Source organism: Python bivittatus, unplaced genomic scaffold (genome assembly GCF_059951505.1).
Source record: "Python bivittatus isolate LINGU-HERP-01145 unplaced genomic scaffold, Pbiv_v1 ctg000320_np1212, whole genome shotgun sequence".
Taxonomy (NCBI): domain Eukaryota; kingdom Metazoa; phylum Chordata; class Lepidosauria; order Squamata; family Pythonidae; genus Python; species Python bivittatus.
The window spans coordinates 8739571-8883749 of record NW_028277052.1 but is presented as its reverse complement, the minus strand read 5'-3'; the positions used below and the strand labels follow the sequence as shown (position 1 = coordinate 8883749).

The 144179-nt window shown below is 40.7% G+C and overlaps 1 protein-coding gene across 2 annotated transcripts; it reads right to left on the bottom strand.

Moving 5' to 3' along the window:
• Positions 1 to 27327: 27327 nt before the first annotated feature.
• ETS1 (ETS proto-oncogene 1, transcription factor) lies at positions 27328 to 133528 on the bottom strand. 2 transcript variants are annotated; one of them, XM_007424018.4, is made up of 10 exons: positions 133379 to 133528; positions 125367 to 125449; positions 119625 to 119769; positions 59047 to 59166; positions 58060 to 58260; positions 53144 to 53221; positions 51174 to 51422; positions 47711 to 47971; positions 35650 to 35768; positions 27328 to 34913 (listed from the first exon to the last, which is right to left on the bottom strand). In XM_007424018.4, exons 1-10 carry the CDS (start codon positions 133503 to 133505, stop codon positions 34698 to 34700), a joined length of 1599 nt encoding a protein of 532 aa, XP_007424080.2. In that variant the 5' UTR covers positions 133506 to 133528; the 3' UTR covers positions 27328 to 34697. The 2 variants fall into 2 exon arrangements, with proteins under 2 accessions (XP_007424080.2, XP_007424079.1); XM_007424017.4 differs by lacking the exons at positions 119625 to 119769; positions 125367 to 125449; positions 133379 to 133528 and adding an exon at positions 90436 to 90943.
• Positions 133529 to 144179: the final 10651 nt, after the last annotated feature.

Sequence of the window (144179 nt, the reverse complement as noted above, 5' to 3'; positions counted from 1 at the left end):
GCTGTTAAACTTTTTCACATTGAATGCCACAACCATCCTTTGATTGGTATGATGGCAGCAACAATCCTAAAAGTGAGTGGATCTAGGACAATAAGATGGCAAGGACAGGGCAAAAAGTGAATTTGTTTTCAGTGTAAATTAAATTAAGTAATTTAGGTTAATCCATTGGCTCCCCATGCAATGAATACCTGTCTTTTTATCATGGGCTAAAAATTACAACTTGGCATCAATAACCTGTGGCCCTGGGAAATGCTTCCAATGTCATGCTGATCTGTGACTATAAGAAAGATTTGATTTGATCCATCCAGTGTTTTGGGAACTTATTCACCTCTGAAGCCACAGGTTCCGCATTTGTGAACTATATGAAATGTACGAGCAGAGAATATTCAACCAGAGGTATCATTTAATGGATTATACCTTCAAACATATAGGTTTTTCTTCCAAGTCATCATTGTTCCTCTTAAGTGAGCCAGAGATTGCATTCTTTCTTTCCAAGTTTCTTTCAGCCAGACAGGCTGATTTGACTTGGTTGGGTAGAGACAGCAAAGGCCACATGATTACAGTGGGAACAACATAGATTGCCTCTCACTAAAGGGGAGGAAGATAGTTTGAAACAAGTTTGGTACCCACCTGAATGCATGGAATAAACTTATGAAAGAAGGAGAATCCAAGTTATCTCTTGTGGCTGTAAATGCAGGGGAGGAGAAAGGTACTGCTCTGTCGTGACCTTTGCAAGTGAATAGGGTCAAAAGGAGAGTTGCCCAGGCAGCAACAGTGACCCCAAAGGCTATTACAGAAGTAATAACAGATGTTAAACAGAAGCTCTCAGTGTGGCAGTGGCCAGTGGGAGTCTGCCCTAAAGGAATCACCCTGTGGAAGAGGCAGTTTTCCCAGAATATCTTAAGATAGAATGGCAGCCTGGCAATTAAGCATTCTCTTTGGCAAAATGTCTTAGGCTTTACACAATTCAGGGGCCCCTTTGGGAATTCAGACTGGGGAAGAAATTTCTTTCACTAGCATTTGGATGATGACCAATCCCATTTCATGTTTTCAGAACCAATACATCAATTCAGTTGTAATTCAAAATCTGCAGAGCTGGTATTGTGTAATGTAATTTGCTAAAACATTTAAAAAATGGATATTGAGGGAAATACAGGTATGGAATACAGACTTTCATGGGGATAATGTATAAAAATGCATAATATCAGGAAATTGTACAAACACTGGGTAGACTAGGCAACGTTGCAAACAAAAATTTGTATCTTTGGAGAAATGGACACCAAATGCATACAGATTTTAGTGTGAGCTTTAAAAAAATCCTCTACTTCAATCAAACTTACTTGGCATATCCATAAAAATGAGCAACTGGGAAAAACCAGACTTGACTTTTTTGAAGAAGTGAGAAGGTAGAAGAAACCAAAATTAATAAATGTTCATATTTTTGTGGTGGAATGCCATGCACAATATATCTATGAAAAGCTTTAAGGAAATGCTTTACATCCACAGTTCTATACATGAACCACCACTCTGAAACTACCTAAGGAACCAATGTAGCTTTCCATTTCTAAAGGGCTAAGTGGAGTTACCACTTTACTTTGCCTCACGTTGCTCCTGGAACCTTTCCTTGTACTTCAAGTAGCTGGAAGAGGCTTCTGAACATGTACTGCACATATCCTGCACATGTACAGAAATGTTTTTCAGATACTAGAAGAGCCAAAAGGGTCCCCAAAGTGATGTAAAGTGCCTTGATTAGGCAAACTACATTACCTCTGCAACTCATCAAGCATCACATCTATGACCTGAAGAATCTCATCAACGTGACATGTGGTGACCTCACACAGGCCTAATACACAACCTGGAAACCAGATTTTTTTTTTTTAAAAAAAAGATGGACTTGTGTTGAAAACAAGTCGTAAGACCTTTTGTATTTAGTTAGAGATTTCCCCAAGTAAATCATAGCAAAAATATACAACTTTAGGCCACAACACAACAGCAGCAGCAGCAACAATAGCAATTATAATGATCTATTAGGTTTATAAAACCACTACATCAAAAAGACTCAAGGCCTTATAACCAGATTCTTTGGTTCAGGGGGAAAAAAGTGCAGGCCGGTGGCAGTTATAGTCAGTTGAAAGTGTAGATAAATGTTGTCTTCCTACTGAATCATTAAAAACAGAAACCCTCTTCATGGTCTTAACTGAATTTGTGGGAGGGTAACCAGATAAGAGAGCAACATTCCTTTGTTTGTTCACAAATATTAACCCTACCAATAATCAGAGGAAGAATGAAGGTGGAGAAGCTTTAAAAGAAATCAAACTCAAGAAATTTAGGTAGACCTAAAGGAAAGATAGATGCTCGATCCCCAAAGGGCAGGCTGAAAAACTAGCCTTTCAGTGATTTATGAATCATCGGGGCATAATAAATTTGAAAGCTGGATAGATGCTATCTAAACTTCTCTTGCTGCTGTGATAATAGGCTAAGACAGAAGAGACTGGGGGAGGGGGGCAGGGCGGGGGCAGGTTACACAACAACTATCTGGGCAAGAAATGTATTTTTCCAGTTCCCTTCTCTTTCCTCCAGCCCCCCCCCCCCCAGTCCTGAGTTAAAAACAAAAAGAAGAAGGGGAGGGAAATTGTGATTGTCACTATATTGTTGCAAAAGTCTTTTCATTTGGACCAGGATATACTTGTCTCACATCCAGAGTCCGACAACATAGAGAAAAACAGCTCCCTATGTGATGGTCCCTCTGGAGAACTGGCATCTTTTTTTTTTGACTGAGGGAAAGGAGGATCAATGTGGGGGTGGGAGAAGTTGCTCTGAGAGAAGCAGAAACAAAAAGTCGTGAGAGCAGCTGAACTCCCACAGAAATCAACTTAATTTGTGTGGAAGAATTGGAGGCAGGAATGTCTTGGTGACTGTTGCCTTCATCCATGACTTCTCTGTGAGTGGGAGGGTGGGAGAAGGGCGGGCCCTTCTCTGCTATGATTTCTATTGGGCCCGGACAAAGCTTTCTTGAATATAAGGGAACTTGCACATTTTCACAATTTCCTACACAAATATACAAGTGTGCATGGGTGTATTCTCATCCATCCATCCTGACCAAATTCAAGAGATCCAATGATTCCCAGAATTTTGTGGCTACACTGCATTTGGCTGCTAACTGTAAAATGTCCACCAGCAGATGATGACATGGCTACCCTAATTTAGCAGTTGCTTTTTCTATTCCATTTATAAAGAAATTTGCAAATGTTTGGTGTTTTCTTAATTAATTGAAACAAGCACAATTCCCCCCTACCCGAGTTAATCCATTAATTCCAAATTGCATTCACAAACTGAACTTCCAGATACTCACAAACATCAAGCACTATAAAACTTCCCTGTACAGAATAAAGGATTGGATCTGTGATAGTTGACTCATATCTTGAGTGACTGTCAAGCCTGGGCTACTCCAAGACATTTTGCTGACTAAGACAAAGTTGAAGATGGCATTCCTTCCCCTCTGTCCACATGCAAAAAATGACTGAAGTGACAGAGGTATCTTATTTCTAAATTGCTGATGGGATAGGGTCCCACACCATAGGTAACACACCAAGCAACCTCAGGACAAATTGCTTAATGGAGCATCTCCAGCTCCCTTGAGAGACAAGCAGATAATTGATGAAGTCTCTCTGATTTGTCCACCAGAATCTTCCACACTTTGCCTAATAATAGAGTTGGACCTGGTTCAGATCCATATTTCTGCAAGGGTCCACTACTCATATCCTGCCTCTTCTTGGATACTTGCACATACCATGATCAAGAGGTTAGGTAGCTGCTACAGTGGTCCTCCTTCTTCAAAGGGTTGGAGCATATGAAGCCTACCTGTGCCCGATGTGTCCTGATCCCATAGTGCTTCCTACTGGTCAGTAGCAATTATAGCATTGGTTACATAGTGATGATGGCAAAGAAGAGATAGACCTATGAAGAAAATGGAGTTCTGTTGCTCAAGGATTCCTCCCCGCTCCCCCATAAAATAAAATAAAATAAAATCCCAAATCAAAACTGGAGCCAGTACAGTGAATGTCTTCAATATACTGATACAATGACAAGCCAATTCCAGAAGGAATTCCTGGGACTGTACAAGACCTCCCCTCCTGAATAAAAACCAGCCTCCACCCACCTCAGCTGCATTCCTCTATTGCCATTCATAAAAAAAAAAAAAAAGAAGAAGAAGAAAAAGTTTCCTATGACAGAAAGTGGGGGGGAAAAAGTACAATCCCTCTTAGCCTTGCCTCCTGGCAAGAGCTCAAGAGGAGAGGCCATGATGGGAAAGAGGGGGAGAGGCATTCTCATGGAAAACCTTGGCCCTTTCCCCTCCTGATTACTCTTTCCATGAGGTTAATTCCCTTCTCTTCTGTGTCACATTGCTGCTGCAGCATTGCCAGCCCTCAGACTTCACATGACCAAAGCATTAATGGGGTTTATCGGGCCCATTAGCAGATAAGGCAGCTTCCAGTACATGAAGCTTGGTCCTTAACCATCTAAACCTTGGGTTTCATATTTTATGCTTAAGGTGGCAGAGGCAAAGGACAAACAGCTTTCTCTTAGTCTGCTTTCAGAACATAACACAGGCCACATATTAGATGCAACCTGAACAGTCTTTTAAGATTCCATATTATTATTTGTAGCAGTAGAGGTAACTTTCCTCCTTTGAAGACAGACACATACTGGCTGGGTTCAAACTTCATGCTAAACCATTTTTTTCAACCATAATTTATTGACCACAACAGGGGTGCACAATGAAAACTCAAGAGCTGCGAGCATTTACCAAGAGCCCTAGGTAAAGCCCCCAGAGACCTCTTACTAAGAACTTTAATGTGACCAGAGGAAAAAAAAACTATTAAATATATAGCTGGAGAATAAACATAGTTGCTATATTTAATGATAATTTAAATATAAATCTAATCTAATCTAATTAAATGTTTGTTTGTTTGTTTGGAGTGCAGCCTGTAGCATGTCATTCAAAGCCTAAATGTGGTGCCCTGCTTCTGGAAAATCCTTGAACAAAGCTTTAATGGCCAGGTTCACGTATAATGCCGGAATCACATTGACTGGATTCACAATGGCTTATGATTTCATGCATGGGTGCACAATGTGAGGTCTTTCAAAGCTACACCCAACCACCCCAGTCAGCATGCTCAATAGTGAGAGATGTTGGGAAATGCAATTCAGCAAAATCTGGAGAGTTGGACACTCGTGTGTGAATTCATACACTGTGTTTCTTATGTTCTATCCTGTTTCTGTCTTACTTTAGGACTCTGATCACTCTTGATGATAGTACAGTTATTATAATGAAAAGTGTGTGTGTGCAATACTTGGCCACTGCTGAACTGGATAACCTGATTGTCTGATCCAGAAAGAGGCAGAATTGGATCAAAATGTTAGGGCCACCAGTCAACCAGTTCAGGTCTCACGTTCCTGTAATTCACCCCATTCTCACTCAGCCACAGGGATCACAATTTTTAATCAAGGTCACCATTAGTGCAAGCCCAGCTGAAATAAACTGAAGGATTCCTTGGCACAGAAAACCTGGGGTACATCATCAGATGTTCTACTGACAGTGGCTGCTGCTTCTTTTTTGTCTTGCTGCCAAGATACCTCCAAATCCAAATTATTTTAAGCAGGAAGGACCTTTGGGAACAAAGAGAAACAGTGCAGAAGAGCTCCTGCAAAAAACCATGAACTCTGTTAGGAAAAGCTCTGGAATGGAACAACACTCCAGGGAAAACAGTGACTGCAAGAATGGCTGGAAAGTCACAGCAACAGTGATATGATTTCCCTCTTACCTCTAATGTATAGCTCCCCTGCCAGTTCTACTGTCCTGTGTATTTTGAAACAAGCCAGTGTTTGGTTGTTTGTTTTTATTAAAAGGAGCTAGGGTATATGTTGAACGAATGGCTGACCAGTTTTCTTTCAGTTTAGGGATGGAATTATCACATGTCTTGTACCTTTTTTGGAAGTATTATTTGGAAGGCTGAAGGTGGTACAAGATCACTGGACTTCTTTCCCCAGCCTTATAGCTGTAATAAAGTGATTTGATTTGATTTGATTGTGGACTTGTGTTTTGTAGGAGCAAAAGTCTAGTGGGATATGTCCACTCAACGTTGGGGCATATTATAAGTATTTTTAAGAACATGATGCCAAAAACCACTGCTCTGTGACTGAATTTCAGCAGTGTGATTTTGATGGGGTTTATAAAAATGAGCTGGGGCTTCATATGTCCCATGGGCCATCAGTCACTTACCCATGATTTTGTCTTCAGGAGTAGCTAACCAAACACGGTAGGGACAACACAATTACCCTACTGATACTTCTTGTGAACAACATGCTTCATAAATTAAGTAGTGAAGCCATAGTGAAAAGGCTGGACCCCACCAATTTCATGAGTTGTTACAAATTAAGGGTACAATTGGTAAGGTTGCTCCAGCAATGGGTGACCTTGAATCTTCAAGTCCCTCCAATGGAGATTTCATATATACAGTGACCATGTGTTCTGCTTTAAGATAGGCAGTTTTCTACGAGTAGGTGTCTTCTAAAGGTTGTTCATCCCAATTCTAGTTTAAAGGGAGGGAACTCAAGGGAGGGTTAACCTCCAAAAGGGCCATTAAAAGGAGGGAGTAGGTACCCAGCTCATCTGGGAACAGCTTGTCCCTTTACAATGAAATACACTTCCTTTCCAGTCAAATTTTGAAAAGGAATTCTAAATTTGCATACATCCCTTTAAATTAGCATATGCAAATTTAATGAAAAGATAATCTTCACAATGCATTTTCTTTTCGATAACACATAAATAGCTACCCTATTTATAACCCCATACTGTTTGTAAAGATTGTTCTATTTTTTTCCAAGCCCTTTTGGCGGGGTGGGCGGAGATTGCCCTTTTCTCATATTATCAGCCTCTGTAGCTGCATTTTATCTAGGGAGCGCTGCTCTGGGTTATATTTCATGTTATCTTTGACATTTTATTTTTCTTATTATTTTGGATTTTACCTATTTTTAGACTTTCACTCAGGTTGAAGGACAAGATTGCTGTAAACAAACAGATAAATAGAGTTATTGGTTTTGAAGATGTATTTTTAGAGTGGGCTTGCTTTCTATGCTGCTTCACGCTAAATCTCTAGTTCTCTCCTGGGCTGTTTGTAATGCCCTTCAGAGGCTCACCTAATTCAGACTGTCAGTCTTGGCTTTGGAATAACTGATTGGAAAAAATCACATTTTCTTGTTTTTAAGATTGTTCGTGTTTCTATTTTTGTTCTCTTTATGTTTTTCCAGTACATTAAAACACACACACACACACACACAACTCTCTTTAAAAACAGCCTGCCTGGAATTTCTTTCATGCCCCCTTCCCAGCCTATGTGTATATTTTCCAAAGTGTTTTTAAAAAGTTGAATTGACTCAGCCGGGACTGAGAGCCAGTTCTGGTTTCTATTACTGATGATTAATGCCAGCGGCCGTGTTTAGGCTCTCAAGAGTTTACATGCTGGTTAGGGTTGTAGGAATTTGGGTACCCACTCTGATTCAAAAAAAGGCTGAGGACCTGGTGAAAAGGTGAGGGCGCAAGGTTCAAATTACAGGGCAAGATTTTGAAGTCAAACCACCAGGAGGGTGGGAGCAAACTTTGTCAAGAAAAGACAGCTTTTTGGATGCTCTGGAATGAACGGCCATCACTATTGCTTTGGCTTGTTATTCTCTCCCTTCCAGGGATGTTCACAGGGTGGGGTCAAAAAAGTCAAGATCGCAGCCATAGCAGGGTGATTTTAGGTGTGATGCACGTAAAAAAGGCAGCTGCACCACCCCTGCCACCATCTTGACTTTGTTGACCGTCCTCTGCAGACACCCGTACTTACTTACTTACTTACTTACTTATTTATTTATTAAACTTATCCCTGCCCATCTCCCCCCAATGGGGGACTCTGGGCGGTTTACAACAGATTAAAACAATAAATAAATACATAGTTAAAATTTATTAAAAAAACACACATTTACACAAAGTAGAAGGAAGAGAGAAAATCCAGGAGGCCAATGGAAGCAACACCAGACCTCTAGGGGGCTAGCCAACCCCATATCTGATGACCTCCCTCCCCGCCCCAGGCCCTTCTCTGCCCTTTGGCTGTTCTTTCCTCTACTGTTGCCATCACGTTATATGTGATCTTCTTGTTGGTCTATCAGGCTCAAGGATGACAATGCCTGAGGGGAGGAGAACATGGTCCACCAAACATCACAATCAGTTCTTGATCTGTCAAGGGGATTGCTGACTTCCCACTAAAAATGTGTTGCCTGTGGGAAGAGCTGCCAACTGCAACTGGTCAAAGCCTCAGCAAGCTTGCTATAGGTGCAGTTGTTAATTGAAATAACCTGACTCCACAATACCTTGTTGGGGGCTTCTTTAAAAAAATACTTAACAATAAGGAGGCCCGCACAAATCCACTGCTAGCCAATTTGGGGATTTCACTGCCAGAGAGATCTGTGATGGGATGACAAATGCCAGCCATGCAAAAAAAATAAAAAAAATAAAAATCTCTGGGTAATATTAATCCTTTCCTTTAAATAATGTACAGAAGCGCTGTGGTGTGCACTATTTTTTGAAAGTAGAAGTTGGACAGAAGATCTCTTCCAGCTTTGTAAACTTTAAAAAGCTTAGCATGCAACAGTACACTCACACTATTTGCAAAGAGGTTTTCCCCTTCTCAGACACTTCTTAGACTGACCATGTAATTACACAACTCTATATTGTTGCATAGTCCATCCAGGAACTGTGGAGGACACATTCTGGAAAAAGCCTGATGTTTCCATAAGGATTTTAGGCTTACAAAGGTTAAACAAAGCTGAGATATATCCCTTGGCCCAAGGTTTTTCAACCTTGGGAACTTTAAGATATGTGGACTTCAACTCCCAGAATTCCCCAGCCAGCTTTCATTTTTGTTTTGTTTTTTAAGTGCAATCCTTGTCAGCTCCTGTCTGATCTACCAAATTCTGCTATTTTATTTTACTTTTTAATCATAGTAAAGAGAAAGAGAGAAAAAAATGGAAAACATTTGCGAATGGAAGCAAGAGAACACAGATTTGGGAGATTCCACGCATTCCTAGTTTAAAAATATGCAGAGTTTATTGTTTGCCTATTATTAAATTTGCATTGTACCACAAGCAAACAACTCTCAGCAGGTTACAGGTAGACACTATGACAGCAATTCAAACACAATCATAAAACAACAACATCAAATGGCAATAAAAATAGGAATGGCACAATGCATTATATCAAGATAATGACCATAGTTCAGAGTTCAGACATTACACTGACCTAACTAACCAAAAATCCAAGTGAACAATTCTAATATCTTCCTCACAGCTAAGTTAAAGAGGGGGAAGGCGAAGACATAAAGCTCTTAATACTCTACCATAGATGAGTGTTACAGCCAATCTAGTCCTTTCTCTCTCATAGGTGGCATATCTCAAGAATGAGCCCTTGTAAATAAATTCTTAGACTAAGCTTGGGCTTTAAAGTAAGCCTCAAGAGATAACTCCATCCTGGAAACAGACTGAAATAAAATAGCTAGAGGAAGGCAATGGATATTTGGCAAAGTAGAACAATGGCTACCGAGCCAACCACTATGATCTGGATTATGACATCAGTGAATCATGAGCTTCTTCTTCACACCCTGCCATTGGCATTATGACCCTTTCTTCTCTCTCACTCTCTCTCTCTTTCACACACACAAACTTATTTTTCCTTGCTTCATTATTCCCCATGCCCAAGTATCACAGCCCAGATGGGAGGAATGTTTTATTTCACTGTCTTAATGCTGAGTCTTGGGCTCCTTGGGTGTAGCTCTGGAGATGATTGGTGACATGAGAAGCTTCTCATCTGCTTCCCCCAGCATGTCTAGGCCTGCTGTTTCATTCGATATCTCTGCTCTCGGCCAGTCAAACAGCAAGATTTGTGTTCAGGATTTGCTAAGACAACTCATGAATCAATTTGGTTTTTCCAGGCCAGCTTGGGATTCTCCATTAATCAGGGTATAGCCAAATAAAAGTGTGTACTCCTCTCTTCTATTATTTTTGCAAGCCACCCCCGCCCCCCATGTTGTTTTGAAGAATTGAAAATATGCAGCAAAATGTATATTTAACTATTTTTCACAGTCTTCTGTGGCCAAGCAGAAAAGCTGGCATTTATATTTGTGTCTGAGTATTTGAAACTGAACGGCACCTCCCACCTCAGATAACTCCATCCTTTTAGGTTAACAGATGAATTTGGAGTTTAGAAAGGACTTTATGGGCACCCAGGGCAGGCAGGCAGAGCCAATCACACCTCACCCCACACCCTGATTTACTAGCAGGCAAACCGATGATGTTGTTCTCCACCCCTCCCACAGACCTCTATCACTTCAGGGTTTTGTTTTGTTTTTGTCACTCAGGGTACTCTCTACCTCAATGTTTCTCAACCTTGGCAACTTGAAGATGTGTGGACTTCAATTCCCAGAATTGAAAAATGATTCAAAAAAGCACTGGGTCCCCAAACATTTTATCTTCTGAAATTGCCTTTAGAGTTAAGGTTGCTTACAGACCATGTGAGAAGTGTAACGTATGCTTGAAGCTGCTGCTTTCTTCTGCATTTTGCAAGCTTCACATTAAAAACAAAACAAAACCTTTAAAAATCTGTTGAGGAAAGGAATCTAGTGGGCTCAGAGGCCACAGGTTTAACTGTCACGTCCCACATTCTCCACCTGCATGCTGGAAAGATTCACATTTAACCACAAGCAACACTATCAAGGGAGGTCTTTTCAGGGAAGTCCATGACCACGTTTATGAGTGTAAAGTTGGGCCTTACCTGCAGTAGGACTGTCTTTCTGCAATTAGAAGTAAAGGAGTCACAGGCATTTATTTCTACTTAAAGAGGGATCATTTTTCTAGAGTTATTAAATCTGGTCAGGGAATAAAGGAAACAGCTGGCCATGTATTGCTGATATATGGTGATAGTAGCTGCTCTTCTGCATCTCTAGGACTTCAGTCGCCATTCAAATATGCTGACCCTACCACTGTGTTTCTGAGGCATTTCCCTGTCTTCTAAGTGGCAGTCAGTATTCTCTTATTTGTAGAAATCCACAGCAAGACATTACAAGCACAGGTCCTCACCCTTTCATTCTTTAACTGCCAACATTACCAAGTTTTGCACAGTTGAAGTTGACTGCCAAGGTAGCCATTTTTGCAGAGAAAAGGAGAAAAGAAGAAAAATGTACTTTCCACAGCACTTTCCAGAGTTTCTCAAGGCTCTGGTCTCTCCTCCCAGTGTGTGCGTGTTTGTGTGCGTATTCCTGTGTGGGCGGAAGGGACTGTACGTTGACATTTCAACTAAGGGAATCATTTTGCACCACTGAACTAGCTCCATAACTCATTCCAGGCAATTCTCAGAATACATTGAGGGGACCTCAGCTGATTGCCATCTACTCAAAAAGAGGAAGAACATGTTAGGCGGTTGTGGAGGGGACAGACCAGAGTTAGTCTGGAGCCCAGGAGTGGACAACTAATTTTCCACCATATAGACAGAATTATTCTTGGCAGCCACCTCCTTTGATTTGCCGAGGAAGGACCTCCCATGGTGCCTGGTGAAATTCTGAAAGATTCAAAAAAGAGGAGCTGTTCTGGGAACACAAGTCTGTATAATTATATTAGGATCCTTTTGGATAAATGAGTAAGCAAAGACCCAACATATTCAGAACTTAGGCGCCCAAAGTCCTGAGTAAGGAGGGTGACACAGAGGCAAGTTGACATAAAAGGTTATTGGTTTCTTGGGAGAAAAAGAAATGCTGACAAACTTTATTTCACAGTCTGACCAAAAAAAAAAAAAAATTCTGAAACGTTGCTGCTGGCTTGTGTGGTGGACAACAGCGCTCTTCTTTATTTCTTCTAACGTATATGTTCTTAAGAGAGAAGCAAATTTTTACTCTTTCAGAGAAGGTAGATATCACTGATATCTTTGGAGATTCATTTGAGGCATTACTGATCATGACTTATTCTATTAGATTCCTTCCTTTTCTCTTGACACCTTGATTTCAGTTAGGGGCTGGTGAATTTTTTTGTGGTTTCTCTAAGTTAATGAATATTATGATGTTTTTATGATGTATCTGGAAGCAGTAGTACTGCTGTTTCAGATCCTCGGCTAATTTTTTCCAACTTGCGATTAGGCTTATGTAAATTGTTTCATAGCCAAATAGAGGTTGTATATCTTACAGTTATGCAAGGTTTAAAGGGGCTATTTCAACTCTGATGATGCCTTGAGGGAACCCCCCCCCCCCTTCAAAGCTGCTTCATGAGGAAACACAGCCCCCAGGTTCTAAAATCTACGATGAGGCTTTATTTCACTGCACATGGCTTCTGATGCCTCCTGTATGAAGAAGAAGAAGAAGAAGAAGAAGAAGAAGAAGAAGAAGAAGAAGAAGAAGAAGAAGAAGAAGAAGAAGAAGAAGAAGAAGAAGAAGAAGAAGAAGAAGAAGAAGAAGAAGAAGAAGAAGAAGAAGAAGCTGCTTCCTTATTTCCACTAAGCATGCAAAGAAATCAGTTCTGGCTAGTGGACATATTGGAAAAAGCCTCAGAAACAACACAAAGTGTCTTGGCAAGCTCAAACACGTCACACTGCAACCCCTGGTAGCAAAGCATGATCAGTAAGGCCTACAATTTACTTCCAGTAAAAAAATGTACATTTTAAAAACAAATTATAAGTGAATTTGCTGCAGCTGTGAGAAATGAAAAATTGGAGATATTTATATGGATTCAAAACCACATCGCAAAACCCATTCTTGGGAAAAATCCAGAGTTAGCTCTAATGAATTCATTTCAACCTTCAGTTCTGCACCAAAGGATCTCTGTAGATGAGCAGGCTACAGAAATCTAGGGTCAGTGAATATTGTTTGTACAGAATCTTTTCAGATCTTTGGCTTCTCCAGCTTGCCTATAAAGCACCCTATTGGATATCTGAGACCTATGATTTAAAGCTAATTCATAAGCCAGGTTAATACACCAAATTCCATGGTTGAGATTTAATGAGGAACCTGGCTTAATGAAACCTGGAATCTGTTCATCAGTGAGAACCAGAAACAGGGCCCTTGGTGGTATTTCCAGCATGGCACTCACCCACAATTTCATAATCCCTAGCTGAAGGGATTGTGAATTATTTTCTGAACGCAGCTATTATTTTTACAGCAGTGGGGGTAGTTCCAGAATTTTTTTTTTTAGTAATTTTAATAATAACTTCAAAAATGGTTAAATAATTAAAGTAGTTCAAAAGCAAGGGAGCCATTTTGTCTAGTGGTGAAGGCACCAGGCTAGAAAGCAGGAGAGGGTGAGTTTCCCGCCTTAGGCATGAAAGCCGGCTGGGTGACTTTGGGCCAGTCCCTTTCTCTCAGCCCAACTCACCTCACAGGGTTGTTGTTGTGGGGAAAAAAGGAGGAGGAAGGAGTATTCAGTTGTTCAGCGCCTTGAGTTATTTATAAAAAAATAATAAAGGAAAGATAAAAAATCTAAAAAAACAAAACAAAAAGAACAACCTAAATTCATTACATGTATGCATTTCCCCCCTCTTTTCCTACAGGCTGATTTCTGAGAAATCTGGCCGGTGAGTCTGTTAAGCAGTGCACCTATCTGAAGAAAGGCAGCTGTTAAGGGGGTCCTTATTAACTACCACTTGTGAAATCATGAATATATATTTTTATCCCCCACCCCCACCCCACCCCCCAGGGAGCAATTCTGGAATTTCATTGTTGGCTTGTCGATTGCCAAATGCCTGGAGTTTTCCAGAGTTCCTCCTGTTGAATGTCTGTGGATTTCTGCTGTGGATTTTACCTTCCCCTCTACTTACTGCCCTACTTTACCTCATCCACCTGTTGCATCTTATCTTCATGTAAGCAATTTGTGGACATGTTTATCTAACCTCTCGGCTGAAATCCTCCACGTGTACGAAGCAGCGATGCCAGCCTCGGTGTTCCATTTCCATCCGAAAGAGCAGGTGTGTTTAGCTCTGCTGCCCATAATCAGTAGGAACTAAAAGTCCACCAGATCTGGAGGACAATTGATGGAGGCCGCTAGGCCTTTGCCCACCTCCACGTCTCTTCCCCATTTGCCTCATTTATCACTGAAGGCACTTTTCAGGGGAAGCAACGACAAAGTGCTCCCCGCTTTTTCTTCAGATGAAATGCGGCCTCTGAGCAAGAAGGGCCCACCCCACTTCTGCCCCCAGTTTCAGCAGCATCTGAATTATGTGGGCAATTTTAAAGACAGCCATTGGCTGAGTCCACACAACACATTAGGCTAAAAGGAACTCTGTATAAAGTTGAATTTTATTTTGTCTCTGTGGGTGTTCGGATGTGTTTTCTTGCAAAAGAGACTTCGTTTTCCTACCTCCTTCTTGAGACACTTTTGACGACTTCTTTCAAACTTCCCTTTCTTCAACTAACTTTATTGGTAGAAGGGGTAGAGAATGTTACTGGTGTTCTTATACATTTTTTATCATCCCCAAAATTCCTGGCTCCTCAAACCTCCAAATCTGAAAAAGCCACAAGGGAAGTGTTTTTCCCTTGGGATTTGAACTGCAACATGAGAAGTCAGAGTCATTATAGACTGCTGAGGAAAACAGATCAAACAATGAAAGAAAACATCTACTTCATTACTAAGTACAAAATCACCCCACTCCATCCATGAATTTCCTTGAAATTCTATTTTTCTTTGAAAGAAATCTCAGAAGCAAATGGGTTGTTTTTTTATCAAGCTGAATGAAAACTGGTAGGAAAATAACAGGAGTGTGTGTGAGAGAGAGAGTTTTGCAATCAATGAGTCATAAGTTCATCGTGACAAATGTATCTCTTGGGTTTCAATTATCTACCATAAACATGCCAAAGTGTGGATCTAACCCAATGTTCCTTTAGACTAGGTCTACTCTACTATAGCACTAATGTGGTTTGTTTGGTTTGGGCTTAATACATTATGTGAAGCCCACCATTATAATTTATCCAGTAAATCATGATTAAACCAAACCATGTTTTTGCATGATGTGTGAATTCAACTTATAAGGTTTTTCCAGGCTGATTTATGTAGTTTTAATCCATAGTTTAATCTAGGATGCCCGAACACACTAGGCCAGAACGTAGGTACTTAATTTGTGATGCGTGTACTGTGTGTGTGACACAGCTGCCGTGTTGCTTAATATAAAGCTAGAGAAGGAGCTCCTATTCTGCCTAATTCCTGAAGTGTTGCAATGGGTATCCACGGGTCTGAAGCTAAAATGGGATTACTAATAAATAGAGAAGAGTTAGGGGAACTTGAGGTATTAACAAACAAACGAGTATGTAAGGCAGAAACTTTCTTTCCTCCTCACCTTTCCTCCACATACATGGTAAAATGTTCTATGTCTATTGTTAGAAGAACGAAAGGGAAAACTGGGGTGAGTGGAAAGAGTGAAATACGCTGCTTGGAGAGAATGGCTGGCTAGGATAGTTAGTAGGAGTGTTTCTCTTGTCAGAGATCTCCTTGTACATATTCCCATGGCAAAAAACACGTGAACCACATGACCAAAGATTTTGGATTATGCTTCTCTAACATCTTTATTGTATTGCAAACTGTGTCTGTTATGGCAACTAATTACCGTGCAATCTGTTTCAGGAAATGCATGAATGACAACATGGGAAACTTAACTTAAACCGATGATTTATATTCTTGACTTGACGTAAACCAATGATATATATTCAAATCCCTGATTTACATCGCTTTCATTAGATTCAGTTCTCTCTGGGGTCCATATTCTGGATACCACTTACTGACCTGGGACAAAAGTTGCCTTTCTTACTGCTTTGTTCCACAGATCCCTGAGAAAACTCTACCAGAAATAGAAACAAACTGTACCTGTTTACTTATTTGCAATTTTACCCCATATAATTCAGAACATGGAGCCTTCACAGATGATTTTTCACTAAACCTGCCCTGCCTAAGCCTAGAATTGTGGGGGAGCTCCAGAACCATCAAAGCTTAACAGTGGGCTAGAAGTTGTCCATCCCAAGTAACATCCAGACCAGTGTTTCTCAACCTTGGCGACTTGAAGATGTGCAGACTTCTACTCCCAGAATTCCCCAACCAGCATGGGGAATTCTGGGAGTAGAAGTCCGCACATCTTCAAGTAGCCAAGGTTGAGATACCCTGATCCAGACTGTAGACTGAGCTGACATATAGGGCCATCTATTATACTCTTCCCCACAGTCGTTAGGTGTATTATAGTTCTGTTTAATTTAATGCCAGAGAAATTATCCCGAATATTTTTACCCATTACAGGTTCATATTCAATTGGTTGAAAGAGAATTTCCCTTTGAAATTTATTTAAATTTTGGTGAAATGGAGGGTGGTGTTTCTGTACTCATTTTGCAGTGAGTGGGCTGAAGGGGCACAGAAATGCCCCATCCTTTCTCCACAGCCTTCAGCCTCCCTGGCTTCCTAATTTTTAATTCTCAAGACAAGCTCGTGAAGGAGCTTCTGCCATTGAGCAATGGAATAATAGGCACCAGGGAAAACAATGGTAAAACCTCTACCAACTCTGACCATAACATAGATGCCACCTAGAGAAATTTGAAGGAAATTCTCAAGCACCCTGAGAATAAGATAGAAAGCCAGGAGGAACAAAGGAGAGGGGATCTTAGCAAGCACGGGTGGACGCTTTCAGAGGAAGGAAGCACTAAGGGTCCTGTTGCCTAAAGCCACCCACCCCCAAAACAACTCTCTGGAATTGATGCTACTTTCTCAATTACCAGCCTGATTCAAGCCAACAGCCCAGGGCAACTGCTCTATTAAAATCCCCGTTGCTGCTTCATCTCAGGGTGTGACAAAGGCAGTCATTCTTCTTGCCTAGCTGATAGAAATTCCTTGTTGGCATCCAGGCCTTTTTTGAACCACTGTTACCGCTGCTCCCAGCACATCACACTTCCTTTTCACACAACTGAAAAGAAAAACTAACTGGCCGTGCAGCTGCCAATGGATTCCTGTTACCTCCTCCCTTTGGCTTGTTTGATCCCAGCCTACCTTTCGAGGCTAAGGCATGCTACCCAGAGCCTATTTCTGTCTGCGGGACTTGGATTGGGCTTGAACGTAGCCCTGTGGGTCCACCCAGGCTGAAAATAAGAGCTTCTCAAGGCAAGGGCAAAAAAGCTTACCATGCCAGCGGTATTTGTCATGGCCATGCAAAGCAAAGCAAAGCAAAGCAACGTAGACCGTGCCAGGTTAGCTGACCTAGGCTCTTTTCTTGGAGGGGGGAGTGGTCCTTTTTGCTGAGGGTAGCAGAAGTTTTGCCACTGCCCTCTGTTTGTTTTTGGAGCTCGCTTATGAAAAATGAGCCTCGAGTGATAGAGAGCGCCATGGTGTTCTTTGTGATTTACTGGGAACTTTGCACCGACAAAATCTTTCCGTTTAACCAGGCCCAGAAGAGGGGGAGGCCAGAGAGTTGTAAAAGCTGGCAGGACGATTGGAACCAGATGTTCCGAATGCTTGCTCAGAGGGCCAAGCTGAGGATTTTGCCAGGGTTTGTGCACTAAATATGGGCAGGGAGCTGCTTTGTGCCCTGTGGATCACCTGTGAGTCTCTGAGGCTTATTCTTCTGCAGGGTTGCTGGCAAGGTTTGACTGACCAGGCTCAAGAACAACCTGCTGGCTTGAAAATCTTTGGGCTCTGATCAAAGTTTAAGCTGGAGAACTGATGCCTCGTGGTATTTCACCCTTTCATCCTTTCTGACCTTCTCATATGCCAATAGTGCTTCTAGCCAGCTTCCCAAAACACAGATGGGGATGATGGTAGATATGACTGTTACATTTAGAGAATATGGGACAGTTGCCACAAGTAGAAGCTTTTTGTTTATAAAAGGATAACAAGTCATTACTAACTTTCTGCTTGCAGTGGGTGAGATTTTTCTATGTCTTCGGTTTAATTTGGATACAGTGCACTTAACTTGAGGGAGAAGATAAGGCACCTTTTTCTCTCTGCTTCATGTAGCAAAATGACCTGTTTTCCTCCTCCAAAGATCTAGCACGATGCTTCCCAACCTCATCAACTTCCATATGTGTGGACTTCAACTCCCAGAATTCTCAGCAATGCTGGCTGGGGAATTCTGGGAGTTGAGGCAACATATTTGGAAGCCGCCAAGTTTGAGAAACACTGATGAAGCACATTGATCAGCAAAGGAATGCAGCAAAGGGCCCTGTTGGGAGGTATAGTTCTTCTGAATTACTCTGAGAGCTATCATGGCATAGTAATTAAGATATTGGATGAGAGGTAGACACTTTCTCTCAACCCGCCTACCTCAGATGGTTCTTGCTGTGCGGAATACTAGGAGGAGGGAGCAATATGTACTGAGCTTCCAGAAGAAAGTTAGAATAAAATATTAAGAACAGCTCTACCGTGTTCATGATAGATCTATACATATGTATAGATACAGCATAGCTTTTCTTAACCTAGGTACATTCCAGATGTGTGAACTTCAATTTAGAAAATCCATAGACAGCAGGGCCATTCCTGTGAACTGTAGAGACTGAAGTCCTCACATCTGGAAAGTTGCCAAGTTGGGAAAGACTGCTTGACATCATGGGTCTCAGAGACCCATATTAATCCCATGTTTTTGTGTCTGCTGCTGTGACTTTGACGTTCAGAAATGAAAAACAAGGGAACTGTCTGCTGGCTGGAACTATGATTATAATGTTACTTATTGGCAAACTGGGACTGGTTTTATGGGCTATTTGGTGCCTACGTGCAAGAAAACAAAATGTGTGAAGACACCAGGACATCTGCTGCAAGGGTTCCTGTAGGGGTACATTCTAGGGACGGTTGCAAGATCCTACCAGGAATCCTCTGTAAGGTTGGAAGACTACAGTTCACTTCCCTGGCCTTACCAGTGTTCAGAGCAGAACTGGTTTAGTTGGTGGTACGTATATCTATAAGTTGCAGCTAAATGCAGCTGCTATGGTAGATCCACAAAGGAAATTGTAGCATGATATATCATCTAGGAAAGGTTTTGTTTTAATCCCTTCATTAGAGGTTGGCAGATGCTTTGGGACCAAAAAAAAAAAAAAAACTGGCTTCCCTCCAAAAGTCCTGTTTATTATATTTGTTTAGAATAGTATTTGCCCTTCTTCCTGCAGCCTTCTGCCTTTAAAAAAAACAACAACCAGCAGTTCAAAAATATAATATAAAATGTGTGTGTTGTTGCCTCTAATTCCTCATGATGAAGGGGAAAAAAATGATGCTGGCTGAAGGAGTTTGTGAGCTACGTAAATAATTAGGCAGCTGAAGGAGTTGACTTGAAACAGTCACGAGTACAAAGTTCAGGAATGATGAAGGAAGGGCCTGGGAAGATCCTATAAATAATCCTGAAAGAGAGAGAGGGGGAAAAAAAGGAATCCAGGGTGGAGAAAAGTAATTGAATGAGGGCAATGAATGGTATTCCATGACCATTTCACCCAAACTGGATAAAGTTCTAGATTCATGGAAGATGCATGCCATTAGCTATTAATTGGAATCACTCAGGAACCATGTGAGAAGCAATGGTTCTATTCAATGGTGAACAAAAACTGAAGATTATTGCTAATAACATCTATTACAATCAGTAGGTCAGAGATATCCATCCATTCATGTATACATAAAAGCAAACAGATTTTTATATTAAAAGTCAGAACATTCCAAGTATGTCCTCATTTTACAAAGAAGCTGTCCTCTACTGGCAGAGAACATATGGAACAAGAATTATGGCACAAAACTTGATTATTCTGCTAGAAGTGTGCATCTGGGTATATATACACACCATTTCAGTCCCTTTCCTGATAAAGGGGAAGAATCCCCATAAAAGAGGTAATGCAGAAGAACCATTTCCACCTTTCTACAGACCATTCTTGGAGAATCACTAAAATAGAGAGATTATAAACCAGGATGAAATTATTCTTGGTATTGTTCACATAGGGTTATCTAGAAGTTGGACTTGAAATCCATTTGCATGACAAATATAAGAGATACAAGTAATGGATTTCCTTCAAGTCAGTCTTGACTCCTGGAGTCAAATCCCTGCAGTTTTCAAAAGTGGTTTGCCCTTCCTTTCTTCTTCTTATTTGCAGGGCTTAGAGAGAGAGTGACTAGTCCAAAGTTGCTCAGCTGGCTTCGTGCCTAAGGCAGGACTAGAACTCAAGGTCTCCTGGTTTCTAGTCTGTTGCCTTAACCACTACGCCAAACTGACTCTGTCTAAAACAACAGATCTCTAAATTTAGATGATATTACCTCTATTGAACCACATTTTGGGGGACTCTGTTGCAAGAACTGCGGTACTATATTTGCCTCAAAAATTAGAGCTACTGGGACAAACCACCTGCTATGTAGAAAAACCTGAGAATGGTGGTTTCTTTAAGCAATCTTAGTAGGCTGTTTGATATATGAATACCATACTGTGGTAATTTGTGAGATAACACCCACATATTTATGGTGTTTTGCCTGCTCAATTACATCCCCATCAATTTGCCATCTATGAGGGGTGTTCTTTTTCTGGCAGAGACTACCTTTACTTGTTTGGTAATTAACAATCAGCTGCTCAGTCTCATAACAGACAACAGGTACCCATAAAACTCTTCTTGTGACAATTGGGTTGAATCAGATAGAATAACTGTGACATCTGGTTTTAATAGAATAGCTAGGATTTATTGACTAACTCAGAAGGACAATCTGGCTTAGAGAGATGTTTAACTAAGGAACCCAGATAGAAATTGAACAGCAGAGTGCCTACACTTTGAAGACAACATTTGATAATTCAGTAGTGGTAACAAGGACAACTGTTAGGTATATATTATTATATAATCACTGTATATGTACCAGTAATCACCTATTAGTGGAAGACAGGCCAATTTTTTCCCATAGCTCATCCTTAGTAATTAGGTCAAACCCAGATTTAAGATGGCAATTATTACTCAACTTGTACCTTTCTGTGCTTTCCGATTTTTGTTTCATCCACAGTCTTACAACACATAAGCCATCATTCTTATACAGTGGAAGCCAGGATATCTGACCAGAGTGCATAACACATAATTGCAAGCTTGCACGTTATTTACAGCCCACCATGCAATTTATAGCCCACCGACCAACCCAAATGTGGTTTCTTCAGGCTAAAAACAATTTTACCAAGAGCAACCAGACCAACATTCCTCTCCCAGTAATGCTATATCACCATCAGAGGTGATTCATTGGCTTGAATATTGTACAAATGTAATAAGGCAGAGTTTCACTGCAGAGGGAAAAACTTAATTCGTGGTGTTTTCCTGTTTCCTAATTCAAACTGCAGCTGCTTCCTCTCACTCCAGGCCAGTCAATGGAGTGGCAACATCAAAAGTAGCCTTCTTTCTTATCTTTCCTTTTGAAGGTTGGTTGCCATTAAATTTGCTGGTGAGAGAAATATGTTCAATTCACAATGAAAAACTCTGGCTGGGTTGAATAAGCAACAACGGGCTAGATTCACCCAGGCTGGTTTAACACTTTGCATTAAGCCATAGTTTGTCTCAACTGATTGACTAAACCATTTTCTGAGTTCATTTCTTGCATCAAGCCAGCAACCATGGTTTAGGAACCACACTGGGCAAAACCAAACATAGTAGCAATGTGTGAGCTATACCTAACAAAATAGTTACTTTGGCACTGAAGCACTGCATGTATACGCGGGCTAATCAAAAGGATGTGGGACTGATATATCCTAATTCTCGGTTTGCAAGATCAAGCTCTAGCATCATCTCTTGAAATGAAAGTGAGCAGGAGCGTGTAACTTTTTTTTAAACCATTGAATAGGGACCCCCTGTTAACATCTGTATGGATAGCACCTGCTTTCCATCAATTAAACATGGAAACGGCATCTTTTCCAGGTGTTGTGGAGAAAGAGATCAAGGCAATGGAGGTAATGAAATCTCATCCCCAAGACCCTTGTTTATTCCTGCTCAATTTTCCTTAAATACAGAAGACTTCACATTTGACCTCCGGCATCTCCAGATAACAGCAGTAGCCTACAGCTGATGAAAGCAACATCTAACCAGTACAGTTGGAACAAATAGGCTAGATGGCCATAAAACAATCTGAGTAGAAGGCAGCTTCTTGTGTCCTAATTACAATAAATATTCTAAAATAGCTCCTGCTTCTCATTCTCCTTGTATCATAATCTTGAGGTAGCCATTCTTGAATTAAGGAACCACCAATATTTTTTATTATTCAGCTGGACTACGGTTCTACATCTCTTATAGCTTGAACATAAATTTACTTTTACTTCATGGTAACATTTCACCTATCTCATCTAGTCCTCAAAAGCTTGAGTCATAAGAAATCTGTTAGGATTTAAGGTGACCCCAAACCTCTTCGCTGTTATTTCTTAGAACACTAATCCTTCAGTTGATCATCTGTCTTGGACTCTGAAATAATATAATGTGATTTCACTTTGGCTCCTGATTCCACTCATTTCCTCCACTCCTTATTCATTTCTATAGTTCAGCAAGAAGTTCACAATCATTCATTGCTTTGTCTTTTCTTTTACATCCCAGTTTATGAATGAAAATGAAAATAAAAATAAAAAGGTCCAAGTCTGTGTCTTGGATACACAGGAAGGAGAAAGCTGGAAAACAGTCTAACCCAAGCCATGAAGCTTTATTGTTTAATTAAGGAGCGAATGTCAGAGAAAATTTAGCCAGAGGGAACATCCAGGCACCAATCCCATATGAATATCAGCATCCCACAATCTCATGGACATATTAGAATCAATTCACATTTTTGCCTATCGGGCTTTACTTGTGAATGAGTGCATTTAGGGTCACTGCCTTTGTGAAGTCACAGCACTTTTCCTGATGTTTGACACTGGCTGTCAGAGTAGAGGTTCCACCACTGTATTTGATGAATCATGATTTCTATGACGTTCATCTCTTTATGTACAGTTCATCCTGCTCAGCTGCCCTTGAAGGGCATGGAACAACGTCCCTACATGCTCTTGTGTGTGACTTCTTTCCATCACCTGCTTTGGATTTATCACTAAAATATTTATGGCTGAGAAAAAATGGGAAGGGATGGCCACATTTCAGTTCCTGAGGTCCATCCAGGAGATGATGATCAAGAACTCAAGAATGCTCAGTTTGGCTCTTTGCCTAGAGAAACCAGAGCTTCTGCCAGAACATTTCTGGGCCACAGAAAACTCTAACATTCATCTAGGTCAGATTGTAATCCCAAACTTGTGAATCTTCTAGGCTGGTATCTTCCATTCTGCTAAGCATAGAAAGTTCAGTGAAGGAAAATAATATTGTTCTAAAAAAAATCCTTATCCAGGTTAAGAAAACTTTCTACTGATTTGCCCTAGAGGTGACCAGTTACCATGAAGATAACATGTAAGCAAGCACATATCTATCCTGAGAAATCAATGGGCTATTCGTTTATCAGTAGCACAAGGTGTGGTTAGCGAGAGTAATATTCATGGAAGATAATTCAGTCCAACACCTGTCATTTGCTCCACAATAACTAAATTGAAGTATTCATATTCAAGAGGGAGAGGGTTTCTGGATATATGATAACATGATGAACATGTTACTAGTGGAATGATCATTACTAGTGGTTAGGAATGAGTAAAGTTTTTCTTGGTTCTCTTTTTTAATCTAATAGTAGTTGTTTCATCAAGATACATGAGCCCATTTTCCAAGTTGGTTGATATAACATCTACTGTATACCCTTGGGCATCGGTGTCTTTTTACATATTTCCTTCTCTGTCATCTGGAGTAGCACGTTGGGGAAGATTACTGTAATACCATCTCTGACACACCCATAATCATGACTTCTCATGTTTAACACACTTTTGGGGTTTAAGGATACCAGATCTGCAAAATTCTGGATGATCACAAGAAAACTTTTTTTCATGGTCATCCACATTTTTGAAGTTCAGATCTGATTGTCCTACTTTGTTCAGTCCAGAAGATTTTACTTACCAATGACAAAAGGCCAGTGCCTTTGTCTCAGTCAATTGTTTCATTTATGCAAGAGTTTCGGGCAAAGGACTGCAGCTGTGCCTGCCCCCACATCTTGCAAATGTGGCACAGTCTGTCTGCAGTTCACAAACCCCATGAGATGGCAACTCTGGGTCTCTCAAGAACTCCATGTAGATCCATGCCTCTCCCTACCAGCCCACAGATGGTAAAACTCCATCAATATTTCTTGCAGCTTCACCCTTGCATATTCCCTGTGGCATTCTTCTTCTGTTGAAGCACCAGCATGAGGAAACGTTGGTGCTGAGTGCCACAGCCAGGCCTTTTGTTATAGCAAGCAGCCATCAGTTCAGCTGAAAGGAACTGCCTGGCAGAATACCCCATTGTGGCTTTAATAGAGGACTCATTTCTTTGCAAAGTGTAGGCTGGAGGATGAAAGGGACAGGAGGGGGAGGAAGAACACTGGAAAGTTTCTGTTGGATGCTGTTCAGAAGCCTTTGCCCAGCAGGCGAAACCCTGTGTGGAAAGAAAACAGAGCAGGGAGTGGAAAGTGCTGACTCTAAAAGCGACGTTGGCATCTTCAGCCAGCCAGCCAGCCAGTCGTTGGAGGTCACCTGCAGCTGCAGAAGAAGCCAGCCCAATTCCACTGGGCAGACCCTGATTCTTGCCCTTTCCAAAGCTGACATACAAAGAATAGTCGCCTTCTCCTGTTTTGATTGCAGGAGAAATAAGTAAAGTCTGTGCCCTATGCCTCTCTGATCAGACCGATGCAGCAATGAGCTTCATCGCTTTCTGAAGATGCCTGATGCAGATACTGATTTGAGATCTTTAATTTGAACAAGGCGATCATTTAGGCAATCCTGACATTCAGTTTGGATCCTCAAGTCAATTCTATTTCAAAATAATTTAATTGATAAGGAAAATTGAATCAGGTTTTTGAAGCACATATGCAGAAATGTAGTTCAGAATTATTCAGAAGTGTTAATTAATTCAAACTTGTCCAAAGATTGAATGGTATAGAGTTTTCCAATTCTTTGATTCAGTTGTTTCCTATCTAAGTAATGGAAGTTGTAGTCCCAACACATCCAGGAACCCACCAGATTGGTGAGCTAAGTGTTAAATCAAGCTGGTCCACACTTAACCTGACACTTCCATCATGCAACTGCAAGGAGTCAAGATGAGTAGTAAACACAAACCAGATCCTAGACTATCTTCATTGGCCCTGGGGCTTAGAAGTGGCTGCTGAAAAGCGGGCTATCCTTCACTATCTTATCAGGTGTAACTGCCATGTCCAAACTCCTTGAAGGAGTCAGGATATGTGTGAGGAGTCTGTTAACAAGCCAAAGGAGAGATAAACACTGGATTCTCATGTCTAGAGATTCCCAGATGACAGACCTTCTCACAGTGTAAGACCAATTGCTCAGCCAGAATTCCTGCTCATTCTGATTGTGCAAGATCACTCAGCTCCTCTGATTAACAAGGAGCAACAGAATAATCAGCATTCTTTTTTCAATGCTTTGATTAATGTTATGACCAAATCATGATTCCTATCACTTCTAACAAGATCAAACCATATATATATGCCAGTATAATTAGTTTATTGTTGTTTTTATGTCTGAAGGAGACTAGCGTGTCTCCTTGGACATGTACTCTAGGAGATAGAATCAATGGATCATAAGTCTACTAACTCAGTTTTGTCCAGATTCTGGTCAGGATTTTTTTCCCTAGCTTTCCGGGGTATGAACCTTTTGCATGATTCCTGGAGGGCCAATTCATTTAGGAATAAAAGCAATACATTAAATTATGCCTGCATGGACCCATGTTAAGCAGTGGTGAATAACTATTTACTACATTTGTATCCCACCTTTCCAACAAAACCAGCCTTCACAGCTCTCCTGACCCCAACCTCCACTTTAACCTCAGAATTAATGGTGAGGTAGAGTATGATGTGAAGTCAATATGGTGACATGGTTTGCATCATACTGAGTTATTTTTTGCTTTTTGACTAGTGTGTTGTATGACTCTCTTTAGTTTGGAAGCCATGGTTTAAGCCTTGGCACTGTGGGTAAATTTTGGTGTACACAGTGAATCATAGTTAAACAAATCTTGCTAGTGAGTATATGAAGGCAGATATTAACTCTGCAGCTGGATGGGATAGAACTTACATTGCTTCTTGCTATCTGTGCTGTGCTTGTTAAATTTCAAAACAGTCTACAGGTCTTGTTGCTACAATTGCAAATGTATAGCTATATGCTTTTGTAACATATACCCTTTGGGTTGATCCAAAGCAACTGAGCCAAAATTCATATAACTTTCTATAGTCTGATACATTTCTCACAAATTCATTAGGATGAGCAGGCTAAGAACCTCTCATAAACCTGGGTGTTTTAGATTCAATCAACTTATTTCCCATTCTGAACAAACAGGAAAATTTCAATGAAGTGATATGGAGACTGAATCATGGATTTATGCTGGCTTTAGTCATTGGTTGGTAAACATTTACACTTTTTTTGTAAATTTTTCAACTCATCATTTTTGAAAAGCTAGTTCTCTTGTAGATTCTCACCGCTGACAACAAATATACGCACACTACAAAAACAGTTGGAACTGAATACCATGTTTTATGGCTTTGCCAGTCACACACCCACACACACACACGTGTGTGTGTGTATCCATCCTCCTGTCTTAGTTATGGATCATGCCAATCTGTCATACACTGTGTGCTATTAGAAACTTCCAAGAAGGGGCAAAAAGATACAGGATTCATTTTGCATGACAATTCCACTACTTTTGCCATTTCCATCCCTGAATTTATTTGTTTTTTTGTTTTTAACCTTACTAAAATATATTTCTGGGCCAGAGCTCCATGGAAGAACACAAGCTTTTGATACAAGAGGCCAATATTTTAATCCAAAGTTTCTCTTGTATGCTTAAAAAAAGATTCCAGTCTAAAAGCCTACACATTAGTATATATTTTGCATGACCACCTTGTTGCAATTCTACCACTATCCCCTTTTATCTTAATTTATTCTCAGAATATCTGGAAAGGGTTTTAAATAGATACGTTGAAGCATAGAAAGAAGTTTTTGGTCTATTTAACAGCTAGACCAACATTGATTGGCAGTGGCTCTGCAGAGTTTCAGACAAGAGTTTTTCTACTTCTAACTGGAGATGGCCAAAAATAAATTTGGGACCTTTGCACGCAAGGCAGGCATTTATCATGAGCTACCATCCCCTTCCTGATTACTGTATTTTTGGTCTCCAATTAAATACGCAAATAGACAAAAGTAAACATGGCTTGTCTTTGTAATATTTTAATTTTGAATACAATCAGAAATAAGGCTACAGTATATAAAAACTCTCCAGAAGAATGATGTGCCAGCATCAGCTATTAAAACAAAATCACTTCCACTCCCTATTAAGTCTTCAGTGTGGGAGAGACTGTGATTTTGAATTTCTTAAAAAACACAGGTAACGCTACATCTCTAAGCTACCTCAGTTGAGTTTGGTTTTCTTTTCTTTTTTTTCTCCTAAAAAGCACCTGCTTTTTCTCCTTTTTTTTAAAAACAAAAACAAAAACATTTTGCTTTTAAGGCATTTTTTTCCACTTCTATAAAATATAAATTATATGAAAATACAAGTTGGAAAATAGTTGAAGAGCATAATATAACAATCTTTTCTTCTCCTCCTAAACTTATCAGCTTAAAAAAAACAGATATAAAACAAAGACAAAAAAAGGAACACAATATTTTTTTTTTAAAAAAAAGTTCACTGAGGCAGTTAATTCTTGGAGATATTTCTGTCATAATAGATATGCATACATCAAGCATCATTTATTTCAAACATCTTTGGAATGGAGACAATCGTTCATTCCATCTATAGAGACCCCATCAGAAACATAACTGAAGAAATCAACTGGCAGTTCTGCAGTAACATTAACCTACATTGAATTGGCTATTTTGTACAACTGTTTCACACATTCTGTGGTTAGGCAAACACCATTGTTGTTGTTTTTAATGTAAACCAAACATGTAATGTGTGAATGAGGCCTCAACCCTTTTTGACACAGCTTTCAGTTGTCAATAGCTATTATCTTTCCTTCCTTCCTTCCTTCCTTCCTTCCTTCCTTCCTTCCTTCCTTCCTTCCTTCCTTCCTTCCTTCCTTCCTTCCTTCCTTCCTTCCTTCCTTCCTTCCTTCCTCAGAGCTCAGTGAACTCTCTCTGCTACTGCAAGTAGAACTCACACTTTCAAAGATGATACTGTCTGTCACTGCATTGAAAGGTAGGTTGGCAGAAAGTTAGGTACAAACACTGATAAGGGAAGAATGTCACCAGAGCTGTCGTGCAGCATGGTTGGCACTCAATTGCCCTTTCAAGATCCCTGAGAATATATCTGTTGTGAACATTGGACAGATTGAATCAGATTCATAATGTTGGGAAGATCTCCAGCTTTCTGCTGTAGGTGCAAAGGTTCTTCCAAACAACATCAAGTAGACCAAGCAACATGAACCATGAGTTGAGAAAAGGCCATTAAAAATGGATGCTTGAAGAATCAGCAGCTCCAAACCATAAAGCACAGAATCCAACGGCAAAACCAGCTTTGCAAATAAGGTAACAAAGTGTAGTAGTTTGTGATCTACACAATCCAAAGTGGCTTGGAGCTCATTCTTATGTTCGAGTGGAAGCATATGAAGCTACCCAAACCTAAATCACACCACTGACCACCTAGATCCCTACTGCTTCTAATGGACAAAAGACTGACCCATGCAGGACCTCAGTGGACAGAAGTCATTTTCAACTCTGCTGCTTGAGACGTTTTAACTGGAGATACCCAGGTTTCTGGAATATTGTGTGTCTTCTACTTATGAATAATGACTCAGTCCCAATGAACAGCCACTAACTTTTCTGTTATCCTCTCTGTTGCAGTTACCAGGCAAATGACTGAGTAAAAGAGCAAAAGTCTGTTTTTTTTTTTCCTTTAATGTGTAGAATTTGGTAGAATTTAAAGCAGAGCTATCAGAAGGTTAAAAATCAACCAGTTCTAAACCATAAATACTTTCACAAACATACTTGAATGGAGATGCTCTGCTTCATGTCAAAATCAGAAGTGTTTGCTGGATGCTTAACCCAAAAAGGTATAAACCCAACAGTATAAAAATAGTCTTATCTTCAGCTGCTCTAAATCAGCCTTCCCCAGTTCATGCTCATCAAATGTGTTGAACTCCTACAGATTTCTATACATCTGGAAGACACAAGTTGGGGAAGGCTGCTCTGAATTAATATCCTAAAACCTCAATGTTACATACATTTTCCCTGGCCAGATTTCCTTTGAACTTGGCAGGGCTTATTCCTGAATCAACAAGCAAAGGATTATACTGTAGGAATACTAAGAAGTATCACTATGGCCCTTTTCTTTTTCTTATAAACACCTGACTGAAAAAAAAAATCATAAGATGGGAACATATCCCCAGAAAAAGCCTTGACCATTGTATATTTTGCTGCCACTAATATTGCTTCAAGATGTTTATTGCTAGTAACCAGTTTTTTGACATGATGTATTCAAAAACTCTGAAATAAACTCAACAATTCAGTGCTAGTTGTTACATCTTCTAAAATAACTGTCCATGTATGGTGGGACTGCAATTACCGGAACTGCAACTAACATGGCCAATGGATGGAATTCTGAAATGTAAAATTTAGTACATCTGGATATATGGGGCTGGAGAAGTTGCTCTGGTTACATGCACTTTTAGGCATATTTCAGTCAATTGCATAGCTTATCTTATGAATTTGCTGTCTTAAACTTCTTTTTAAAAAACCTAAACTATGGAATTATCCTTAAACAATTGGATCTGGCTGACAGACAGTCATAACTCTGAGATATAGTGACTTCACTTACAATACATGTTGTATTCTATACATACAGACTAGTATCTCAGATTCTAGTCTTTATCACTTTGTTTAGGGCTAACTCCCCCAAATACCACAGATGCTTACGAGGAAATAACAGATTTGAGGTTTTAGGAATACCATCCTTTCCCACGTCCACTAACCCTTCTTTCTCATTTTCTACTCATATCCTCATTTCACTCTGCTGGAATCCAATCTAACTGAGCCTTTGGTCCTGATTTCATTTCTTTCATTGCAAGAATTACTGCTATCAGTGTTCCTGGCTCAAAATCTCCTTTCCACAACTTCCCAAGAAATACCAAGATTATCTTCCCCTAAGCCATACTAAGATTTTCAGCCAGCCCTAAATTTATGGACACTATCCACTGTTCACAACCTGGCTATCCACATAGACAGACATTAGGTACTTGGGGTTAATCAGTACCAGAAAACTGAGAATGGTTGAATTGTCAGAGGCTTTTTTTACCCAGCTTTGAGAATTGCACTTGTGAATGGAGCTACTGATATCAAACAGCATCCTCAACACCTTCAGCAATTCTATATTATGCAGTTAGAGGCAGCAGCCAACATAGACCATAACATGCTGTAAAAGTGATCCAAGTCTGGCAAAAGGATATTAAGAAGAGCAAGTAAGTCTGTCACTGCTCATCTCCTAATTCCACTTCACATCTTCTCTAGTAGTAGCCTCTGAGTCTAAGTGAAAAATACATTCAGGAATTTTGATGAGTTATGGTCATTCAGGAAACCGCAAAAGCCTTTATTGTACATTCATGGCTTCAAACAGCCTCACTTTAAGACTACCTGGTTAATATAAAGTCATATCAGAAAGTAGGCCTGTGTAGGGCAGCTGTGCTTTGTCTGAGCAAGGTTCTTTGTGCCATGGAGGCCACACAATTCTCTTTCTCGAAGCTTGGAGGTAACCCTTCTTGAAACATTTTGTGTTTGAACCTTTTGGCCAGCAGTTCTTCTAACCAGAAGAGGCTTCTGCACCTCTGTGACATATGCCCAGAAGCCTCTTCCAGCTGCTAGAACTATTGCTAGGACTCAAAGCATTTGCCAAAAGCAGCAACAGGTCTGTTTCACTTCACTTCTACGCAAAGGTGGAATACACTGCTTTGGGAAACAGTTCTGAAAGGATATTTTGCATGAACCTTGCTTGCAGCAAACCACATTCCCAGCTCTACCAAAAAGCAATATCTGTGATAGGGACAGAAAATCTGTGGCCCTCCAAATGGGGGTGAATTACAACTCCCACAATTCCTAAGTAACCTGGGAGGGATTCTGGAAGTGTAGCTGGACCGCAAGTTTCACACCCCATTCTATAGCTCGGTTTTGACCTAAGACAGAGATGCACGGCCCTTTTCAGGCGAAAGGACACACTTGTCCTTTGAGTGGTGTGCCAGGAGCCCATTCCAAGCAGGAGATAGTACCAGCATCAAGAAACAGATGGGATCAGTGGAAAAACTAAAATTGATTTCATGTGGAATTTTAATTAAAAATTAAATACTTTTAAGACAATGGCTTTTTTGTTTGACCCTCTTCTCTCACATTAAAAATAAATAAATTTTGTTGCAACTTTGGAGGTGCTCTAAGGGCCACGTTTAAGGTTTGGGGGACAAGATGTGATGCTGGGGACCCAGGTTGTGCCTCACTGCTACAAAAGCTTTATCTGAAAGGTATCTAGCGGCTCTTGATTCATCATGAAAAAGTTAAATAGAGTCAGACCCATCCAGTACTTCGATGGGACGTCTCAGGAACAGCCAGAACTGTAGGCTAGTCTGAGAAGTTGAAAACACCCACACAAATACACATATCCTGGAAAAATGCAAAAGCAAACCACCTCCCTATTGTTGCCAAGAAAACTACATGAATGTGTTCATAAAATCACTAGGACTCAAATTAAACTCAAAAGAGACCACCTTTGTGTCATATCGGATAGCAATGCCTTTGAAAAAGACATATTGGAGACAATTAAATTAGAGGAACAGGTCTTCCTAAAATATAGCGAGTTTGTTTGTTTTTGCTAATTATGGTGATAACATTATTTGTGCCTATTTCTTCTGCCCTTGCCCTACAGATTATAGGCATGGTCTCAGACCTGCTCTATTTCAAATTCTGCTGACATTTCAAGCAACTCAGTTCTCCCACTTTCAATTTTGCATGACTGAAATGATTCATTTCTGTTACAGTTTATGTTTTTGGGCAGGGGGAATAGAGATCATATTACTGTTCTCTGGTTGCAGATACTGGCTCTCCACTTTTGGTCTTTGCAGAATATTTCATGCATTATATTCCATAGGTGTAGAACACAAATGATTAAACATTGAACTAAACATTGTGAAGCATGAGGCTGACAAATGCATAGCCACCTGTCTTGCACAGGCACATGTATGGATGGAGGCATGGCTGTACTCAGGGGAGTGCGAGCTTAGGATTCAGACCTCTGGATAAATAAGACCCTTTTCCCTTTACTTCAATTTTTGTAAAGCTTTGTAAAGTTGCTTTAGAAATGAGTCAACTCTAAGGCATAGCGTGATATTTTTAAATCAGCAGACGATTTGAGATAGGGCAGAGAGAGGGTATACAAATCCATAGAATATCTAAGTATTCTATTCCCCCCCCCCCATTAAAAATATTCACATACACAGTGAGGAAGGAAAAAGAAATTAATCAATTGAACTTCAACCCATCCCTCTTCTTGAATGTTATTAAAAACAAATGAACAACAAAAACTAGCAGGAAAAATGTTGTTATAGCATCTGTCTTTTTCAAAGATGCATTTCCAAATATGACTGCCTTTTTTGAGATAGTAGATATTTAGAACCCAGGTATTTAAGGGTCTAAAGATCAGCTCTGGGTTCTCATACAGTCTTTCTTTCCTTTTCTCCAAATAAGGATGATTGAACTGTAGAGTCAGAACTGACCTCAAACCAAACCTAACACCAAGCCTGTTTATTTTTGGCCAACATAGCATGAAGTAAAAGAGTGTATATAACTTGGGATCACGCTTGGTGGCCCTGATTTATTTTAAACCCATTCAATGAAAACAAATTAAAGATATCTACCAAATTATATAGACCTAGACATGTTCACCTAGCTAGCCTTGCGCTAAGGCAGGAAAGATCCTGGATCAAAGATAAAGATCCTAATGTATATTGATACTCCATACCTTAATTCTCATCCTTGTGAATGTAGACATATTGATCAGCAGTCAGTCCAAAAACACATGCATTTTAATGTGCCTAAATTATCTATAAAGAGATTCTGAACACCTAGAGATTACTGTATCCTTCCTTATAAAATACTCCACTACAGATTGTTAGAGAATGTGATTGGCTCCAGTCTGATTCAGATTGTTAATCTGATCCAATTCAGTGATTCAGTTTGATTCAGAAAATCACACCGAATGGGATTTTCCAACTCAGTCTGAAAACTGATTCAGTGATTTGGTCCTATTGCAAGGCACTATCCATAATGAAACATTCATAGCAACTGATATCTGTGAAAAGAATCAATAATGAGCAGTAACAGATGGACAATTGAATTCTCCTCCCTCCCCCCCAACAAGAGAATCATTCGTCCTACTTTTCAACAATGGAATAATTGTAGGAAGAGAGCCATGTTAATTTATGGTAGCCAAAAATCAGACAGTGTGGGTAGCATCTTTCCAGACTAACACATTTTATTCAAAGGTATAAGCTTTTGAGAGTTAAATGAAAAAGCTTATGCCTTTGAATAAAATCTGTTAGTCTGAAAAGATACTGCCAGACTCCTGGTCACTGGAATAAGAATCTTCTTTGAAGTATCCTAGATATGACTGTACTCATCAAATGTAGAGGAAAATCTAAATAAAATCTTATTATGAAAATGACATTATTAAAAATACATAAGCAGGGGCACAGATCTACTGACATAAGGGAATAAAGTGCAGGAGGTCCAGCATTCAAGCAAAACATCCGTTCATCTAGAGTTCCCCATTCTTAGCCCACACTTTTATCTTGATTTTCTACTGGTCTATTCAATCTGCCCATTTCTAGTGGAGTCTACATAGACCCTATATTTCATTTTTCTTCAATGGTGATAAAAATCCGCAGCTGGCAAAACAAAGAAACACATGATATTGCAATACTGAAACCATCTTAGAGCTTAAGACTATTTTAAAAAATACTGGCACAAAATTTAATAAAATACCATTTCTTTTCAACATTTTCTTTTTTTTAAAAAAAAAGTTTTTTTTTGGTCCCACCTGACAAACATAAAACGGAGGCCTGTCTTGTGAAATGCAAAATTATCTGGGACCACAGTACTTGGTTATTCCAATATGTTTTCCCTGTAAAACAGGATGTGTTGCTACTTAAGACTGTTCTCCATCCATTCAAGACAGCACTGTCTTACAAGCACACAGATTGTCAGTTTTTAACATTGGGAAGAAAGGGGATCATATGAATTCATTAAATAGATGTCACAAGATGGTTGACATTTAAGCTCCATTTTCCTGACTTCTAAAATATCAACTGCAAATTCAACTCCAAGAACATTTGAATATGAAAGTTCTTTTTTTCCTCCTCCCGGCTAACCTATGTCACAGTTTCATCCAAAAGCTTAAAGTCCTACCCCTTCTTAAGTACAAACAATGAAAAATTATGTTTTTTCTTTCTTTTCTTTTTTTTAAAAAAACGGAAAATAATGACTGGGGGTAGGGAAAGAAATAAAGTCCTTATGTTCTTCAGGTTGTTCTGTTTTGGTAAAATGGATCCATTCATTCATCAGCGTCTGGCTTCACATCCAACATGGCATGGAGCTCTTCAGGGGTATACCCCAACAAACTCTGCAGATCGCATACAAAGCGGTAGACATAGCGTTTCCCTGCCGTCTTGTGGATTATGTTCTTGTCATAGTAGTAGCGCAATCCACGGCTCAGCTTCTCATAGTTCATTTTTGGCTTGTTCTTCCTCTTGCCCCATCTCCTTGCCACCTGGAGAACGTCAACCCACAACATTTAGTTTATGAAATTCCTTAATAAAAATCAAGAGCTTGACTCCAGAAAAGTTAGCCAGAATGTATAAGGGTACTTCAAATTTACGTTGGAAGCATGGGCAACACGAAGGGTCATTTTATGATGCCTGGTGGACTTGTAAAAAAGCCAGAATATTTTGGGTTCAAATACATACACTGACACAAAGAATTTTAAAGACTAAGACTCAACTGAAACCAGAACTTTGCTTGTTGGGATTAATGGACAGACAACTAGAAAAAAGCCACAGAAAATTATTTTTATATAACTTGTTTGCTTAGAGAAAGATCAGCTACTACATTTTTTAGGGACTGGAAACCATTATGGACTTTTTGCTGAAAAAAGAAAAAAAATAAACGTATGATTTATGGGTTTGAAGATTAGAAAGGGTAGCTTATGGAAAGAAGGTAATTATGAGGCAATCTTAGAGAGAGAAGGTAAAATATAAATGCATTTATAACTGCTGTCAAAAAGATTGGAAGCTACTTCTTTATAATCTTTCTCTTTCTCTTTCTCTTTCTCTTTCTCTTTTCTTTCTTACTTATTCACTATTCTTCCTTATTTTGTTTCTTTTGTATTGTTTCAATATTTGTATTGTTTTTATCTTGTTAACAATTTCTTCAATAAAAATATTTAAAAAATTAAGAACTTGAATTAGGGCTTTCATGCGTACAGTTCCAATTAAGCCCTTACTTACCTCATCAGGATCAGAAAGTTTAAATTCCCAGCCATCACCTGTCCAGCTAATGAATGACTGACAGGATTTGTCTGTGAGAAGCTCCAGCAAGAATTGCCATAGTTGAATAGGTCCACTACCTAAGATGACAGAGGAACAGGGAGAAAAACAAATAATTATACTAGAAATGAAATCCATAAATGAAATGTCCCCAGGAACAAACTAGAAATGAGGAAACCACATACAGCTTAGAGCTGTTTCACTGTTTATTTATTTAGCATATATTTTATACTCCTTTCCTGAAATCAAGTTGGTGAAGTGAAGGCAAAAAGGTATTATTAAAATCCAAGAATAACATTGCAATAAATTAGAAACAGTTAGTATTCAAATATGTGCAGTAAAATGGTGGACAGAAAGGAAGAAAAACATTCACACAACGAAGGCCTTGCTAAAGATGTATCTTCATTAGGTACCTAAAAGACGTGATGATAGGTGCAATGGCTATGCTGATCTTCAAAAGGGTTCTTTGTTTCAGCAGATATCTGAGTAAAGAAGCTCTCTGAAGCTCCTTGAAGACACACACCCTGCTCTCCTCCAAACAAGGCCCACCTATGAGAGACTTGCAAGATGCCTTTCTATAAGCACCAACAGCAGAACCTATTCTGAAAATTGTGGTGATTGTCCAAATCTCTAATGGAGAAAGTCCAAAACCTGACAAGTCCCCTTGTCCCAAATTGTCTAATGGATAACTGGCAGCCAGCTCACTTCTTTTAACTCAGCTATAACTGGCTCATAGCCAAATACTCAACTAACTTACAGGGCTGAAAAACATGCCATCAACTAAGTTACAACTATTGAAAAATGCACACCTGGAGGGGCCATGATTAGTCCATCCCCAAGGCCTCAGCCATTGCTCAGAGAGAACCTCCAAAAATTGTTATGAAATTGCAACTTTTAATATATCCAAAGGAGAAAAGATTAGAAACACAGGAAGCCATCATATTAACTGGGTTAACTTTAAAATTAGTCTTGTCTCCATCCATTTTATCTTGATCTTGGCTGTTTTGAGAAGAATCATCTTTCATTCAGTAGTCAAATGCCAAATGTGGCCCTTGGCCCCGATGGTTAACACCCACCAGTTTAGGCAGTTGAGATAGTCCATGAGTGCAGAACACAAAGCCCAGTTTCTCATGCAGCTTCTAAAAACACTGGTGGCCCTCAAAGGTCTCCAAAAGTTGCCATGAAATTGGGAGTTTAACATGAGGGATGGCGAAAATTATTAAATATAGGGTAGGTAACCATACTGGTTGCATTTAAATTTAATTTATATGTAAACATATTTAACTTTAGTTTCTAACTTTGGGTAGTCTATCTCCCTGCCTTTCACTCAAAGGTTAAGGGCAATCTGCTTTGCAAAAGCATTGGACGCTCTAATACGGAAAGGTAGGCAAAAGAGTAGTATTCTGTTACACAGCAATGTCTAACACTCCCATGGGAGCTGTCAACAATGCTTACGGTGATGTCCCCACACTGGACGCCTTTAGCAGACATGGTGGGGCCATAGGGCCCCTTCCAAGTTTGTGCTTCAAGCCATGAAGGAGTTGGATCCTGCTGGAGTTGCAGCTGGTGAATAGGAAAGTCAATGGGATGTTTTGTATGCCAGTCTGGAGCCTCAGGTCTTCGTTACCTAGACAGAATTATATTTTTGGCCTCGGTTGCAAAGGGAGGAGGAGCTCTTCCCTCCCACCTGCCAAAAGACACTTGACCACAGCCTGACCTCCAGCAGGCTCCTGCCCCCGCGTCTTGCCTGCTGCCTCTCCTGACCTTGACTTTTTGTTCCTGGCTGTGTTTACCGAGAAGTGATAAAAAGGAGGCAGGTATGAACATTGTTGGCTTCCTTCCAAGGCATGTTGATGCAGGAACAAGCCGCACAATCTCACCGAGTTAAAAAAAATAATAACTTGGAGCCAGTCGGTGGCTATTAATATAAGGAGAGGCAGCCTTGATATTGTGGGTGGATGGACGCGGAGGATTTACACATGGGTGGGGGAGACTGTCTAATATCCCTGTTGAATCCCTTGGTGCTTTAACAATTCCGCTCTTCTCGGAAAAAGTCAGCATTAGGCTCCAAAGCAAGAAAGGTCTGGCAGTAGATAGGATTCATTTTTAGCCTTTTTTCTGCTGTTTCACCTCCACTCATGAAGAAACTGAAATCTTGCACATTCTTTGGTGCCTTTTTGGGTGATCCTAATAAAGGTATGACTGACCCCATGCTAAATAGGCAGGGGTTTACACAACAGACTAAGAAACGGTTTGCTGAAGAAGCCAGAAGGGGCCGCATGTACACAACACGCTAAGCCATGCTTTACGAATCACTGTAGTGGAGTTCGCACAACATGCTAAATCAACATCAGCAAATGGCTTTGTGCAAAATGCAAATCCAGTTGTAGGCATGGGTGTCTGGATAAATGTTTTATTGTATGCTGCTCAGAGTCACGTTCTATGAGATGGGCAGCTCTAGACCCATGACTTATTTATAAATAAATAAATAAATAAATAAATAAATAAATAACACACAATTCGATTAGTTGTTGATAATGGGGAACTTGCCTTCGGGATGCATATGATCCATTTCTATTTTCAGTTGTTCTTATTTTTTTGTTATATAGAAAGCCTCCCAGAATCGTTTGGAGTTGGGCAGCCTGTACATTGTCTTAAATAAATAAATAACAATAACAATAACAATCATTCCTTTAACTAAGCCTTTGCCCAGCACCATTTCCTTTCCCTACCTTCTTTGGCACTTAGTATGAATATATTTATGCTATGTGAGCAATGTGAAAGTTCTTCTAAAAGCCAGTTATTGACTAAAAAGTCAATGCATTGACATAGCTCTTTTCCAATTTCCTCTTAGACACAAGCACAGTAGCCTGCATTTAGGCACCTATATGAATCACAACTGCCTATACTGGCAGAGATGTATAATTTTTTTTTTAAGCTACGAGATGTACTTAGCCTTTGGTAGGCAAGAGAGCACATTCCAAATAGTGTAAAATGCTGGGTCAAAAGCTGATTTTGTTTTGATCTGAATTGCAACCTAATTAAGTACAGGTTGCAAATCTTGAGTGAGCTTTCCATTCTGGCCCTTTAAAAATTACTATCGAGCTACTACTTTGGGTAGGTTTTGGGGCCCAACCCAACTTTGGAAGCGAAGCACAGGTTGCTTGCCTCTTCTTTAAATAGTCTTTCTGTCTCATCCAGCAGCACTTAGAGTAGATCTGACATTTGAAACTCTCTCTTTTACACAACAGTGGTTTTCTTTCTAGGCTGTCAGATACGATGCACTGTTTTGTTATTTTTCTCCACTATTCAGACACTCACACAATTTTATTTAAAGTCAACCCAATCACACTTCTTCAATTTCAGTTTATTTCTGCCGTGTCTCTGATGTTTGGTGAAGCTGCCACCCAAAAAGTGGGGGAAGGAAATATTCCCAGCTCTCATCAGCTGGAGTACTGAGAATTTCATTTATTAAATTTACAGACATAGACCAAAAGAAGGAATGCTGAGAAACTCACAAATACCTGATGTGGCACTCCTCAAAACAGTCTGAATAGTGTAGCGTTTTTTGTTCTCCTCCAATAGCTTAGATGGAAACTACGCTGGATATCTTAATTAATTTGTTTTAAAAAAAGCCATGCAACTCATTTAGAAAAAGATTCCCTCATTTTTTAGTCCAATCAAATAACTTTATTACAGCCATAGGCCAGAAAACAGAGATATAACATGTGAAAAATAAGTTTCCTTTTCCATTCTGCAAGGTAATACAGAGGAAATAGGACTTAAGGACCTTCCTAACTACAATGACATAAAACTGCTGCACCCAGCCCCTTACCACCTTCCTCCCCTTGGTCTAGAACAGCCTTCTCCAACCTCAGCTGACATTCTGTTTTATCCCTGCTTCTTCCCCTCCTTCCCCTGTAGGCCCTCTAGAGAAACCAAGATGGTGGGGTCAACTGCTCCTTTGCTTTGCAAAAGATTCAAACTCCTTGTAAAGTTCAATGAGAAAGAGAGAGAGAAAAAAATAGTATTTTGACCTGGTAAAGTTGTGAAGGGGGGAGAAGAAACAAAAAAAGCTAAGAATGCACACCCACGGGAAGGGAAAGAGAAATAACATGGGGTGGAAAACTAGGCAATCAGAAGCTAAAAGATGAAGCACCTAAAAATGTGCAAGGAGGCAAAGAGCATCTTGCCCAGAGCTTCCTCAGCTCTGGCAGCATAAATAGTGCTAATTTTCTGGAGTACACCTTGCTAAGCCTAAGGGAACTAGTTTCTACATGCTTCAGCACAGTGTTCAGTCTGTCTCAAAAGATCACACATCTCTATTCATTGCAGTCAGAGTCGGATAAAACTCTCTGTTCCTTCCACCTTCTGCCAGATGAACCTAGAACAGAAGCCAAAAACTGATGGGATTAGTTGAGTTTAAATAGGACCAGACCTGTCTCCTACTCCAAGGAAAAGGAGCTCCAAAAAAGCATGTGATGTACACAAATAGGATGACCTCACGCATCCAAGAAGGAAGGGAGCGGGAAGACAAACATCACTGGATGAACAATAAGAATCATCCTGAGTGTTTTTTAAAAAGTTAGTTTTGGATTCATTTAGTGATTTTAAAATAAGAGGACTATACAGGAAAATTCAGACACTGCAATACAGATGTTAAGAGTAAGATTTAAAACTGGTGTGAGATCCTATCAATTGGATGCCAGGCATTATTCAATCTACCTGAGTTATGGCTATTCAGCCTCTGCTTAAATATCTGCCACCTACCGTCGGAGGTCAAATACATTCTTGTTGCATTACACTTTATTTAAACAAGTCCAACTGAAGTTGAAATTGTATTAAGGATTTTCATTGTTTATTGGCCAGACTAAACAGAGATGGTATCCAAGGTCTGGAAAGACCTCTCCCCTTGATTAATTTCTGTAGAGTCTGCAACGTATTGGATAACTCAAAAGTGTCTTTGTTATGTTTTATTTAGACATACGGATTCTATATATTATGAAACAGAGAAATCATCTGATGTTGGCATTCTGGGAGCAGATAACAATCTGCCTTTTGTGGTGTAACCTTTTGAAATTCAACCAAAGAAGGCCCTTCTCAGCCCAAGCAGAATCCACCAAGCCTGTTTGCTTTGGGAATGGCTTGCAAGAAGGCAACCCTTCCGCTCATCACAAGGAAGAGGAAGAACGTTCCGGGTTTCTTCCCCCAGTGTCTGCTGACCTTTGTCCTGTAGAAAGAGTGTGGACTAAGAATAGACCCAGTCAGAGGTGGTTCACATGCTGAACGCCATGAATGAATGCCCTTGTCTCGCCTTCATCATAGTGAAGGAAACTCTTCAAGAACAGCCAATGGGGGATTGTTACACATGAGGAATTCTCTAGCATCACCAGGAAAATATTATACATCCATTGGATTGTGAAATGGTGACTACACTGGGAACCCTGTCTGAGGAAAGTCCCTTTGGGAAGTGAATACATAATCACAGACATATTTGCAGTTCGGTCTCAGAAGGCTCTGCTTGCTGTGGGCAGACTCAGTTTTGTGCTTGGTAAAGTACCAGCCTTGTTGGGACTTTTTGGGAATGCCTTTTTATAGTTTTCTTAGTACATATTTCTGATGTCATTTTATGGCAGCTTTCTCCAACCTGTCACCTCCAGATGTGTTAAACTAAAACTGCCAAAAGGGACAGATAGGCTGGGACTTCCAGAACTTAGTCCGAAACATCTTTAGGGCTTTAACTGAACAAAGAGATGTAGTTCCGTGTCCCAAATGTTCTTAGAAGTGACATCTCTGAGTAAAGGAGGAACATGTCTGGCCTCTGCTGCCTTCTACAATGTTGTTGCATTAAGCTATGGGCTCAGTTGAATGCTAGGAAAACCTTCTTAAAGGTTAAAGCAGTTCAGCCTTGGAATCAATAAGTAAAGTCGATGATAAACTCCCATTCACTGGATGTCTTCAGGCAGAGACAGGATATCCATTTATCAGAGATTCTTTATCTTGACCTCAGCAGATTAGAGTCAATGGCATAAGTGTCCCCTTGCTGTATGATGTTATGGATGTAGTAATCCTTACTGACTTTGGAGAAAAGGCAATCATCTCCAGAGTTTGCCATACATAACCTGCTGAACTCAACCCCAAATTCTGCCATTTCTATCCATAATCTATCAGGGTCCTTCACAGTCTACCTCCTAATCCACCAAATGTTGTCCTGACTCATGCAGGAGGGAGGAGGAGGGAGGAGGAGGAGGAGGAGGAATGCACCAGGATGAAGGAACTCAACCAGAGCATACTAACAGCTTCTAAATCCATCGACTGTCTCTACACTTATTATGCAGCTATTGTCTTCAGCTACTTTAGAAAAAGGTTTGTTAAACTGCTTGCTTATGGTTTTATTTAGCTGTAACATGTTTTAATGCTCCTGAAAGTGGTCATCTGCAAAGCGTCATTTAAAAAAAAAAAAAAAAGGAGAGAGCAGGACTTTTCTACATAACATGGTTTGTGGTTCCAGTGTGACAAAATACTAAAAAAGATTACCGTATTGCACATGAAACTGTCTGCAAAAGGGAGATGAACTAGAAGATCTGAAGCAACTATGCAGAAACATGAGTAAGTCAATGATTAGCCTACCCAAACATACCTACATGTTAATAATTTATTGCACATCAGCCACTGTCTGGAAAGAAAAAACTCCCTTTAGAAATAAACCAAAGCCGATGTAGCCATCCAATTCAAAGCAATTCTTTCTCATCCCGAGTGGGCGGTTTGCAAATAAATGCTTCTCTGAAATTTCTCATTCTTGCCATTAACTGTGCTTTAAGAAAATCCTATGCAGATCTTTGGGGGGGGGGGCATAGAGTAATGTCTGGAGAATACATCTCTAGGGTCCCCTAGGCCTACAGTAACTGTACATATGCTCCAATCTGTAATATGACAGTCTTCCATTTTCCATTATAGGCAAACCAATCTTACCTTAAACCAGCGTTTCTCAAACTTGGCAACTTTAAGATGTGTGGACTTCAGCTCCCAGAATTCCCCAGCCAGCATGGCTGGCTGGGAAATTCTGGGAGTTGCAGTCCGCGCATCCTAAAGTTACCAGCTTTGAGAAACATTGCTCTAAAGCTTTGAAGAAAATAAGAAGTGAAATAGGTGAGGCAGGGATGCAAAATTGGAGTGGTCACATCACAGATGTGGGGAGTCATGTTTGCTCTGTATTTTGCCTGGGGTGGATGGGGGAGGTTTTCTTCCTCTTCCCTCATTCTCTGTTTTTAAACTATGTAATGTTGACTACTATAGTATTATGTGTTTCATCTCAGAACAGTGGGAAATTGTGCAATCGATGTTTGGCACTGGTATGAATTATTTGGGGTTCAGAGGACTCATGCAGCCGTGGGGCACTGAATTACCTACTCCCAAAGAAAGGGGACCTACCTGCATTTCAATCTCCATGAACATGAATGCATCATGTGCAGAACTAAGACATCCCACTTATCCTCTTATATGCGTGTACTGAATTCCAAAACAAAGATCAGATAGTCTTTCTGGATGGAACAATTCCCTAGCCCTATCCCATTACTAGGCCACGTTTTAGCCATCCACCTGGTACAGCTTTCAAATTAAGAGAGATTTTTGCCTGCTTTAAGAAAGGGAGGGTGGCCATGTAAGGATCACAGCTGATAGGAGTTTATTCCCCAACCTGCACTGAGAAATCCAGAAAAGTGGAGGGGGGGTTGGTGCACCCCAAAATACTATGAATTTTATGAAAGTGTGTTTTATGGGCAAAAAGACCCCTTAATTGTATCCCACCATTTCAGAACGCATGGCAGATCAGAGCCCCAAAACTGAATTCTCTCCAGGATGCATCAAGATGGCTGAGAACGCATCTACTTCACTCTTTCAGATCAACATGAGAAGACTTCCTTGCAACCTTTTAGAAAATTACTCCAAGCTTGACAGAAGGGCAGAGGGGCGCATCTCTCCCTTGGGATTTAATTATAGTCATTATGAAGGTGAGGAAAAGCAAAGTGATGTGAAATAAAAAGACTACACTGAAAATTAGTACCAACACTTTGTTACAAATTTGTCACTTAAATAGTTTTTTTAAAAAAATCGCAACACTGGCCAACCATGAATGCTACAGCTAATTTTGTTCTAATTTGCAAATGTCTAGCAGGTGTTACTAGACTAACTGAACCAAAACAAGGATCCACTTTTTGGACTTCTCCAACAGCCTAAAGACGCTCTCATGCTAGAAACTTTAAGTATGTATGTGCAAAATTTATCAATCTATATTTTTTCTTTCTCTCTGCATTATGTCATTCCTGGATCAGTTCAGTGGTTCCCAAAAGTAAAATCCAAACCAAAAGTGGCTTGTGATATTTCAGACTAAATTGATCTGTTTCAGAGCAGGTCTACCCCTAGAAAACCTGCTTGGTCTAATCTGTTACAACATACAAAGCCAACATGTATTTATTTGCTTTTGGCTGAGCAAAAGCACTGACCCAGCCACTGTGTTTGGTAAGCCACTTTTTAAAGTTTAGTACATGGCTTGAACCCAGCCATTATGGCTCACTCCATAAATCAGGGCTGCATAGTTGGCTAACCAGGCCTTGCATCTTGCAAGGACTCAGTCCTGGACACTGTGTCACAGTTGGCATTGATCCAGGGGATGAATTGTGAATTTGCCCTATGCATATCTGTTGTGGATCTGGCAATCGGATCAATCAGTAATCATGCTGGGGGGGAAAAATGTGGAAATATAAGTATTTGGAAATGGGAACGTTTTCTGACAGCAGTCAATTTTTATCAATGTTTCTGTAAGTCGTAAGAATGGCTTATTCTTTGCGAAAAAGTCTCAACTACCTGATAATATACAGGATAGCTCACAAAGGAAGGGATCTGGTCTGCCACCCTCCTGAAACATTTTATTTTATTTCAATTATGCTATTATTATTATCTGCCAACTTTGGAAGTCAGCTTGGTTCACCTTTTAGTTGTGTAATCGGCTTACAAGCTGGAAAAACCTAGCTTGACCTAACAGGAATCTGACCTGGATTTTGGTTGCCTTCCATAATAGCTGAGTTCACATATTGTGCCATGTCATGCCTTATTTAACTATAATTTGAGTAACCTCAATTGACTGGCTTCATACAAGCTATAAAGCATTATTTAATGATCAAGCAAGCCATAAACCAACATTTACAAATGCAGTGGCTAATTTCACACAACTACAAATCTATAGACAATATGAATCCAGTCAATATGAATCCAGTCAAATATCTTGCACACTTATAGAATACATCACTTTTATATTAACCTGGACTTCCTGCTATTCAGTCCTATCTAGGTGGCACTGAATAAAGAACTATGGGAATGCTCTGCTCCTAAAGATAGTCTAGAACTAGTTTAACAAAATACAAATGTGTTAGAAAGGTGATGTTCCAATGTCTTCTGTCCAAACCACCAGCATGTATAGTTGCTTGATTAAGAACATTTCACAGTTGGTCAGAAGAGATGAACTTTTGCAAACTTTTGATCAACTCTAGAAATAAACATATGGGTGTGTAGGGTGGGGTGGGGAGAACTGCAGCAGTTCTGAGCAGCCCTGGTAACTTGCCAAATTAGGTTAAGATGTGGAGCATTGATAGCAGAGCTTGAGAAGATTGTGCATTCACTGGCAACTTGAGAAAATATCAAAGCCCAATTGGGTTTCTACCAAAAGCATTACCTTCTCAGCGAGGTTATCATCATCAGTGGGTTGTGTCTCACTAGCGATTAAGAACCGCACAAATAATCTCGCTGTCAGTGAAACTCAACAAAGTAAAATCTACAGAACCTGGAGACTGTTGATCTGTTTTGCAGTTTATTGCAGAGATAAACACAATGCAATTTTAATTCACCATAAAATGGAGGACTTTCAATTATTAAGTTAGTATTTCTGTAGTTCATTTCTTGATACCAAAGTCACTTTGGCCATTTTACAACATTTTTATGAGAGAAGCTGGCATTATAATATTTATTTCCATATTACAGTGAAGGATAATGAGAGAATTAAGGGTAAAAGAGATAGTTTAGCAACTTGGCTAAGGTCACCTCTTGAGCTGACAGTCAAGGTGAACCCAAGACTTCTTAGCTTACAAATCTCACTTTTAATCAACTCTTGCCACCTTTCATCCTTATTATTTTCTAGGACTCACAGCCACTGCTGCCTTCTTGTTTTTCACAATACTAATAATCTAATATTTAAAATTGTACACATTGTGCATTACAACTTCTTGTCAGGCAGAAATACTGGAAACAAAAGCAACTTTAATATGATCCAGAGATGGCCATCAAGTGGGAACTAGTATAGCTTGGAGATCAAACCAAGAAATCGGGGAAGCAGAGGAATGGTTTGGAGCTGTAGTTGGAACCAGTTTACTGAGAACCAGGTTCTCCAATAAAGCCCCAAATTGTGCAGGAAATCTTCGAAACCCTTCTTAAAGAAGCAGTCCAATTGACAGTTTGGATGAGTAACACTTCTCTAGTATCTAGAAGGGCCTTAAAGACCACTTCACCCAGGCCTTTGGAGAGGACAACTGATGCCCCTTTCTTCCCTTCTGTTCCCCTCTGGGTTTATTTTCTTTGCCATTCTTGTTCTTTTGTCTTGTGCTGGTTCTGCATTTTTTTTTTGTATAATTCTTTGTTTTTAAATGTTTTAACAATTGTAAACCACTCAAAGTCTCGGAGTCAGGCAGCATATTATCATTATCTGGGACCCCTTTTCTGTTGAATGGCATATTCCAACTTGCAGTCATAGTAGCTGACAAGAAATGATACTATCCCTGTAGCTGTGAGCTAGAGATTCTTCAACAACTCACAACAATACAAATCTAGCAAATAAGAGAGTAAGATGATCTATACCAGGTGAATGTGAACATGTATCCTTGCATTATCCTGACATCTGAAGCAGTTCAGGGGACTTCCTTGGTTCATTTCATATCTGCCCCACAATCATGGCTGAATGGAGCCTCTCTCCATTCAACCTCAATCACCACCCTACTTTCTGTTCTTCTCCTACTCTTACTGCCTCTACAACCCACAGAGACACTTCTTAGCTCAAAACTAAAATGACTAACCACTTCCTCTTGCATATAGCTCCTAAAATTATCTTCCATCTTCCCCACAGGCACCACATGCATGCACGCACACTCACAAAGAATTATCAGTCCTATAAAAAAACTCTGCAAATTGAAAGACTCATATTCAGGTGTGGTATCAGATGCAACTCCAACTGTCCCACTGCTGCTGCTAAGAACATTGAAAGAAATAAGTCATAATTGTTAACTCTTGGATGTATAACCTCTGTCTTAACCTGTGGCCTCTCCAAGGCAGGTGTTTCAAGCTTCCTTCCTCATTCTATCAGTGACATGAAGATAACAGTAGCCAACCTTAACAGGACTGTTTGTAAGCATCACTAATGTGATGTCTATAAAGTGCTCTAAAATACTAGGAATACGCAGAAAGTAAATCAGTGGGTCTGCACAACTGACTAGATTAGACTGAAGTGGGATTGGGAATCTGTGGTTCAGTGTGTTGTGAGAATCCACCCATTGTCTTAGTACACGTATGAACCAAGCTATCACAGTAAATCATAAAAAAGTGTTATTTTCTTGGGTATTATGTGGATACAGCCAATGAATTAGCTAACCCAGTTTCAGTGGGGTGTTATTGTTACTACTGCTGGTCCTGCCAATGAGAATGACACACTGGCAATGTTTGCATAATACACTGAACCTGGTGAACAATTTAGTCCATGAGTTTGCAGAATGTGCTGAATTATAAACTAACCAAACGAACTGAGTTTGTAGAACATGCTGGATCCCCCTCCCGCCCCCCAAAATATGAACAAAATTTAAAGGAAGCAAACTTAGCCTATTGAACCAATGCAGCTGTCAGATCCTTAACTGATCTGCTTCAGCATGTTGTATGAACACAGCCACGGGGAACTGTTTCAATCGACCACACTCTTCCAGCATCTTACCTGTGTAGCCAGCCAGAGCAGCAGCAGGAATGACAGGTTTGTCCTTGTTCATGTCAGTTCGGTCTCGAACATAGTCCTTGAAAGTGCCTTTGGGCTTGTGGTTGGGCAGAGGAACGGGATAGTCCTCTGAATCAAAGCTATCATAGGAAGGGACGCGCTGGAGACTCTGGAAGGATGACTGGCTGCTCCAGGACTGCGCCAGACGGTCACAACTATCGTAACTCTCTATACTCTCAAAAGAATCTTGGCCCCCAAGTTTACCTGCAGGGCAAGAAGAAAATGAGGTTCACATCCAACCAGCGATAGTGATGCCTCCATCAGGGGGAAAAAAAGGTCCAGGCTACAAGTGACATTGGGTGTAGACCCCCAGATCCCCTCCAACAGTTGCCATCAAATTGTCATGTTTTAATGTGACAGGAAGAGTCATTAAAAACATGGGAAGTCAACATTTTAATCATCCTTAATGAAATACTAATTTAGTTTAACTCAGGTTGCTGCTCTAACCACGCCACTTTTCCCCTTCTTTTTGCAGCACAGCCTCCAGCCTGTCCCTGAAAACCAAATAGATCTCTCAGCCAAAGAGGAACTGGGAGTCCTCATACTTCTATCCTGAAAGTCCAACACAAACCCTTTCTTTGAAGTATTATTGCTGGAGCTGAGCCAGAAATAAATTTCTTCAGCTGCAGATCTGCCTGAGGGCTGATGGCATGATGGGGTTAGAAGGACCCTGTGCCATCTTGGGTTGGGTTCAAAACAGGTGTAAGGGAGGGGCTAAGCTGAACCAAGCAATGAAATGGAAATGGGCCTCATATTGCCTTCTTTCAGGTTGAAGTTAGGAGTTATGTCGATCTGACACTTACACCTCCTAGTGCAAATAATATCTTGTTAGCAGGGCCTTTGTGAAACCATGGTTCACAAGGCTGGATCTATGCTCTGCCTCTCACTGCTTGTGAGTCCATGTCAGTGTCTCTGTGCTTTGACCATTTGCATGACCTTTTCTCTGAAATATACCTATTCCCCTACTCAGTTAAGGATACGGCTAAACCTGGGAAAGGGACAGACATCTTTATGGCTTTCACTGAATCCTAAGAAGGGAAACAGACAACCTGGGCTTCAGCTTAGGAGCAGAGTCTTACAAGCAGAGCAGAGATTACAAGCAGAAAGTCTCAAGTTCAGTCTCCAGTCTCTACACTTAACAGAACCAGGTTGTAAGGAGAGGGAATGACTTCTTTGTATAGATGACCGAGTAGATGGACAAACGATCTGACCTGCTATAAGGAACCTACAAAGACATTTGTAGGTATCAATCAAGAAGTTTCTCCAAACGTGGCAGACGGAGCTATCATCTTTTAGACTCACTGGCTTTCAAATTCAGGCCCTTTTGATAATCATGCCTTTGTTTGAACATTTTCCTATTTCAGCTGCATATCCAGAGCCTTCCAGGGCAAACAAGGAAAGACTGTGCGCCATCGCTTCTTCCTCCTCCTCCTCCTCCTCCTCCTCTTAATCATTAGATACTACCTCAGCCCTGGCAAGCATGAGGGTTATTCTTGGTTTCTTAGAGATCAGTTTGCCAGAAATCAAATCTGTCAACTCAGGCAACTCTGCCCAGATTTATCACTCTTATTTCAACTGAAAATCTGAATTCCTACCTAAGTTCACAGGTTTAAATGTAAACAAATAAAACAAATAAGATCTTATGCTGCACTTTCTGGAATTCCACTCTCTGGCTATTGCTCAACCTTTCCAGATTTACTGACAACCTGAAGAGTGTAGTAGGATCATTTGAGTTCATTAATTACCCAAACCAGTCTGAAAACAGCTGCTGGGATTGTGTAAGATCTAGGGGGAAAAATTCATTGGCAGAGATGCTGGCAGCTAAAACCCACAGAATAAATCTCAGAGGTGGAGAAAAGGCTTTGAACTGGCCTATTTGCCCTGTTTTGATTTGACCTCCATATCCCCTACCTACCTACCTCCCCACCCACCTGCACCAATATATAACTAGTAAGAATTTAGATACTGGCAGGGATCACTTGGCTGAAATAGATTCCAAAGTACAGAGAGTCTAGTATTTAGAAGATGTGTGATGCCCTTCCCATAATGCATCTTTGGAAAGCTCAGAAGAAAATCCATGGCTTAGTGAAAGGGAATAAACTCTAGCTCTTCTACAGTTTTGTTGGTAGCACTTCTAGTTGAAATATCTTGCATAGCATAGCTCAGGAAAAATTGTCCATCAGTCAAAGGAGATATATCACCTTAAGCCAAAACAGTGTTATTTATTTATTCATAAGCCTGCAAAGTAATCCCAAAGGAGGACTAATTTGTTAAATTTGTTAAACAAACAAACAAACCACATTATTTATTTAGTTGGTCGATGTGCCCAATCGACCAATTAAATGTGCCCGGGTAACTGCATCCTGTTGACCTTGGCTGATCTCAAAAGAGCTCAGCAGGGTCAGTTAGACCCGGATAATACTTGGATGGGAGAAAATGAAAAAAATCTCAAAGGGCGTAGGCTATATTGGGAAGTTAAAAAAGAAATCCTAGAAGGCAAACCACTTCCAAACAGTTGCCAAGAAAAGTATATGGATGTTTCTGGATTTTTTTTTCCTTTTTAAACATTGTGTGATGTGTGAGCTTAGCTACTGTGGCTTGATTACAGTGTGATCTCAGCTAACTGTAACATATTCCAAAAACCATGGTTAAATCATAGCTTTTAGTGATATAAAATCCCAGCCAGTGTTGTGAGTGGCCAATGATCAGCAAGTTTTGGTTTGTTGGTTTTTTTGTACTGGAAAGACAGACCAAAAGTCTTGATCTGGATTGGGAACCTAGCATGGGGGGGGGGAAAAAAACACCCTCTCAACCCCACTGGAAAGTGTAGGCAAGGGGTTTGAAAATCAAGGCTGGGACCAAGAACAAAGTCAAGTCCAATTCATTATTGAATAAGAAAAGCTGACATAGCTCTGTGGCATACATTTAAGGTATTGTGGTGGTGAGGAGAATGGATTTATAGGTGTGTACATGTTCGGAAGCAAAATCATTCATCCCTATTTGCAAAGAAGCCTGGTGTCCCCATTTGAGTGGGGAACTGTAACAGATATCTTCCCACCTGGGTTTTTGACATGACACAGTCCACCTTGTCAAGGTGGTTGCTATCTTATGACTGCTGCAAGAAATGCCTACAATAGCCTTTGCCAGTTCCACATTCTTCAAGATGTCTTGGACTATGACTTCCATAGTCAGTAGTTGAGGAAGAGTGGTTTAGAACATTTCTCTAGAAGTGATCTTATGTATATTATACCAAAACTACCCGTCCTTTTAGCAAGAGTTACCAGCATAAAATGCAACCATGAACTCCATCTGAAGAAAAGTTGAATGGGACAGCAGCAACCAGAATGTCCCAAGTAAAGGGGCCTTTGTAGGAGATTTGGAGGTGCTAACTATTAGTCTATACTACCTCGGCTGGCACGCCCCATGCACATGTTATCTGGTGTTACGACTTCCTGTTTGATTGTGAAGTAGTCTGTCTGCAAGGAGTCCATCTGCACTGGGTCACGAAGAATGACTGATGGGTACTCATTCTCATATTTGAGAGAGAGGAGCTCCTCAGAGCTGATTGGATGGAGAGTCTGGTAGGACTCTGTGATGAAGCTGGGCTCAGAAAACTCTGATGGAGGGACACACTGGGCATGCTCAATGCCATAACCTGCAAGGAAAAAAAGGGGCATGAATTAATATACTGGTCTAAGCTCTGGGTGTAATCTTTGACCAATGGGATTTATGCTAAAAAAAAATATGATTTAAGCTTAAAGATTAAGCCATGTCCCTGCCGTTGGGAAGTTGAGAAGATTCTATTTTTCATTATATTCCTGCTCTATATTTATTGGAAAAAATTAGGAGAAGAAATCTTGGCAATTCTTTCCTGTTTTTTACAATATTCCCAGGAGCTAAAGGTTTAGGTTTCAGGATTTGCTGATCATTTAATTGGTTAGATTCATTGATTTAAAATCAAACACATACCTTTTGACTGGCTAGAGATGTGCTCCCAATGAACTGGGCAACCCATGCTTAAGTAACAATATTTTGGAACTACCCAGATAGGGAGCAATCACCCATCTTGGCTGATTTCTAAAAGCTAGCTAGAAATTGTACCTGATTAATACTCTGATGGGAGATGGCCAAGAAACACCCAGGCTATAGCTTAGCTTGGGAAATTGAGAAAATCTCCTAACAGAAGGCAACAGCCAACCCTTCCTATATTGTTGCCAAACTGCATAAATACATTCATGAAGTTACCGGGAGTTGACCTTCCCTTGAAGGATCTTCTCTTTAGACAAATTCATGGATGAGAAAGCTTATAGTGACTACTAGTTGTGATAGTGCCATATTGCTTCCCTGAATTGCGCATAGCAGGCCTCAAATGCCATCTGCTGGGTGAGCAACAGTGAAAGATATTTATCAACCTTAGGTGTGGATAGGTTGTAAAGAAAGCCATTTCTTGTTTGTTTAGCCACTTGGGTGTATAATACACATTACTTTCACAGTTAATCAAGAGCAGTCAGAATGCCAGTTAGGGTTCTATTCTGTTAGCTGTTTTCACATGGCCTCTGCTAGATCATCTCCAGGGTTTAGGGCAGAAAAGACATATTTCCCACAACTTCTGCCTGATCTACCTGATTCCCAGGACTTTGACACAGATACACATAACCTACCTGAAGAATGGTTTTTCTGATAAATTTACTCCAGGTCACACTAGTCCTGAGTTCACATTCCATTATTTGTTCCCAGTCAACAGATCACATAGCTCTTCCAATATTCTATATACATTAATTTATCTAATAGAAGTAAATATGTGTAGCTCAGGGTTGAAATGTGGAGTCCTTGGGGTTCTCTGAGCTTGGTTGTTTTCTTGCAAATGTTTCGTTACCTAAGTAACATCTTCGGTCCAAATCCAAAAATGCAAGGGAATTCTTGGAAGCTTGGTGTTAAGACAAGGCAGCCATCAACAGGCACATAGAGATAAACAACATCTATGCACTATTCAAAAGAGACAATAGAAATGAAAACAAAAGACCAGAACATCTCCTCACCAGCAATCATCACCCAGATAAGCAGAGATTAACTCCAAGATTACCACCAGACATAAAATCAAGCAGGAACCAATACCCTAATCAACGAACTACCAGAGGGAAAAAATAAAACAAAACCCACACCCCCACCAACACTGGCAAGGCATGCCACAGTATATAAACAGAGAGCAAACCCCATTCTATTCTAGAACTGAAGATGTTACCTAGCTGGGTAACGAAACATTTGCAAGAAAACAACCAAGCTCAGAGAACCCCAAGGACTCCGCAATCAATGTATCTTCCTGTTGGGTCTATACAGCAGGAAGGGAAAAAAAGAAAGAAAAGGAATTGGACTTACTAATGAAATAGTCAGATGTATAGCGGGATTCTGGATAGACTGTATTTATTCCATTTGCTGGATATGGTTTGATCTCTTCTAAGCCAGAAAAAGAAATGAAAGGGAATATCTCAATTATGCGGCAACAATAAAACTAAAAACAATATCAATAATAACAACAATATATATTTTATAGTACTTCCCCGAGTGCCAAACACTATGCAGTTTTCTTATACATCCTCAAAAGAGCCTGTTAAGGTAGGTGAAGCTGAGAAACTGTGACCGATGCAAAGTCATCTCACAACTTTGTAACAGATATGTCAAAACGGACAAGTGAAAAAAAAAGTATGAAAACACCATGTTGAACATTGGAAGGGATGTCTACCCACAAATCTGTTGTGCTAAAGGCAACATGTGAACCAGAAAGGCATGAAACACTGTGAAGTCTAGTGATGTGCATTTAAACATGGCTCCCCACGATAAGACATGAACATCTGCATTAAAAGTTGTGTATGATTTCCTGGGTAGAAGAGCAAGGTTTTTCCTGTGTGGCATCTATTGTTTTAAACAGCTTGAAGGTACTTACTGCAATAAGGGTAACACACTGGTGCAATCAATATGGTTTGACTACAGTTCCCATAATCCCCAACCATTTGCCAAGCTGGCTAAAGGTTATGGAAGTTAAACATGAGAATTGTCCTCCCTAAGTTCTATTAAACAGATGTAGTTGATATGGTTACATAACTTACAGTGTGTAATAGGATTTTCCCTAGATTTTTATAGGGCTAGGAAAGCTGTTTGTGGCTGGCAGCTACATCTTATTATTACTCTATTTGGCACAGGCTAGTCATATTGCAAAATCACTGGATATTTTTTCACTGATTTTGGCTTAATTTGACTATTGTTCAAAAGTGTGAATGGCTAAGGAAGGCATAAGTAAATAATGGCCCTATTTTATTCAATTTCCCTGCAGAAAATCTGCAGGAAATCATGTCATTGTTATTCAGTTGTTGGGCAACCAATTTCAGCAGGAGGATCTTGAGGAATTGGGGGGATCAAGAAAAGGAGCTCAGGGCTGAATGTGACCCATGAGCTGCCCAACCTTTCTAGGGAGCCCCTGGGCTCAATATAAGCTTGACTAGCTCAGATTTTACCGAGCAGCACATCCTTAGTGCCTTAAAAACCTTCGCAGAAGCAAACACCAAGGACTGCATGGCCAAAGTCATCAAGATGGCCTGGGTCCAACTAAGACAGCAACATTCTGTCCTGTCCTGGTTATTTTACAAGTAGGCTTCCAACAAGCTTAGCTATTTCAAAACGTTTCAGTCAGAGGTGACTCACCTACCACAGGCTGTCTAACAGGGACAGAAAAGGCAGTAGGCAAAGACTTCTCCATTGGCATATATTTCAGAGTATTCAAAGCTGATTCCTTTCCCCTCCCCGTGCCCTAAAATAAACCCCTGTTCCCAACAGTCAGCAGTGCCCTCTCTTTGACTGCAAAGCCAGTGCCCTCTCTTTAACTACAACCTGGCCTCTTCCCTTCCCCGTGGTTGTCCATCCTGGGTTTGGCAGATCTTTCCAGGAGGGAAAAGGCAATAAAGGCTGCTGCACCTCAGCTCAGACAAGTCTTAGCTTTGTTTAGACATATTCCCCACCCCCTCCAGCAGCAGGGGAGGCCAAAATTAGGTACTTTTTGAATGAATGTGCATTATTCTCTGGCTGACTTCTGTCCAGCCTCAGCAGAAATAAACATGATTCTCACTTTGTTCTCTGGTGGGTCAAAGTTGGCCAGTGCATAAGTACTGTATAAGAATGAAAGGTGGCCACAGAAAGGTCTTCTTTTAATCTTAGCATCTTCATGAAAATTCACTCTACTAGCACGCTTTAGACCAGTGTTTCTCAACCTTGGCAACTTTAAGATATGTGGATTTCAACTCCCAGAATTGATGGCTGGCTGGGGAATTCTGTGAGTTGAAGTCCACATATCTTAAAGTTGCCAAGGTTGAGAAACATTGCTTTAGACAATCTTAATCTCACTAGCCATAGATAACAGCTGTCAGGTCCATGATGACTTCCCGTTTCTAGTTCTGCAAATAAAAATAGAAAGTGAAAACTGTTTTTCAACTTCTATCAGCCACTGTATGTAGCTAACTAGCTGTTTGGAAGGTACTAGCAAATCCTCAATTTTCTGGACCTCAGTGGAATGGGCTCTGCATACAACAGACCAAATTCCATTACAGTTTATGTAATGACATGTTTACACAAATGATTTAACTTGCATTATTTGCATAATGTCATTATGCAAAATTCTGTTACTTGCCTAATGATTCACTGCCACAGAGACGCACTGTTCAATTTCTCAGACTACGGAGAATAATGGACATGCTTTCCCCCCAAATAGTCCATTAAAACAAGGTTTCCCAGCATATGTTTCCAGGTCCTTGTTTAGCAAAAAGAGTCCTTATTCTCTAGGACTAAACCTTTGTAAATTATTCCCTATTTTGCCTATGTCCCCAGCTTAAAAGCAACTGGCTAATTTGGGCGTTGTTTTGATGTTCATCAATCTCTAGTTGATGAGTTGTTTCCTACAATTTTGTTTGATTCTAAGAGATAGCACTCATTAACTCACATCAAAGTTGCTATCAAAGTAGCAACAGTGTATAGCCTAGCATTTCATATGTAGATGAGGCTCATTGTGAACTGTTGAGAGCAGACTGTAGAACTGATGGATCCTCACTCCTACCTCAGCACATCTTTAACTTAAAGGAAAAAATATATATACATTCTTGGCTTTTAAAACAATTGTAGCACTAATACAGATTAGACCAAATCACTCACTGGTTTCATCTGTGCACACTTGAAAACTACAACTACAGATTTTCACTTCCAGACAATACAGCCCCTAAACTCCCATCTTCCACTTTAGGATAAATGTTTTGAATGTGCACACTGTATTGGATACAGAAATTTAAGTCATACAAACATAGAGAACCACCTTCGATTGAGTCATGCTCTTGCTCCCATCAAGATCAAGGGTGGCAAGTTTTTCAAGGATGCCGGGGTCACTCTCTCCAGAGTAGATTGTGCAAGGATAAAAGCTAAATTGGATTCAACTGAATTTACATTTAAGCTTCATCAAACCAATTAAGACCATGAATGTGATTCCTTAAACATTTTCATCTGATGGCCATATTTGAAGGGATATAGTGAGTATAGTGGGTATAGTGAGCTAAAGCTCTTTGGGGAGGATATAGTGAGTATAGTGAGCTAAAGCTCTTTGGGGAGGATATAGTGAGTATAGTGGGTATAGTGAGCTAAAGCTCTTTGGGGACGATCACATGCTATTTGGAGACATCAGCTAATGTACTCCAGTTCAGAATTCTCTACATTCATTGGTTCTTAAAAGAGAGTCAATCCAAGGAATTTTTCCCAGCCCACCTGAAGCTACCTGGAATTTTGGTAAGCCAAGTCCTTAAATCCTAGATTCCTAGCCATGCCATATGCACTAGGCATGCCATGATGCTCACTCATCAGGAATGAATGAACAGCACAACAAAACACATGGAAACTCAAATCTCTATGTTCTGGGTGCCGTTTGTTTGGTTACTCAACTCTCAGACTGAAACGAGTTGGAAAGGAAAAAGAAAATAGCTGCAACTCTATGCCATCAACAAAAGAGAGGAGAGGCTGCCCATCTTACATCCAAGCATGTTTACCTTCAGAAAGCCACAGAAGGTGGTAACATCACTTACCTTTTTAGTGGATTTCATGGGAGAGACAAAACTGTCCCCACCCACTCTTGCCTCCCAAAATGGAATAATAAGCACCTGTCTCTACCTATTACAGAAGCCTCCAAAATGGTTTGCAAACATCTTAGTGGGTGCCCTCTATTTACAATTGGGTTCACTTTATTATTCAAGACTGAATGTCACTCTGTTACTTAAAGCTCGTCCAGGAATAGCTGGTGCTTTCCCATTATTTTTGGCAAAAGGAGGTGTCAGAAACACAGCTTTACCCTTATAAACTGTGTGCAGCCTGGCAGTTAAGACCCCTAATTTCTAAATCAAGGCCTTTATATGAACTTGGTTCATTAGCGTCTTTTCTCCACAGGCTCCGGGTAGTGTAAGACTTCCCAGTTATTTGGCAAAGAACAGGATGCTGATGAATATACACATACTGGAAAATGCCACCCATTAACACAGGGCACAGAGGCACTTCCTATCAGCGGCTGTGTGCTGTTCTCCTGTTCATACAGTAACTCCTGTCCTTAAATGCTGCAGCCCACTGATGGAAAAGCTGCTGAAAAGACTTTGTGCAGGAATAACCAGCTACAGATAGGAGAAAGATATAATTTAACAACAGCCCTTGGATCTGGCGTATGTAGAGTAGGTCCGCAATGTGCTAAGTCCCAGTGGCATTGTACACACTTGCAGAGTTGAATGAATGCCCTAGTCTAAAGCTGATATTCTGCACTAGGGAGGGAGGATAGGTATCTCTTCGGGATTTGATGGCACTCTGCTATCCACAGATCCTGTGTTAATCAACCCATAAGGTAGACAGTTCTTAAATAAATAGACATCACTCTTAATATAGATAAGGCAATTTCCTATGTTCCCAAAATACAGATAAAGATAAAACTCCCTTTAAAAGACAAGGACAATTTATGGCTGAGGGCAAGCTGTTTCATGAGTCTTTCACTTTGGTTTGATTAGAACCTTGCCAAAGTATTCAGTACAGGACACAGTATATTTAATGCCTCTGAGGAACAACTAAACATCACCACGATAAATCAAAGTGATGCAGAAGCAGGAGCACTGGGTTCGTGGTGGGATGTTCAGGAAAACTCATAAACCTGCCTAGCCTTCCACTATAGTTCTGATCAAAGCATCCTAGGTCTTTGTTGGTGATCTTGTTATAGGTTTATCATCATATTTTACCTTTCTGCAGCATCTCCAGATGTTCCCAAAGAATGTCCCCTACAAAGTCTGGCGCTAATTCAAGGAAGCAGTCCTTCCCTAGAGCACACAGGGCAGCTCCATTCATGCAGAACTTCTGGAAGTCCACATCCTTCAGACTGAACTCATTCATGGCCCACATAATCCAGTCCCGTACATGAGTTTCTGTCCATTGGTGAGGATCTGCATGAGGAAACCACAGATAAAAACAGTCACTGGGTGTGCCATTTTGTATGTTGCTTACAACGTTCTATTGGGAAAGGCTGCAAGGCCTCTGTTAAGACTAAATTATTGGCCCTTGTATCTCTCTCAATGAAAAATCATACTCTCCCCCCTCTTGATAATCCAGTGAGATGTAGGCCCTTTCCAATATGATTGCAAAATAAGCAACGATCCAATACACATTCCAGTACACCTCTTCTGGTTTGATAAGAGATATCCAGCAGTTGTTATCCAAGGTAGCTAGAAGCTGGATTTTTTTCAGAAGCTCTTGGATTATTAAATACTGGAAACCATCACCAGGACACATTAATTGCAATTTTGTCCAGTCTATCAGCTCCTCAGTACTAAACAGTACTTCCTCTTAATAATACAGCAATAACCCCTTAAAAAAATAGAGGAACATATAAGAAAGGGGACATCAGCTGTTTCCACCATCAAGTTGATTGTCGCTTAGTTAGGTGATGGTGAAAAGAAAGCAGGAATCTCAAAGCTCTGGCAGACAACAGAACATTTGAGGAACTCTATTCCCTGCAAGCTACAAGATACCCATATATGATAGAAATGCTACCCTTCAGCAGTTATGTCCCAAATGCTATGCATGTTCAAACTGCTTTCTATTTACTAAGTGAAAACCGAATTTCATAGAAGGGGCTCTAGAATACATTCAACACACCCATTCAACTTGCACCTGTTTTGAAACCACACAATCCTGTAGCTTATATGCATAAATGAGTATTTGTGGCATACCTTTGGGTATTCCCAGTCGTTGCTGTTCTTTTGTGAAACCACTAAATGTGGCTTTTAATGCCTGAGACATCATTTCCTTGCTGCTTGGAGTTAACAAAGGCACATCTGCACATTCCATATCTAAAAGAAAGAGATGAGAAACAGGAACATCAGTTGATACATGTGATATAGATGGTGAAAGGATCAGGGAACTGCAGTCAAAGGACAGATGCCAACAGGACCACCACCAAGCTTTTTTTCTCTGGCTAGAATACTACTCAATGGGCAAATCTAAGTTAGCAGTCTAAATGAAGTAGCAAAGATAAATAGGAAGAGATTCCATGAGCAGCCAATGGAAGTGGACAGTATGAGACCATTTTTGAGTTACTGAGCTCTGATTTTGTAAAGTTACATAGAATTGAAAGTAGGGTGCTAAGTTTCCCTTGCAGTCAACTTATGATGATTTGGCAATTCTAAACAGAGACCACTGTTTTAACATGGTTGTATACAAGCTCTCCAGCTAGGTTTTCTAACTAAAACCCAAAACAGGAAGGGCAGGGTAGATGTCTTCTTTGGGTTTTCATTTTTTGGGGGAAAGGGTTGTAAGGTTTAAACTCATATGTCATTGCAGTTATGGCCATAGGTTTTCTACCCCTTAAGTCACTGTTCTGTTTTAGTGGTGCCACCTGAATTTAACTAATAGGTGCAGGTCTGAAGTCTCCCAGTCCAGATCCCCCTATAAAGTCAATGCTGCACACATACTTCTAACAAATTAACAGAATTCCTACTTCTTAGTCCTTCTCTCTACTTTGGAACAAGAGAGAGAATGAACAGGGGGAGAAAGAGAAGTATCAGAAGAAAGTAAAACTGGGGAGATCTCAGTTGAATTTAATGGGGACTTCCCAAGAGCATTCTTCCCAAAGCATCTCAATCTTGATAGTGCCAATGACCAACTGGAAAAATAATGGTCTCCTTTCATTTTTAAAGTAAAGATAACCCGACAGAGGACTTCAAGATTCTACATGAGGAATGGTCCTCATCTTCCTTAAAAAGTAGCTTTGGAGATTTACAGTTTATCTCAAGAGAACTGTGTCTTTCTCTTTGCAATTACATCCCATTTTAGCATATATTCAAAAAGACCCATATACCCTGGATCTCCCATAGGGACAGAGAGAAACTGGCTCTGTTCACTCATCACACAAAGCCCTAATGTGTTAGCTCTGGTTTAGTGTGTTCTGTGAATCCCAGCCATTGATTCATAAACCATGTTGAGGCAAACCCCACTTATCATAATAAGTTCATCCAACTAGTGTGTATGTGTGTGCATTTTTATGACAATGAAATGCTCATTTAAAGTAAGGTGGTGAGGATGGGGACTGAGAGTGTCATGTAGATAGCAGGATTTTTCTATCAATGTTTATGATATTTTGTTTGGTAGCCTTCTTGTACTAAGATATACAGTTTTGCTTGTTATCTTTTTGCAAAACTCACAAGGAAGGTTTTGGTGGGATATTTAGGAGCAAATGCAATGGGAACTATAGCCAAGCTATTGGAGAACAAGGAACAGATTCCAAACAATGTTTAAAAATGTCATTTGGATATTTAGAAGGTTTTATTAGCAAAGCTCTGGAGAAATAAACACACTGCCGAGCCAACTCTGCCATCCGTCTTCTGCTCAGAGATAACCCCAAGAGAAAGTGTCCTGTACTCTCTCCCCCTACTTTTAAGCAGCTTGTTGTATTTTAATGGTGGGCTTAGCATGCTCGGAGGTTAAAAACGACCACCCACCAACTGCTCAATCACCTTTGCAGGCTAGTCAGAGGGCAGCTGTGTTGCTCTCTGGCTATGGGAGATTGATTCAGACACAGTTCTGAGAGGTGGGAGAAGCAAGTTCTGACACTTGCTTTGCTGTTGACCAACTTCAAATACAGAAAGGGGAACATATGCACAGCAGACCTTGAGCAGCACACCAGGAGTAGGCCTGCAGGACAATGCTCTGCCCATTCCCTTAAAGGAAGTTCCCAATCAGTTATTCCTCACAAAGCATGCACAAAGGATTATAGCACTAACAAATATTCTAATAACATATATGGAATTGGTTGGGTTCACGTGGGCTAAGCAAGCATAAATACTGTGGTTAATACATAGCACTAAACCATAAGCCATCATTTATAAACCACCAATGACTGGCTTCACACACAATGGCCTGCTTCATACATTGCACTAGGCCATGATACCTAATTCTGATCTGTTCAATAATTCAAAATTTGCTTGGTGCACACAATTATGGTTTAATTTCTTTACTGGCTGGGTTTCACAAAGCTATGGTTTAACTGGAGATTTGTGAATAAACTATAATTGACTGGGCTTCCATAAATGCTAAACCATAAGCAAACCACATTTTGGCTTAGCATAATGTTTGGGCCAGGTGATAAACATATATGCTATTATGCTACAAAGGACATTGAATTGCTACTGATTTTTTTTTCTAAATTGTAAATTCAAGACCACGTTTCAGTCTCCCTGATTATTCCTACCTCTTTCCTTGGTATCTGTTATAAAGTCCCTAGTTCACTGTAAATGCCTCACATAAAAAAGGCTGTATGATTTCCTTAAATAATTCCCTTAAATATTTTGTTAACATTTATAAACATTTTGTTTCAGGTTGCCACTGCTAAGGGTTCCTCTTTGCTTTCAGGGTTTTAATTACGCTCTTCTCAACATTTTTCTCCAAGTTTATTTCAGTTCAAGTGCTAAGAAGCAGTTTTTACATTTAGTTTGCCCAACGAGGATCTATTAAAATACACCCATTCTTGCCAAATGTTGGTCCCAGGTTTAATTTCTAAAATGAGCTCTGCCTTTCTGAACATTAAGCCAGTCAATTAAGATGAGAATTTGCAAACAACGTAGAAGGAGAAGATGGGATACATGAAGCTCAATCCTATGTTTAATTATAATTACTTCCAAGTAAACATGTCTTGGATTCAGTTGTATAATCTGTTCTTCAAGTCAACATGTAGCAGCATACATTGCCTTATCTCATAAATTTAACTATGATTACTCAGAAATAAACCTTATTTCAATGGAATTTACTTCTAAATATATTTTGGATTTCAGCCTTAAAGAGGCAGGACTAGTGTCCTGCTTTAAACTGGTTTTTACATAGATAGACAGACAGACAGACAGATAGATAATGGAAGCAATGCCCATTTAAAATTTATACTTGTTTTGACAAGATGACAAAAGCCTACAGCATCAAGTCCTAATCCGAGTTCAGTAACACATGAATTACTCTCGGTTTCGCAAGTTTCCAGTGCCAGGTGTCCCTGAACCGCTATTACTCCAACCCAGCACGCGGTCCAGACAGCTCAAATTTCACTTATGATCAACAAAAGAGAGAGTTAATACTACAATATTATTCTGCAATAGTGAAGACAGGCACAAAAAAAACCCATAGATCTCGACCTCAGAAAAGAAAACTAAGGTCTAGCTTAATTGAAGAAACACACAGCTAGCTCTATCCAGGTTACATTTACTATACATTTAGTATAGTCTTATATTACATAACAGACATCAAATGCCAGCTTAGGTAAAGAATTAACATAACAGTCATAGAATTCTCTCATCACATGAAATCATGATTTGCTTAATCATGTTTTGGATAAAAGATAATTGTCTGGGTTCACACAATGCACAGTACATTAGGGCGTAAGTGTGTATACCACTCAGTGTCACGAGACATAGCTTAAGTTATATTAATAAGTAAATTTGACTGTGGTTTAAAAGCCATGATGATTAGAATTACACAATATATTAAACCCAAGCCAAATATATCTTATGGTTTAGTACAAGGTAGGGGCATACACACTATATCTGTAACGAATTTATGACACATCTTTTGAAGACCATATTAAGATTTAAAAAGCTCTTGAAGATTTATTTTATCAAACAGGAAAATTCTTTTCCTTTCCTTATCAACCCAACATCTTTCTGGATAAGAATTCCAAAGTGAATTAGAACTAAAGGTGTTTGCATGTACATATGTTAAATAATATCTAGACTAGCAGCCAGTAATAAAATAGCCCTGTTGGGTTTGCATGTGCAAACTGTATAAGCAATTTAAAAAAAAAATTTTTTTTTAAAACCGGCAACATATTTAACCTTAAAATGAGGCAGGAACCCTGCAATTCTCCATGTTGCAGTTTGTTCAAAACTTACCCAACTATAACTTCCAACAGTATTCATGACTGAGCATTTCTCATATCTGTTCCACTTTGACTATGATTACTGAATTGCAGTTCAGTTATGGAGGATCATAAATTCCCCACTACTACTTTACAACAGTGTTAGGACCCAAATCATGGCAGGCCTTTTCTTTAAGCAATATTTAAACCTCATTCATAGATGTTACAGTAATAAGTGGGAACATTCCTTTCCATCTTGTCTCCTATAAACTACAGGTCCCAATTCTAGTTGTTCTTCATGAAAAATCCATTCTGCCCTTATTCGTCTGGAGTACCTTACACAGTAGCAAGGCCAAATTGATGTCTGGCTGGGACTGGTCACAGCAGGAGTCAGCTGACCTGGGCACCTCTTCTGCTTCCCTTCCTGTCTGAAGATCTGATGGATAGCCACTGAGGTCAGGGATCAAGCTCACTATTGACTTCAAGAGAAGCAAAATGTCATTCTTGCCAACACTTCATTCCCTGAATCCATATCTACTCAAACTCTTAAGCCCATCAGAAAAAGACACCTGATACACCATTGCCATGGGAGACCAAAGCAAAGAACTCCATGGCTAGGTTCACATATCATGCTAAGCCATAAAGCGGCTTGTTTGGTTTGGGCTTTGCATGTTGTAAGAACCCAACCACTGTGGTTCATAAATTATGAGTTATAACTTAATATGATATGGATTATTCAAGATACCATGGTTGAAACAAACCATGGTTTAATAAAAGAAAACCCACCCTATATGTTCTACACAACTGTGGTCTACATATAGGCAACAGGAGTTGAGTTCATCTTGAGAGAGACCTTACCTTAAATACCCCAAGCAGCATCAGAAAGGAGTGAGAAGTATAATGTTCAAGAGCTTATTCGGCAACATTACTCCATTTAGCACAGAGAAGACCCTTGTACTATACTAAGAACAGTATTGTCTTTCACCATCCATCTAAATATAGAATCCTGCCTTTAAATTTCCTATAATGCCCCTGAGATAGGATCCCTCTGAAGCACTGTGGGAAATCCAAGGGCCAGATACCACCTAACAGTGCTGTTGCCCCCTATTGATGAAAGGCAGTACCACAAGGACTCATAGATGTCTAATGGTACATGCCTTTGACTAATTTGCTTAGGGTTCCTGAAATCTATAACCAGCATCACTTCATTTTAGATTTATTTATTTATTTATTTATTTAATTAATTAATTAATTTATATAGCCATCCATCTCACATGTGTGTCTCTAAGTGGCTTACAATAAAACAGATCAAATATAAAGACACATAATATAAAAATAAAAACACATTGCAGCTGAGCATCCTAAAATAGCCATCAACAAAGCCAAGAGATGGGCTCTATCACACACTGATGTCCTAGGTCCTACCATGGCTTGTACCATTTGCCAGGCAAATCAATGAAGGATCTTCTATGCCCTTGACAGAACCCAAGCTAGCCCAGATCAGCTGCATTTGAAATACACATGAGACTAGCTAACAACTGCAAACAATGCTTGGGTCCCTGCATATGGCCTTGAAGACCCTGAAAAGTTGCTCCCCAACCACAGATTTTATCACGGTAGAGGAAGGGAAAAAATGATTAAATAGATGGAGGAGTAATCCTATTTAATGGCATTCATTCCAGTTTCACTTTTATTAGGCTGAAACCAACTTCACCATTTGTCCTCCCCATTCTTTGTAGAGCAGCTCACCGGCATGTCACTTCAAAGAATGGGGCTCAGCCTGACCAAGTCTAGGTCTTGTGGGAACAGAAGTTGCTTTGTACAGATGGGACGGGAGATGCCATACAGATCTGGGGACCTTCAGCTTTCCCATTCAGCACTAGGAAACCTTCCAGAATTTGGCTGCTCTGGTCATCTAGAAAGGGGATCAAACAGAAGGGGCCTTATTGTTTCTGTGCCCTCCTGATGGGAATGGTGACAGTGCCTTGAGGGTCCCCCATCATCTTGGGTGGGGATTTACCATAGTGAAACCCTCCAACTTGAGTCCTATTGCCTCACTTCAGCTTGGAAAGGTGTTGTCCAGGTGAAACATTCAGAGGTGAAGATGGAAAGGAGGGAGAGAAAACATTTGAGCACATGAACCCAGCTGAGCCCCCCATTTATTTAGGCAGGATTAGCTGAAATTTGTCTGCACTCTTGAACTGTTTTCACAGAAGCCTGACTCTCACTCCCACGCAGGAAACAGGAGCCAAGATGGGCCTGTTTCAATTAGGGGTCTCTCAGCATTCACACAGTTAGAAGAGGGAGGTGGGGGTAAGGGAGATGGAGGGACATCCAGATGTTCATTTTAAAAAATAAAGCAACAGGGGTGCATTTCCACAGAACTGTCAAGGTTTGCCTGTGCACCATATGATTGTCCCTGGTTGAAGTTAGTCCTTTTCCCCATTACACCCACTTCTCTGTGCCTTGAGTGGCCACTTAAATACACACAAGCTTAGCAGGTGACTTTTTTCTGCAACCATTTATTCAGAGCTTTGGGTTACTCAAAGCACATCAACCCCATTGTTTCAGCCAAGTTTTATTTCCTTTATTACATTATGAACCTGTATTTCACTCTCTTTCTTCAGGGTTCAAAACAATCCTGTGGTTAAGCTGAAAAGGAGAAGGGGGTATCCAAAGCTATTCACCAGTAGCTTCATTGCAGCACATTGGGTTATGCTTCATGCTAAGCTGTTGCTTCTTTCATCAAGGTGTGATAAATAATCAACAAGTGACTGGGTTGGTTAACACACCAGCCGTACACCCTAGTTTACAAACCACACTGGCTGGTTCCCCACAAAATGCTAAGCCAAAACAAAGTACTTTATGGCTTAATATAAGATCTAGTAACTGACAGTTTTATTACTACTTCATGTGGGTCAACTGTAGGGAACTCTTAACTCCCATGAATGCCCAACCATGATAGAAAGCCCACGTTCATTTGGTGCTCCTATTGCACTCCTGATGTTCTTCTAAAAATATGAGTATTTCAGACATTTAGAAATCCATCATTATGGGAAGCTCATTTGGCAGCTCAATTCTCACCTGTGCTAGAGAGAGGAGATTTGGGGTTGAATTCAGTATTTTTTCTCCAGAGCAACAAAAACAGATTATTATTTAGCAACAGCATATTAAGTGATTAATCTGAGCAGTGTTTCACTTTCGAACTCTGTGTTGTTAATAAGCAATTTGAATGTATCTACCTGCATAAGGATCACTGTATTCGCTATATTCTCAGGAAAAAGCTGGATTTCAAGCTGCTCTGAGTATGGACAGGTTTTCTTGAAATTCCTTGTGCTTACACATTAAGTAATTCTTGGTATAAATTTCAAACTTCCACTGTCTCCCTTCCCCACCTCCAGCCAGCTTCCTCTAAGATAACTTGCTCTAATCCTCCTTCTCCACTTTGCTAAATAGCTACAATCCTTCCCAAAGAACAAACGGTAAAAGGGGGAAGGAATAGTCAGCTAAACTTGTAACAGACTCCAAGGACAGGAATGAAAGGGGGAGGCTGAATATAAATAAGGGTCAAGAAAGAAATGGGATGCATTAGACAGCCAACAGTCCTTTGGAAGAGAAGGCTTTCTAACTGTAGGATGAATATTGTCCCTCAGCAAAACCCCAGAAGTGGTTTAACTTCCATGATTCCTAAAAAATAAGGCTGGGTTGTTTCACTGGGGAACTGGAGAAACCACGGCAGGAATGGGGCCTCCCAGCTGGTTAGACTAACAGGAAGGTCATCAGCAGCTTGGGAACTGTAGCTCTCAAAACTTGTGCTGCGGTAGCCAGAAACCACTCAAAGGGTTTACCCCTGCCAGAACACCAGCTCCTCTGGCGTCAGGTCACTTGGTGGTTAAAGAAAAATGGAAGAGGCCGAGTTTCACATGTCTAAAGGAGATACGAAGACAGACCAGCTTTCCAAATAGTTATCAAGTGCTTAATAAACAACACAGAACTGGTATTAACATATTGTACATTTATTCCTAATTCTTAAAAGTGCTTCAGAATCCTGTCGTATTCCCAATGCTGAAACATTCCCTTTCATATTCTTATTAATAGTAGACTGGATGGATCTTACAAGGAAAATAGAGGTAAGGAGTTGATTCATGTGTTGGGTGCATATCTTGTGCAAACAAGCTTGTGCTTTCTTTTCTCTCCTTTCTATTTCATATTTCAGTTCACCAAGACATTTTGGACCTGACACAGACAGAATTACTAACAAACTAACTAGGTTAGGACAATCATGCATTTTGACCCAGTCAAATGTTTTACACTAATTGGAATTTCTCTTCCATGCCAATAGAGATATGTTCACATATGGTAAGCTATAATGTGATTTGTTTGATTTTAGGTTGAGTGTTGTGTCACTCTTGCGATTATAAGCCATAGCTGATGGTTTGATTCAAAATGTAAAACAGGCCACTGTGGCTTATTCAACAAGCCCCATTTCAAATAAATGGTCACTTAGGATATGTAAATTCAGCCATAAGAACAATTACCTATGTCCTTGTTCCCTATGAAATCTCATGCCATAGCAGAACTAGTAAAAATCTTCAAGATCTTCTCTTTTTTCCCCCTTCTTTTGTGTAGCTTCAGTTCCCACAGGCAGGATTTATCTCAAACACCTGCCAAGGACTTAATGCCCAAACATGAATTTAATGTTAGCCAATCTTTTCCTAAGTCCCATCTTCCCCAGCCCCACCACCATGATCACCACCCTTTCCTAGACAGCTATAGTGTTTCAGCACCCAACTCTGCATCCTAGTTGCATGAGATGTCTGATGTTAACTTTCACCTACAGAACAGATAAGTCCCATAATCAGTTTAAGAGAGATCCTTGGTTTCAAAAACTATAAACCCATCCAAAAGCAACCATCCAAAACAGTGATCAAAAGTCTCCAGGGGGTTACAAATGACACCATCTGAGAAGGTTGCTTCAAGGGCATGATAAAGCTGAATTCATTGCACACACACTTATGGTGAGCAATCAGGCTCTAGAGCAGTGTTGTCCAAACTTGGCCACTTTAAGATGAGTGGACTTCAACTCCAGCATGGCTGGCTGGGGAATTCTCGGAGTTGAAGTCCACTCATCTTAAAGTGGCCAAGTTTGGACAACACTGCTCTAGACAGTCCTCACACAAGAATCTCCATATTGTACCATACCAGGTCAACGTAGCCTAAAATATTCATCATCCATATTGATGTGGTGATGTATAGAGGAGTTGGGGGAAATGGTTTCTTTTCACACTATTAAAAGAATTCAGGAGCCACAGGTTGAGAGAAAACTGGCATGCAGCAAAACAAAACGTCAGCCCTGTGCATCATTTTTATTCACAATACCTCCAGGTACCACAAAAGTCCCTGGACATTTACGAATTAAAAATCCTCCAGTCTATAAAAAAGATTAAATGAGGGGAGAGGATGGTTAGGGTTAGAGGGGATGACAAGAAAGAACATCACCTAGTTTAGTTTGTGGTAAATGAGTGACCAGTCATATGTTCCACAGCAACCTTTCAGGGAATAGAAAGCTCTTCCCATTGCATTCATTTTGTGGAAAGTACCTACAACCTGCTCTCAAAATTCCAGGTGTACCCAAACCATTTTATTTGACTAACAGTAGAAGGGATAAAAGTCTACATTTGACCTACCCACTTCTAAATGAGTCGCCTGCTTCTCTTGCTGTAAAACTCTCAAGTCATTCATTCACTCATCCTAGAGGAAATTCCTAGCACTGGCTTGATTGGAAGCCAAGATCTTTCCATCTCTCATTGCTCTCTTATTTAAGTGGCTCGCCTTGAGCAAAGTCCACTGTTGCCCCTTGCCAGACACATGGAAACCACATGGCAAGCAGTAGGCTTTCTTATGCTTAGGATAAGATGACATTGATCCCAGGCATTCTTTGACATGTGCAGGCAGCAGTTACCCTCCCAGAGAAAGAATCCAAGTTTCACCACCACTGGTTCTGTCCTGTCTAGAAACTAGGAGAATGTCACTACGACCCCAATATAAGTAGGCACTGTCAAGAAAGCTCATTTGCATTGTACTCTTATTTAACCCCAGGATATTTGCTTACAGATCCATACATGCAACTGCATTTACTCCAATAATGGGCTAGAAACTCAACAGAGAGGGACATGAAGGAATATGGTGAAGTAAATTCTATGCCAAGATGGACTTTTAAGCAACTTTCATAATCGCAGTTGCCACTCCCTCACAACAGCTCTCTGAGGTCAGTTCAGCTGAGATAAATTGACTGTTCCAAGGTACTCAAAACGTTTCATAGCTGAGGGGGAGTATGAGCCTGAGTTTCTCTAGCCTTAATTTAAAAACACCCATAGTATTCTGCTTTGCAAGGAAGATTTGGCTCCAGAAATGTCAGAAGCTAATCCCCATTTGAAAATTGGCAGTAAACCATCAAGCAATTTTGCTTACCTGGAGACTTTGATTCTCAGTTTAATGCAAGTCATCACGGCCTATCTGGATGATCAATGCGTGGCTGGAATTCTGAACTTCACAGTCCCCACAGACTTGGAAAGCACCAGATTGGGCAAAGCCTTTCTACAGACTATGTGATTCATTACTTCCAAATCTATCGGGGAGGAGCTGGTACTTTTTTCTCCTTGCAAGAGGATTAAAAGAAAATCAGATACACAAGAAATGTGAAGGTAAAAATAAACTGGAGGCTAAGGTGAAATTTTAAAACACAAAGGAAAAAGAAGGGTAACATGGAGAAAGCAAAGACCATAAGACAGTGAGGTGAAGACTACCTGAACAGTCCATAGAGACAATTTTGAATTGCTTAGGATGGAAAAAGTAGAGAAGATAGATAGATAGATAGATAGATAGATAGATAGATAGATAGATAGATAGATAGATAGATAGACCACTTGCCAGGTAGCCACCATGACCTAAATTCCTTGGATATTGCCATCACTTATTCAAGACGAACCATTTTTCAATCCAAGTCAGGTGTTTTTTTGCTTGAGTTCTACAGGCTATCTGTCCCCAGAGCACTGGGCCACAAGCACTGCTGGAAGTGGGGGAGGAAACCCCAAAGAAGGAAAACCTTATCCTTGTTCTATTCCTTGGGAAAATCTTGGCAAACCCCCACATGCTATTTCACAGCAGTGTTCAAGCAAGCAAGGTGGTCACTGCAGAGTGGGGTGCAAGCAATCTCATGTGTTTTGGGATGCAGTGTGAGAAGACTGATTTTCCTTTAATTCTCCTCCCCAACCCCCAAGAGCAGAGAAGAGGGGAAAGAAAACAAACCTTAACTCACTGGCCCTGCCAATCTGCATTGCTAGTCTTTTGGTCACTTGATCCACAGTTTGAAGTCTGCCAAACAGGGGAAAGTCTGGGCTATGAGTTCTCACAGCAGCCTTGGCTGGCTTCAGTCCCCCAGCGGTTGAGAAACTGAGAACCTCATAAAGAGCTCTGACGAAAGCAAACACATGGTGCAAAGGGAGGGGGGTCTTCATGACCGCAAGGAAAAGCTCTCTTTTGAGAACAGACCTCCCCCCCACCACCACCAAGACATGTCATGAGATCATTTCTCCTCCTCCCTCTCCTTAGAATTTCCTCCGCCTGGCTCCTGCTGGCTGATCCAAACTGATTCAAGAGGCAACAGGGCCCTGCCCTCCAGATGAGTAAGTAAACTGACATGGGGAGTGGAGCTGAAGAAGGAAGGGGGCAGGAGGAGATGAAAGGCAGGCGGGGAGAGCAGTCGAATGAGTCCTGCATGCCTTGTGCATGCAGTCAGAGGAGGAGAAGGCTTGGACTTGGCTTGCTAAAATGCTGACTGAGTCAGCCGATTAGTAAACACACATTCACCCACATTTGGCGCGCAGCTGCACCTGTGCAAAAGGAGGCTAGATGCTCTAGCTCCCAACTCCACCAACTTTTAATCTGAAAGACGAATCCGACCTTGAGAGCAATGCTTTTAAGTAGCAGTCAATAGACTCCAGAACAGAATTTCAAGGAAACCAGAAAAAGACACCGACGTGAAAAAAGTGCCTTGCTGGGATCATATCATTGCTGGCCAAGTCAGATGCCTCTGGAATCCCACAAGGACAGCATCTTAAAATTCTGCATCAAATGAATACATTAAGAAAACCTAAATTCTACAACTTTTACATGCTGTTTAAGCAGGCACACAACAGTATTTTTACCCTACATTTCCCCAGTGAGCTCAGATTGGCACCCCCATCCCTAGGACCATCATTATGCTTATGACAGAGAATGGGAGGGAATGTCTACTAGCTGAGACTTTCCTGCTAAAACAGCAGTTAAGCCTGATGTAATTTCCTAGATTAGGCTCACACATTGCAAACCACGCAGACCTTGGCTTGGGTTTAAGAGATCATGAACACCTGGTGGTTTGTAAACCATGGTTGATAGCTTAGAATTGTGTGACCACAGCCAACTGTGACTTATGTAACCATGTACGGCTTAGTGTAGCTTGTGGATTCAGTCCTATAGTTCAGCTTTCTCTTTCCCAAATGAGTGTTCTCCAACTGTGTATATAGAGACTTCTGGAATTCCCAGCTAGGATAGAAATTCTGCATATCGTAGATTCAATTCATCTTGAGAGAAGTGGACCATGTTATCTCCTGCTGAGACTGTATTTTTCCCACCAAACTGCTGTGACGATGGCTTATTCCCAGGATCGCTTTGTCTGAAAGAACCACCTACCCACTAATGTTTCAGTCTCTGACTTGTTTATACGATGGATGGATGAATCAGAGCTTGGAATGGACTGGAAAGAAAGCTATGCAGAACTTTTGGCATAACTGAGGAATATTATCCCAGCCTGACATAAAAAAAATATATCATGGAAACAAGAGCAGGTGTCTATGTTTGTAGAGTTCACCATCCAAAATATGAATATGCATTAGCTTATAATGAGACTAAGATATTAAGAAGTGATGAGGGAGGTTTGCTTATTAAACATTTTCAAACTACTTTTGTCTGCAGAGACAGCTTATAAGCAGGGAAGGGGGTCATGGCTCAGTATTAAAGCTCTTGCTTTGCATGAAAAGGCTTCCAGGTTCTGTTAAATTTGGAACTTGTTGAAGAATATTAAATCCCACAGCTGGGTTCAAGCATCACTTTGAGGTGGGGTTAATTTTGAACCTTGGTTTATGGAACAAACCATGGTTACTAGATGAATACATAAACTATTCATTAAATCATATATGAGCAACCACAATGGCTGATTCATAGTGCACACTAAGTCAAAAGAAAATAGACCCCCATTGTGGTTTAGCAGAGTGTATGAAATCAGCCAGTTTGTTCCAAGAGTTTTTGGCCTGGGTTCTATTCCCTGAAGAATATAAGATCAGCTTATATTATCAAACTAGAGTCCACCTGAATGCAGCATTTTGTTTCTCCTAGTGGTCATCCAGATACCCTTGGGGTGCTCATAAGCAGGAGATGGAGACAGACCCCTGTTCCCCTGAAATTGGAGATTTGCCACCCCCCACTTGGAGACAATATTAAGTCTTCAAGACCAGTGACCCTAAATAGATCTGGCAGCCATGAATTTATCCAATCCCCAGTTAAAGCCAGCAAAGTTAGTGGCCATCGCTATGCCTTGTGGTAATGGATTCCACAAGTTATTGTATGCTATGTTAACATTAATAATAATTTCTGGATCTCTTTCTAATCAGTTTCACTGGATAGCCAGGGGCCCGACTGCTTTGAGAGAAGGAAGAAGCAATTCTCTCTGTTCATTTTCTCCCCAACATGCATGGTTTTATACTCCTTTATTATGACCCCCATTAGCTGCTTTTTTTCCAAGCTAAGATGTTCCAAACATTTTAGTTTCATATAATTTCAGATAAGGACATATGATAGATTTGTACAAGAGCATTACTATCTTGCCATTTTTATTTTCGATTCTTTTCCTAGGAATTCCTAGCATGGAACTGGCCTTTTTCATATCCCCTGCACACTAAGTCCGCATTTTCACTAAGCTATTCACAATGATCCCAATATATTTTTTGTAGTCAGCTGATGACAACTGGGCCTGAACAACATATAGGAGCTTTTTGCTCCATGAGCACCACCTTACTGCAGCTGAATGGCATTTGATTAACAATTGTCCCAATTTAAAGAGATCTTGATGGAGCTTCTCACAAATATTTTGGGTATTTACCATCTTGAATAACTTTGTATCGTCTGAAACTCAGCCAGCGCACTGCCTATGTCTACATCAGGACTGTTTAGGAGGACGTTTCAAAGCCCTAATCCCAACACAGATCCTTGGCAGACTCCATTTCTTAGTTCCTCCCATTAAAAAAAAAATCCCCATTAATTTTGACACCATGCTTTCTGTTTCTTAACCAGTTAGTAATTCAAAGTTCACGATCAGGAACTTTGTCAAAGACTTTTCAAAAATCCAAGCAAACAGTACTGATAGGGTTATTTCCATCCGTGATACTCTCAAAAAAAGAAACCTCTTTAAAAGGTTGGGGAGGCAATGTTCACCTTTGCAGAATCCATGCTAATTTTGCTCCAGCAAGGTTTATTCCTCTAGTCCAGTGTTTCTCAACCTCAGCAACTTTAAGATGTGTGGACTTCAACTCCCAGAATTCCCCAGCTGGCATGCTGGCTGGGGAGTTCTGGGAGTTGAAGTCCATACATCTTGAAGTTGCTGAGGTTGAGAAACACTGCTCTAGTCTCTTAAATTCTTTTGCTAAGGTCTTTCTGGACCTAATCCACAGCAGTATCTATAAGAAAAGATGAGGTTGTCTAAGGTCTTTCTGGACCTAATCCACAGCAGTATCTATAAGAAAAGATGAGGTTGTCACCTTTAAGAGCTTTCTTCCATAATCTCCAGCCAACAGAGACTTTAGCTGTGAGATTATGAGAAGAACTAAACAGCAATACATCTGAAAGGCCCCAATTTAGAGAAACCTACAGTAGAGTAAGAATGCTCCGAATATTTGCAATATTAGAGAAGGGTCTTGGCTTTGCCTATAGCACACATTCCCTCCCCATTGGCCATGGGGAGAGATGTAGTCCAAAACCATCTGGAGTGAACCCAACTACATTTGCCAAGTCTACAGTATCAGATTCTTCCTTCCTGAGCAAGAAGATTAGAGGAGTCAATGTTAAATATCCCAGTGTTTTTTGCTGAACAGTAGACATCAAAAAAATAAACAAGATCTCTCCCTGCCTCCCCCCCCCCCGAGTTTTTCAAATATAAAATATAAACAGAAATGAAGAGTGTGAGACAGAGAAAATGCATGTTCTCTCCAAGCATAATTCAATATTCAAATTAAGGACAGTGATGAACTTCAAAGGCTGGATTTTTTTAAATCACCATAACTGGAGAAGCTGGGGGGGGGGGGGGAGAACATAAAGGGTTTCTTGATTTTCACTCCAGCTCCACCTCGGATTCTAACTATGTCTTCATATGAGCCAAGTATTTAACTACTACTATTATTAGTTATTTGACAGCTTTCTCCAACAGCCTTAGTAATTATATACATGATTTGCCCCGTTCTTTGTCCTCACAATAAGCCTATGAGATTGGTTAGTCAGAGATAAGAACCTCTCTGTCCCCTGACAGCTTGCAAATTGGCTCCAATCTCATTTATATTATCAGTCAAGGTTGGGTCAGTTGCCAGAAAACTGGAAGGATTAAATTTTCAGAATTGGTTTGGGGGAAAGTAGTCTTATACATGGACAACAAATTATTCTGAATTGTTGAATCTGTTTGGAGTCATCCACTTTGATCTGAATATTCAGACTGAAGATTTGGACAGTTATCTATAGATTTCTCTACAAATTTGAGTCAGAAAGCCAATTTAGGGATCTGAACAAATCGGCTTCAAATTGAATGTACTAATTAAAGCTTCCCTCAGCCATACTATCAACCACTACCCTGTAATTCATTGTATTTTCATTTCTTTGTTTAGAAACCTAGACTGTTTAGAAATGAACATGGATTTAAAGGCTAGGATTTACTTTTATTCTGTTAATCGCTGCAAATGCATTTTTTAAAAATTGGCATCATTTAAAGAAGACAGCTTTAGCCCCCCTGTTTCTGTTTTTCATCACAATTGTTGAGAGCAGCAACCAACCACTTCTTGAGCAGTTTTGATTACACACACTACCATTCTATTTTACACCTATATTTGCATACATTGCTCAAGTTAAAGGGATTGCAGCATTATTCTCTAGTGATTTTTCCAAAAAAGAACTCAGATAAAGTTAGCAATTGTGATGAAATTTGTACTGATTCATATGAGAAAAATGTAACATCCAATCCATGCTTAGATTAGCCTATCTTATAGGCAGATAATGTGTAGAAGTTCTATATAGGGCTCCATACTCTTTTTAAACTAGGGTTCACCCAACCCACTAAGTCATAAACTATGATTTGCAGACCACTCGTATCAAGATGCTTACATCATGCTAAGTCAAAGTCAAACCACATGATGGTTTAGTGTGATGTGTGAAGCTGATCTCATCTGAGATTCAAGGTCTGCACACTCCAATACTGAGCTGTGACTGTTGGCATACGATGAGATTGGGTTTGGTCTACATTTTTCAATGGCTCTTAACCCAAAGCCACATTTAGCACGTAGGGGGAATCAAAGGCTCTCAAAATTCATTTTGACAGGTCAAAGTCAAGGGGCCATATCATATATGTAGGTGCAAGGTGATGTTTTCAGGGTTTTAAAAGTGATATTCCTGTTTCAAGGTTTATCTCCATTTTCAACTTAAACTGCAGGAAATGGTGATGTCATTCCTTAACAGTCATGGCTGGGAGCAGCACAAAAAGAAACTTGGGGCCCTGGGAGCACAGGTTTCCCATGCCTGAAATATATAAACAAGCAATGGCTTACTTAAATGCTTTGTTGAATAAGTCATAATGTCTTGGTTCACACATAACTCTGCACCATAATAGGTTTGGTTTGTTTTTGTTTTATTTTTGTTTTCCTGCCTTTGAGTTAGCGTTGACTCCTGGCAACTGCCTGAACAAATCCCTGCCATTTTCTTAGACAAGATTTTGGAAGTGTCTTGCCATTGCCTTCTTCCTAAGGCTGAGAGAAATTGACTGGCCTAAGGTCACCCACCTGACTTTGTGCCTAAAGCAGGACTAGAACTCACAGTCTCCCAGTTTCTAGCCTGGGGCCTTAACCACTACACCAAACTGGCTCTCCATTACAGATAACAGAAGGTAAATAATAGTGATAATATAAATTATTACAACTGATCATACTCTCTGACAGTCCAAGCCTGGATGAAGTGTGGCTTGAGAAGAAAAGAACTGGAGGAGGGTCTGACTTGGAGACACTCAAATGGTGTGAACTAAGAGAACCATTTAAGAGCTCCAGAACCAGGAACACTGGCTCTCTACCAACCAAGAATGGAATGATATGAAGGAGACATCTGAAACTAATAATAAACCGACATGCTGTCTATCTTATGAGATGAAGAGCCTCACTGTTTACCTGGTACAGCACGCTTAGGGGATACAGTTTTGAACTTGGTTTGCCTCTATGAAGAATCGTGTCTATAGCCCAGCTGAGAACCAAGTTGTCAACTAGAAATAAAACATAAGTCTGGATGGTTCCTTTGCCTTTATGAGGAATCTGATCAGCAGAAATCAGAAACTGAAGCTATTTCAGAAACCACCTGAGCAGGGACTAATACAACATTGGCAACCATAAGTGGAAAAGCAGAACTGAGGGGACAATGTTCTCCTCCCATCCACCTAAAATTAAAAAAAAAACACCTCTCAGAGCGGAGTAAATTAACTTTCTGAATCTTCTTTACTCATACCTAAACTGTTAACCATGGAGAGAAAAAACTGACAGAGGGAATTCCAATTTGATCATTCATCTGCAATTAAGCCTAACTAAGCTTGATGTGGTTACTTGCTTCCCTTGCCAAGTATTTAGCATACCTGGAAAAAATCTGGGAAACAGCATAATCAATAAATATTTATTATTTAGTTCACAATATTTGGACTAAGAATGCAAACTTGGTCAAATGCCAAAGCCGGGAGAAAGCACTTGATCTGCACGACAGACCAATTTAACTTGATATCTGCTCGGAGAGGATACAATAAACAAGGAAGATAAAAAGTAGCCAAGCTAGAATCAGCTTTGTTTAAAAAAATAACTAACAAAGATTAAACACGATATTTTACTGAAGAACTGATGATTGCCCCACATTTTACTAACATGCCATTTCACATCTGAAACTGTGTGTGGATGTCTGTATGGCTCTGGAGGAATGGAATGGTTTCGGTTCCTAAACTAAAATATATACATTTCCTAGTTCAACACTAGCAATAAAACTACCAACACAATCTTCTGAAGTTTTGGTCAGAAATAATTTGCACAAAAGTCAATGAGAATTGAATTGCAGGTTGAATTCCTCTGTCTCCGTACAAGAGTGAAGCTACTAGGAATTTAATAAATCTAAATGACTGCACTGTATATAACCTTTATAAGTCCTGAATCTATTATTAGATTAAAAAAAAACAGATCTAGATATTGGTCCCTTAATAGCAGCATTATTATTTTATCTTGTAATTTTTGAGTTCTGGGGAAAAAAAGTTGGAATAATTATTCTTCCTAGGTCTGTTTCTATTTCTATTCCACTTATTTGTTCTAAGAATGATTATGCTAAGAATAGTGGCCTGTTTATTTTCCTCTTCCGTTGGTCTTGTTTCCTTTTGTGTTATGCCTTTAAAATCAGAGACCTGGGAGAATGGACTATCCTGTTTTTTGCAATGCTCTTGTATAAGCTGCACAGAGGGTTTTTTAAAAAAAATCTGTGTAACAGGCTACAAATGCTTCAAACAAAAGTCAACAAATACTGCATTGGAATGCCCTTGATATTACATGGCAAATGAAAGAGTGGTCAGTTGCAAGACACAGCAATTACAGTCATTACAGAGCAAATAGCAAGTTTGTAATAATTCTCAGTTGCTAACAGCATCAGAAGGAAGTTCTTCCACTGAAACTGCTGGATCCAGATGTTACATGGCCAGACACAACAGAAAGCAAAGCTTGGCATCCAATATTTTCAGGTTTATCTTATAATATGAAAGGTGCTGCTTGATTAGAAATCTGTCCTTAGGAAGAACAATTGCTCAAAGCTAACAGAGATCCTTCGCAAGCAGAAAACCTTGGATTCACTCCTGGCCTTCTCCAAATAAAAGTATCAGAGCGAAGCTGAGAAGAAAGATTGTTACTAAAATTGCAGAGCCCTATTGTCCATCAGAGTGGATCACACTGCCATAGAAGGCACTCCCCAGATGTTAGAACGGATCCCCTTACCCCAAAAAGAGTCCACCCCATCACATATTGCTAGCATCTAACCTCCACAACTAAAATGAAAGTACTGGAATGTACTAAAATCTAAGGGGGGGGGGAGGTGTCACCAGAACAAGGATTAATACACTGGTGGGCCTGTGGTGTTAAGGGAGAGAGGGCCTGGCCTGATCCTGCACATTTAAAAGCTACTTGATTTGCAGAAATCACATTTGCCACCCGACTTGACCGCAAGCTTTAGAGATCTGCTTCAGAGCAAAGAAACAGAAACTCCTGTGCATTTAACAACTTTCTTCAAGGCCTGTAGAACAACATCCAGGAGATGAAACCACAGATTCAAACGTCTACCTGTTTTGCATGTGAAACTGCATCTATTGTTGAAAGTTTGTTGAGTCAAGAGCAGATGTTGCCCACACAGTTCCAAAAGTTCAGTTATAAACTTTAAAAAAATGTTTCTTTTTAAATGAAAGCAGATCTTCTCAAGATGTTAACAGTCACAGGAACTCAATCTCACGTGGGGTCGCTACCTTCCCATTTCAGCAGAAACTGTGGCTTTAATAGAAGCAGGCTGACTTGTGCTACCATTTCTTCCTAGCACACATAAAATCATACAATGTGAATGGATTTCAAAGGTTACTAGTCCAACTCCCAGCTCATGCAGGACATCCAAAGTCATAGAAGCTTTATAGATGAGAGAGCAGCTGTTAACATTTTTATCTATCCCAAACCATATAGCACAGTCAAAGATTGTGCTCATGTATCAGATTAAGTCAGATTGTTTTAACCATGATTTGCTGAATAAACCACATAAAGTGGGCTCACAGATAATTCTAAGCCATAAACCATGATTTGCAATGCACAATGGCTGGATCCTCAGAATACATTAAGCTAAAGCCAAACAAGCCGTATTATGGATGGATTCAATGTGAGAATATGAAAGAACCACAGGATTATTTTATCTTAGGATAAATGCTACCATATGAATCTTCACAAACCACCTTAATTATTTTCCAGAACAATCCAAGCATGTTTTCAGCAGTTCTAGAAAATGTAGCTGTCCAAGGCAAGGTTGCAATTATAGAACCTTCCAATTGTTCATTCAACTGGTAAATACTGTACCTTGCAGGGAAAAAATAAGGCAGATTCTTAATGAGTCCTGCACAAAAGTTTCTTGTTTGTACCACTGTGTACAGATCGAAAATGCTTCCTCGGATAAGGATGGTCCTTTTGATAAGCAAATGGCAGATCAGACATTCCAGGGAGATTTTCCTCGATTTGCAAATTTTCTCAAAGAGTTTGGCTGGGATTCTAGACTGCTTTCACATTGAAGGATGGAAGATCTGACAAGTAACATAATGCTGATAGTTCTTGGAAGATGACACATTTGAAACCAAACTGGCCACTGACCTTTTTCTGTTGTCACATATAAGGTTAACCTTATTTTTCCTCTGCAAGGATCCAATGAGGAAGAAGACACCTTTTATGTAGTGGGTTATAGGATCATAGCCTTTCCCAAACTAAGAAAGATTGGAGGTTGACAATAAATGGGATTCATTTGGAAGAGGGAAAGAAAAAGATTATTAGAGAGAGAGAGTCCCTTTCTTTGAGACTGGGCAACGGGTAAGCAGGGCCGTCATGGCCCCATCATCAGACACATTAAAAGCCAACAGCTGAAGTGACCTTCACAAACCAGTTTAAACCTTCCCAATTTACTCAGGCTATTGACAGATGATGATTCTCCTACTGATAACAGTGGCTGCTGTTTTCTGACAATGGCTAGTGTTCTCCATCTATGGTGTGGTCAATCTTGCTGGAAAGGGTAAAGGCGATACAAGACTGGAGAATGCTATATTTTCATTCCTAAAAACCCTGTCCTGTTTTTTTTAAAAAAATAACAGGAATTTCCGTGAGATGTCTACTGTTCTAATTAAATAAACAGAAAGAATTGTTTAATAAATTGTTTATTTATTTATTTGTTTATGTCTAACAGGCATAGTCAGAGGCAGAAAATACTCTGATGGTTCCTTGTGATGCTGCAACCCCACCCACTACTATTATTATATACTACATATTGCATACCCCACCCTCCACAGACAGCTGCATGGTCTTTTGTTTTCCAAGACAGAAATGAATTAAGAGTCAATAAAAAATACCTCCAAACATATACAAAGTACTTCTTTCACCCTGAGCAACCAGTATACAAGAATAAAGAATGAGATTTCCTTCCACAACAAATCTCCTATGTGACCCAGACACTCCTTTTCAGATCAGGGATGAGCAATCCACGTGCAGTCCTTGGGACACCCTCCCACCCTAATTGCTGAAAATTGGCAATTCTCCTGCCATTTTCAGGTAAGAAAGATATGGAAAGGGGAATAAAAGCTGTATCATAGGCTTAATGACGTTGAAAAACAAAGAACCCCTTCTCCTAAAATAAACCTTCCTCTCCAGGCTAGCAGACCAAAAAAATCCCATCCTCTCTGTGTTTCTAATTGTTATCCAGAAGATGCAGAGCTTGATTACCCTACAAGATGGCAAAATCAGCAACGATTCCAGGAAAGTATGTGCAAATATAAAAGTGGAGTAACACAAACATAAGGGCAGGAAAAGTCATCATGAGACCTTTGGTGGCCATTGCAGAAATAAGATTTTCTGCTGTTTTTCCCACCCCACCCCACCCCACCCCAGATTTTATCTAGTTAACTAGCCAAGTAAAGCAGAAGAAGAATGGCTAAGCTGATGTTATTTACAGCCTTGGCAAGATTAGACTTCAGATTTGGTTCTCTCCTCTGTAAGAGAATCAAAAAAGACAGAATGCAAATGCTTCTGAACATATCTTTCTTCTTAATACCTCTTTCTGGGACTGAGGTCCCAAACACAGAGTACATTGACTTAATGAGAATGCTAGTAAGATTAGATCCTCTCCACTCACATATTAACTTTCTGTTGTATTGCATGTTGAAGTCACAGTGGCAATGAGTTACACCACACTAAACCATGGTTTAACATAATTGCAGTTCATTGAACAAGCTACACGTGGATGTGTTCACACATCCAAATAATGCAACCTGTACATGCAGTCTTCATGAAAAGCAAAGTTTGAGGAATGTAAACATTCCAGATAGGTCACAAGAGTGGGCTCATATATCACGTCAAGCCAAATTAATTGTGGTTTCTTGACTAAGCCACCAATGGCTAGATTCACATATTAAGCTACACGCCTTGGTTTACAAATCACCCTGGGATCAGATGGTGCACAAAGCCCAAACCAGACAAACTACATTTATTGTGCTGTCAATTTTATTTATTTAAAATTTAAATTTATTTAAATTTAAAATGTATTTATTTATTTGTTTGTTTATTTTCCTTTTAAAAAGGAAGTTGTCTTCTAATCAAGCTCCTGCTAACTTCATTGGAAGATCCTTTCCATTTTCATGGCAACTGCAGGAAAATGATTTGCCATTGCTTCCTTGGAGGAGTTATGTTACTTTCCAGTCTATCCTAAAGTAGAGGTCTTCCATCCTATTATTAACCAAGCTAGACTCTGCTTAGCTTTTAAACCTAAAAAGGCATTGCCACTTTGTCGTCCTTCTTCTTTCTCCCCCTGTTCCAGAGTGAAATTAATGGGTGAGTTTGCTTTGGGAAAAATAGTTGACCAATCCATTTTTTTAAAATTTCAAATTATCCCCATTAGATAGGCATATACCCACTTTCTTGTCTGATTGCTAGTGAGAAAAATGGTTTGTGCACAGGCTGAATATAGCAAAACCAAATGGATCAAAAATTGTATGAGATCCTCTAGGCCAGTGTTTCTCAACCTTGACAATTTTAAGATGTGTGGACTTCAACTCTCAGAATTCCCCAGCCAGCATGGCTGGCTGGGGAATTCTGGGAGTTGAAGTCCACACATCTTAAAGTTGTCAAGGTTGAGAAACACTGCTCTAGGCTATAACTTGAGCTGCGTAACTCCAAACACAGAAGGTGACTCTAAGGCTGGTTGTAACTTTAAATGACCAAGCTTCTCTTTTTTAACCTTCTACAGATAAGGGAAAGACTTCTAGTGGAGGTCTTCCAAGAATGGGAAATGAAAACACTGATCAGATCAAAAGTCTGATTTCTCCAAGACCCAAACTAGCTGTGGCATGCAGGGATGTGTATTTTTCCATTGTGTTTGTTTTTAAATTGGAATCCAATCTGGAAGTATGATTAGGGGAGAGTAGGATAAGATCTGGAGATCTCTCTGGCTACTTTCTACTAAAAAAAAAGAGCTGTTTCTCCACCGATAGAGGAAACTATGGCTACCAGCACTTTAAAAAAATACACTTTCAGGGGAAAAGTCAAGCTGGGTTTCAAATTAGACCTGAAAAATAGAAGAAGAAATAAAACTTGTTTCGTATCCACAGTATCTACCTTCCCTAAACATGCTTAGTCATGGTTAAGTCAATCATGGATCACTGAATTAATTTGTCTAGGTTCACACAACTAGCTTTACAGGCTGCTTTCACACAGCATACTAAGCTAAAAACATGGCTACCCAGTTTTTCTGCAAATACAGACAGGGATTTAAGCCACCTTATGGTTTAATTGATGCGTTGTGTGAACCTGGTGTAGCAAGGGGTATGAATACTAGCTCATACACAATGTGGTTTGTCTGGTTTGGTTTACTTCAATATATGAATCTACCCATTGTGGGTTAGTATTATGTGAAGGAGGCAATTTGAGCTAAACCATCCTTTAAGAATTGTTTCATTCAGCTGTAAAACTATTAGCTTGGTTTTAGCCCAGCAAGAAGGATATAAACAGCCATTATGGCTTGTAAATTATGGTTTATGGCTTAGCCATAGGAGCTTATGGCTGGTTAAACAAACCATGTTCAAATTAATCCACAATTTAGCAAAACATGTGAACTCAGCTTCCAGATCCAGCCAGCCCAGTACAATTCCCAAGAGCCTCGTAGGAACTTTGCAGTGGTGTTTCCATTCCCTGTCCTCTAGGTCAGATGGGAATGATAGCAACTGAATATGGAACATTTTGCACAGAAGATATACCCTGTGACACTGAGTTCTCTTCTTAAAGGGAAATCAGCCCACCTAAATAAGAAAAACAGCTCACGCTTCACTTCTCTGCTCAGATTAGTAACTTTCCTTCATGTCACATGGAAACATATCTTGATACTATTCTACTGATTGATACAGAGATCAAATCTAATTGCTACAGGACTCCTGCACCTTGAGAAACCTGTCAGCCATCAGTCTTCTATCCATGAATTCAGAACTGTTATTTTGCAAATGGTAGCTTTTGTTCAATAATCCTGCCACCTCTCCTATGAAACAGCCTACTCCCAGGAAAACCTGCTCAGCTACATCATCCGTTGCCTCTTCTCAACTATAAGCCTTGTCAACAATTTCAAGAACGTTTAAATAGTCTTAATTAACCGCTAATGTTTTCATACATTGTCGAATATTAGGGAGGGAATGAGTCATTTGTAAAGCTGAAAAATTTGCCTTCTGTTCTAGGATCAAGTGCAAAAAAGTCAGTGACCAAATGTTTTTGCTTCAGTCTTAGTCTGTTGGGAAAGAGTCAGCTAAGGATAGGTGGACAGTTTGGACACTGAGTTAGTATTATGATCAGTTTCATAAAATGATTACTTACATGGCATGTTCAATATTGAAACACCCATTTCTCAGAAGGCAAACTCGTAACAACAAGTAACATCTTCATCTACTAAAGAACAAAGGTTTTGCCTTAGAAACATCCCTTTGGAATATCTAGTATTATTGCTTAAGGCTACGTCAAGATCAAGCTGCAGTGTTATAGCTTGATGTTTTGTGTAAGCCTAACCACTGTGATCTCTAAGCCATGGTATATGCCTTCACATGCAGTACAGATCCAGACCGTTGTGATGTATTCAACAAACCATGGTTAAATAAATTATTGCATAGCAAAATGTATGACACTTTTATGGCCATTGGCTCATCTATATTATTTTTTTACCATTATAGGTCAAAAAGAAAGTATTTTTTCTCATGGCTCAGAGTGAACTGTCCAGGAATGAACTTGAGCTCTTCTGCTTGCAAAATTTACACCCTGCCACCGTGTTATGGCCTTGCCCCAGCTTTGCCTGCTCAACAGCAATTGTGACATTCATTAAAACATTCTTTCTGAAGTTAGTGAACTGGGGGAGGGATAAAGCTAGCTAATTAACAACCCTTCCTTCCTTAGCTCCCACCAGGATTTCAGCCACCAAAACAGAAGTCACTGAAACTGAAGTCAATAGGAAATCATGTCTTGCTTTCTATCGTTTATGAAGCCAATATTTGAACTTTGGGTCAACTTTAAAATGCCTGAAGTCTTCCAAGGGGCAGGAAGAATCAGATTTAGGTTTTAATGGGTTTGTTAACATGCTGGAAAGAAACCGATTTTAGGAGGAGAAATGGGCTCCTCAAATAATCAAAACACATGGCAACATCAAAGGGAAATCATTCTTTTCCCATTTGCACATGGTTTCTGACTCCCAGAACCCAAGTTTTTTTAAGTAATTGCTTTCCAATTCTTCCATCATCAAACTAAGATATTTCAGCAGTCAGTTGCTGCCATGAGAAGTTAAAGTTTAAACAGATAACCTTGCTGGGTCTGATACAGAAAAATCAAATTCCCACAGGTTTTTCATGACACTGCATTCTGCATCTAGCTCATAAGACTCTACCAGCAAGACGACACCATCCCACCTACTCCCTTATGGCCAAGAATTTAAACTTCTGTGCCGGGAGCCCTGCTATAGAGGGCAGGGAGGCAGAAAATAGATTGAGATCTAGTTTGAGTTCACTAGGTCACTGGCAAAAGATGGAGAAAGGACTCCTGATTCCCTTTTGCTTAGCAGTCACAATGAAAGAGCTCTTCTTCCCTTAAATTAGACTGCTGAGGTCAGGGGTTGGCAATTCAGTTGCTATGGACCCAACAATACATGCAACACCTCTACAGTCTCCCCAGTTTTTACATTAGAGTTTAGGTTTCTCTCATGAGTTTCCTAACACATGAGGATCTCAAGGGTGAGTTTCTGGTTAATTTAAGGAAGAAATGGAGAAGGGCTGCACCATTATATAAGATTAGTCACAGGGGTACCCAGACTCTTCCCTGGACAAGGGGGAAATGGGTAGATTTATGTGTGAAAGGTGTGTAGCAGTGTTAAGAATTATGGCTCCCAGGTATGTGCTCCCAGATGGACAGATATATTGGAACATTCCAAGATCAAGTTTAGAAAGCGCTTTGCATACAGACAGCTTGGCTGCAGAACAATCTCTCTCTAGATATACTCCAAATGTATTTTTATTTATTAAGTTTGTACCTTCCGCACCTTAAGCTGCTAACGAAGACTCACACTGATGATGTTACCTAGTTGGGTCATGAAACATCTGCAAGCAAGCACGCTCAGAGCAGCAAGGACCCCAAGGCAACATATATCACATCATACCAAACAACAATAAAATACAGTTCATATTTTATAAAGTTGCCCGTGAAAACTGGATCAAACTAAGCATTGAATTGCAAAGCCTATGCAAAGAAATAATAAAAAAGCAAACATACATATTTTCCCCACCCATTTTAGACACCTATAAGTTACACAACACATAGGCACAATGGGGAACCTAGTACCCCAAATGTAACTTGTTAACTATCTATCTATCTATCTATCTATCTATCTATCTATCTATCTATCTATCTATCTATCATATTTATATAGCCGCCCATCTCACACAAAGTGACTCTGGGCAGTGTACAACAATTAAAAAGAATAAATACATAAAAACAATTACAAATAAAAAACTGTAAAAACACACAAAATAGGAGGGGATAAAATTAATAAGGGAGCCATCACAAAATCTCCCCAGTCCCCCGGGAACCCCAGGCCTGATCACATAGCCAGGTCTTGAGGGACTTGCAGAGTGTTGAGAGGGATGGAGCTAATCTCACTTCTGGGAGGAGAAGACTCCGCAAGGCGGGCGCCATGGCAGAGAAAGCCCACCTCCTGGGAAGGCCTGCCATATGCAATTCTCTGGGAGTTGGGACCCACAGCATGCCTTCTCTGCCAGACCTGATGGGACGGGCAGATGTAATCGGGGAGAGCCGGTCTCTCAGGTAACCCAGCCCCATGCCATGAAGGCCTTTAAAGATCAAAATCAGCACCTTGAATTGGAGCCAGAAGCAAACGGGGACCCAGTGCAGCTCGCGGAGCAGAGGTTAACATATACCACCCTAGGGGCACACATAACTGCCTGTGCCACTGTATTTTGCACCAGCTAACGCTTCCGGACAGCCTTCAAGGGCAGCCCCATGTAGAGTGCATTACAGAAATCCAAACGAGAGGTGACCAGGGCATGAGTGGCAGTGATTATTTATTGTGATTTGGCAGGTGTTTGTCGATACATTCCCATTTTTGCATTTATAGATACGCTGCACAAGAGAGAGGGAGCTTTGAGCCCTGCCCAGGCTCACATTCTGAGTTTTGAATTAGTGGATCACAACCTGGACAGGTTTGCTATATTTGGATAGGCCTATTTAAAAGGAAATCTACAGGATTCCTCGACATCAGAGCCACAATCAAGAAGTCTCTGCAATGCTATCCCAACAGATGATATAAATATAATTACACATGTGTTTAGTCACTCCTTTCTTTCACTTTAAAAATTATATTTCAGTGTCAATATTTAGATGGCCTCTAGGAGAGGTCTTAGGACCAGAAATTAGGTACATCTGATTTAAGTCTACCATCTTGGCTCTCAGAGTATCCAACCAGATATCTCTAAGAACCCAACAGCTAGGTCTACTAGGTGGAATCCCATGCTTCCATAGCAGTTTGTCTTCAGTTGTAGATGACTTCTGAATAGAGAGGCTCCATCTTCTGATCAGGACAGGCCTACTAGGAATTGAGAGAGAGGTTCTACCTGAGTGGGCTACTCCTTGTTTACCAGCAGCTGCCAACAGCCTGATGTAATTTCAAGTGTTTCGTCATTTTCGGGTGAAGAAGCCAATATGGTTTTGAAAACTTAAAGAATCTTTTCTTTCTTTTGTTCTTTCCTTTTTTTTAATTTTCCTCCTCTTCACCTTTTCCAGGCCGTTAATGTACCACAGATGACTAACACAGGTATGTGTTGGCAAGCAAGCTAGTAAGGATCCTTACAAATAATAACATCTGGGGACTTATTTACAAGGCTGAGTTTAACAGTTACTAAATAGTTATTAAACATTTATATACTGTTTCAGTGTTCTCAGACACTGCTTGTGTTCACCTGGTTAGATTATGGCAAGATCTGCACCGAGATCTTCCTAAGTCATTTGTCTGTTCCAGAGCTCACTTTGCATAAGGTTTTGTTTCTGTTTGTAATACACCATAATCTATTAATCTATTATTCAACGTATTAAGAAACATAAGGGGAGTGTCTACTTTGGAAAAGAATATCAAATTCTCCATTTATTTATTGAATGGCATTCTATAGATTCCTGAGAAGCTTAAAAATATCTTCCAGTACAACGTAACAATTGCATTCATTTATTTGGTGGTGGCCCTCCTTTGTTTTTAAAAAGCATCTATTTCTACAATGCCTTATAAGCAATATACTGGTACAAATTTAAGCTATCACCTGTTTCTCACACACACACACACACACACACACACACACACACACACACGCAACTTGCTACTGCATTAAATGGTCCAAGGTGACACTGAGGTTGTTTTCTTAGGCAAGGGAAAAGATTAATTAAGTAATATTGCTCAAAAGACAGCAATTTTCAAACCAGGATTAAAATGCACAAGTTACCCTGTACAAAAAAGAAGCCTCAGCAAAGAAAACATTCTAGCTGTGAATGGTGATCATCTGAAGGCTGAGTTTCTAATCCCTTTCTCACCATGCAAATGTAGCTGTGCTTGGCCTCTGCATGGTCAAGGAAGCTCCAGGCACTGCTCTCTTTCTAGGAATCCAGTAGCAGAATTCCTAACCTTGGGAGCTTGCTAGCAAGTCATATAAGGTTAAAAGAATGCAGAACTTCCCATTAATGCACCCAGATTGGGTTTAGCATTAACGCAAGTATTTAAAGTTATTGATGGTAACAGTAGCATAGCAACATGTTCCTGAAATCATCTTGCAAGATAGCATCAAGGGCTGGATTCTCCCCTCCCCTCCCTTTCATCATAGTTTTCCCAGCCTTTGGGCTGGGGGTGGGAGTTGCAAACAATCTAGTAACAGTACTCTGGCATAATGATGAAAAAAAATGCTGATACTTACTTGACAACAGAAAAAGAAAGACTTACTGAAGCCTCATGGGGTGTGAAGTATTTATATCTTAAAGGGAAAAACTACCCAAATGAGACCTAATTATTAACAAAACCTATTTTCTTCCAAAGGCAAACAAAACACTGTATTTCTAGCTTGGGCAAGGCGCGCTCGGACAGGGGAGTAAATTTATGAATGCTCTTTTTATAGGCGAGTATAAATGTTACATGAAAAGGTCAAGAAAGTAATCAGAATTTTTATCTTCTCTAAATCTCCCTTAAATCTCTGGAAGGATCCACATTCTCCAGATACTTTATGGATTACATCATCTTGCTTTTTCTGGCACAAAACTCAAAAACAAGAGCTTGTCCTGTTTTGAAGGACCAAAAGAAATTGCTGACTTAAGGTCACCTAAGCTGCAACCCCACTGGATATATATAAGGGTGTCAATTCTGCTGAATTCAAATGAGATTTACTTTTGAGTAGACTCAGGTATGCTCCACTATCAGTGCAGTTCATGCTTTGTGAGAACCTGAACCCTGATCTACCCAGTCTGGACATGCCCACCTTAACTCAACAAACAATGGAGTTCAATGGAAGCACTGGCATTATTATTATTAGAGTTAGATCGAAACTCCTATCAGTTATTAAAATGCTTTCTCTTCTTGCATCCTTCTCCTCTTCCTTCCCCTGTTTTTCCCCTTTAAAAGGACTCCTGGCATCTCCAGTTTATTGTACAGTCAGAGGAAGTCAAATACGCAACTTTCAGCAACAGCTATTGCATTAAAAATCATCCTCCCTTTAAGCCCACACAAACAGCCAGAGCCAGCTCTATTAAGTTTCTTCAACCACATGCCTGAATTGTATTACACCTCCGCGCAGACCGAAACACGGGGCTGGGAGGGAGGGGTGGGGAGAGAGAGACAGGGAGAGATCAATCGATCGATCAATCAATCATGACGGCTGCGGGGGGGGGGCAGAGGAAGGTTTCGAGACTAGGGTACAATTGTCAATAGGATGCGCCGATGTTATCCTACACACTCAGGACCCCTGGATGCAGGAGAAACACCCAGACCCGCACCCCACCCATCACGACCCGCTGCCTCCTCTTTGACCCAGCAGCAAGGAGCCAAGGTGGGGTGAGAAGCCCAAGAACAGCCCCTAAGCCTTGTCAGAGACGCGGCGGTGCCTGCGGGACATTCAATCTCTCCATCGTTCTTCTCCCCCCCCCCCCCCCATGAATTTACAAGTACAGTAATACAGTTCAAAGCTGGGGACCCAAATGGACCCTCCCGGGTCAAAAGGCAAACGATCCAGGGGTGAAGTAATCATCCTCCGGGGGGAGGGGGATATCGGGGTTCGCGAACCCGTAGAAAGTCAGGAAAGAGGAGAGAAGGGAAGATGCGAGGGGCTTCTCCACTAAATGTTGGGAAAACGAAAGAAAAAGAGAGGCAAAACCAGCCCGGAACGACATCGACCGAAGCTTGAAGGGTCGGGGCCGGAGCTAGGATGAAACCGACCCACGAGGAGCCCGGCGGTGGCGGCAGCGGCGGCGGCGGCGCCCGGGCGCGCTTCCCCCCTCGGCGCCCGGGAGACCGATGCGAGCGACTCACTCACCGGGGGACGGGAAGAGGTCCACCTCCACCTTCTCGGCTTTGATGATCGTCAAGGTGGGCTTCGGGTCGCCCGCCGCCTTCATGGTGAACGGCCGCAGGAGGTGCCCGGAGGGGATCTGAAAGCCGGGAAGGGGAAGGGGCAGAGGGACCGCGATGGGGGACGCCCGGCTCCCCCGTGGACGGCGAGGCGCTTCCTGGCGGGCGGCGACCGTCCTTGGCGCAAAGTTGGCAGGAGACCGAGGCCGGCGGGCTGGCGGCTTGCGCTGCCGCCTGCGCTCCCTGCTCGCTCGCTCGCTCGCTCTTCAGCGCGGCCCTGATGGGCTCCGGCCGCAGCTCTCGCTCCCTTCCGCGTTCCCTTTCGTCTTTCTAGGGCGTTTCTCCTACCAAGCCGCTGCGAGCGCCCCCCCCCCTCCTCGCCCAGTAGCGGCTGCAAGCAAAAGGGGAGGGAGGCGGCCTCCGCTCGGGGACAGCGGCCGGGGTGGGGAGGGCCTTCCTCCGCCCCAACTGCTTGCTGCGCCCAGCCCCGCCGCGGCCGCCGGTTCCCGCTCTCCCCCCCCCGCGACCCCCGGCCAGAAAAGAGGGCGCAGCGGTGACCCTCCACGTGGCGCCGTTTCTTCCCCGGGTTTCTTCTCGCTCCGGGGAGGGGAGGAGACAGACCGGGGGGAATTCACTGGCGCCGTAGACAAAAGACCGCACCTTTGGGAAACCCCGTCCTAATTGATCCGGGGTAAGGGCCACCCCGGTTCCAGATGTTAATGTTACGTCTGTAACTTCCAAGAGGGGCAGTTTGTCATCTGAGCGGATGAAGGAGGCTAGGGTCTAAGGATGAGCCTCTTAACGTGACTTCTGCCCGTTCTAGGGTCTCTCAAAAGGGAGGGAAAATTCTCAATAAATTGCAGGATATCTACCCCCCCCCCCCGGTGATTGATTTCACCTACGTTTTCTGTAGGTTTTGTTTTTAATAGTTGGAGGGGAGAGGAGGAGGTATAATTTTCCTAAATTACCCTGTGTAAGTGGTGGAGCCCAGCTGGCCAGTTCAGCTTGTCAAGGTTGTGAAACTGAGTTTAGCTACACTTCTCAGGTAAACAAGTTCACCCCCTTGTTAGTAAAACCTCGCCCCCAGGTTCAACTGTCATTTGGGCACACAAGAGGGTGCGACTAGTTTTGTGACAACTTTCCACCCAGGCCCTGGAGCAGCTGAGCAGCTACCCAGACCACAAAGTTCAGGGAGAGACTTCAGCAATTCACTGTTTATTAAAAACCCGTCGCTATGTAGGGAAGGCCTCGATCAGGATCCCGGCAAAAGAAGATGCAAAGTTTCACATTCCCTGGAGCTTTCATTGGGCAGAATATTGCCGCCGCCGCCACCCTGCTAAAAAATATCCCCACAAGGAATAGAGAAGCAACAAGATCTAAAACTTAGGTCCGAACTTTCAGCTCCAAGATTTAAATTCTTCTGCCTCTATTGTGTCTTCTCTTTGATCATGAGTTGTGCAAAACTTGGAAATTCACCCATCCTTTCATGCTATTTTGGGATTAAAATGTTTTCCCAAGTTATGGATTTGGGATTCTTCCTCCTCCCACCCCCCACCCCCCACCCCCCTTAGCCAACATACCTGTGATTGCTTTTTATTATTTAAGGTACTTTTCAAGCAACTTTTTCCCCATCCCATCATGGAATTCAAGGCAGCGTTGACCAAGTTCATTGACTCAGATGTTGATCAGACCCAGACCTTACTTTAGTGTGGAAGATGCATCTTATTCTTTTAGACACTGCCTTGCCATGGTCTAGCTTATCTCCTGGGACTGTTTTCTGAATAAAATAGGATTAATGGGTGCCTGTTACTTGGAGTTGCTGGGTTTTTAAATGTCGCCTTGGTGTACCATTTCTGGGGTGCACAAATCAAGAGAACCACTGCATGGTGACAAAGAGAGTTTTCAATGTCTTTTTGCTACCATTCAATGGTCATTTGGATTTTTGCAGTCCAGGTATAATGTGCCTAATTGTCTTGGAAAGATGCAGTGAGAAACAAAAAACATATTTTATTACTACTTATGGAAAACAAAGGGTAGCTAAAAAGAATAGTTGCTCTATGAAATTTTGAAACTGCCTTTGCATTTCTATTATTGTTGGTCACACAGTTAGCCAGATGTTTAGACTAGATTTGCCATTTTTATCCACCTATTGAGTCCTTCCCAAGGACCTGGGATAGGCAGATGTTGTTTGATGGTGTTAAAGGTATTGTTGCAGGATGGAAGCTGTTCCAAGTAAAGCTGCCTTTTGCAGTTGACTGATGGTGATTTTGTCAGTGCTGATGGTGTTCAAGTGGCACTCCAGATGTTTTGGGATTGCACCCAAGGCACCTATGACTACTGGTACTATTGTTGCTTTCTTTTGCCACTGTCGTTCTACTTCTATTTGCAGGTCTTCATATTTTGTGGTTTTCTCCAGTTCTTTCTCTTCTATTCTGCTGTCTCCAGGTATTGCCATGTCCTCTATCCAGACTTTTTTGTCTTTCTTATCAACAGTTGTTAAGTCTGGGGTGTTGTGTGGCAGGTGCTTGTCTGTTTGAATTCTAAAGTCCCAGAGCACTTTGGCTTCTTTGTTTTCTGTTACTTTGTCTGTTTTGCGGTCCCACCAGTTCTGGCTTGCAGGCAAATGGCATTTCTTGCAGATATTCCAGTGCACCATTATTGCTACTTTGTCATGCTGTTGTTTGTAGTCGGTCTGTGCAATCTTCTTGCAGCACCTAACTAGGTGGTCCACTGTCTCTTCAGCTTCTTTGCAGATCATCATCATCATCATCATCATCATCATCATCATCATCATCATCTCATATAGAATTTTGTGTGGTCAGAAGGATGATTCCCCTTTTTAACTAACTTCAGTAAAGAGTAAACGTTCATCCTAAGATTTAGTGCTTAAAGTTCTTCACTTACAGTTATCTCAGTGCATTTCATTATATTCTTACAGGTGGAATGTGAGTCTAAAAACCACTGTTTCACTGTGTGTCAGAGGGAAATGGGAGTGGTACCCCAACATATCTGGAAGATGCTGGATTGTAGATAGTTTGAATGGGACTGGAAAAACGTGGATACAACTGTCAATCTGATTGTAAAGCTACAGCTTCAAATCTTGGCCAGTGAGTGTAAATAGGCCCCAGTTTTACCCCTACCAAGCATAACTCTAATTGGATTTACAAGCTTGCCATGTTGTACAGACCTAAAATTGTTCCCTGTTGAAAACTGAGCCTATACTTGAGATTACAGTGTTACAGTTTATGATGGTCCACAGTGATGACCATTTGGATTCACACAACAGAGTAAGCTTGTAACCTCAATTAGAAACAGTATGTTTACTTATAAGCAGATAATACTATAAGCAGTATGGAGAAAGGAAAATGCTATCGCGCATGTACTTGCTACCAGATGTACACAGCCGAGTTGGTCAAGAAAACACAACTTAGTCCTTGGATAGTTTCTTTCAATCTAATCTATCTAATAAGGTTGCCCTGGGAAAAAAATGGGGTGGACCATCTGCTATGCTTTCTTTCTGAGAGCTAGTTTCCCATGATAACAGTGTTCAAAAACTGGAACTGGCAATCTCTTCTAAAGTGAGTGAATGTTATCTTTACTTGGTGTATGGCATGTTGGGGTATGAGGCATTAAGGCAGGGAAGGGTGAACTGAGAGGAGATCTCAGTTTGCATTTATTCAGTGTCTTAATTTGTGAGGCACAAGACAGTAGTTCTCCACTGGTGGGATTCAGAAGTAGCTCAGATGGAAAGGAGGCTTAAGTTCTTAAAACTTTAAGTCCGCAAAACTTATCTCGTCTATATATATATATATGAGAATGCAGCACCTGTAAGCATAGACGTGCCTTTCTTGTGAAGGCAGCTTTTTCATTTCTATCATGGTAGGACCCAGGTTTTTTGACAAAGTGATTGATGGGACATAAGAGGCAAAAGCTGAGAACTGCCTATGTAAGAAGTAGGTAATCAGAACTTCTTGTTTGTATTTTTACCTTGATAATCATATTTTCCCTCTCCTCAGAATTAATAACTCTTTCAGCAGAGTTGTGTACCGTTTAGATCAGAAAAACAATGAAAAGGAAAAGGTGTGGGAGGGGGCCCCGTCCTTCAGCTTTCCTGCTCTGATCAAAGTCATGACTGTCTCCATGTAGAAGGTGGAAGAAAGGAAGGTATTGAATGTTTTTTGGCACTTAAACTGGGCTTCATTTCTTTCTTTGTCCCTAGATAAGATCTATCACTGACCAGTGAATTCAAACCTACATCTACAATCTCTAGTTTAGATGGATGTTAGGAATATGGTCTGATTTCCCAAAATACTTTTCTCCTTCTGTGTTCTTGTTCTGGGTTATTTAGGCTTCAGGTTGCATCCCAAATCAATGATTTTTTTAAAAATCCCAAAGTTGAACTCCTAGATCATTCATGATTGCTCCTCTCACCTACCTACCCATACCATTTTCTTCTGGAGTACAAAGTTTTCTGCTGATAATCAAGAACCCTTCCTACACAAGTACTACCTAGTTCACCACCACCACCAAGTTACAACAGTGGTGAGATATGTGTCATAGCAACACGTTATACACATAGCTCTTAAACCAAAAAGCCTTGGTTTATACATAAATATTTTATTGTTACTTAGATAACTAAAAAGTAAAAAAAAAGTACCAGACCACAAACGGCAGTTCACAGAAAGGAGGGTATGACTCACAGAGATCCATTTACTGTCACCTCTTACAGAAAATAAGCAGCATGAATGTCATTAGCAACCTGCTAGCTGTCATTCTCTTGTCAACAAAATCTCACTATTGCAATTGCACTCCAAAGTTTTGGGTTTTTTAAAGGAATACAGTGGCCTACTACAAATTCCTGGGTATCCTTTTTGGACTGCAACAGCATAAGAAAGTATAATCCCAGAGTGATAATTCTGAGCAGAACTTTGGGTGATAATTGGAAGTCAGGTCAATATAGGACTTTTCAGTGGGGTCATTTCAGGCATTCAGCTGTAGGACACAGCAGTTAGTGCCACATAGAGATATTGAATCAATGGTTATCGACCCTAGATGACAAATTTACTCTGTTCCTGAGTTTATGTGCCATGTTCACCCACCATCATGGGGTGAAAATCTATAACTAGATATACCTTAATGTGCACAATAGTGCAGAACCTCATAAACTTGTCTTAGGTACATGCTGTTAAACAGGACTCTTGGGTAGTTTTAGGAGGCGGAACAATCCTCCTGTATTTTTCCCCTACCAATTAACATTCTGTGTGATAAAAGAGGATTTATCTTTTAAACTTTGCTGAAAGAAGGAAATAATTTTGATGAAATTCTTACCAGTTCCTGCATTGTTATGATGTGCAAAGGGAATGTGTGAATATCTTTTATTGCGCCATCATTTCTCTGGTCATCTTCAACCCCAGGTTTCCCACCTTTCCGTTAAATCCCAAGGAAACTCCTGCCATGGAATTTTTCCAGGCAGGAAAGGGGGAGCAGCCGGGGAGGTTTCAGAGTGATGGAAAACGTATAACAAAAAGCAGCAGCAACAGCAGCCACCATGTCCTCTGCCATCTCCAACAGCAGCACTGTCTGCAGAGGTTTTTTGGGGGGGGAATGATGAAAATAGCATGGCTTGGGACTGGGTTACCTGAGGGACCATCTTTTCCCAGTTGTTTCTGCCTATCCAATCCAGTCCGGCAGGATGGGCATGCTCCGGGTCCCATCATCCAAGGAATGTTGGCTGGCGGGGACCAGGAGATGTGCCTTTTCCGCTGTGGCGCATGCCCTCTGGAACATCCTCCCGCCTGAGATTAGGATGGCCCTGACCCTTTTGGCTTTTCAGAAGGCCTTGAAGACCTGGCTCTGTGCCTGGGGCCCTGAGTGTACAGAGGGCCCCATTTCATGGTTGTGCTGATACCGACAGTTTTTAAAGATCTCTTGGCTGTATTTATATTTATATTTAATGTTTTTAGTGTTGGCTGTTTTTATTGTTGTTAGCCACCCAGAGTCACTGGTCTGAGATGGGTGGCTCTATAAATTGAATGACTAAATAAATAAATAAATGCCACCATCGCAATGCAAACCCTGCCTTTTTTAGGCATGCTTCACGTTATTGCGCCCGCATCCAAAGGAGGCAGAGTTTGCTGCCCAGTCAACACTACTGTTGCCAGTCTGACCAAAGCAGCAAGATCCTGTGGAGGCCTATATCCAACAAGTAAGTTCACAAGTTCACAATTACCCCACAAAAAGTAATTTAAAAGAACTTATTCTATCATGAGTTATAGTAGAAAAACAGAACCTCTTTCACAGGCAAAGGAAACCTGAGAATTGCAAGGCAGATTTTTGGACATCCTTCATGGGATTGAATATTGGGTCCTAGGCAATGGGTCACACTTCACTACCTTTTTATGATTAACTATAAGCCTGGACTAACTTAGGGTAGCTAACCAGCCATAGGTTGCTACTGAATTTGTTCCAGCATTGCAAGGTTGACACCATTTGAACAATGGGGCTGTATTAAAATTGGATTTCTAAGGGGAATATAGTCAAAGAGAGAAATCAGTCGCAAGTCTGCTAGAGAGGCAACTGCTAAAATCCAGTCTCATTTTATTCTAAACTCCTGTTGAAAAATATCTGTTCTCTAGCCAAATAAATAAATAGAATAAACTTTGAACAGATCAGCGTGACACAAAAGAAAGATCATCATCATCATCATCATTATCATCATCATCATCATCAGGTGTTATGAAAAAATAAGATTGTTTGATCCTGGGCCTCTGATCAGGTTGATCTTTGACCTTACCTCTATGACCATGGAATTGGCATTACTTTCATTCTATCATACAATGCGTGATTTTTTCCAAGCTGGTACTACAGGGTGAAACGTACCCTTACTTTACTATGAGCTTGCTCAGCATGCAAATAGGTTTGAGAGGTGGATGGAGATTGGTCTAGGAGCTACTAATGTGGCAAAGATGTAGGTGGTTTCATATTGCAGAGATAAGCTGTGATATTCTACTCAGCCATTTCTGGAGGGAGGGGCCCATAAGGGGATATCCCCCAGTCCCCAACCCAAACTACTTCCCTTCAGCTTTCTGATGTCACCTCTTCTGCCATAAGAGAAAAGCACTTTGGGAAGAAAAAGTGGGCAGTCTGATTCAAATATGTATGGAACATTATTTTATGGGACCATCCCAAGATGAATCATTGTATACTGTGGTTTCAACTGGTGGGTTCATTTTTTTCTGTTATTGTTCTATTTTTATAACCCACACTTTTATAAGTCACTGGGATTGTAGAGCATACAGACAGGGTAAATTAGTAAAATAAGGGGTTGGGCACAAGATTGCTAACTTGTACACGTGTGTGTGTATGCATGTATGTATGTATGTATCTGTGTATATACTGTATATAATCAGCCTGAATCTGTGTATAGTATGTATGTAGATATAGAAAGAGAGCTATATATTAAAAAATCAGCCCTGAATCAATTCACTGCAGGAGGAAGCCCTCTTCATTCAAGGTTATAGACTCTAATCTATTGTGCTGGTCCAGTATGTGTTGGTACATATATATATATATTTTACTTCCCAGTGTAGGTGTAAGAGAGAGTGACTAGACCAAAGTCTCTCTGCCCAATTCTGTGCCTAAGTGAGGACTAGAACCTGGGTCTCTCTGCTCCTAGTCCAGCAACTATCTTAATGACTATACCCCACTGGCTGTCATTCATTCATTCGTTCGTTCATTCATTCATTCATTCATTCATTCATTCATTCATTCATATCTAGCCATCTACCCCTAGCTCCTGTAAACACAGCACAAGAAAGATGGTTTCTGTCTTTTGTAATAAATAAATAAGTATAAAAGAAGCAGCTGCTTTTGGGAAAGACCGATCATGTTGCAAGCTCAGAAGGACAGATGTGATTCAATTTTCAGAAGCCAATTATCTTTTCTTCCAAAGGCCTGAACGAGTATTTGCACAGAAAAGAGAGCGAGAGAGCCACAACGGGGAATGAGCTATATGACTGATGTGGACAGAGCAAGAGGAGGGCCGTGTAGCCACCTGCGGCCTTTATGCTGTAATGACAATGCTGTCCAACTGTCTCTCTGGTCCCAGGAGTGTGAAAACAGACCTGATCATTCCCGGGTTTTCTGCAGCGCTCAGTCACCCGTGCCGTCCAGGATGCACGTCTTCCTCCCCAGCAAACCACAAATGTCTGGAACAGAACAGACAGCCAACGCGTCCAGCCCCCTGCCTGTTCAACAGCTGAACAGACAGCCCCAGTCATTGTCCCCCCTCCCCCGAAAAAGTTTCCCACGGAAGAAACGGCCAGCGGGCCCAGGCAGCGAACCCAAAGGGAACGCATGAGGAAGGAGCAAAGATCAACACCAAGGAGGTGACATTTCCATATTTTTCTCAGCTGACAAAAATGGGAGAACTGGACAAAAAGCTCACTTGGCTTGGTTTGAGCAGAAGAGCATCCTTCCTTCTCCTGGCCGAGAGCCACTGCACCTGAGCTAAACCTTTGCCATCTTTTTCAAGCCATGCGCCTGAGGCTTGGACAACAACTTGGTATGCAGGCAGTGTGCAATGGGTATTCTTCTTCCCAGCGCTTTCTCCCCAACACACTTTGCAGGGCAGGGGTTAGTTTTGCTTCTAAAAGAAACCATTTGTTGCCTGAGTATTCATCAGATGGAGCAGTTACTTCATTTCGCCTGCCTGCCTGAGTAGAAAATTGAGACTATAAGTAGTTAGAAACTTGCCTAATTTGTGTGTGTGTGTGCGCGCGTGCGTATGATCCAACCACAAAAAACCCATAATACATAACAAATGCTTAATAAAATGGCAGTAATTACATTGCCATCTTCATATATGTTGTTCTTCAGAATTATGGTTTCAGAACAGTATTTCAGTTAGATGCCTATGTGGATTAAAAGTAGACTCCATGTATCTGTGCTTGCAAGTAAGTTTGAAGACATGGATGCTAATTTTCAGGGCCCAATGTGGCCCCCATGTTTACACGGAAGCCCAAATCCCTTTTTTAAAAACAAAATGGATGTTTTTAATAATGTGACCAAAGGAAGAAAATATTAAATATGTCACTGAAAAAAATAATGATCAATTAAATCCATTTTTAATTAAATGTAAAATTAAATTAAGCCCAATTTAGTTTTTGTCCTTATTCTATCCATTACTTTTTGGAACACATCCCAGAAAGTCTGTCAGAGTCCAAATGTCTCATCCTAAGACAAATTGCAGACTTCTGTTTTAATCAGTTAAATCCATACATTAACTATATATTTCGATGCTTAACTTTATTTGGACTAAGATAAACAGTTTTAATTTTTATTTCTTAAGATTTGAGTTATACACACAAGAAAAAGAAATCACATAACCAAATATTAATATTCTTCAATACTCCTCCTACGCATTAATAAATTCAGTTGGCATAAAGCAGTCATATTCCCCTGATAACTAAGATAACGTTTTCACAGGCTAATGTAGAAATTACCATATGTTTTGTGGATTCCATCAACAAAGACTAACAATGATCTGCTTAGCCCAAGAATGAGGACCTTGTTGCTCTCCAAGTCTAATTTGGCTACAGGTTTCATAATCTCTTACCAGTGGCCATATTGACTAAGTTGTCAGCTGTTGAAACATCTGGAAACCAGAAGGGTGCAAACACCCTTGATCCCATCTGAGCCTTCAATTTGATCTGGAAAAAAATCTGCCTGTGTATTAAATTGTCAAATGGATTTAGAAGTACCCGATTTGATTTGATTCACAGAATCAATTTGGGGAGTCACTTAGAAGATTCAGTTGAAAGAAATGATTAATATCTCTGAATTAAATCTTTGAACCAACCCTGGTGGAAAACTCAAGTTCTCCATTCCTACGTGTAAAATTCACACACATTATAAACACAAAATAGTCAAAAGCTCTCTAGATAATTGTTTCATTTAGTTGAGGGATGGGTTTTCACATGGTGTCTGAGTTCTTGCATTGTCTGAGGGGTAAAAATCCCAGACAGACTCTTTAAGTAAATCAGGGAATAATCCTCCCTAAAACATTGGACAGCTGCTGCCAGTCAGAGTAAACAGTTATGAATTAGATGGGTCAATCATCTAACTTGCCATAAGGCAGTTTCTTGTGTTCTGTAGGCTACCACATTATCTGATCTCCCTTGAATTTCTGGATGGCCACAGAATGGTGATAACCCTGCTTTGAATGACAAGAAATCAGCTGTACCCTATGTGGTTAGAGATGGCTATGACTTGGTTCTGGAAGGTTCTCTGAAATCATGCTCAGGAATTAAATAGGACGTTTCTCCAATCCCACTGAATCTGCAAGATCCTCCATCCCCATGCAGTGCTTTCTTTTTAGAAAAAAACATAATTTTGCAGCTGTGGAAACTGGCCTCAAAAGCACCTCTCCAAGCAGAAAAAACAAAGAAGAATTCAATATTGCAGGCAGCATAGAGATGAGGAACCTGGAGAGAATATGGGAAGAATAACTGCAAATTTTTGGAAGCTACAACCCCCACTCCCACCCCCTTCTTTGTGATGCTGTGAGAGAGTTCAGAGATGCCCAAATCTGGTTCCAAAGCTTGTGGGATCAGGGATAAGAATTTCTGAACTGCAACTGAACATCTCCATGAATTTCCAGATGACATGGAATGTCTCTGATTATCTGCTTTTCTTTAAAAAGAGATATGCCTTAGTCGTATAAGTCATGGCAAACATCAGAGCTGTTTTACAGTTAGAACCATCAAAATCTTATAGACAGCGCCTGCCTTAATACAGCACAAATCATCTTTTCATTTTGTCCACCAAAATTCAAGACAGGGAGCAATTCAGTTCAATTCAGTTCAAACTAGGGAGGGAAGATTAGTTGGTTCCATCCCAGTTATTAGGTAAATTCCTTGATTCATCCTTGCTGAACCTCAAGGTGATCTGAACTCTGCCCTTTCCAGAATCTGAACTCCAACAAATCCCAAATATGCACATTAAGGAAAAGTGAACAGAAAAAAATGCATAAATTCGGGGGAGGCAAACACAAAAACCTGATAGGAGGGGGAAATTGCTCTCCAAAAATATGTTAGCTAGGTAATATGTACACCAAATTCATATATTGGGGAAGTATGCAGCAAATGTATGTTTCTAGCTAACAGAGAAATGGGATGCCATAAATATGTGGTTTGGAAGATAAATTGACCCAAAGTGAACTGGACGGTGTCACAAATCTCAGTCAAAATTCTGTTTCCACAGAAAAGAAACCTGCCAAGGTTAAGAGGAGCTATCAAGAATGATCTCAGAAACTAAAGGAGAACAACCACTAAGCCACATCTGGCCAGTGCTAAATATCAGTGATATTCAGCGAACAAGAATAAAAGAAAAATAAGGGTTCCAGGGATGGACCTGCACTCCGTAGCTATCACCCAAGAACCAGGAGACAGATTCCTTTTTGCACAGAACCCCCAAAGATTCTTTCCCAGACCAGAACAATAGTATTGCCATGCTGTCCACGATTCAACACAGACTTTTTGTATGCCTAGCAAGTGTTCCACCACTGCACTGTGAACCCCTTCATTCTGCATTTATTGAGTTCTAGGTCCACCAGTGATTATATGTAAAGTCAGATGTGACTTTCTAGATTCTGGAGCTATAAGCATGAGTCAGAAAGAGAAGATGTGGTGGCTGTCATGAACTAGGCTTCGGAGCCCTCGTTCTATATGTGCCTTTGCTGCATTTGGTCTTGGAAAATTTGCCATTTCCAATGGCCTCAATTTGGCAAATCTGCTCTCCTAGGGAACTAACAGCTGAGCAGTCTGCCTCTACACGTGTTTGGGTTTCTTGGGGTGGTTTTCTTGGACTGTGATCTTGGCCACCCAACAATGCAGCTCTTGTTCTACTTTTTTTTATATATGCTAGAGAGCAAGCCTGAATAGATCCATCTAAAATTATAAACAGGGGGCAGCCCCGAGGCTCAGAAAGATCACACACCCCATGCAGAGGCTGAACAAAAGCCCTGCTATTTCTGAACAATTAGCCAGCTAAAAGAACATCTATCTCCTTCGATTAGAACCACCACGTGCCTCCAAGTCAAGGCATTGTAAAACTAATTAAATAACACGCTTCTCTCCCCAGGCTGATCGCCTGATTAACTCTCTCTCCATTCCCACCCCCAGGAAAACGTCTAAATCCAGATGGAATCACACCAATGGTTCCTCTATTTTCATTGCCAGTTATTTTCATATTGCAACATATAACTTCTGGAATCTCCTGAATGTTGATCCAAAGCTTTATGTTTTCATTTTTATTTACGATGCTTTCAATTTCCCCTTCAGAGCTCACCCCGTTTCTAAAAGTAAAGAGCAAGCCTCTGAAATTTCAGTTATATATTATTTCTCATTTCTCCCTGAATACAAATTTGATTCAACCTCATTCCTCCTCCATTTGCAATACACACACACACACACACACACAACTAATAATTTCATGTTTGTTTTTTTCTAAGAGGTGCATTTTCTAATAGATATATGAACTTTTCCCCAATGTGCATTTTTAGCAAACAATTTGCCTTTGATATATGCATCTTTGTGATTCACAAGTCAAGCATATTCCTTGAGTTGTGAACTACATCACAATATTCTGATATTCTGAAAAAAAAAACAGATTTTGGTACAGAAATATGAAATTTTCAGGAATGGGGCAAATTCATATATAAATTCAGATTGAACCAATTTCTCCTCCATTCCTTATCCACAACCATTGATAAACCCATTCATCCATCCATCCATCCATCCATCCTTTCAAAGAATCCTGCTGGGCAAAAATAGTAAGGAATAATAAATAGTGAAGAAATAGTAAATAGGGGGCAGTATCTCCCCTAATTCTGAAATTCTGTATAGAATGACAGAATTGTAAAACTGGAAGGGACCACAAGGAACTTCTGCAGTACGCAGGAAACCAGTTAAACCATCTGTGAGATGTTTGACATTATAAGCTGAAAACAAATGTCATGCAGTTCAGGTTTGACATGGTTCAGTATGTTGTGGGAAACCCAGCAGTTATCTTAGCACGTTGCATGAACCAGGCCATCACATTCAGCTTTAATAATTATTTTGTTATTTTAGTATTATTTGTAGACTGCCCATTGCTCATACAACTCAGTTTATGGTATAGCAGAATTAAACACCACAGTAAAAACCATCAGCAGTCTAAGCTTGCTAATTAAGATAGACCAGTGCTAACAGCATCTGCTCTGCAGAATAAGAACATTTTAAGGTCTTCCTAAAAGCAGCTGGGGGGAGTTCTTATCCTGGGAGGCAAGGTGTTCTAAAGGGCAGTCACAGAGAAGACATTTCTTCAAGGTCTCACCCTAACCTCACCCCACCAGTCTTGGGTGGGAAACATAAGCAACATAACTTAGTTGCTTGGGTGTAGCATATTACATGCATATAGCAGTTGTGTTTTGTTAATCTGATTGCACAGTTTTGTATAATGTGTAAATCCAAGCAAAACAATTCAAGACATTAGAACAGAAGGGTGGATAAGCTTTGGGGTTTTTTTTTTTTTAGCATTCTTTAAATAGGATTTGTGAATTAAAATCTAGGGGAGAGACACCAAAGAGTACCATCTGGCGTGGCCCAGGAAGAGAGCCTTTTCTGTCATGGCACTCATTCATTGGAACATCATTCCCCTGGAGATTAGATCAGCCTCAACCCTGGTGGCCTTTTGGATGGCTTTGAAAACCTGGCTATGCCAGTGGGCATGGGGGTCATAATATGTGATGGAGTCTGTGGGATGGTTGTGTTGGTGGCTGTGATGGTTTTTACCTTGGCTGCCAATACCATCTGCTATTATTGTTATTTTATGTTTTTAATTGCTGTTCACTGCCCAGAGTCATGAAGTTGAGTTGGGTGGCCATATAAATTTAAATAAATAAATAATCAGTCAATCAATCTAGGTGTTTTCCTGTCCATCCTGCTGAAAGCATACTGACATTAAGACGATTATCGATGTTTGGAGCAACAGACTAAGCCACAATAATGAACACATCACATTACCATCAATTGTGTCCATTAGAACAATGAATTCCCATCAAATAACTCTGGGCTTAGATTACAATATACCTTTTCAGCTCAGCCTCAGTGTGTCCAGAGATGAAACTGTGTGGCATGTGATGGAAGGCCTGACATGGAGTCAGGTCAAAAGTCATCAATTGCCAGCCTTGTTGACAGTTTAATCTGCCTTTTCTCTGAGCTATGGCCTATGACCCCAATGCACTTTGACAGTTGCTTCTCTATTTTTTAAAATGGCATCTAAGCCATTTTGATTTGACCAAAATTTCTCTGCAAAACCTTACCAGAGAAGAAATAATCCAAAGACTATTCCATCAAGGAGGCTAAGGGATGGACAGAGAAAGAGGTATCCAGTAACTGAGTTGATAACTCTGAATTGTAGAAATAGGAGCCCACTTCAAAAGCCAATGTATTAGCTTTGACCTGGACACGTTTTCTGCATACAGTCAACAGATTTAAGACTTCATCAGCTTGCTTACTCCAAGCGAGAGCAGGCAGAAAGATTGAGCTTACACCAGAATCAGTAGAAAACTAGGATTTCCTGGAGACAAGCCAGAAATCCTAAAGGTCCATAGTTACAGTAATAAAGCTAATATGATTTATTTGCTAAACCCTTAATAGGCTTATCCTTGTCAAAACGCATTAAGACTTAATCCATTGTTTGATCAACTAGATCATGCTGCCCCTAGTGGTCTGAGTATGGAATCATACATTGGTGTATCTGTTATTACAGGTTAGAGATGCATTGAAAGAAATGAAACACTGGGGAGGAGTGAAGACCTGGCACCTCCAGTATAGTTTAACACCTGCCTGAGATCACATGATATACCATAACATGAACTAACTGTATGGTCTGAATTAAAATATGATAGACAATTCTGTGATTAGCAAGCACCAAGGCCAACTCCTACCCAGGAGCTCTTCTCTAATACATCTACTTAGAAGGAACTAGCTGAGAAGCATTAATACAGAACCTAAAGACCTACAGTGGCACTCTGTAGTTCAGATTCGGTTCTTCAGCCTCTGAGGGTAAAGTTTTCTTACAAATATATGGGACAGCAAAGACAGTGGAGCAGTCATAGCACTCTCCATAGGGTTATTTGGAAATCTTTATCCTGAGATAGTTATGGAAACAAATTCCATAATCAACTGGATAACAGAAGCACAGGAGAAGAATAAGAATAGGGTAATTTATACAGAGCAACTTTTTCCTAAACTTTCTAAGTGTTTTAGAGAGTGGCTCCCCTGGAGACCTAGACTGAAAGCTAACCAGATCATCTTATTTATAAACATCTGAAACATTAATGAAGTGACAGGCAGGCAGATCAGGAACTGGAACACGGGCTTCTCCGTTTTAAAGGCCAATTTGAAAAGCTATTATGGTCTGTCTTGGGAAGTAGCTAGGGATATGAAGATCAGATAAAATCTGCTCCATTTAACTTAGGGAGAATCTTCTACTGCAGAGCTCTTGACTCCAGTAGTACTGAAATAAGTTCAGGTTGAACGTACTTTATGCGCTGAACAAAGTGGTAATCATAAGAGGACTGGGCTATTTACAAAATGTTGTCACTCTTACAGTTTATCCTGGAATGACTGTGTCATCATGCAATTTACCAGCTATTTGAAGAAGGTCTGTAAAAGATGTAGGATGTTGGCGAAAAGTGTTTTCAATATTACAAGAACAGAAAACAGGAGACCTTCTTTATCAGCTTGTGAACTACGTAAAGGACACACAGATTTTTCCTACGGTTAGAATTTCAACTAAGATGTGCCAGCTGGAAGCAAAAAACAAAGCTGTTCCCACTAAGATTTTAGGCAGAGATAGATGATAGACAGATGATAGATTGATTGATTGATTGATTGATACATACATACATACATAGATACATACATAGATACATACATAGATACAGTTATAGAAACACACACACGTGTGTGTTCACAGATAGAAACGCAACAGTAATTTTCCCTTTTCTGAAGAAGCTCTGAGCATTTTCCATGGAAGTTTTTCCATGTTTCAAAGGATTCTGGTACATATTTGGGATGCCAGCACCTCCTGTTGTATCATAATCTAGGATACACCCAATCTCTCCTGTAGCTGCCTGTTATGGGATTAGTAGTGAATGCCAAGTTGTCTTTCAAAAAAGCTTGTCTATTACTCTTGGCTTTTAATCCAGGAATTCTGATAAGTTTTGCAGAATTCTTCCAAACATGTTTTGAAGCCCACCAAAATACAATTTACAAAAAGAAGAAGAAAACCACAGGCTTTTAAAAGTAAACTGTCTTCTGAAGGCTCGTATAAATGGTTCCAGTAATAAAACTCATCCTATGACTGTCCCATGGCAGAGCACCCAAGACGCACCTCATTCACTTCCACATAAAGAAAACCTCTTTTCCTACTTTCTCAGCCTGACCACAGTAGCGGGAGGCCCTTCAAACTTACATGTAGCAGCTGCAAGACCTAAATGTTGCTTAATTCCTTGGGAAATTCATCACAATTGACCTAGCCTGCAAAAATCTCTTTAAAAAAAAATCCCACAAGGAAGACGCTGTTCTGTATGAAGGCTATCTGAAAATTTCTCTCAGACCGTAGTTTTTTTTAAAAAAAAAAACCCAAGAAGGATTAATTTGCCCTTCTCCAAATTCCAGCTGCAGACAAAATACGTAGAAAAGTATGTTTTAAAACCAAGATACAGATCAGAAAAAGTATGCTTAGGTACCACAAATGCAAAAAGTTTTGTAGTGTGAAAAGAAACATTTTAAAAAATCCATGATTTTGTGCTTTTTTTTTCTTTTAAATTGGAGACTAATGTAGAAAGGAGATTGAACCCACCTAGAAATGAGCACTGGCAAACAGGAATCAAGCAGAAAGAGGTGATTTTACCCATAGAATTCAATATCTATACTGAAGAAATAAGCTATTCTGTTACAAACCTTTACACATGCATGTTGTTATTGTATAGAGCAGTGCTACTCAACTTTGACAACTTTAAAATGGGTGGACTTCAACTTCCAGAAGTCCCCAGCCAGCCATGCTGGCTGGGGTCTTCTGGGAATTGAAGTCCACCCATCTTAAAGTTGCCAAAGTTGAGAAACACTTGCATAGACCCTTGCCCAACAATCCCACCATTGCAACTGCCATCTTGACTTTTTTGACCATACCCTGCAGACACCCTTGAGCCTAGCTGAGATTTAGATGCACAAACACAAAAGGGTTGCTGAATTTTAGGATGAAATGCAATTCAGCTCTGCAGAATGGGGGATAGGGACCAGGGGCCTGCTTAGTCCCCTGTAATAACTAAGGTGTGCAGATCACCCAAGCTCCAACTTGACTTGTCGAATCAATAAAAGGGTGTGTGCGCACAAACTCCAAAGTCTCCCCAACTGTCAAGTCAAGTTGAAGGGACTTAGTTTGGTTCCATGCATTGGACTGATTTGGCAGTTCAACTGGGAGTGACAATTTGACAATTGAATCATCTTTGAACTAGAGCCTCAAATCCAAGCTTTGTAGAGCCTTACAACTATTGATGGACATCTTCCCTGCAGCTATCTTAGGATTCTTTACCTTGAAATCAGACTTCAACCAGACACCTGTTTAAAACTGATCAGGACTGAAACTCTACTGGTAGACTTCATCGCTCTACCAGTACTTAAAAGCAGATCATGTCCTCAACCTGATACTCATAGGACACTATTGAGGAGGGAAGTGATGAAAATGTGCATTGCAACACAAACTCTGCCTCTTACATATTGGGGTGTGATGGCATGATTCAAATACAAAAGCTTGCATCATGATGTCACGATGCATGTTTCATCATTTTGGTATTATTGTGGTCAGGAAGAGTTGCCTGTGTATTCAGAGATATGCTGGCTCTGAAAACAGAAATTCTGCTTAGGCTAACCTGAATGTCACATATGACGACAATTTCTCACAATCCCCTGGCTTTCAATGTCACAGGAAGACAGTGTATCTTTCCTTCCTTCCTTCCTGATTGTGATGATCACAGGAACTAGCACAGGAACTTTTGATTTACCAGCAACTGCCGTGCTTTTCCTTTTCAACAGCCAATGGCCCCAAAACTTCATCTACCTGCACTCCAGGTAGAAAGTCATTAGGCAAAGCCAGGATGTTCCTATGCCAGGCACGCTTGCCTGCTATAAAGACGTTACGAGTGCAGTGCTTGTGCACGTGGAAAGCACCACGGAGTAAGATGACAACAAGAAGCCAAAGGATGCATCTGAGTTTCTGTCTTCCACTCTCCTCTCTCCTCCCAGCTGTTGAAGTTCAGCATTGTTGGCAAGCCCAGGGTTAACCCTGGAGGACTCCTGTGTAAAGCAATGCTTTCTGGTTTATTTCAGGAAGGGAAGTGTGTGCCTGCCTGATTAGTCGATAGTTTCCTCCTTTCCCATAACCTCCAGACCCCCATGGCCTGAATGTTTACTTTCTGAAATAAAAAATCTGCTTGTGTTTTTCTTTTTCTTTTCTTTTTCCTTCTTTGCGTGTGCGTACCCCTACACGTGTATTTTGGAAAGACTTTGCTGCGGGGAGGGCGTGGTAGAGGGATTCGCTGAATGGGATGGGGGGTGCACACCTCTCCCCCTCTCTCTTTCCCCTCCCCATCCAACTGCTTCATTCTTTTTTTTTTTTTCCTTGCCCAAATCAGCCCTTTTCCAGCTGCAGCTTCTAAGCTGAACTCACTGGCTTCAGGTTAAGAGAGGGAGAAAGGGGGAAAGACAGAGAGAAATAGTAATGAGAAAGTTTGGTCTCTTCTCCAGCAGCTATAAACACAATGAACATCTGGCAAGAGAATGGTTCCAGGCTGCCAAAAAAGTGGGCTGGGGGGGAAGAAAGCCTGAGTTATTTTCAGGGTCTCAGCCCCCACATTCCCACCCTTTCTCTCTCTCTCTCTCTCTCTCTCTCTCACACACACACACACACACACACACACTTTCCACTAGCTTGGCACCAAACACATTGATTAAGCCATTCCCATTCAAGATAAACCCAAGAGGAAGTCCTTTTTTGGCTTACAAAGTGTTTCTAAAAGGACAAGCTAGCATTGAATGAGCAATGTTATTACTACAGTAGTTACCGCCTGCTTCTACAGCTGAATTTTCTTGGACAAACTATAGTTCATCCTTATGAACAGCCAGTATGTGGCAACCATTGTTAACTCTGACATCTGGCAGTGTATAGACAGTTATGATCAGCCAACAGGTACATGCTTTGACTGATGCACACCAAACTTTAGCACACAGCAAGCTTATATAAAGCAGTATGCTAAATAAATAGATAAACTTTTAAAAAATGAATCAATGCACAAGATAGGAATATGCTTACTGCCTGCACCCAACTGTCTCTTAGTGTACCTTTTTTGGGACTGACCCATCACAAGCCCTGGGGAGAGTTGGTCTTGCTCCACTTTTATTTAGTCTGCCCTTATTCCAAATACAATTTTTTTTAAAGAACTGTGTCAATGTGTAACTTCAAAAACAACTGGGTATACAAACTCCACTATCATATCTATCACTATCGCTATCTATAGTAGCACCTGCCCTCTGGAATGAGGTCCCCCCCTCAAGATCCGGATGGCCCCCATCCTACTGGTGTTTCAAAGGGCCTTGAAAACCTGGCTGTTCGCCCAGGCCTTTGGCGAGGGAGACTGGAGTCCCCTTTAGATTGTATCCGGTCATTGTCATCCTTGCCATCTTTACTCTTCATTTTTGTCTCTTGCTGTTTTTCTTGTTTTTAATGTTTTAAAGAATTTGTAAACCACCCGGAGTCACTGGGAGTTGAGCAGCATATAAATGTAATACATTGTCATCATCATCATGGACTGCTTCATAATTACCAACTTGATTTGGAAGTCTTGGGGGAGGATTGGTGAATTCAATCTCAAGAAGAGTAAAGATTCTAGGCTGAAAATGGGAACAAACAGCTTAGAGTCCTGCCATCAAGGATTTTCATTCTGGCCTTGAACCCAACTCCCAGCCCTAGGATCCCATAATGTATACTAAAGCCAAAGGACATCTAATTGAGGACAGATAGTTCTTCAGCACAGCACATTATGCTATAGTCCTCATTGCCACAAAATGTAGTGCTGGTTATCAATTCAGGTAATTTTGAATCACATGACTTGCAACTTAAACCATGACGAATTCATAGAGGAGAAGACTAACAATGGCTATATTATAGGTTTATGTGATTTGGCTCCGATCTGAATCCAGCCATCAACTCCAATTGTTGATTACTCAGATTGATTCCGCAAATCAAAATGATCTGATTTTCTAAATAGATTGAGCAAGTGGATTTGATCCAGGGATTCAACTGAATTGGTTTGAAATGGAATCTTTGCACAGTCCTGCTATATTTCCCTGTGTCAGAAGCACCATGCTACCTCTCAAAACCAGTTCTTGGGAAATGTGAGCATGCAAAGGGGTGCTAGTGTAGTCCTGTCCCGTTTATGGGATCCCGTTGCTATTTGGTCAACACAGAAACCGAAAACAAGACTCAAGAGTATTTCCATCTGATCTTACATGGTAATTTTGAAGTCCTTATTCTGGGCTATAAATCTCCTGGACACGTAAGGCTAGGCAAAGGGTTAGTCTGCAGCAGCTGAACCATCTCTCTACGTGCCTGCATCCTACTGTGCAAATAAGAGCTAAGAGTCGAATGCTACACCAGGAGCACTTTCTCCAAGTGTCTTGAGATGGGTAGCTGAGATGGACCATAAGAAACTCAGCCAAGGTCTTTTCTTACAACCCTGCCAGAGAAGAAGTGGCTACAGATCCTTTGGCTACAGTGAGTAAGTATGCTACTTGTCATTCGCCCCTCGCTCAACTCAAAATGTAGGAGCTATTCAGGGGGTTTGGAGGAAGATGGAAATATCCCCAAATGGTCACAGTGCAAATATGTGTGCATGGGCAGCAGGGGAAACACACATGATTGTACAAACTGGGTGGGAAGACAAGAAGCAGCCAGAGACTCGATGTTGAATCAGATTCCTGAACAGAGGCTTTTGTGCAGGAGGCCCCATCGATTCACAAACCCTGCAGCCAAATGAGGAGTAGAAGCCAAGACAGAAAGACTTCAGTCATTCATGCAGAATTGCTGGGCATCATCCTACCAAACGGCTGCCAATGGCTCCAGGCTGGGCACAGGACACTAGGCAGGAAAAAGGCTGAGAGAGAGAGAGAAAGGGGGTGATGAACGAGGCCAGGCAGCTGCTTGATCCGTAGTATACAAATGTGTTCTTATTGCATAGCTCTCCACTTGACTACCATGTGGCAAGTCAAAGGACGGTTTCCCCTTGCCTTCCATGACTTCATCTCTCCGTCTCTCACTTCATCCCTCTCGCTCTAGTCTGGATTTCCCCAATACCCATGGCTCCTCCCCCTGCAACTTTCTGGAGGTATTTATTATGCCCCTTGGTAGGGAGAAGGAGAATGCCTTAAGTGTGCCCACATATTCTCGCCAGTTTCCCCCGCTGCTGTTCCTCTTCCAAATCTCCTGTGTCTCCCTCCCGTCTCAAGCAGATGTGCTTTCTTGGAGAAAAGAAGTTCCATTCATCTCTTCCGAAGGAGTGCGGGGGAGGTGGCAGCCAAGGGGGGGGGGAGTGGGATGTCAGAAGGGGCTGAGAAAGGAAAAAGAAGCTGCAGTTAAAAATAGGATAAAAGAATGCCAAAAAAATGCAGAGCATTCTCTTTTAAGCCTGGCTTTGAAAATGCACTGCAGCTGGAGAAACCATCGGGCTGCTGAGCCATCTTGGCCTTTGCACACACACACGCCGATGCACACATACGCATGCACACATCCTGTCCTTCCTCCAGGAAAGGATCTGGAATTGGGCCCAGAAACTGCACACAAAGAGAACTTTCCTCTAGGGAGCTCCATGAGAGAGCAAGCATGAATGGGGAAATAGCGTGGATTAAAGACCAGTCCCAGGAAAAGGAAAGAAGAGAGGGTTTTACAGAAGGGGGAAGAGGAGAATGGCCACCCCTAGAATCAAACCATCCACTAAAAGCATGTCTGAAATTTATTCCATCTCGCTCCAAATCTATAGAACCGTCCTTGGCTAATTCAGAATAGGAAAGCAGCTGCCCAGAGGGACAGAGGCAGGGTTTCGACAGTTTATATGGGCTGTCCCAGGTGATACTGCACTCTCCATCATCCTTGACCACAGGCCATGCTGAACAGTGCCGATGGAACTCAAGTCCAACAACATGCGGAAGGACACCAATCTCCCTTTCCTACCCTAGATGTTTCTCCATGTCTAAATCATGCGGAAGGGCACCAATCTCCCTTTCCTACCCTAGATGTTTCTCCATGTCTAAATCATGCGGAAGGACACCAATCTCCCTTTCCTACCCTAGATGTTTCTCCATGTCTAAATCATGCGGAAGGGCACCAATCTCCCTTTCCTACCCTAGATGTTTCTCCATGTCTAAATCATGCGGAAGGACACCAATCTCCCTTTTCTACCCTAGATGTTTCTCCATGTCTAAATCATGCGGAAGGACACCAATCTCCCTTTCCTACCCTAGATGTTTCTCCATATCTAAATCATGCGGAAGGGCACCAATCTCCCTTTCCTACCCTAGATGTTTCTCCATGTCTAAATCATGCGGAAGGACACCAATCTCCCTTTCCTACCCTAGATGTTTCTCCATATCTAAATCATGCGGAAGGACACCAATCTCCCTTTCCTACCCTAGATGTTTCTCCATGTCTAAATCATGCGGAAGGACACCAATCTCCCTTTCCTACCCTAGATGTTTCTCCATGTCTAAATCATGCAGAAGGACACCAATCTCCCTTTCCTACCCTAGATGTTTCTCCATGTCTAATTCCTCACTTGATGTAAAGGTTCAAATAGAACTGGGAATGAACGTTACATACAGCCAATGAACTTTTCAATTGCCCTAAGTGGCGCTATAGGAAATCCTGCAGACCAATAAGAAGCTGCCTTAGACCCAATGCATTTACCCAGCATGCTTTGTACTAAATTAACCTATTCTGTGGGTTTGCATAATATGCTGAATTATATCTAACTGAATGGACTGGATTCATGCAGTCATATAGGAGGCTACAGTATTATAATACTATAACAAATAGAGGCTGGAGTATCAGGTAACTTTGCTGCCTTGAGTCAACCAATATATATACATATATAAAAAGGTGGGATAAAAATATATTAATAATAATAATTCTAAGCAAAAAGAAATAATTCCGAGGCAAAAAATCCAGGTAGCATTGATACTAATCAAGTTTAGCATATCATGCAAATGCAGCTGCTAAGACTTTAACTTATCTGGTTCATTGTGTCATGTGAACATGGGCATGGCCGCACTGAACTCAGGAGTTGCCTATCGTAGAAGGAGGGAACTCATGTCTGGAGGTTGAGTCATGGCAACTGGACTTCTTTTCTTTTTGGTTAGAGACATTTCGCTTGGACAAGTAGCGAAACGTCTCTCACCAAAAAGAAAAGAAGTCCAGTTGCCATGACTCAACCTCCAGACAATTCCACCTGGATGACTGAGAATCTTCATCAACAGAGGGAACTCACGGCTCCCAAAGTTATTGGACAGGTCAGGCAGCATAAGCAGTGCACAGAGAAAAGGAGACCATACATAAATATCGGGGCAGAGGAAGGCAAGACCAATCTATGAAAAAGGATGCAAAGTGGACTCCTCTTCTACAGAGGGTGACCATGTTTCCCTGTTGGTTGGCTGGTTTTTGTTTGTTTGTTCCCTGGAGTTTTTGTGGTAGTTGTTTGCCTTTTTTTACTCATTACATTAAACCTATTTTAGAGCTCACTCTACAGATTTCCTATGCATTTCCGGTCATTGAGCCTTGACTGTTGAGATGGGGCAGGGGCTACAAATACTGGATTTGGGGGCTCTCACATTGCCCATCCTTGGTCTACATTAACTTCCAGAGGCTTCCCAAGTTGCTTTTCCAGCTCAACCAGAAAATGGTGGAGCGTAAACTAAGAACCCCTTTATAAAATGAAGAGTGGGTGCTGTTTGCTCCAAGATATGCTTTGGGATAAAACTTGATGTAAAGCCTTCTATTTTCTCTATTTTCATAATGCAGGTTATCTATTTAATAGAATGTTGCAGAGGATATAGGCACCTGCAGGGGAATGCCAGAAATCAAAATGGCAGCTGCAACTGTGTGTTGAGTCCTGCCCCTTTTTTATAAAAAGGGGCAGGACTTCAATCACGTGGTTGTGGCTACCTGCTGGCTATTGGATCCTCCATGGACACATGAAATAGAAGGACTCTTGAGACTCTAAACCTTTTTTAAGGTTTTTTTTTTTTTGTAAGTTGGTCACAACAAATCATTCTTGATCAGCTTTAAAAAGCATATACAGTGGTACCTCGGGTTACGAACGCCTCTGCTTACGAACTTTTTGGGTTGCGACCAGCTCCGGCCGCAAAAATTTACCTCGGTTTGCGAACTCCACCTCGGGGTACGAACCGGATCCGTGGCCATTTTCCACCGTGCCACGTGGTCCGCGGCCATTTTCCGCCCATGCCACGTGGTCTGCGGCCATTTTCCGCCCGTGCCACGTGGTCCGCGGCCGTTTTTCCACCCTGCCGTGCAGTCCACGGCTGTTTTTCTGCCCGTGCCGCGCGGTCCGCGGCCGTTTTTCCGCCCTTGACGCGTGGTCTGCGGATGCCGGAACGGATTAATGGTAATTACATTGAACCTTATGGGAAAATTTGCTTCGGGTTGCGAACAAATCGGGTTGCGACCAGAGTCACGGAACGGATTAAATTCGTAACCCGAGGTACCACTGTACACACACAAGCCTAACTGGGTAAGCAGAATTCAAAATACTGATTTAAAAAAAAAAAAAAATTAAGCAGCACAGGAACTGATTCTGATAAATTAAAGTGCACACACATACACCTGTCCATCATATTCCAGCAAGTCTATGCAGCTTTTATAATAACCCCCTACTTTGATTGACCTCGAGAACTCCAAATTAAGGCTGCATCTTAAAATTCTGCAAAGTTTTAGTGGAGGAATCTGTTGGGGTGGTACAGGGAGTTCCTTTTTCTGGAACACTGCAGCATTTACAAAGGGTTGCAAAACGTGAGATGTTGTCAGATGAGGAGGAGGAGGAGGAAGATGATGATGTCCAATTCACTTTCCCCCTTTTCTACTTCCAGGCTGCACAACTAGCCAAACCAAGGTTGTCCTCTGCACTCATAGCATGAAACATCTTAAAGTACAAAGGATATATAAAAGCCTGAGGCTAGGATTTGAAATGAGATAGGACTTTCACACAAAATGAGCTCAGCTGAGGAATGCAAATGTCCCTGTTGTGAGTCGATTTGATGGTTGGTTGGTTGGCTGGTTTGAGGGAGAGAGGAATATATCTTGGAAGTTGCTTCCCAGAGACACAGTTATGGAAAGGTATCCAAACACCTGTCAGTCTTTTTCAAAAATGGCTGCATTTTTTTTCCTTGGGATTTCAAAGTGACATTCATAGAGATCTCCTGTAATGGAATTCCCACAATAACACTGAGGTAGGTTGAGAGGGTCTGATTTAAAGTCACCCAGTAAGCATCCATGATGGAATGGATCATTGAATCTGGGTCTGCCCAGTCCAAATCCAACACCTTAATTACCCGGGTTCTTTCCCCCAGTTGTATAGATTCAGAGGGTAAGAGGTTGAGCAAAGGGGGATGCAACTGTCCCAACATGAACACATGTCTCTTTAGAATGCAGCGGTTTGAAGCTCAGATTATTTTGCTTCTTTTATTTAAAACACTGATAAATTATCCCTCAAGCAAAGCATCCCCAGGCAACGTACAGTGAGATGCTAAGAAAACTGTTCTAATTAGCAGGCCAAGAAGACTTGAGTTAACGATGTTGTACCTGATCATCTGAAAGAAGGTTCTGGGACTGTAAGCCAGACATAACCAGAGTTAAGCTCTATGATCAGATTCACATGTTGCATTAAGCCCTGGTTTGCCTATGTAATTCTGCCTATGTAATTCTGTAATTCAGTCAGTAGAGTATGGTATTGAACCACATAAAACAAATAGTCATTAGCATGGAAAATAAATCCCACAAAGAGGAATGGTTGAAACATTCCTTTACAATCTGGTGACTTCCAGAAGTGTTGGATTTCAATGCTCATTAGCCATTATGGCTGGCAATTCTGGGATTTGGAGACCTTCACATCTGGGGAACACCAGGTTGGAAAAGGTTGTGTTGAAAAATATGGGTATATTTAGCCTGGCGAAGAGAAGACTAATGGGAGTTTACCATCAGTTTGCCAATATTGGCAGCATTAATTCAAAAAAAGAGGACAAAGGTTTGTTTTTTGCTGCATCAGAAAGTACAACAATATCTAACTTCAGTGAATGGGAAGCAGCCAAATTCTCAGCAGAGCTTGCAGTTTTATTGTGTGAATTTTACTCATGTGCTATCTGCTCTTACTTTCTGTCCTAGACCTTCCTAGCTTTATTGATTTACACTAGATTTACAAAATTTGTTTAGGATGCAGCTCGCTTGAACTAGAACTAGACATGCTGAGTTTATCCATTGCATCTCCAGTCTCAGCTACCTCAGTTGTTCTTGGCTGTTCCTGGAAGATCAGAATCATGGCAAACTTCCACACCCCCATCCTGTATGAAAACAGGGGTTCCAAAGGATTCAGAAATAAGCATCATTGTGCATGTTTTTAAATCAAAGAAGTATCTTTGGAGCTCCAGGACAGAGATAACATTCCAAGGCAAATTCTTGCCTTTAACAATCTTTCTTTCAAAAAGTTCCAAAGCCTGAATTTTATGGCTCAGTGAAGGTCTAAGTCATGCTTTCTTCCTACCAAAGCACTCCATAATCTTATCTGAATGTAAATAATCTTGCTGTGGGCATCAAAGGCCAACAATGTTCTGCTAAAACAAGCAGTGCCCAAATTTTTCCCTTCCCCCAGAATATTTCAGTTTTTCACTATAGAAGACCCTTGCATCAAGCTTGATTCTGGTGATTCTGTGGACCCATCCATGCAATTTTCTCAAAATAGTATGAAAGTAGGTGCCTTCCTCCAGTTTGTTTTGTTTTGTTTCACTTTCAAAATCTAGTTCACAACCCTGGTGGTCTTCAGCCAAGCACTAACCAGCCTTGACCATCCAAGTGTTAAACAAAAATCAGACTTTAGGTTCAACAGGAGATGCTAAATATTCACTCCAGAAATGGATGACTTTCCATGTTCTGCCTTTACCTGCTTTCTCAAGAACCTATCTGGTTCTTAAAACTGGCATCAGAGACCTCAGACTATTGTTGCACAAGGCCAGTTGGATGCCTATGAAGAATATTGTGGAATAGATTTCCAGCAGAATGTTCTTAAGCTTTAATTGTATTTGTCTTGTTAAGTCATTTCAGTTGGATAACAACACCATCTATATTAATAATATATAAATGGACCATTTTGCCTTCTGTTAATCCGTCCTTCTTTTAGCTAGATATGTGAGGCTATCTGCACTTATTTCTTAGGGAAGCAAAGGGTTTAGCACATGTTCAGAGACCCTAGCTATGCCAACCACCAGTTCAAAGTGTTCTTCCAGAGGGATTTATGACTTCTCTTGGATTATTCTAAAGCCCTCAACTGTGAATGCAGTTCCTAGAACCCTCCATATCTAGCTGCCCAACTGTAATATTAAAATGATAGGTGAGGAAAATTAATTTAATTTTTAATTTGCATTAGATCATATTTATTGTCCTGGCCATACCCAGCTATGGCATGCAGTCCCTTGCATACCATTCAAAAGGCATGTATAGATGACTGGGTTCTTGCTTCCTTCTTCCCTTTGATGAAGAACACTTTACATAACCAAGAAAATAGTGTTGCTCGGCCAGTCAAAAATAATGTTAAACCTATCAATATAAATCCCAAAAGTTGCAACCTCCTCAAAATTTGCAAGCGGGGGGTGGGGGGGGGGAGATTATCTAAGCATATTTGTGCAAATCTGCATGCGCACACAGAGAAGATATTGCCAATGCAGCTCTGGACAGAGGAAACTTTGGACACTAAACAATTGTTACTCCATACACTAGATGTGGAAAAAACATCCCCATTAATTGCAACATTAAAAAAAAGAAAATCATGTAAAAGAAGCTTAGAAATGGGCAGGAGGGCTGAAACTCCCTGGTCCCAATTCTTTTTCTCCTCCATCTAAGAGTCAGAGAAATTTGTAAAGCTTCCAACTCAACCTTGAAGTAACCCCAGTTGCATACAGTAGGACTTTCTCTGAAATAATCACCTTAATTACCCTTTAATTTGTTTATATTCCCACTTCATGTGACAATAACTCTAGTATCAATGGGCAAAAAGCTGTTATCTGGTTTCCGCTGTCTACCACATTTCTCATATTTTAGTGTTATAAAAATGCATAAACTGCACCATGATTGTGGCAGTTTTGCCATAGGGTGTGAATGCTGATGTACTAATTTCTAATGTTGGTGTCAGAGCTGCCACGTTTGGTATTTTCCTGTGTTTTATTGTTATGCTTGTAGATTTCCCCCCCCCCCCATTAATAGCTTTGAACAATACACAAATGAGTAAACATGCTATAAACAAATTAAACCACTGTCGTGGGTGCAAATACTTTTATGTAGCTCCTTCAGTGTGCATTTGTACATCTCTTGAGACATACAATGCAGTACAGCAGTGTTGCTCAACCATGGCAACTTTAAGAAGAGTGGATTTCAATTCCCAGAATTCCCCAGCCAGCGTGCTGGCTGAGGAATTCTGGGAATTGAAGTCCACTCTTCTTAAAGTTGCCAAGGTTGAGAAACACTGCAATACAGTAACACCCCTTTACAGGAGGAGAATATTATTGTTATCTCCCACAAAGAGACTGTGAGAGAGTGGCTTGCTTAACATTTCCTGGCAAGTTCCTGATAGAGGCAAGAAGTAGCAGGAACTTCCTGATTTGTAACTCATTACACTCTACTACAAAGCCTGATTTGTAACTCTTTACACTATACTGTAGCAAGGGAGGAACATAAAACACATTTTCCAGCGAGGAAACAGAGAAACAGGATCTCTTCTACCTGTGCTGTGATATTCTAGGCCAGTGGGCACTTCCTGGATTGTGGTCTCATCCCAAAGGGAATAGATTGCCCTCTGCTGGTAGCAGTTGGACTGGAATCCACAGCTCATCCAAGGGTCTTCGTAGGAACTGATATCTCCCTGTCTCTGCGCAAAAAAAAGCATCAGGTTAAAAAGGAGAAGTCCATTTGGGGAGAGGAAGGATTATTTCATTTGCTGACCTAAGTGATTGCTGCAGTTATGACTTCTGTTCATGCGTAAAACCTGTACTCTTTGTTGTTACTGATTTCTGGAGGTGCTTTTTCAATGCTTCACAAGCAATGCAATCATGATGGGTGAGGGAAGACAGACCCTCTTAGATTTCTATCCAGATTAATCACATCCCCTGTTGATTGGCACAATATTATGGCCAGAAAAAGCTAAATAGGTCCTAAATAAGACCTAAAATATACCATCCATCCATAACATTTGAGACTGGATATATACTAAATTAAAAACCCAAACATCCATATCTGTTTTATCTAATTCATCCAAGCATACTCCCTGAAGTATCACAAAGAGCTTTGTCTTTCTTACCTTATGGGCTAGAGACTTGTATTTGCTGTTTACTTTAAAAAGCAGCTGATATATTCCCAATGTTGAATTTCTACAGCAATTCTGAATGTGAAGGATAATAAATGAACCCAAATGCCCAGAATACTCCCTGTGCTGGAAGCCAATGGGGTTGAGTACCCACTACTTTCATCCTATAATAGTTTTGGTCAATCATGTGTGAGACCGACCGGAATTGACAAAGCAGATAGACTGGAAGGTCTTTGATGTATCACTTCCTATTCCCACACTTAGAACAATCTAAGTGTGATTGAGGACTGAGTGATACAATAACTACAGTCACCCGCTACAGTCCTCTGGAGACCTGGGCACTTTAAAATGCATCTACTAAACAAAGAAATAACTTCCAAGCTATGAAATACAAATACAAATGAGTTATTGTGATCGGGCACTTCTGCAAAATATAGCACAGAACAGCGTCTCCCAAAAGCGTTGGTCTCCTTTGAACGAGCTCTGAGTCAAAACTAGAAGGACTAATTACTCTGATATGCCAAAGATGCATATTTTAACTTAATTCAGTTGCTGAGTTAATGCTGGCCATGTAGTCAAAATGGGACTAGGTAGTTCTCACTTAACGATGGTCATTGGGACCAGTACCTCCATCTGTAAGCAATACAATTGTAAAGCACAATGCCACGTGACCAGGATGACTTACGACAGTGGTTGTGGCAGTCCCAGTTGCTGCCAAAGGCAAATCCTGCATGGTTGCAGCATCTCACGGTCATGTGAATGCCATTTGCGACCTCCTGCTGGATGTTGACCATGAGGACTCTGCAATGGCCACAACTGTGAGGACCCATTGTAAGTCCCTCTCGTTCAGTGCCATCATAACTTCGAATGGTCGCTGAACAAATGGTTGCTCAACGAGGACTACCTGTACTGAGAAGGTGCTCTTGGGTGATGACATAGTGGTTTTAAGAAGACATGCCCCTACCTAAAAGGTTTAAAATATAGCCAATTATTGCAAAGTATACTCAGTGACCATGGGATGCTCTACGGAAGGAGGAAAGAGTAGTCTAGAGGAGGACATGGCTGGCTGATTCATTTTTTGAATAGGAGCACTTCATACTGCAACACCGATGATTCCTTTGAATCTAAAATTGTTCAAGGCCCTTAATGATTCTTTCTCAGCCATAGTGACAAGCAGATTCCAATAATAGCATCAGGGCAGAAGTTGGGAGCAAAAATAGGGTCCTACTCAGCAAGATGTGCAAGAAAGGTTAGAAAGTCAGAACTGCATGACCAGATGTTGAAACAAGGGACTCTGAAACCCCCTTCTCAATTTCATCTAACTGTATCTCATATTCATTTCCTCTCCCCTTTTTTTTGACCCATTAAAGTCAGTGATCCTGTAAATGAGAATGTGTGGGGAAACCCCAAAGGCTGACATAGGCTTTAACTGATCAGCTTTGCTGCTGTGAATGGTGATCCACCTGATGCTTTCAGTTCCGTTCAATAGAGCCTTTCCATTGGGTGAAGGTCCAGGGCAGGTAACTCCTTTTACATCCTCCATTAAAAAAAAAAAAAAGTCTAGCATTTAGAATGACAAAACAGAAGAAAACTGCCTTGCTCAAAGCTCCGAGCATCTCCATCTTAAAATCATCTGGAAAGAGCAGGTGCTATAACGCTTTGGTTGTTTGAAAGTGCCAAAGGAAGAAGAAAGGAAACCAAAACTAATGGAGATATAGCAGCTGTTTCACAGGATCTGTTCCTGCCGGCCTTCACAAGTGCCACTTTCAAAAAGCTGCTTCTTTAGCTATCGCTGGTTGCTTCGCCCAGATCCTTTCACAGCACAGCCGTGCCACCCAACCTATGGAGCCTTTCGCCCTGGACAGAACAACAGGAGCTTCATTTCATGGTGCAGCAGAAAGAGGAAACCACAGGAAAGTGAAATAATTTTAGACACACATGCACAGACACACAGCCCACTAGAATTTTAAGAACAATGGAACTGATTTCAATATAAAAAATGTCCTCGGAGGTAGACTCAGGGCTGACAGAGGACGTCGTGTGCTGTCCTGAGCTGTGGATCAGATTGGGCTTTCCTTGGCTACAGCGGATGGGTATAGAATCCAAATCCATTTAAGTGACATTTTCATTTTAAATTTTCACCCCATCTCAGACCGAAGAAAAGGCCTGCTATGCTCATTTTGGTTTTAAGCATTTCATGGGGTTTGTATATATATAAAATAGTAAATATTTTTTTATTTCAGCTCAGTTCCACAACCGTCGATGAATCAAGCCATCCCTCTCTCACACAACACACGTATGCATACATATAGGTATGTACGCATGTGTATGCACACACACACACACACACACACACACACATGAAAATTCACGTAGTTTTGTGAATTTCTCCTGTATTCACCATTCTGTACCGATTGATTCTAATGTCTATGTTTTCCATGAGCAAGTTACTCTAATATCATTCAGTTTTGTATTTCTCCCTAAAATGCACACTTTTTCTGCATATTTCTCCTTAAGGCATGTATTCATTTTAGTGTGAAGACAGACAGACAGACAGATATTTCACAATGGGTAACTGAAAATGCAAGCAATTTCTCTCAATAATGTCCCAACAAGGATGCTGGGAGAGTATGCATGGTTCAGAATGCCAAAAGTTATTTCTTCAACTCTGGATAATGATTACCAAAATCTTTTCATGCAGGCTTATCTTCCTTTGATTTCAGAAGTTATTAAGATCAAACCCAGTAACTACAAGGTATGAAATTCTATCTCCTCTGGATCAATTACCACATTCCCAGGGTAAAGGAATGCTGACCATCTATAGCATGTCAGGTCCTCAGAACTTTTAAGCAAAAAAATTGCCAGACCTTGCATTAAGCTTGGAGACAATTAACTCACATTGAGATGAAACTTCTTATCTCCATAAGATTATTACATCCAGTCAGCCCAATGCAAGGAAACTGTGAACATGCATGTAGATTATTATGATCCAATCCATACCATTTCATAGAGGGACAATGCAAGACAAATCAAGGAAAGTGGTCCTTCCCTTCAGGTATGTCATTGCTTGTATCTTTGGAAAGAGGAAGGGTAGCAGCAGGATCAGGAGGCTTCAGAGGTCACCAATAGGCCCCTTAAAAACACTGAAGTCCCAGAAGGTTCACCTGGTACTGAGGCTTGGTACAAACTGCATCCTTGTGAAAATCTGGGCTATGTGTAGGATTGTACCTGCCATTTTGATTTCAAGGAGCCCAATTTTGCCGTTTACTAAGAGGAATAATACCTTAAGATGTCTTGGGGTAGTGGGACCATCAGGGAAGGACTTTGGGGCAGAAGCCTTGGAGTCCCAATCAACAGAAGAAGCAGGAAGTCCCTCAAATGCAGCAGAAACTTTTAATAATGTCCATTTCTATCTAAAGAGCCATCCATTCCTTGCTCTGCCAGAAGTTCACCCTTAGTTCAAACAACCTAAAATTCCTGTGGGGTGGGAGGTGACCCCTCAAGATACTAGCAAACCACATTATCAGCTTTAATAAGGCAATACCCCCCCCCCTCAAAAAAAGAACCTAATAGTGGCAAATTCACTATGGGATTCACCAGGAGTCAGGAAAAATATTTGTCTCAACACACTGAGATGCTTGGGGGCAGTGAATAGTGAATCTGGTGAGTGGAAATACAATATGACCTAGCAACATTTCCTGGTTCAGGTCAATTAAACTGCCATTATGGCAGATAAGAATTAAGAGTCAGGACTGTTTACACCTTTTGCTTTTAAAGTGCCCTCAAGTGGGTGGCCTGACATGTGAATTTTGTCACCAGAAACCTGGGATTTTCCAACATGGAATGTTCTTCTTCTCTTGTGCAGCAACAGCTCAAACCAATGAGTCAGTCTTTACTCTTTTTCTAACATACCTGATGCTCTGATGCTTCTAATGGAGTGACAGCCTCTCTCCAAAGCTCTGAATTTCATTTCAGAAAAGTGGAGTGGCTGCTTTGAACAAGTAGGATGGCTCAGTGTATTGGGTGTTTGAGTCTGATATTATGTGATAAGGAAACTCTGTGTCTGCCAAAGGTTGATTCAAACTTACCATGATTTCAAAGACTGACTGGGCTCAGACCTAGGGCTCGACTGCCATTTCTTTGATTTATTAAATGAAGCGCAGTTGATTAGATGTACTTCATTCTGAGCTGTAACCTTGGTTTACAAGGTGTCAATGACTGAGTTCACATAGCACATTAAGCTAAAACCAAATGAAACAACATGAATCCAGCCAGTAATAAATCAATTTCCTATGAAACTTCCCATGTACCTTCTCTGCCAGCAGACAGAACAGGCTCAGATTTTCTAAGAGATCATCCTAAAACTAGATGCATTCAGAGGAAATGTAACCCCAGCTTGCATGGGGATGTTTCTTTTGTGACAAAGTTTCATTGCTTGGAAAGAAGACAACATATCTCATTAGCAGTGCATCTGCTGAGCCTGCTAATACTTTGGGATAACAGGAAAGTGAACTTCCTTCCCCTCCCCTCTGCTTTCTGGAGGCCTGGCCCCCTCCAGGCACTTGCTTCCCCCATGCTCCTCCCTTCCGCATCCATTTCCTTCTTGTTACAGCTCCATAAGTGCTCCAGACTGGGTTTCCATCCTATTCTCAAACTAGTTTGAGCAAGCTTCTGATAGCTGTTTTGATGTCCATGACAGTTCTCTTTGGAGCATTTGCTTTGAATGTTGATCTCTTCCTTCCATAACCTTTTCCCTGGGCTTTCATAGAATTCCGATTCTCTGGATTTTCAGGAAAATCCCTGGCATGACTCCTGCCACCACAGCTGCTTTTAACTCCTGCTTATGGCATAAAGACTCCTGAGCCTAATAATATGGTAATTCAAGAAGGGGTGCAAATAGAATTTTCTAAGAGCAATTGAATGTACGACCTATTTTACAACATCAGAGTATGCACTGCAGGTAGTTTATTTTGGCCTCCTGTTTTTGAGTTTCTGCAAACCCTCAGAATCTCCATCCTGGGCTTGGATGGGGCCAGTCTGGCTATGCAGGAAAAATACCAGCAAAAATGAGTTTCTGACTAGCATGCCAGAGCTGACTTTAGTTATAACAGGCATACATTGCCTCCTTGGGTCTCCATTACTAGGCCAAATGGTTTCCTTACCATCATCAGAGGGCGAGGCAGAGGATAATGAGCCTGATTCCCAATAGTTGTATCCATGTAGTAACTCATCATTTCCAGGAGGCCTGCAGAAATGGGAAAAGGGGGCTTGTTAAATAATTGCCTGAAAGACCAACTTGAGGCATGAGATGCAAAAACTCTTATCTGGATTAATGGATTTCCCATTGTCAGCTCTCTGAGGTATGCCAGGTCATAAATAGGCTCCACGAGTTTGACTGGAGTTCTCCTTTATTGATATAGGCTATAATGATAGGATCTTGGAAGCCCAACTGGGTTTTCTCTCTCCTTCTTCTTATACCCAGTGAATTTGGGGGGGGGGGGGGAGCCAGTCTGAGCTTCTTTCTAATGCTTTCTCTGTTTCCCAGCTTTAAAATATTTATTTATTTACTTATTTATTTATTTCAATTTGGACACTGCCTGGCTTCCAATGACTCTGGACGGTTCACTAGAAAACATGAGAACTATAAAACAATAAATCCAAAACAGCAATAAAAGAAGGAACAAAGATGGCAAAACTGGGCAGCTACAAACATCCACCCACTTGTTGAAAGGGGCTACACCCATCCTAGCTAAAGGCCGGGGGAAAAAGCATGCTTTTGTTTTTCTAACCATTTCTCCAAGGTCTTCTCCATGGCTCTCTACACCCATGAAAGTCCTACCTGTAGTGTTGATCAATATAGCTGATTCATACATCCATATCAACTCTTGATTCAATAATAATGTTCAGTTTGGACTTCCAACCCACCCTATTCCAAGGACTCAGGAAAGGTGTGTGATGGAATGTCTAACAGACACTAGGAACACGATGGAGGGAGCAGGGCCAATACAGAAATGATCCTTAATTCAGAGGAGGGAGGAACTGTGAGAAGGGACTCAGTAACTCCACCTTAATTCCACTAGAATTAAGAATTGGTTTGTAAGGTAAGAATATTTATTTATTTATTTACTTGCTTATTTATTTATTTATGCAATTTCTATAGCCACCCATCTCAATCCAAGTGACTCTAATTATTGTTCTACTCCATTCTACTTGATTCCTTGTGTGTTATGGAAAAAACAAAGACAATATGCAGAAATAAATTTTAGAAAGCTCAAATCATAAAAAATAAATCAGAACCAAAACCAAGGGGGAAAAAAGAATTAATGCTTATGACTTACCTTGGAAGTACAACATTGTTAAGGCAGATATAAGTGAGGATAATACAGAGGCTTAACCTTTAATAATATTTGTGGCAATGGGAGCCATCTATCAGAAAAAAACTGTATTAAAATAACTAATAAATGGTGTCTATTCTTCATTGTAGAATTTTTCAAATATTTTTGTCACTGAGTTCATTCTTCTGCAGTTCAGTTCCTCATGTTTTTTGAATACCATTAATCCAGTGTTGTCCAAACTTGGCCACTTTAAGATGAGTGGACTTCAACTCCCAGAATTCCCCAGCCAGCATGAAGTTGAAGTCCACTCATCTTAAAGTGGCCAAGTTTGGACAACACTGCGTTAATCCAACAACAAGCGTGCCTTCATTTTCAATAGAAATGGAATAGTTTTGTTTGTTTATGAAAGATGTTTTTAATCTACCAAGGGATACATTTTAAAGATTTGTGAGTAATTTTCTCAATTTCATCAAAAACCTTTAACCAAACATTTTGGCTAATTAGGCATTGCCACCAAGGATGGAAATATGTGCCAATCTTATATTACCTCTCAAAGACACCTTATGCGCAGGCTTTAGAAAAGAGAATTCGTGGTATTCTCAGGATCTTCCCAGCACTCCACGCTCAGTAGAAGGGAAGATGTTTGAAGTTCGTCTTCCGTATTCGTTGGAGGGATTAGAGAAAATGAACAATGGCAGGTGGAAGAGCTTCTAGACTATTTTGTGCTTTGTATTATCTTTATCACTTTGAACAGAACTTGCAAGAGCCACTGGAGAAACTGATGCATAGATGCCCATGAATGTGTGAATCAGTCTTGAATGCGTATGGAGAATCAAGACAGTCCCCATGGCTGGAGTTGACAACTAGATCTTTCCCATTCTTTAGATATCACTTCCAGGAATCCAAAGACTGTCTTTCCAGAAACATGTGCTAGTATATACTTTATACAAAAAAATGACAAACTTTTTTTCTAATTTCCCAGGCATTTAGAAACTTGAAGAGGGGGGTGTTCATAGTTTAGATTTCCCCCCGCTTTTATCTTTACTGATGTTTTGGCTTTTGTTTTTATTAGGTGCTGCTGATGGTTTCATTTGTTTTTATCTGACGTTTTCCTTTAATTGCTCGGATTAACTTATATTCTTTTCCTTGATACCTAGATGACGTTGTTTATTAGGCATTCTTTAAATGTAGTGAACAAATAAACAAAGTCATATTGTTATACTTGTCCCTCCTCCGTGTCTTCCTCACCTAAGACAGTGCAGAATTAACTCAGACAATCGGTCAGTAAGTCATTCATCGAACCTACTAACTATTTCTCAAGGCTGCATCCTCAAATCAAGCTCCATAATACTGGAGCCACCACAGAAAAAATGCTTTCCCTACTCTTCTCTTACTGAAATGAATCAATAGCGAGTATCTAGGTGATCTCACTGAGGTGATCGTTGTTTTTCATTAATAGTGCAACCAGGGCTCGCAAGGTGATCCTCAGAACTTAGAATTGGGACAGGAATCCATCTGCTCCCTAAGACAGCTGGTAGAAAAATGGTAGCACATGTTTACGCTCTTTAGCCTTCACCAACATCTGGGATGGAGGTGTGTTTTCACCACTTAAAGTAAACTGTTTACAAATATAGATCCTTGCAGCAATTTGGTCTTCCGATAACTAGGACCTAGCTAAGACACGCTACAACTAAATGTTTTGGATAGGGCTGTAGATGGTCCTACAAGCATAAACTGAGACTGGAACTGGTGGTCACAACCTCCTCTGACAGTGACCTATTGGGCGTTCTTTATGAATACAATGATAACTTTTTACCATTTCCATCCATATACCATATCTAAGATGTTTGACTTGGGAAGAAACTGGAGCAGGGTGAGGTGGGGGGTTGTCTTGAAAATTGAAACCATGAAAAAAAAAGAAGCTTAAGGGTGAAGCAGATGGTAATTTATTATCATTACTACAAATGTTTAAAGAAATTCTTTGCGTGGATTGTGAGATGAAACATCTGGCAGGAACGGCAAGTGCCAGCGTCCCTGAGAAGAACCTGGCAGCAATGTTCTTCCTCCAGGAAAAGGGGGAAGCGATCATCTACACAAAGGACCTGGGTCTCCTCTCATATTGATTGAATGGATGAGATTCTTGTGATTAAGAAGGCAACCAGGAAAACTGTGGAAGGAAAGGCCACGAGAGGGAAACCGCAAACGTGGCAAGGGTCATATATTTTAAATGAAGTATTTAGTTGCCAGTTTATATATCTATATTTCTCTCACACACCCCTCGGCTTTACGTTCAGCATAGGGCATACTCTACTTATAGACAGGAAACAAGAGCTGGTTTTATTGTTCTGCTATTCCATATGCTAAGGTTCATGGCTAGGATTTTAATTGCTTTTTCATTTCGGAAACCACTTTGAGGTTAAGTATGCTTCTCCATTTTTTTCCATCATGTCATGTACCTCCGTGAGGTTTAGAAACTTATCATAATCCAAAACTGGAGGCAGAATATCTGAAGTCTCTGCAGAATGGACTAAATGGTGATATTGGATCAATAACACGTCTGCTGTGCAGAGGTACTTCTGAAATAATGGACTTTTTTTTCCCATTAATCCAGTACTGTACCACCCCACCCCCCAAAAAAAGATTTTCCTGTAGATTTTCCTGTTTGACTCACAACACCTGGTAGAGCAATGCAAGAGTCATACCCCTTACAGCTTGAGCTTGATAACACAACTAAAAAATGTTCAGTTCGGAAGAGTTACCGAGACTGAGGGTTGCTAATTCTGAAACATTTGTCTGATTCACCAGGAAGACAAGAAACAAGAATAGCCAAACTGGGTGCACTATCACTATATCTAACTGGTAGGAATGGTGAATCATAATGGGGTAGCTAAACACAATTTGTGGGCAGCTTGTACATGACCTTCCTTTCCTCGTAGCATTAATCCCCGCCTCTAAAGTTGCTATTTGCATGGTACTTTAACACTTTCCACTGAAATTGAATTCTAGAGTACTATTAACTATTTTAGTAAAGAATGCGAAGCCCTGCAGATCTTTTGTTTTTAAGAATCACAGCATTATCTGCAAGTATGGTATAGCATGGATTTAGGGTGTTAGATGAGAAACAAAGCAACCAATGTTCAAGTCCTCCATCAGTCATAGAAGGTGACTCTCCATGGTCTGCAGAGAGTAAGGAAGATGACCTTGAAGGAGATATGCAGGAACCATTACCTAGGCAAAAGGGCTGAAGCATTTTTTAAGTCCAGAGCAATGAGGTAACAGTCAGAAGCAGATCAGGGAGATGGTTCCCTGATTCACTGGAGTATCAGAAGGAAGAGGAGGGGGTCCAGCACAATCAGACTTGAAAGATACTGTTGTTGTAGCCAATCTCAATAAAAGTAGTTTGAGCCTTTCTGGGGAGTTGGCTAGGTCTCGTCTCCCTAGTGGGGCTGACGCTATCTTACAGGTTTGTTCTTGAGTGGATAAACTTAGATACTATGTATGCCACATTAGCTCCAAGAGAAAATTTTGGATAACAATCTAGCAAGGAATAAATGAATGGACAATCAAAAATGTTTCACTGAGCAAATGTCTTTGCAAACATAAATGTAGCTGAGGACCAAATTATGATTGAAAAAAGCGACAACTTTTAACTGAGCCAAAATAATTTTGCAAATCCCTACACTTAGGACAGTGTGTCCATGCTATCACCATCTAATCTTAAAAACCTTTAGTAAGATAGATCAATGCCTTTATTCCCAATATATTATCCTCATTCTACAGATAGGAGTACCAAGGAAAATTACTTGTGGACTTCATCTCAAAGCACCAGAAAAAAGAAAAGAAAAGGAATCAGGGATTTCTTGGTTCTCATATTAATTCCCTCTAAGCATCCTACAACTGGAATATACTTTCAATTTTCTCTTCCTGAAAATTAACATTCCCTGAACAATAACTTCATCCAATGTCTCTAATGATCCACCAAGTTTTTCAACCCCATGGGTTTTTAAATACTTCGCCCTTCAGTTTGGACACCAGATAGTGTGGCTTGCATGCACTATAAAGAGAGGCCTGATTCTCTTCAAAGAGAAGTAAGGAGTCCCTTTCTGTCTATAAAATCTCACATCCTGTCTTTGATAACACGAGAGGCAAGGCTTATGGAGGCATAATTAGATATGGATAACATCACAATCAGCAGCATGGTAGGGACAGTTGGTAAACTGTCAAGAGGGGAGGTCAAAATAAGGGCACCATACTGCTAAGTGACTGGGTTGCTAGATGTGGCCGAGTCTTAAAGCCACAGAAGACAAGTTCAGTCTCAACCCGGCACAGTGAAAAATGTGAATGAACTCATTAATTTTACTGCATCTGATTACACCTAAGACTCAAGAGAGATCCAGTTGCTGGCAGAAAAGTCCATCTTTAACCATTCTACCTTTCTGAAGCTACAATCAAAAGTAGGAGAATCCAAAATGTGTGTTTTGACTGAAAGTAAACCTTCACCAATTCATGGTGGGAAATTTTGATTACGGATTGTGCCAGTTAAATAGATAGAAGCAACTGGGAGAAGGGGGGGCATTTATTCATTGCAAGGCAGAAAGAGTAAGGTTCAATGGAAGGGTAATCACCAGAAAAAGTGACCCCCTCATCTCACCTTCGTCTCTTCTCCTGTTGCAATGCAAGCACATGGTATGATGTCATCCCTATGGTCTTCCTCTGACCCCCACTTCACATTATGTGCTGTGGTTATGGGGGGAGGAAACAGAAAGGACAACTACATCATTGGGAGGGGGGGAATGGAAATTAAAGAGAAGCAGCTGTGGTAGGATAGTTAATGGAGCCGTCCTTAATCTGCTGCCCTCCTGAGGAATTAGGTGACATGTTGGCAAAGGATGATGGAAGGTATAGTTCAACACCTCTGGAAGGCAGCAGGTTGGAGAAAAGCTAGGTTTGGGTTTTGGACTTCAATCAATTTCAAAACCACCACGAGGCTCATTAAGTGATTTACAGGCACTCAATCATTCTCAGCTAAACTGTCTCACATGGTTGTTATAAGGAAGTCTTCGGAGGAGAGGCACCACAGCGATCAGGGAATTTACCAAGGCATTGCTGTTTGGGCAGCCAGAAGAACTGGAAAGTTTGCTTTTGATTCTGCAGAATTAAAAATAACTGTAAACTATAGATTCTTTAGCAGGCTACAGACACAGTCGATCTCCCTCCAAATGCACAGGGCCAAGCCTGGAGTTCCACAAAAGTCAGGGGAGGGTTAAAATAGTTGATGTTATGAGCTGCTGATCTGGTGAATAGGACCTCCATCCAACTATGTTTAATTATCCATAAGCAATCTGTCTGCAATATCTAGGAGGGGAGGGTGGCACTGTTCAGAGATAACTGCTTTAGAACCATTAAGCAGGAAAAGATGTCTTTCCTTAGTGATATTCCAAGCTATTCAAGGCCAGATATTGTAGCCCAGATTTCCAGATGTTTTTAAAACCTGGGTGGGCCCACACTATACCTCAGTGAGGAACTGATTAAGCTAGTAGGAAAAGCTTTCAAACACCAGGCATTTGAGCCCAGGCATATGTGCACATTTGATAGCAGAAATCACATTATCCCCGACTCTTTTCATGCCTGGAGGATCAAGCTGTTATTATGGGCTCTGTATTTGCTGTTTCAGTAATACAGTATAATTTGATTCACAAAGCACAACTAGGGCTCCAAACATATCAGTAGCTCACAGAGCCCTTTGACAATTACCATCTGAGAATTTGAGGACTAGCTACATGGCACACATACTATTACCCAATCCTACAAAAAGCTAAAGCAGCTAAAAAAAAATTTTTTTTAAATCCCCACTGAGCTCAGGACTTCCCAGAAGAATTCATTGCAAGTTACACAAAAGACATATTTCTCAATGCATGTCCCAGCCCATTCTCGCAAATAACAATAGAAAAAAAAAAGTTCCCATTGATATCCCTTTCTTTTAATTAAAAATAATTTCCTGTCATTTCTACAAGAGAGACGCTGAATATCGCATGTCATTTTTAGGCCTTTAGTCACACATTCTCTTCAGACTGAGCCATACAACTTTCGTGGACACCCAGTTCCATTTCTGGAACTGGGCTTTCAAAACACTTGTTCTTCTTCGCTCATTTTTTTACTGTAAACCGCTCAGAATCACTTCCTAGTGAGATAGGCAGTGACCATATTTGAAACATAAAAAATAAATACATTTTCATTGTTCAGAAATGAAAGTTCTGCTCAGAAAATCTTCCAGTATGAGAAGAATGGTAAGCAGTGGACTGTCAGAGGAAAGAAGGAAAGAAAATTCATCCTCTGAATAACTGCTACAAAACCTAGGTTTCTAATGTTCCTAAGCCAGTCTTTTTATCCCAAATCCTAAAGTTCTGGATCCTAAAGCTTTGCATAAATAAATATATACACAGGCAACCCTAACCGTAGACATCTCCTGCAATACCCATTGCCAATCTGCTATTCTAATATTGGAGGTATATTATTGATATTCAGACAGTGCCACTGAGTGTTTAACAACAAACTTCCCTCCCCTTCATTTTTTTCAACCTACATAACATCACCAATACATGAATCTGAAAGATTGCATTACTTCTGATTAAAACATAACCCTATTATCTCTATCCATATTATCTACAAATAATCATATTATCTGCATTCCCCCCCCCCCCGTACTAAGAGGAGGGCTAGTTAACAAGTCGAGGAGCAAGTCATGAGTTGTATAGTTTATCTACCCATCTACAAAAATGAAATAGGAAGATATACCCGATGGTAGAGTTTTCGTAGAAAAGGAATGATTGCTGACTTGCCTGAGAAGTCGGAAGAGAAGGGGCTGTCCGCTGTCCAGAAGCTGTTCTTTCCACGCTTGGCTAAAGACTCTCTCCAAATACCTGGTGGATTCCTCTTTACTGGATCTAAAGAGGATGGAAATACCATAATGTTTCTAACAGTGGCGCCTCTTCAAATCACCAGAGGGGTGTGGTCATTACAACAGTCAAAGGGCAGCTGGAAAAAGCCGTATCTTTCCCCTCTGACAGCAGCAGCAACAGCCCAGCAAGGAAATCTGGCCACATGCCATTTGCAAAATGCAATTATACGAACCAGAAGCTGGTCCAAATGAACGTCTCTTTCCCATGGAAGCCCGTTTTTGTTTCCATTTCCTTGCATAGCCACCACCCCCCCAATGTTCTTTGTAGTTGTTTGCCTTGACTGGGGGTTAAGCTTTGCCACTGAAATAGATCAAAATTATAGTTTTGAAGAAGGCTAACCTTTTCAAAGAGCTAAGGATGCAGCCGAGGTGCACATCTATGTCATGGCAATTAAGGAGTGTGGGCAATTTTTTTTTTTTTTTGAGATCATTAGATATTTCAGGTGGATGCCACGTTGGGATGGCAAGCAGTTGCTGTTCTGGCCTCATTATGAAATGGAGAATATCCTGGAAGAAAATACACATTCGAAGTTTTGCACAGCAGAACATCAGCTTGAAAGGTCTCCTTTCTTCCACGCATGTTGCCTTGGCTGGAAGGTGCACGCCTGTGTGCATTTGAACACTCACAAAGCTTTCTTTAGGCCAGTGTTGTCCAAACTTGGCCACTTTAAGATGAGTGGACTTCAACTCCCAGAATTCCCCAGCCAGCATGGCTGGCTGGGGAATTCTGGGAGTTGAAGTCCACTCATCTTAAAGTGGCCAAGTTTGGACAACACTGCTTTAGGCTGTATGTCTGGCAAGTTTACTGGATATGGCATACAGAGCATTCCATAATCTGAACCCAACCCAAGGAATTGTGAAATTTTGCCCGTGTAATTGCATTTCAGCATCCAATGCTGGGCATAAAACTCCTTTACATGCACACACACACACACACACACACACACCATGAGTTCTTATTCAATTTCATGAAAGAGAATTTGCTTTTGAATCAAATCAAAATTATGGTCATAGACCAACATAAATTTGCTTTTGAATTTCTTCCAGAGAAGAGAGCTACGGTAAAATTCTCATAGGCAGAAGGCGGCATTCAGTGATGAGGAGGCCAAGTAGATGTAAAAGTCTGTCACAAAGCAGTTCTGCCATTGTTGGTGATGATATCACCAGCATACCCACTGACATCAGAAGTGTGATACTAAAGATTTTTAATTATCTTTCACGAACCTATGGCCTGCCTTGAGATGACCTGAATGGTTCAGCAGACTAAATGTACAAGACATAAGAACATTTAATGTACCTGCCTGCCTACTTGTCCCCATTTAGATCCACGATTTTGAGCTAAGGTTCTTCTTTCCCCTCCAGAACTCTTAAAGCTTGTGTATGTTGTCCATACAGAGAGAATGATGCTACGGTGAATGGTGTCCTTTACCAGCTATACCCACAGACCGAAAGAGTTCACCACTCGTGGAGACTATTTTCATTCAGGAAATCAGTCAAAGCCTTCTATATTCTAACTGTTCTTTGATGCACTTTTAAAGTCTGAGCGGCATAAGAACGGCACTTGGCCAACATTTGGTATCTGGACACCACTCTACCATTTCTGGAAGAAAACTTCATCAACAGCTGGTATCAAAATGTCTCTGAGCCCCTCCGATTGCTTTTAGGAAATGAGAGCTTTTAAGCTTCTCTGTAGTTTTTGGTTTGCTATGGTTACAGCCCCAACCTCAACTCACTGAACTCATGACCTCAACTCATTGACTCCTGAATAAATCATAATTAAATGAATGGAGTTCCCTCTATATATGTGTGTGTGTATGGGATCATGGCTTATTAGAAACAATGAGCTAAGTGAAATGAATCTAGAGAAAAGTTTATCTCATTAATTGGGTATGCCCTTTATCCTTGGTAATATCCTCATATATTTCTATTATTTTACACTGAAACTCTGTTGAAGTGAGTTGTATGAAGTGAGTTGTATAAATCTATTACAGTCACGGACATCCGGTAGAAGCCAGGATGATGAGATGCACATCTTGACATAATTGTGCAAATTGTGCAGATTATGCTGTTTGAATCAGTTGTATCACACAATGTATGCTTATTACATCATTTGGGTTATTTGCACATGATGTCATGACACATATGGTGCTGCTTGCCCCTCTTGTTCCTCGTGGGTACCCATGATTACAACTAGGGGGAATGTCAGCTCAGCATTTCAATATTATCAACGCTATGAGATCAGAGAGATTCAGAACTGTTTTTAAATCCTCAAAGAATCTCTCTGTGGAATTGCCCATAGCTACCTTCAGCCTGGCTCCCTCCAGATGTCTTGGGCTACACACCCACACCCACCACAATTCTACAGCCAACAGAGGTTGGAAAAGGCTGTTTGAAGAATTTCCCTTGGTATTTCATTAAAATCTACCCCCCAAATAAAGGTAACTCTAGAAGTCATCTCAAAATACCTGTAACAGCCAATAGCAAATATCTGATTAGAGCGGAGAGAAATTTCCAATTTAGCCCTAAAACATATTGGGCGCAGATGGATTCATCTCTCTCAGCCTAACCTAATTTACAGAACTGTTACAATGAAATTGTGGGGAAACCTACATCCATGTATTCCACAGGGAAGGATATTACTTATCATAGAGAGGACTTTGTTCATGATGCTATGGGTATGCCCCTCTATGGAGTAGCATTTCCAGTCCAAGGAGGAGAGAGGGGGAAAAACTTCCTGGAAGCTCAATGACCCACTGGAGCCACATAATAGCTGATCATAATGGAAATGCGTTGATTATGGCTTGCATTATTAATATGAAGATCTGGACCTTCAGAAGAAAATTAAATTGTGTGGGTGAGATGAGGAAACCGAAATCCCTGACCAAAGTGAATGTGGAAGTGCAGCTGTCATAATTCCATCGCAGGAAGGCCTGCATTAAAGTGAGCAATCTTGATAATACCATACCTTCTGAGACATTTTCTCCCTCTGGTCACTTAGCCTCATCTGCACACTGGAATACCATGCATTATTCAGCAAAAGGGCACTTAGACTCTAACCTTAGGCATACCCAGATGATCCACCGATCATCACATTCTCAATACTATATGAGAAAGAGAACCTAAAGCAGAAAATAGGGCAGAACATGCATGCTGTTAGTACTGCATTTAATATAAGGAGAGCAGTCTATTCTGCAGGGACCAGGTTAGAGTAGTCAGAAAACCTAAGTCAGGGTGATATGAAACAGTCCACAAAGGAGGAATAGGCAAGACAGTCATAATCAGTGGTACTTGTCCAGGATTTTAGGAAACAGGTAAACAGTTGTGGTCATTAAACAGTCCCAAGTCCAGGGATTCCATTTGGTATTTCAGAGTAGAGTCAATAAGATCAGACATTGTAAATATTTTTGCTAATAATCCACCTGGTAATTTGAGTTTACTTAAACTCTGATCCTACCCACCCCAGCTGGCACTGATTAGTTCACAGCTAATACCTGCTTCTTCCAGAAAGCCTAGCTGTACAATGTCACAATTCTCTTCCACTTGGCTCCCCGACTTCCACAACGTGTTGTGCTGCCATTCTCTGGTGGTTAAGCCTATCAGCACCTGGCCAAATGCCTCAGAGGCCAGTGGGTCAGGATCTGATTTAGGAACTGTACCAAGACAGAAGATATGGTGGCCCTCGCACCTGACTTCTTCCTCCGCATCTGAGTCTGAGCTGCATGTTTCCCAGCTTAGACAGACACAAAAAAATACTTTTGATTCAGCCGAATTAACTATGTGACCCTTAAATAAAAAAAACAAGGCAATAACCAAAGTGCTGGGCTCTGAGCCAATGTTCAAATCCTCAGTCATGTGTAATTATTTTCTACTGGAGCCATCTCCATTAATTGCAGAAAGATGGTGGAAAACCAACTTTGCAGGAAAACCTGCACTGAGAGCAGCAGGACCTTGGATATAGTTGTTTCGTTGCCTGCACAACAAAGTTGTAGGTTGAACTATGGTCAATATTTTATGGAAAGGTGGGTTATCAATGAAGGAATTGAACTGTGATCCATTTGGTAAGATAAACTTAATCTGTGTCCACACATCACCTGAAGTCAACATGTAGCATCTTGGGCTTTGGTTAGCATGTTGTGTGGGCCCAGATATTGTAGTTAGTGATCCCAACTCATTGTAGCTTAATCAAGAAAACATTGGATAAACAAGCCACAACTTAACACAATACATGAAATCTAGTTTTAACCCTGTAAATAAAACAGAACATTGGTGTCAAAACCAATCCAATCAATAAAAAGTGTAGAGATGTTTCTTACAGTGGTGATATCACGACTAAAGATCCTATCCAATAAAAAGCTAAGCGTCTGCCACCGGTACTTCTTTAATGATTGCCGATTGCCATCAGACTACTAAACTATGAACCATGATCAATTTCCTTGTGCTGTACTTTCTACTTGCATGAAATAAAGCATTTCTGACAGACCAAGAAAAAATTCCACACTCCCATTTTTTCCCTTCGTTTTTCTTTTCCACTGCTTCACAGAATTCATGGCTAACTTCTATCTAAATATAAAATGTTCTTGCATTCTCAAAATCAGGGGGATCTGGACTGGGACTATTAATTTCTCACACAGAGAGTTCATCAAGATTTTTATTATCCAGCGCTTTTATTCTGCACGTGCACCAGATGGAATTTGTAAAGCGTCCCTTAGTTAACACTGAAATGAAAAGCTCAGTCTTGTTAAAGAATGCAATTAAAAAGCTGTCTGCTTTAGGAAAACAATCTTCTATTGCAATGACACAAGTCCTGTTTTTTCCCTCCTATCATCTCCTGCTTGGTCCTTGGACAATGATACAAGCCATTAGTGCCTGAAAAAAGGCAGTGCAAGGCTTTTATGTTACCTCTGGAAGCAAAGCAGAGAATTTTCCTAATGATGCCAAGTGATACATTCAAGGCCAGTCAAAACTGCCCATTTATATGATTAATTACAATCATTTGGGGAATCGTATAGCCATGATGGTTGGAATCCACTCAGAGCAAAGGCTAATTCACACATACATATACATCCTTACTGCTCTTCTCTTAATTACCCAGCATTTGTGGCTGGTTCACTTTATATCTATCGCTGGCCCGCTTCCTTGCACCTCATTTCTCTCTTGGCAGCTAAATTTATGAATCTGAACTGTAGGTTTGTGAAGATCCCATTTGTAAACACCATAAATTTCAGGATGGCAATCATTAATAAATGAATGTGCATGTGTGAACAAGGCCTTGAAAAGATCACCAAGAAAAGAAAGCTAGGCACTGCTGATGAAGTTTTCAACATATAGCTACTGATCACTTGCGGAAGTTATTCTGAAGTTATAGTTGTGCTGTAATTTCTTTTAGGTGGCCTTTCTTGTCAGAAATGTCAAACATTTCATTGCTATTCCATTATTTTTCCATTGAAAAAGTCACTATATCTCCACCAATATCTTAAGTGGATTATGACTGGATGTTTATCTTCCTAATTTTTGTCCTGCCCAACTCAGCCTCTTGCCCCTCCACTTTTCTCTTCTCCCCCAACTGGCTATAACAATGAGATTCCTGCAGCTGAATCAACGAATAGCTCATACAAGTTTTTTGTTATGTTCCTAACCAAGCTTCCAGAAGTACAGAATATCAGGAAACTATACATGGAAGCAATATGCATGCTTGATTGTGATGAATGTAGTGTGGCAGGAGTTGAACCGAGAATGGAAAATTCCAAAGCCCTGCTGATCTAGAGGTCCCCCCTTCTAAAATCTGCTGGAATGAAATGGTCTAGAGACGCCCCAACTTTATGAAACTATCTCTTCTTTTTTGAGAGGTTTCTACCTGTTCAGGTAATTGGAAATCAGATAAATGTCAGATAAAACATGGTCTGTCAGCACCAAAACGATGGTGTCATCCGGCATCTTCATAATGTTTCTTCCGTGAACCACCCCAGAGCCATATTCATAATATTAGCCAAGTGCAAAATAAAGTCAACCTGATGAGTATTCTAGACTTAAACCCATCATCTGCCATGGATGGAATTATACTATTTGGAGCACCAAGAGGAAGCAGGAAGGTATAGGCAAAACTCTGTTAAGAGTAAATCTAAGGCATTAGGCTGATCAACTTCCAGGAAAAGCTGATTATGGGTAATCTGGAAGAATGTCATGTAGTATATATCTCGGGTGTATATCTAGAATGACTCTTTTCCCAGCCAAGGTGTGGCTCATTTGTACTAGGAAATGGCTCATTTACCAGGCCCATATTTGTGGTAAACCACACAATGTATGCCAACAAGGCACACCATGGTTAAGGGCATACTTCAGTCACAAACCCCCAAATGTTGCATTATGGTAAAACTTCAGATGCTTGAAGTATGTTAGATTGGACATTTTATCGCAAATGAGCTAGGAAAAAAATGTCAAAGAAATATGTGTATGCTTGTGTGTGTGTTCACTTTATATTTTTCCCCCCATGGGGTTTTGTTTCGCAATGCCATGCGTCAGTGGGCAAATGATGCCTGATCCGAGCCCAACAACCGAGCACAATGGCAAGAAAACTTTTTAAACTCATCCTCCCTTTCTCAGCATCTATGAAATCCTGCCATAGTATTTAATGGCATGGCAATTTATTTCCAGTTCCTCTCCTAGGAATAAGCCTCATTAACTCACGCAGTCCGAATTCTGAATGGATTAGCAACTTGTGTATGTGTGTTCGCACGCATGTAACAACAAAACAATGACAATTAAACTATTACAAAGCTATGACAATTAAAACACTGAATTCCCCTGTCATTTCTTTTGCCGTCGCGAAGCCTTCAATCAGAGGAAGTCTTGGGCTAAATATAGACCCTTCAGATGGAAAAGAAAAAAAAATCCAGACACTTTTTCTCTCCCAGAAACTTCATACTCTAAAACATCTGCTGAACAGTTTCCTATAAGTCTTTTTTTTTTAACATTAAATCAAAGCAAAGCAAAAACAATGGCCCATTTTAGAAGTGTGTGAGCATGTGGGGAAGGGTGGACTGTAATATTAAATAGGCCTTCCTTTGAGAATAGAAAGACAATAGGGATGCAAATAGCAGGGAAGATACGTTCGGAGCACAAAGACTCAGCCATAAGTTTCATCTGGGCATTTCAGCAACTTGTGATATTTCAGTTTCCAGCTTTGCAGTGGGGATAATGCAGCAGTCCTCAAAATGTTCGTGCAGGCATAAATGTATTAAAATAATGGTGCTACTTCAAAAGACTAATTGTTACAAAGACTAAGAATGAAAACACAAGCTCGCTTACCCATACTTGCCCTCCAACTGATTTCACAGAATACGGAGACACTTCATACATTATATTTGCTGGGGTACAACAGAACCCATAAAGTACACCATCTGAAGGCCCAGGGGAGCAAAATCCTTGGGGATTATCCCCCACTTCTTCTAACAGTGGTCAGCAAATTGCAGTTTTTCAACATGAAAGAATGAACTGTATTAATTATAGTTAATTAATTCTGTGGATTCAAATACGATTCATTTGAATCACGTTTAATTTTAGTAACGGCATTGCTTTTGTCCTGGCTCCATATAATTTGGGAGGTAGTCTCAGCCGTGTCATCCAAAGCTGAACACCTCTGTGTAACGAATAAATGCATCTGGCAGGTTTGGCACTGAATTACTTGACTATTACAGCATGCCCAATAGGGAACTACCCATAAAAAATATCCCGAAGTTGCAGTTGATGCAAAATGGATCTGCTAAACTGCTGTCCTGGGCATGTTAGAGGGATCTTACGATGTTGATCCTGAAAGAGGTGTGCTGGTTGTTAGTTATGTATTGGGAAGAAGTTAAGGGGTTGACTGGCATTGAACTGTAAAGCAGAAAACAGCTTAGGGCTTGATTGTCTAAGGAACTACTTCTCCCATTACAAACCTTTCCTGTTGTTAAGACTGGCAGGAGGTACCTTCTTAAAGATGTCCTCAGTTTCTGGCATAGAGAAGAAAGCCTTCTCCTTCAAAGTTCCCAGGCTGTAGAACACATTCCCTTGGGAATATTTATTTTATTGCTAAGCTGAATTATTAGTTTTGAATTTTTATATGTTTTAAAATTTGTTAGTTTAATGCTCACCAGAGCAGAACAGCAAGGTCAAGACCCAATCAATAAATGAAGGTCCATTCCTCAAGCAGACACGACTCTTTCTCATTGCTTTGTCATTGCATAATGGATGCAAATGACCTTTGATTGTACCACAGACACGCTGGCTGGGAATTCTGGGCACCGTTGTCACATCACATTAGTTTAGGCAAGGTAGATGGAAGCTGACTCTACTGAAAAGCATTAGGCTTGAGCAAATGTAAAGGCTTAGTTTAGTTTATTATTGAAAACTTAAAGGCAATCTGTGTGGCTCAGTCTGTAATGGCAAATCCAGACATCTACCCCATTATGATAACTGTAGTTGTGAATTTTGGCATGAACCAGCTCTTCATCTCCAGGAATCTCGAACAGGCATATCATCTCTAAAATGCAAGTCATGAGGAAGGTCTCAAGGTTGGCTTGAGAAAGCTGGACCAGTCTTCATCTGTAATGTTCCAGAAATAGACATGATACATCTGGCATTGTTCTTCATCAGTTCCAAAGCACTGACATTCAGAGCTGTGTAGGTCACATTAGCTTAGACACTTTCTGCCAACATCTGCAGAGAAACAATAAGGCAGTTGCTTTAAAATTGGCACAACCCTCTTGTTCATTCCAGTCCATGACTGGGGCAATGGGTCGTTTTCATCTTGGACCGTTCTTTCCTTTCCCAAAGATGATTCTTTGGTCACACCTCTTTGCCTTCTTGAAACAAGTGCCTCCACATTGTGATTTCCTGCCAAGTCATAGGATGCAGTAACAGTCTGGCTGGGAAGACTTCAAACTCAGAAAACACAATCAAAGATTGTCTGCTGAATGAATACTAAAAATGGCTCATTGGATGAAACACCAGCTTTTCTCCCTGGGATGTTTGTCAGGCACGTTTAGTCTCAGGATTTGTGATGGAAACTGATTTAATCTCATTTCCTGCTCGTCATCAAGGGGATTGCATTTAGCCAAACCTGTTGACCTCTTGGAATCCAATGATTTTTAGTTTTATTCTGACCCATAGTTTGTGCCAAAGCATTGGTGGCTTTCAGAGGATGCTCAAACACACTGGACTCCAATAATGGTAGAGGGATTTTTTTTTCCCCTCTTGATCAGACAGAAGATTCCTAAACTGATGAAGGTAAACCAATTTAGGCCTGATCAAGATGTCTAGAAAATGTTGTAGCAGGATTTGATGAGTCATGGTTTGTATATTTTTAGGCCCGCTGTTTCCTCAAGACTGATCCTTTAGGAAAATAAATGAAGATGCTCAGATCCATGAAAAACAACATTAAGCATTAAAAACATGAAAGAACAACATTAAGCATTCTCCTTACCCAGATATAACCCTCTCTATGTTGTTTAATTCCAGTCCCTATCAGCCTAACCAGCAGAGGCAATGGTGTATGATGATGGAAAGTGTATCCCAAGAATAACTGTTGTGAACCCTAATGAGCTGAGACTTGACTTTCTAAATAGAGAAGATTCATTCTAGAACTAGTGGCAATAGAACAAATCTAGGTATTTGGCTGTATTAAAGTAATACATTTAAAAGCAGGGTTCCATTGCTTATCAATTATCTCAATCTCCTAGCGCTCCTTGGCTGAGATAGCAGAAGGCAGAAACAGTTTTATGTTTTTGGTCTATAGCTGGGTAGAAATTTCACCTGTACTATTTTCCTCGTATCTATGCAAGTGGAGAAGTCTACAGGTGTACTTGTAATCAAATCTTGAAAACTGAGGGAAGAGCCTGAAATCTGCATGAAATTAGACACCCACGTACATAGTCACTGATGACCCAGTAGCCTGTAAATGTATGATGGTTGGTTGAGGGAGGCCAAAACAGTTTTGTTTTCCGTCTTCTTAGGATCAGGGCCAATCTGACCACCTGCACCTTCTCGATTGTTATGTTTCATCCCTTCTGAGGCTACTCCTTCTCTCACACCACATAGCATTTCAAAAATCAGAAACTTGCCAGTGTTTTATAAGCCTTCAGCTGGCCTACTCAAGATATTGTCCACCTGGCTTTCTCTTTTTATTATTATTTTTGTTATCTGCTTCCAATCAATCAATAAACTTCATTACAGTTACAGAACAGTGTCAAAGATTCATTACATTGCTTCAGAAAGTAACACAAATTCAAAAATATAAGAGCTACTATATAGTATGTTGTCTGTTTTTAGAAAGTATAAAATACATTAATACACAATGGACAGGGCTGGTTTTGCTTTCTCTGTAAATTATAGAGTTTTATACCCTCTTGTTGGCCTTACATTGTCCATTTCTTTGAAAAATAGGCACAGCTAAAAGTCAATGAAGCCTGAAGATCAGTTGCATCCTTGTGTCATTTGTAGTAGAGAGCATAAAGTCCATTGATGCACCCAACAGATCCTTCTCTGAGCACATAAAAGAGCATCATTGGAAGATGGTAAGTCTGGGATCTGTATCCACTTCTCCAGGAGAACACCTGCTTTCTCATCCTGCATTTCTCCTACAGTTGTCAGCTCACCCTCATGCTGTTGTAATGTTCCCCCCTTTTTTTCTTCATTCTCCTCCCACC

Bases quoted from the DNA above. Each gene is read 5' to 3' on its own strand.
- ETS1 (XM_007424018.4), bottom strand. From the start codon at position 133,505: ATGGTATTTCCATCCTCTTTAGATCCAGTAAAGAGGAATCCACCAGGT. The intron at 125,450-133,378 runs GCAAGTCAGCAA...CCATTTCTGCAG, and splicing joins CTTCTCTTCCGACTTCTCAG to GCCTCCTGGAAATGATGAGT. The intron at 53,222-58,059 runs GTAAAATATGAT...TTTCTGGCTTAG, and splicing joins TCTGGAGATGCTGCAGAAAG to AAGAGATCAAACCATATCCA.